The sequence below is a fragment of the Rhopalosiphum maidis genome, chromosome 3, assembly GCF_003676215.2.
Source record: "Rhopalosiphum maidis isolate BTI-1 chromosome 3, ASM367621v3, whole genome shotgun sequence".
NCBI lineage: Eukaryota > Metazoa > Arthropoda > Insecta > Hemiptera > Aphididae > Rhopalosiphum > Rhopalosiphum maidis.
Genome location: NC_040879.1, coordinates 35,677,533 through 35,804,568, shown reverse-complemented (window position 1 = coordinate 35,804,568; position 127,036 = coordinate 35,677,533). Strand labels below are relative to the sequence as shown.

At 26.5% G+C, this 127,036-nt stretch overlaps 6 protein-coding genes and 1 pseudogene across 18 annotated transcripts; 4 read left to right on the top strand and 3 right to left on the bottom strand.

The window, feature by feature from the left end:
- The first annotated feature begins 24,281 nt into the window (after positions 1-24,281).
- Positions 24,282-46,298, top strand: LOC113557181 (protein kinase C-binding protein NELL1-like). Of its 10 annotated transcripts, none has more exons than XM_026962539.1 (18): positions 24,282-24,803; positions 25,512-25,730; positions 27,711-27,993; positions 35,344-35,595; positions 35,687-35,837; positions 35,924-36,206; positions 36,267-36,422; positions 36,481-36,627; positions 36,717-36,810; positions 36,908-37,102; positions 38,330-38,455; positions 38,587-38,850; positions 39,149-39,454; positions 40,616-40,747; positions 40,839-41,107; positions 41,765-42,241; positions 43,679-43,731; positions 44,440-46,298. In XM_026962539.1, the coding sequence occupies exons 3-18, from the start codon at positions 27,843-27,845 to the stop codon at positions 44,951-44,953; spliced, it is 3,570 nt and encodes a 1,189-aa protein (XP_026818340.1). In that variant the 5' UTR covers positions 24,282-24,803; positions 25,512-25,730; positions 27,711-27,842; the 3' UTR covers positions 44,954-46,298. The 10 variants fall into 10 exon arrangements, with proteins under 10 accessions (XP_026818340.1, XP_026818339.1, XP_026818344.1 ...); XM_026962538.1 differs by having other exon boundaries at positions 25,393-25,730; XM_026962543.1 differs by lacking the exon at positions 25,512-25,730 and having other exon boundaries at positions 27,716-27,993.
- A 7,644-nt stretch (positions 46,299-53,942) lies between these two features.
- On the bottom strand, positions 53,943-59,208 carry LOC113559337 (tubulin beta chain-like). The gene is made up of 6 exons (XM_026965036.1): positions 59,194-59,208; positions 56,522-56,578; positions 56,304-56,412; positions 55,071-55,266; positions 54,846-55,005; positions 53,943-54,758 (listed from the first exon to the last, which is right to left on the bottom strand). Exons 2-6 carry the CDS (start codon positions 56,576-56,578, stop codon positions 53,943-53,945), a joined length of 1,338 nt encoding a protein of 445 aa, XP_026820837.1. The 5' UTR covers positions 59,194-59,208.
- Positions 59,209-67,778: 8,570 nt separating this feature from the next.
- LOC113557384 (bestrophin-4-like) lies at positions 67,779-91,630 on the top strand. Its single transcript, XM_026962867.1, has 10 exons — positions 67,779-67,849; positions 81,321-81,431; positions 83,147-83,318; positions 83,422-83,551; positions 83,726-83,967; positions 85,380-85,652; positions 85,743-85,958; positions 86,923-87,157; positions 90,624-90,751; positions 90,815-91,630. Exons 1-10 carry the CDS (start codon positions 67,779-67,781, stop codon positions 91,205-91,207), a joined length of 1,971 nt encoding a protein of 656 aa, XP_026818668.1. The 3' UTR covers positions 91,208-91,630.
- A 4,456-nt stretch (positions 91,631-96,086) lies between these two features.
- On the bottom strand, positions 96,087-102,106 carry LOC113556149 (ras-interacting protein RIP3-like). 3 transcript variants are annotated; one of them, XM_026960921.1, is made up of 6 exons: positions 101,890-102,106; positions 97,839-98,137; positions 97,498-97,772; positions 97,362-97,443; positions 96,905-97,030; positions 96,087-96,841 (listed from the first exon to the last, which is right to left on the bottom strand). In XM_026960921.1, exons 2-6 carry the CDS (start codon positions 98,130-98,132, stop codon positions 96,314-96,316), a joined length of 1,305 nt encoding a protein of 434 aa, XP_026816722.1. In that variant the 5' UTR covers positions 98,133-98,137; positions 101,890-102,106; the 3' UTR covers positions 96,087-96,313. The 3 variants fall into 3 exon arrangements, with proteins under 3 accessions (XP_026816722.1, XP_026816724.1, XP_026816723.1); XM_026960923.1 differs by lacking the exon at positions 101,890-102,106 and adding an exon at positions 100,749-100,959; XM_026960922.1 differs by lacking the exon at positions 101,890-102,106 and adding an exon at positions 100,591-100,721.
- Positions 102,107-102,446: 340 nt separating this feature from the next.
- On the top strand, positions 102,447-106,898 carry LOC113557148 (protein YIF1B). Its single transcript, XM_026962479.1, has 7 exons — positions 102,447-102,727; positions 102,807-103,094; positions 105,038-105,294; positions 105,798-105,910; positions 105,975-106,172; positions 106,302-106,395; positions 106,465-106,898. The coding sequence occupies exons 1-7, from the start codon at positions 102,700-102,702 to the stop codon at positions 106,639-106,641; spliced, it is 1,155 nt and encodes a 384-aa protein (XP_026818280.1). The 5' UTR covers positions 102,447-102,699; the 3' UTR covers positions 106,642-106,898.
- A 3,834-nt stretch (positions 106,899-110,732) lies between these two features.
- On the bottom strand, positions 110,733-116,056 carry LOC113555932 (annotated as a pseudogene).
- A 4,160-nt stretch (positions 116,057-120,216) lies between these two features.
- Positions 120,217-125,699, top strand: LOC113555931 (zinc finger protein-like 1). 2 transcript variants are annotated; one of them, XM_026960561.1, is made up of 7 exons: positions 120,217-120,408; positions 120,566-120,684; positions 120,763-120,958; positions 122,069-122,307; positions 122,378-122,669; positions 123,436-123,712; positions 125,344-125,699. In XM_026960561.1, the coding sequence occupies exons 2-7, from the start codon at positions 120,583-120,585 to the stop codon at positions 125,564-125,566; spliced, it is 1,329 nt and encodes a 442-aa protein (XP_026816362.1). In that variant the 5' UTR covers positions 120,217-120,408; positions 120,566-120,582; the 3' UTR covers positions 125,567-125,699. The 2 variants fall into 2 exon arrangements, with proteins under 2 accessions (XP_026816362.1, XP_026816361.1); XM_026960560.1 differs by lacking the exon at positions 120,217-120,408 and having other exon boundaries at positions 120,431-120,684; positions 125,344-125,698.
- Positions 125,700-127,036: the final 1,337 nt, after the last annotated feature.

Below are 127,036 nucleotides of genomic sequence, written 5' to 3'. Positions count from 1 at the left end.
ACCATTTTTCAAATACAACCGCACTTTCGTTACCCTTCACATCCCATTAGCTTTCAAGTATAAAAAATATAAAGTATTAAGCTGAAATCATATTTTATGTTTATAATATATTTTTATATTCAAAAAATAAAATCTCAGTGACTTCGAAACGTTGCATATTGTTAAAAACATTTGGGAGGTCAAAATATAGATTATACAGAGCGATTATTTTAATAGTATACATGCAGCATTTCAAAAATTATTAAGTAATGTTTTTATTGTTTTTTTTTAAACATACTCTGAAGTGGCTCGGGTTTTAATGAAATAAAATTAAAAAAAATTATTTTAAATTTTATTTTTTTTTGTCGTTATCTATCTTATGCTAGTTATTTTAGAAGACTAAAGAAATTTTCATTCTATATTCCGAAGCAAAATACTTCTCTTAAATTTGTATGTGTATCTATAAACATCGAATATTGAACACGCAATCAATCAGTTATAACTTAAAATTTATAAAAATTTGACTTTTTAATAAAGCGTATAGCATAGTCGAACAGTATTTTAAAAGTGAAAGACTCATTGCATTCAAAATTCCATTCTACCTTACGTCGGTAATCATTTATAAGTTAATAACAATAATATATTTTATAATATTCTATATTTGATGATTTGAATAAATATTAACCGAACATACTACTAATAATAATATACTTCGATAAATTATAAAATATCCTTAGTAATGAGACATACTTGTACATACTATCTCCGCTCAGAATCGTTTTTGTGTTTACAATGATTATTAGCATTGAATTAAAATTTAACACGTCATCCATTACAGTGAAGAAATACACTCGAAATTTACGTACAAACAAATACTACCAACATAGTCATTTTCTCGTTGTTTTATATTTGCGATTAAATAGTTATTGTGTTTTTATACGACCATTAAAGAATTTTAATTTAAACGTACGTACACCTTCATACACAAAAAATAATAAATATTACTTTTAGTTTTTACCTTTTAGTATTCTTAAGTTTTTAATGTAAAACTTTCTGTTTTATTTATTATTTCCCATAGTTCTACATTAAAGTAACTAACATAGTGTAGGTACGTATTATTATTCTTTTTAATATACGGTTTTTATTACAATATTTTATAGCTAAAATTAATTACGTAGTATTCGGGGTTATTTTTTTTTAATTTACGATAGTAAAATAAACTGATAAAAAATAATCGAAACAATTTTAAGATTGAAAAATAAATATTATATAATAAATAATGTTTTTGTTTAAAATACCTCGACGTTGAAGTAGAAAATTTGACGAACTTTGAATGCTTGCATATTACATATCAGTTATCACTGTTATCAGCTTTTAAAAACCAAAAACAATGACCCTAGATATAACATTTCAACTTTTATTTAATATTAAAAATCAAGGTTTGAAAAAAACTAAATATATTGTCATTTAATTAATCAATTATCATTATCTTTTGCATAATGATGATATTTTAATTGAAATTTACGCTTGCTGCATTATTTTACTCAAAATTATTATTTAATAATTTTATTTTGTTTAATTCACTATTACTTTATTTTTAAACGTTCTATACACTGGGTGTATAATAAATATTTTACAATTGATTTGGAAGTAAAAAAAGCATATGATTTTAAATCTTTTTAAACATTATCAGCCATTAGTAAAAATTAGAAACAAGTTCATAATATTATAAATAATTATAATATATTTAATATTGTCTGCGTAAATTACAATTTTAAATAAATAAAAAAAAAAGAATACTTAAAAAATATAAGAGCATCTCAATTTCATTATTTGAGGCCATAATAATTATGGTTGTAATTAGTAAAAAGAAAAATCTTCAAAGCCTCTATAAACAGTTTTAATAAAATATTATCAACACGAGTGTTGCTATAAGTGGTTTTGATACTTTAATATAATGCATAGACAGGACTCTGGTATTTATCATCTTCTGAGAGTTGAGTTATGTGTATAAATTCATGTGCATTAAAAATACTAAAGTAAACACTTCTTAATTTTATATAGGTATTTGGTACAACAAAATCTAAATACGCGTTGAAAACAGCTATAATATGAGTTTGTTTTTGACTAAATATGTGAAACATACTTATTATTTTTTCCCATGAAAATATACAATCATTATACTTACTAAATAATTAAACTATGTTGAAAATTATTTAGAAAAAATAATTTAGACAATTGAACAACCAACAATGATTAATCCTTATTTTCGAGGATTTTAAAATTTGAATGATTTTTGAGTTTATACAGAAACATTTTTAATGATTTTTTAATTTTTTAGAATAATTATATAATCGAATATATACATATATTTTATATGCATGCATAATTACTTATCATTAATATATAATACATTAATAATTCCTCATTTTTGATATTTTTACTATTTTTATTCTTGTGTTTATACAAAAAAAAAAAAAACTTTTAATAATTATCTATTCTTTAAAAATAAAGAAAAGCACTCATATTCAATATATATTTTAAATATTTAAACTCATCATGGTTGTAATTAAAATCTAATAATGATTACGGAGTATTTTTTGTTGAATCAGATTTTGTATGTTATTATAATAATCACTTTTATATTATGCAAACATGTGTTGTACTAATCATCGCCAAAACCTGCAATTGGCCATTAGCAAAACCATGTACTTACATATTGTTATATTAATGTTAATAATAAATCAAATATCAATCATGGTTATATTAAATATAACCGAGTAAGTAGATTATATATCAGTGTTTTTAATACTTAATTGTATTAATCGGCATCATTTTAAAAGTGATATTTTTATCGTCATTATTAATGTCGCTCAGTAATAAATTGAATACTCAATAGAAAAAAAAGAAAACCAATTCATAAAATATTTCATTGTTTATATAAATTAAATTTTTTTTTTAGATTTAATAATGTTCTATACGGATACATAGTTTTTGTTTTTGTCTTCGTCGTAAATGTTCAGAAAAACTAAATAATTTAGTACAAAATCAATTAAAACAATTTTTGACTCAAAGTTAATTACAGAAACGATCGTGATGAATTAGAATTTTAGAATGCAGACAAAAATCTCGTAACCACGGTCGATATAAAATATATTGATTAATCATCGTTCATCGTTAATAAATTATGTATACTAGTTTACTATTGAGTTTATAAAATGTATTTTTTAAGGAACCAAATTATTATGATTTAAAATTTATATGATCAATAATACAAGTAATACAATAATAAAATGAAATTAATTTACTATTTTATTTAAAATTAAGTTTTTACCTTATAGCAGTATACAAATTATTATAATCTGTATAAAATAGTAGGTACGATTTTCCGTAATTTACATTGCAGGTATTTACTTTCTTTAAAAGTAAAAGCAGTTATACCTTAATTTCGATAATTTACCACGTCCAATGACTTGCGCCAGTTTACACGCAATGGCGGTACGCAAATTACTCGTCTGTAACGAAAATTGCCTATAGCCTACTCACCGCGGCGGCGAATAAAATTCAAATAATAATAATAATAATAATAATTTTTGAAATATACTAAAGCTAATTGATTGCCACGAACGGCTTGTTTACGACACCGTAATTAATTTACAGTTCACCAATATTCAATTCTACCGATGGTATCTCCGTCAATACGTCATATTATCCATTATAGGCGTGCGCAAGATTGTTCAGCGGAACGCCCGGAATCACTTTAATAATAAGGGTTGACTTATCCTTGATTTACCAGCCATACACGGTGGTGATTGATGAGTTATTGGTTTAAAATGTATAAAAAAATAATATACATATTTTTACATTACATATATTTTACACGCAATTAAAAATTAATTATAACATTTTTTTTTTTTTAAACAAATCAAATATTTAAATATTTTATGAATTTCGCAGGATATGCAGCTGCGCACCATGTTAATCAACCTGTACCCTATGGCCTTATGGTTAAATCTTATATATATATAGGTGTATGCGTTTTTCGCTGATTTTTTAATGATAATATTATTGTAATTTAGACTGTACCTCTGTTGTATAAATGACCAAAACAACGCTATTTTGTACGTATAATAATAAATACCGGGCAGAGGTTATACTTAAGATCGAAATTTACCCCGATGATTTTTTTTAATTACAATAGATACTATAAAAAAATTACTCAATCATTTTTAACTACTTTAAATTGTTCATGATTTCATTTGTTTTTAAAATATTTCTGTAAAACAGCTCTGAATATAGGGACGTACTCCTGTATTTACTGTACAATAATTTTTAATAACTTTATGAGCGGTTAACCGATATTTTTATATATACAAAACTCATAGTTCAAATACACACACAAAAGGTATATTATGTCTAATTTTCGTTTTTATTTTCTTACAGAATTCGTACATCAACAATATTCGCATAAAATTATAAATAAAAAGGAGATTCGTTATTTTTAAAACAACCGTGTCCATTCATTTCGGGGACTGTTGCGTCTATTATTAATAAATGTGATCTTTGCAGCTTTATCTAGAAAGGGGGTTTTTCGATTAGGTAGATAGAAAGGGTGTTCACTGCTTAGATGACATCTATTTTTGGGGCACATCAATCAAGTAAGGTTAGGGAGGAGAGGAGATTGACATTTTTAGAAAAACGGAGACCTTACACTGTAATAAAATAAATTATAATATAACATTACCGTTAAATCAAATGTGTTTTCACTTTTAAGTGGAACGTTTAAAACCATTTATTCAGTCGGAAAAATTATAATTAGAAACTTTGTACGTCGTTTATCTGCACGTGACAACTGACAAGCACTTAAAACGCTTAATACCCTGGGTTATGGGATTTGTATTTCTCTGAGAAGTACAGCATTACGTAGATATATAATTTGCCAGTACAGTTTTAGTTTATATTATTTGTAAGTCCAACTGCAGAAAAAAAACGTCGTTTTCCATTAGTTTTTATTCCAGATTAAAACATTAAAGTAGTTTAGCGATTTTACTGTTGGGCTATTATATTGTATATGATTGCAATATAGCATATGATTGTTAACAATAATATGTACAAAATATTATATAGGTATACGCAAATATACATACCTATATATATATATATATATATAGGGAAGACGTATTTTTTTCCACGTACTTGCACCACGCGCGGCACAATGTTCATGGACGTTTTTGTGTATTATGTTATGTCATAGGTATACAATATCATCATGCATTATCCAGTATCCACGCTCTTATTCTGCACATACGAATATATTATAATACAGTATAGTCGGGTATAATTTCTGCTTTTGTTCCAAAGTTAAATTCGACATCGTCAGCTCCGCGTTGTTGACAACACGACGCATTATCATCATATATGGGTACACCCCTGCTATATTTATACTTAGTGTATACATACACCAATGAGTCGTGAAAAAGACTGTGCGTAAAATATAAAATTTACCACGTGAAAAAAAAATCGACATACATTTTATATTCTCTACTGGTCAACCGACACGACTCGTTTTACGTGATAACGGGGCATAAGCGAAAATCTGCAGGTGTTACGGAGCTTGCAGGGTCAGAGTTTATAAATTATATATTGGAACAATGCCAAATGCACGTCGGATATAGACCCTCCTCTCGTCGCAAGAAATTCAATCAAAATATTTACTAGAAAAAAATAACCGTTAATAATTATACCAACAACAGGTCTGTGACATCGCCGGATTTCCGCCGAACGAATGGCGCTAAAATCAGTAAAACCCACGTATGTGGTAAGTACCTATACCTAATATATTGATTAAATTTGGTCGAGGCTAAAAATATATTATAAAATGTATTTGTATTATATACTATGTGTAGTATGAATAGTATGATATCGCCCATCATTTGAGCATATAATCGTTTTATCCAGTCTAACGGAGAGGTCGAAGATTAAACTCCGTCATTTGTTAATAAACACCACTGCATTGTGCCGTTGTCAATGTAATATTATTACAAACATAATAGCAATAACGAATGATCGACTACTATACATACAAGCGAAAAATATGACGACTTATATTCGGTCAACGGTTTTCAATCTATAATACAAACGAGTTGTGTTCCCTTTCAATGTATCAATTTTTCAAACCGAATTATTTGCATAGTTGATTTTTTAAACGACAAACATTCGAGACGTATAATAACTATTGTGGTATTGTCTGTCAACACGCGCGCACTTCATCAGTCTTCAGCCGACTGTGATGTATACATAATACAGCATATTATTATAAATAATCTGATAGATATATAGAACTGTATACTTCCGGATGAATTACATAATCTTAGACTTGGATCGCCCTGATTCGACAATATTTGACGTGGACGCATTTGGCATGGTTCAAAAACCGATAATATGCGTTTTGATAAGTTTTGACAGACAATTATTGACTCAGTCGTGTTCACTATTTAGAAACCTACAATAGCAGTGCAGACGGTATATAATATGTTATTTAAATATTTAATAGGCAGTTCCCTTTTATAATTAATTTAAAAATAAATAATGAGGCTAGGTCATCGGATACGAAGAAGAATACATTAAGAAGTTGTAAGCGAAGAGATGACGATATTATAACATATACAAGACTGCGGTTAAAATGCGCAAATCGTCAGCAATAACTGAGCTCAATTTATTTATTTATACATATGTGTACACTTTACAGGTACAAATACGTCAATCGTCGTGTATACACACTGTGATTTTCGAACCACTATAAATTTAAACAATAGGTACCTATATCTGTTTGCCTGTGCATTTATATATTATAGAAGAAAAGTACGTCAATTTGATTGTGGACGCACAGCGATGTACTGCAAGTCTGCAAATATCATAATATTATATTATATTGGAGTTACACAAGTCTTAAAAAGTTGCGTGCACAGGACGGGTACTTGAAGCGAAAACCATTTGATGATAAACCTATTGCAGAGGGTTTTGTGAGAAGACGTCCTTATAACGTTAAGAATGGTGCAGTCGTATATATTATACATAATAAAAATATGTATGTATAATGTAACACAACTACGTTTGATAGTAACTAAGTCTGAGATTTAGTTAGTTTTATAGTGATAATAAAACATCTTAATGTGTAGTACTGTAACTATAGTGATATATATATATAAATATTATACGTTGTATTAAGTATTTTTTTTAAATATTTAAAATATACTTTAGTATCTTCACTTTTCTAACTGTTAGCTAGTAGCTAAACTGATAACATCTTATTTTGATTAATTTTTTATTCAATTAGTATTTATTTTGTTAACTTTTTACTTTCTTATTATGTTTATTATGTACTACTTACTAATATTATACCTATATTTTATTATTATGTAGATATAAATTTGTATTATGTTATTATGTACCGTGTTAATACAATTTAAATGTTAAAAGTGTATCTTGCATTGTTTTTAAGTATATATATCATAAAAAAACTGATGATTTATGAAGAAAATTAATTTGAAAAATTAAATTTTATGTCTGTCAGAGTATAAACATTTTTTATACTCAGTCCTTTTTTTAATACTTTTATAAATCACTAAAAATACAATATGCATTTACATCAATGAAATATAAATACATAATATTTTATCATATTTTGCAGGAAATTTCATTTTTCAATTCTAGCTAATAAATTGTTATATGTATTTGATATTTTATTGACGTTTAATTTAATATGGAAAATTCAGTTTATCTAATAAAATTCGATAAAGGAAAACTGTTTGTGAATTTAAATTTTAATAAACATAATAATGTAAGAAAACGTAAAAATGGGTAGATTAATTATACAGTAAAAACGTGTCACTAGCGCTTATATAATTTCAGTTTTAATTATATTTCAAATATTCTTGTCTGTATAAATTCGAATTTAAATAGATTTTTAATTTATTTGTGTCTGATGACAAATAAACCGAATTCCGATGTAAAAAATGAACAACAGTTATTGCGGAAAAATTCTAAAAGACAAGCAGTGGACGGACTTTAAAGGCAACTGATCAAAATGATTAGTAAAGAATTAAAAGATCTATGAATAATGTTAGTTAAGATTTAGAAATAAAATGCATTATTTCCATTCGAAAAGCGTTCAAAAGTTTATGAAAAGAAAAAAAATGTATTTATTAATTCCAAGTTCTTTAAATTATACTATATGTCAATTACAAGTTTACAAAATATAAACTTATTGTATTAAAATTTGTATTTTAAAAAACTTTATTAAAAAAATGATTTTCATGAATATTTAGTTATTTTTATTATATTTATTAATATGTTATCATTGATAATATTTTAATTTTTCTAATTTTGAAAGAAATTATTGTAATTGATATTTATAAAGTTTATTGAGTAATTATTAAATTTGACAGCGTTGCATGAACGATTTCATACACAACCTATTGGTTATATTTTATTCTTTGATCCGCCGACAAACTAACTGAATCGTTAATAACAAACATAACCAATCATGCTTTCTCTTTTAATATTTTTTAAATTGTAAAATAAATAAAATCGTTTGTGAAAAACTCGTTAGTTATTAATTTAAACATGAAATTTGTCGAAAATAGAACTTCGACTTTGAAAAATAAGTTTTTCATAATAATATTATGTATTGGCGAATTCTGTGAATATAAAAAAAAAATATTATTCCTATTCTTACTTTCGATATTTTTGGAATTTCTATTAAAACAACAACTTATAAGGAACTTTGTACCTAATGAATTTTTAAGTTTTTTAATTGAGCAAAATAAATTATAGAAAAGTTCAAATAACTTTTATATACAAAAATTAATAATATAATATAATATTGTAAAATGTATTGGACATTCAAAGCTCCAATAAGAATTTAAAACAGTGACAAAGGTTTTAGAAATTTTAAATTAATTTTAATTGTAATATAGTTTTATGAATGAAAGAATGTATTACAATTTCAGTTTCTATAATTTAAATAATCAAATTTTGGTTTTTTTTAAATACATAAAAATGTAATACAACGTTTCTTATAAGTTATAGTTGTCCTTACAATTCTTAGTTGAAAAAATGCTGTGTATTTATATTGCTTACTACTTAGTAATGTTTGTGTGCTTAACGTATAAGAAGGTAACTAATTGATTTGTAGAACTAAGTGTGTCAAACTCAGATCAACGCTTTTAGAATAAAATAAACATTGTCGATTATAAAATATAACAGTTATGTAAATTGTAATAAAAGTACCCAGTGGTGTTCCAATTGAATTTGTTAAGAGTATATTCCGCACAATTTTAACAACTTTAACTGAAATTTTTAAATAATATTATACGTAATATACAAAATAATAATAATTTTATGATAAAAATATATTTGGTCTTGAGTTCAACGTCGTAACTATAACATTGAATATACATTTTTAAAATTATTACTATCGGTATATCGAGTTAAATAATATTATGTTATTGTCGATTCTATTCGACGAAAAACAACGAACGCCATCATAGTGCACACATTTTACCAGCGGAAAATAATTTCTATATCCTAAAAATATATTTTATTTGGTAAAAACATTAAGGAATTAAATCGTTTACTATAGAAACAATAACTATTTTTTCGCATATTCGTTGAGACCTAAGAGTATACGCGGTTTACCTACACATGATTTTGTAAAAAAAAATCTTGAGTGTTGACGGAGTAAACCCTACGGGAATACCACTATTAGTACCAATATTACTTATAATCAATGCTTCTATATAATACATGATATAAATAACATTAAATAATATACTAATATAATTTTATTTTTAGGAATTTTGATAAAACGTTCACAGTTTATCTATGTTATTCTCACCTTAAATTAACAATGTTTACAACTTATGTACATTTATTGATCTGTATTCATAATGATTCGATAGAAAGAAAAATAAGGTTTCCATGTACCATAGAATGTAATTTATACAAAATAATAATTTTGTGAAAGAAATTCATCTCCATCACTCATTTCCTATTTTTAGTCCACTTCAATAATATAACTACGTCATATTATTACAGATTCAATTACTTTAATAAAAATAATAATAATATTTATTATTTTTATTTTTATAATACGCAAAAATAGCGTTGTATTATTCACGGAGAAAGTTATTAAATTGATGTAAATATATATAATTTTTTTTTTATAGGTGCCATAATAAACTTTTATACCAACAACTTTAATTTTCTTTTAATTTAATGATGCTAATAGAGACTATGTCCTTACTGAATGTGCAGATACAACAAACTGATAACAACCGTTATTTTAATGGGGGTAGTGGTGTATTCATAGTTATAAGTGAGTTTTATACCCCTCATAAACATATAGTTTGTATCTATAGGACTAACGGTAATACTATAAAGGTTTTTTCGTGTAATGAAAAATATTTAAAGTTTAAAAATAATAAACATATTATTTTTATCTTGAAAAGGAAAATTAAAAATTTCAGTATAATATCAGCCCAACATCAGTCCTTATTAACTATACATTTATTTAAATTAAAACGAAAATAAACTTAAATTATATAGGTACTGGTTATTTTTTTTTTTAAATTAAAATAATGGATTTCATTGTATAGCGTGTGAAATAGCATTGAACACGAACTGTTTTGGAAAAGAGGATAATCTCAAGCTAATTCATTGTGGGCATGTGGACTGTGTTAAACTGATAAACATTTAATTCAATTTCTTCCTCTGATAAATTTTGTTAGAATCATATTATGTTGATATGCCATTAATAAATTAATGGACTTTGTTTCAATATGATTAATAAACATTTTTTTAAATATCATTTGTACTCTTTTAAAAGTTAGTACTTAACTTAAAACTAATTATTAAGCAATTTAATAAAAGATTATAAAATTTGTAATTTCAGACATTTTTATTTTGAAAAACTTATTGAATTGGGATAATTTAAAATTTTTTAACAAAACATAATTGTTTTTAATATTTAATCAAACTATATTTAAAAAAACCACAAATAATAGACCCGTTGATTTAATAAAATAATTCTAATCTTTTGTATGGAAATATAATATTTTTATTTTAATATCGTTCCAAAACCGATCATTTTGATTACACAAAACGTATTATACGTTTGATATATTACGGTTACCCGCCGCGCACCACATAATATGATGAACGAAAACAACCAATCTGTGCTGTATCGCGGTCTCTTAATGTTGTAAACAGACTTAAACAGTATACCTACTTAAAATATTATGTATATGGCCATTTAAATGATTATTTTAGATAGATAAGTAACGAATATAAGGAGAATAAATAACATTATTTTCAATAGAATAATAATATTATATTGTATAACTACCATCGTGTGTTAAACATTTTTTTTGCCGTCGTATACAGAGGTAATGATTGTTTATCGACTGAATTAAAATATTTGTACTCTAATGGAGTCCAGAAATGACCCAAAAATCGTATATATTTACAACAAATGAAGTAACTTATTGAAATACGCGCGTTTTGTATCCTACGAAGAGACGGAGATTTAATATACAATATATCGGTACAAATAAAAAACAACCTTGAACGATTTTGTCCTTTTTGAATATGTTTCAATAGAGATATATGTATATTATATAGGATGTAGGCATGTCAACCATTAGTGGTGTTATGTGTAAATATATTTAGGTTATTCTTTTTATGGATGTATTGTGTCAACGAAATATATTATACATATATATATGTTTCAGACTTCTAAACTTACAATATACGTGTGAAACTGTAAATGTGTTTCTGTACGATTCTCCAGGATAAAACGGAATAGTACCAGGCACCATATGTGTCACGTACTCGCACTATTGTGTTTAATGCAGTTATTTCTTTTTTTCACGAGTCTTTTATTGAACGGTGCTTACTTTACGATGCTCTTATAAAAAACTAGTTTGCTATAGAAAGTTACATAATACTCAATTCAAATTTTCGCATTTTTAAAATCGTTATTTATTTATCTTTCGTTTTTTTTTTTTTTTTTAATATAAATAAATTTGTAACAATATGTTACGTAAGTAATACTAAGTATAGTGTATATAAATAGTTATTTATTTTAGTATTTATACTATATAATTTCTACCAAAACTAATACAGTTTATTTTTATATATTAATTAGTCTTTGTGAAATATACCCCAAAATAGATTTAATTACATTTAACTGCATACATAATTGATTTTGTCACGCACGACAAATTAATGGTATTTTGCTTTTAAAGTAAATAAATCAATCATAAAATATATATTATTGTACTATGTATTATATTATTATAAATTAAACATTCTTTAGACTTTTATATCCAAGAGATTTACCAAATATGTCTAACGTCATTCATTCTATAGTAATAAATATAACCAAATTCTGATTTTTAAGTACCTATTTACATAAAATATAAAATGGATAAACTATTTTAAATTTTAAGTAAATAGGTACAAACAGTAATTTTTATTTGATTACAACAATTTAGTTGAAAAGGGTTGTTTTAAATTTAAAAAAAGAAATCTTGTACTATCATAGGATTGAAAAGACACTATTATTAAATTATAACAAAAATGTTAAGTATTTGAAAATATTAACTTTCAATTTATTATATAAAAAAATCCTTTAAATCAAAAAATTTTAAATGTATTTTTAAGTGAATTGTGGATGGTCATCCTGTATATTACATTTATAATAATTGTTAATATACATTTAAAACGATTTATTCATTTATTACTATATCTGTACACTAATGCAATTCTGTTCAGATTTCATATACACTAATTCGATGATCCACAAACCTTCTAAATCAAAAGTTTCATTTATTTTTTTTTTACCCTCTGAAGAACAAATATTATTTATATTTTTAAAATGTAGCTTGTTAGTTTTTAATATTTATTTTTAGTAAATAATAATAATAATAATTCATATCTTTAATATCTAAAATAATTGTTTCGATATATAGTTTTATAACTGTCCAATCCTTATCCATCATATCTATATTATAATTAAAAATGATTAAGAACAATTTGAATTGTATAGAGACCACAAGTACATGGATTTGGCGTTGGAAAGAAGATTAGCATTTTTTTCATTTGAAATAATCTTTTTAAATTTAATTATTTCTATAGAAATATAGTATATACTATAATAGTCTATAGAATTGTTAAATATAATACAAAATTTGTATTTTTTTTTTAATGGACCTATTATGGTTAAAATTAAATTTCATGTATAACAGGCCTTTTTATATTAAGATTTAAAATTCATATATTATATATAATATGCAAAGTTTATCTGAGAATGTTAATTCTCATATGTAGGTACATACCACCAGACTTTTATAGTTTTACCTATTATCCGTTAATTTTTCTCTTATCTATCGTTCTAAACTTATATTAATATACTTTGTAAGTATTCACATAAATCAATAATTTTTTCACGAGCTTTTATGGGGAATTAATCTTTATAATGTCATCAGATATTATATTTTAACTATCTTGTGAAGTCGGGCTCACTATTATTTATTATGACAATATTATTTATTTTAGTTTTTTATCACTCATTATTGACCACAAATAATTTTTTATCCTTTTCAAAGCAGTAAGCACTAATTTCGGTGTATAATGATGGGATTAATAAAACAAAAAAGTTCACTAACAAGGTTATTAAATTAATTTAAAAAATTAGTGACAATTAAACAAAGATTAATTTAACATGTTTTATAACTTACAAAGCAAATATACCTATGTAAAAAAAAAATACCACCCATGGCGATCACCACCTCACCCGCTCCCTATTTATACGTCTTGCCTAGGTAAATTATTTTATGCACAGTCTTATAACAGTGCAAGACCGTTTCGTAAATAAGATGAGTGTAATGATTAATGCGGTTGAAGATGAATTATTTTAATAATCGTGAAAAATTCAATAAAAAAATACAATTTGTAATTTACTTAATTGTTATTTCTACAAATTATGTATGCTACATTAAACCGAAAACCCAGTGATGGGTAAAATATGTCAAGTTTCCGGTTTCCATCGACTACATCCGTAATTTGAGTACAAAAACGATATACCAATAATAATTTACTAACGTTAATATTTCCTATAATTTAATTTGATGCGTTCATATTATTATAATATAACACGTATGTCGTATAATAATAATAATAATAATAATAATAATAATACATGTATCACTATATAAAGTGTTGCGTGCAAAACACGTCCAAATGACACGCGCGATATCTAAATATACTGGCTGCTATATATTTTAATGCGATCATCTATATAATAATAATATAATGGCATAGACGGGTACGAAATATAGTCGTAGACGGTTTAATTAAATATTCAATATCATCGATGGAACAACATGCGTTTAATAATTTGTATTATATACATTACAAATATTATATAATAGTATAATACCACCCCTCTGTATGTATATACAGAGTGATTCAAAATTTATTGTACAGCTATTTTATCATAATTATTATGATAAAACCTACACTTTTTATTTAGAAGAGTAGGTTCCCATTTGGATTTCCAAAGTTGACTCACAAACCCCACCCAAAAATACTGTAAAAAAAGTATAAAAATTAATAATCAATTTAGGTGTTTTTAAATAAAAAAAACGTTCGTAATAAATATTCCTCTCTATTATGAATATTTTTTATTTATATAACAAAATAGCTGTATATATTACATTTTGTATCATCTTGCATATATTATTGTAGTATGTTAGAATCGATATTATTAATTTCATTTATGAATACAAGTTGGTATGCGCCAACCTCGATCGTCGCGTTATTTTATATTGCGCTGCAGCAAACAAGAGTAGCTAGGGTTGCAACAGAAGTGGAGACGGTCACAACTAGCACACATATAAGGCGTTTAACAAACGTATACAATATTATTATTATTTATTATTATAAAATGTATACGAATATATAAAGTAGAAAATAGCGAAAATGACGCATTTATTAAAGATGGTGGCGCCATACTACATAATATATATATTTACAGAGTGATCAAGTCTGTTCACTCCCTATTTTTTCAATACACTATACAGCAGTATTCAACATCTGATTTTTAAAATTATTTAATGTATTTTAAGACCAGATTTTAAAATTTTTGATTTTTTTCTATACTGTAATGTCCTGTGGAGATACAAATTTATGTTAATCAAATGAGTATATACTAAAGGGTGTATCAAAAGTCTTCATCCGATTACAAATTTATATAGCTCGGCAAACGTTTGCCACTAGTAAACGACCCATATACTAATGAAAAGATTAGATAACCAAGTTTATTTTAAGTTATCTTTCGATTAGTATATGGGTAATTTACCTACGGCTAACGATTGCCAAGCTATATAAATTTGTAATCGGATGAAGACTTTTGAAACACTCTGTATATTATATTCAAATATAATGTAGTAAGCTATAAGTATTGGATAACTTTTTTGAAAATTCTAACTATAGAAATTAAAATTCGAATCAGTAGTTTTTGAGTTATTTAACTTAGTATTCTACATAAAAATTATAGATCCATGATAATAGGTTTAAAAGATATATGGCAGTGGCTATGGTAAATTGAAAGTTTTAGTAAAATTAATAATTATTTATTATTATTTATTTTTGATAAATGTATATAGAATTTTATAGTAAAATAGAGTACAATTAAAAAAATAATTTATTTTTATTAATTTAAAACAAATATTTGTAATTTTTTTAGGTCATTTTTATGTCATTTGCATTTTATTAGGTCAGTTTTTAATGTTTTTAAGGTCATCAACTTCCGAGCCCTAAATTAATAAATAATAAATCATATGTTACATCTATTCTATATTTTTGTAAAACCATTTTTAAGAAAACATTTTAATAATAAAGAAACAACTCATTTAAATTTTGAATTAGGCAACTTTTAAAAAAAAAAAAACGTATTCACCAAATAATTTACAGTAAAGAAGCAGAAGTTTGTATTGCCACAGGACACCAGACTTAAGCAGTAAAAAATATCTATAATCTCAATAATTTTAAAATATAGTGTTGTTTAAAAGTGTATTCAAAAATTCCAAAAATAAGAATTTGAATAAACTCATTAAGTATTAAATGAGAAATGGAGGATGAATCTGCTTGGTGCATCACTTTGTATATAATATGTATATCTAGTGCAGTGTCTGCGGTTAAAATATCTCATTGCATCTGCGTGCACACGTGTAATGACCGATACTAAGTTTTATTAATGACTTGTTAAGACGTATACTTATATGTATATACATTTAATATTATATTCGTTTTCCGCGTCTATAATACGACTGTGTAACTTATATGAAATGTACGTTTGAAATCCATCGGTCGATGAAAAAGTAGGTACTTGCCAACGGGGAGAACGTCATTAACTTACACAGTTTGTCAAAATTTTGATTATTTAGTATTATTAATTTATTATTTTTTCCTTTATTGTTTCTCCCGTTTGGAATATATCTATATCTGTTTAGTAAAAATGAGTTCACCTGCAGTTATATAATTATAATGAATTTATAGATAACTATACGTATTATTATAACATAAACTATGAATTAATATAAAAATAATATTTTCGAGACATTGTGTAGCGTCATTCGTATAAGTCCTTCCTATTTTAATGTAATAAACAAGGAATCGGTAGTGCATAAAACGATTGATGTGAGATAGCTACATGTTTTGATAATATAATGAAAATATCTCGTAATACACGATATCATAATAATATTATAGTATTGAAAGAGATAAACATCGTTTTCAATTAAATTAAATAAATGATTTATCTCTAAAATTATTATATTTGTCCAATGGCTTACGATAGGTTATGATAAACTTGTTTGTATTATAATTTATAACCCAGGAGTGCAGAGAAACGGATATAATACCAGCTTATAGGTGCGGCATCATCCCTTATTAAATACGCTCCGGTTTTCAAAACACGTGTTCGTAGGTTCTAAGAAATATGTTACAAATTATAAAATAAAAATAATAACATAAGGAAAAACATGAAAGGATTATTTTGTATCATATCTGGAAGATATTTCTTAGAATCGTGAAATATAATGTAAAGGATACAAAGACAGTAAATACTAATGTATAGCGCCACACAACGCCCAACATTCGAATGTTATTTTTTATTTTTCAACCTTACTTAACACAACACTCATTGCGAAGGTGCTAATTTATAATGCAATATTATGTACTTAGTTACTATTTTCTAATTAAATACGAGTAATTAAAGCACAATAACTGCAGTGCTTATATGTAATATATTATGTATCAATATAAAATATATAAAGTAGATATCGCAGTATAATTTTTACACTTTGAGTCTAGAGATTTCGATCCTTTACAACCAATTACATATCATAAATAGTGTTAAAAATTACACGATAATTTCACGAACGAGTTATATCTTGAACAACAATTGTTAACAATCTATATCTATAGCAATACACACGCATCTAATATGTTTAATATTGCGGCATTATCATTAAATACATAACATTTTAACATTTAATGTGTAAGTAATATAATTACCATGGTTAATTAAATGCTACGTCTAAAAAAAATCCGACTATATGCATTGATTTGTCGGTGATGGTTCTCGGGAACTCATTTTTTAGTACTTAGATAATGATTATTCGCCGAATTAATAGTGTCGGCATTTTCCGTTGCCACACAAACACGGCCCAATACGATCCGTACAAACGTATAAAATGTCATAATTTCATAACATATGTATGTCAAGGGGATAAGTGCTGTACATCCCTTTGAAAACTTGTAGAGATTATTTTGGTCGAATAATAATAAATATTTTTTTCAATCTATAGTTCAAAATAGGGCCTACTGTAACACATGGACAATTGAAAATCGTCTATTATGATTTATATTGTCCTTTTGTTGGTGACAAGATTTTCATCGGGATCACAATTGTTTACATAACCGACAGTGATAGTAGTGATACCGGGACCCATTATATATTATGAAAGTATAATTCGATAAACGCTTGTCCTATTTTAACATATATGCCGGTTTTATTCTATGCGTTTTTTCCGTCATTTGTGCGGTTATGAGCGATGCCACCATTGCGTTTTGTCTTCCTTAAAATGAATAGAAACGCACATACAATACACGGGTAACAGTGGATACCCATAATATTACACTACTATTATACTACTCTACGTTGAAATGTATATAATTATTCACTTGTAACTGTTTACTTGAAATTGAATACATGATAAAAGTATATGAAAAATATGAGTATAATAGTGTAGGCTGTAGATTAAGATAATAATAATTTATTAATTTACAACAGAGGTTCACGGCAAACAGAAAATTCAAATATAAGGTGCGATAATATTATTATATCTAAATTTAAAAAAACCATTTATTGTTTTACGACTTAAGTAAAAATAAAAATACTGCAACATGTACTGTAGATATCGCTATGCGTATGTACAGCGTTAATCAAACTACAATACTACATATACATTATATATGTATTATTCGATTAATCAGTATATTTATTTCTAGTTTCTTTCATGAATACAATTTATGAATAACGTTTTATTAAGGCATATTTTAAGCTATATTGTTTTTCACTCCCCACTAGCTGTGCTTGGTGTTTACTGAACCGTAACAGAATAAAACAACAACAGCAGGTGACAACAAACTGTCATATAGATGTTATAGGGGGGTTACAATGATTATTAGCTGGTTGCTAATGTACACAGATAGTAAAAAAATAGGTTTACACTAAAGCAATATTTTATAGATAGGTACTCGAGAGATACACCCGTAAAACAAAAATGTACAAAAAAAAAAATATTTTTCGAGTGCTTGAAAATACAATGGTTAATAAATGAATAATAATAAGTACTAAATTAATATTACAAAAAAATTAATACTACATTGTTAATGAAGATTGTAGGTATATCATCTACTGCAATAGTGCAATTTAAAATTCGTTAAATGAAGATGATAACGTGATTATACTGTATGTGGGTAGTGTGTTGTGTTGTTATATTATAATTTATCATTTATCATTTAATATGTTTATGTTGCTAAATTTCTCATGTGTGCGTATGTGTGTGTGGCTCGTGCCCCATAACGTTGATATAAATGTATTCTAAGAAACTTGAAAAATAAAACGTGGCAACATTTCTTTATTATTTTCTATAATACACAAACATTTTTAATACATTTATATGAATTTATTTTAGTTGGACAATTTTATTGATATTTTTACGAAAAGAGCTAGTTGGATTTGTTCGGAATAATAAATAAAAACAATTTTTTTTTTATTTATCTAAAATTAAAAATGTTTAGTTATTATAGTAGTCAGTAATATGCGTATATTATTACAGTCAGGAACAAAAAGGACGTATTCATCGAGTACAAATTGTATTTGAGCCAGCAAAACAGTTTTTTATTTAACATTTATGTCGTTGGTTTTTATATTAAAAGAGGGATCATGTGTGGTATAATATACTGAGACTCTGGGGAAGAGAGAACCATAAATGTAAATACGCCTCTGCTTATTACTTTATAATCTCATTGAATAATTTAAAATCGAGTCTCAGTAATTTAAAATAGCACAATTTTGGTACTAATATAACGCGTTTATAAATAAATGAGTATACGCGCTTATTCAAATGGGCCTGTTATTCGAATTTCGTATCCAAGCTTAAAATGAAAGGGACGACCACCATAATATTTTTCGCTTTCCAACATGAATAACAAATAGCAAAACGAGAAAACAGAAGGACCCCGACCACTATAATTATTTATACCTTTAACAATTTGTCATTTATTATCTTTTGTTCATTCGTATTATTCTTAATATTGTTGAAAATAAATACAATACAATATATTACAATGATAAGAAATTTATTTTATAAAACTAATTACATTAATTTAATTCAAATTTATATATATATCATATCTTAATGTTTCAATAAAGCCTTTTAAAAGCATTTTTCCTAAATAAATGTTGATTTTCTTTTTACTTTTGGATATTATTTCCCCGCGTATATTTTATACTGGACATTATTGCTCAAAGTATTATAATTTGTACCTAGGTATTTTTATCGTGTGATGTTGAGAATGTCTACGAAAATAATAAGTTTATTGGTTCACTATAAAATATACAAGATTTTAGGCACCCCTAGTCAATTGAACTCGTGGCATTTGCATTTTTTCATAATTTGATAAAATATTATACACGGCAGTGCAATAATAACGCCACTCATTAGTAATATTTATGTTGTTAACTTAAAATAAACTGTATACAGTGATCATCGCGTTTGTATTATAACGTCTCGTAAAAAATTATTAGACATTTTAGTTTTTATTTTTCAAAACTATTTGAACAATATATTCCACTGTGAGCAGTTGTGCTTGTGACCCATAAATCTGTTGAAGTGGAAATATAATATTAATTTCTTTGCCTGGGCATTAAGATGTTCAAAGTAACGATAAATGTTGAAGAAAAATAAAATATAAAGTAACGTTTTTTGTAAAAAAACATAATAGTCCATCACTCATCAGACAGTATGTATATACTATATATAGTATATACAATATACACAATGGGCCTTTTAAAACATAAATTACGTGTTTATTCTAAACATTATACAACAACCGAGGCGTAATATTAATAATACAATTTATAACACATACCCTTAGCAAACGCCGGATTCGAAATGGTCGCACATGATAAATGATAATGATATATTATGCATATATTATACATGCATCGCGCAGAAATAATGTAGGTATAATGCAATTTCGAAATAGGATTTCACTAAGGTTTAGCTTATTTTACGTCACGTACGAGATAATGACCCAGATAATAAATATGTTTGTGCTGTAGAGAATAGAGATGTATATTTTATATATATATATTCTATGTATATATTATGCAAATGTATATATACTATACACGCACACATATCATATCGGTACTGTAATACGCGCATTATTATTTACGTTTCAAGACGTAATAAGAAATAAAAACCACTATAAACCGTAAAACTGTTATAAAATTATAAAATATAATATAATAATATACTGTATATCGTCAAACGCATCATCATACATGCCGTATGATGATAAATTATGTCAATTTCATAATAGCGTGTCTTGGTCACCGCCGCTATACAATGATAACGATTATTGTAATTTTATCGGCTAAAAGACCGAGGATGTTGTATACAATATAATGATATAAAGAAGACTGATGTAGTGATGTACAACAGCTATGGTTCTATGTGACCACGCGTGGCTCGTGCTCGTCCCAAAACGTCATCTGCCCCGTGTATTAGTGACGACGTGTGGGTTCAATGTGTAAACAATATCATCATCAAACTAATGAAATCGGAAATGCACGCACACACAGAAATGTATTATTCGGATGATTACAATATTAATCGCGTCTCGAGCGTGGGCGCTAACGGCAATCGGTTTTAAACAATAACGCCAAATCATCACATTATTGTATAGCTGTATTTATCTGACGGTCTACGCAATACACGTGCGTCAAGTGCCTAAAATATCAAAAATTGCACACGACACATAATATTTGGCTGTATAGTGTACACCCACTTCCAGGAGCGGATTTAACACCTTGCCACCCCTATGCCAAATAAAATTCACCACCCCTATTCTGAAAAAATTACTTTTATATTACTAAATCCGTGAATAATTTATTTTCATCGTAATAATGTGTAATAATTTTTTTATTTAAATTAAGTTTAAAAAAAAAACGTCCCGATTCAAGTGTAATATCTGCTAATGATTTTAATAAATTAAAAATGTATACAAGAAAAACCTAATTTAATAAATAATGATATTACTAACAATATAGGTGTTCAATGCCGACTATTCATAGATTTTATTTTTCTACAGATTTCATTCTTGAAAAGTCGTCAATAATATCTTCAGTCTTCATACTCTAATGATGACGTTAAGTCACTTTCTATAGTTAATATGGCTAAGGAATTTAATCTTTCTTACAAAATAGTCGAACGTAAATAATTATCATTATTTTTAAATCGGAAAACAAACGGTCGGTGGTACTACACGTAAGTTTATTACATATAAAAACAAAATAAATATTCAATACGATTTTGCCGCCCTACGCGGCTGCATGGTTCGTAGTGCCTTAAATCTGCCCCTGCCTACTCCCTCCAAGCACTACTCATATTTCGTAACAATTCGATCAAACCATACACATGGTTAATACTTCCAAGCCGGGTACTGAACTTGTATAAATAAAATTGACTAGAATTAAAATCATGATTTTCATAAATTAATAATTATTGTAATAAGCATAATTTATTTATTTATTATATTAATTAACGCCCGTGAGGGAAATTTTACAAAGGTAGATTTACAAAACAAACATACATAATATTAATTATTATTATTATTATCACAATACAGTTAACATACAATTGTTTACAAAATAATACACAGAACATAGTATAATTTGGATTAACAGTGTTGGTGCTTTGGGGTCGAGTTATGAATAATATTCATAATATTTTAAAACGACTGTACTTATTAATCATATAAGAAGAAAGATTAAGTTTTTTACCCAAATGCCGTGTGTTACATTCAGATTCAGAACAACAATACAGCATATACAACTATTATACCTACAAATTTGAACTGTGAACTGCATACGTTTACAACGCATTTCACAGTACGTGCAATTTATGCTCTAAAACAAAGCATTTTAAGCACCGCGCGCGCGTTTATAACACAATATTATAATATATTAATATATCGAATGAGTTGATAAACAGCTAGGATTTTTGTTTTTGTTTTTCGTCCAAGCGAAAGTGGTATAGGCACGCACTGCAGGCATCCGCCTGCGACTTATTTCCGGAACTTTTTTGAGGGGATGGCCGAATTGCCAAATTCGCAGCGGGGCGATTCGAATTTCATACAATACAATTTATTTTTAATATCACTATAGCCTGGAGACGTCGCTATAAGTTATATGTTGGGCATTAAAAATCAATGGTATTTAAATTGTCCGCATAGCCCGCACGACCGCCGACGCAATCGATACACAATCGAAAATGTATCACGAATCGCCCTATGCGCCGTACGGTAAATGTACGAAAAACGTTTGCAAAAGGTCCTCCGGCCACCGCCGCAGGCCGGTCACAAATCACAATATTGTAATAATAATACGCGCGGTGACCGCGTGCATATAATATATTATGTATTGTGTGTGTGTGTGTGTGTGTGGCGGTGGGCTCTCTCTGCACTATATATATACAATACATACATATATATATATATATATATATGGAAAGACTGAAGCGCATGCGAGACGGTCGCCGATAACGGCGGCGTACAGAGACAAGCCGCCGCCGCCGCCGCCGCCGCCGCCGCTCGCCTCCACCAGCACCACCGTCACCGCCGCTCCCTCTGTACGCGGAAAACGTGAGGCGGCGGTGGCGGGAGTGAGTTTGTCCCTGCAGCGGGGCGCGCATGTGTTTTGTAACGATTTAGGGGGGAGGGTGGTGGACGGGTAGGTGTCGCGCGCACCGTGCGCGGTGGCGGCGGCGGCGGCAGCGGCGGCGGTAGAAGAGCGTGGACGGACGGACGGACGGACGGACGATAGCGCGTATGGTGTATATACGCGCGAGCGACAAAGCGGGGCGGACTGGCGGCGGCGGCGGCGGCGGCGGCGGCGTGGTGGTGTCAACGGTCCGTGTCGTTGGCAGAGCGGAGGGATTATACACCATCCCCACCTCCCCTACGTAACCTCGCCGCCCCTTATCGCGCCGTAGACGTCGTTGGCAGCCGCCGTCGGACGGGTGCGCGCGTATGTACAGCTGTGCGCGCGACCGCCGGCTCCGGGTCGGCCGGTACGGTGGCGGGGGTGTCGGTGGCGGTGGTGGAGATGACGGTGTGTGTGTGTGTGTGTGACGGGGAAGCGGAGGGACAACCGTGGCGGGGGTGTGACGGGGTGGTGGAGGGATCCCCGCCGCACAATAATCGTTTCAGTTTTTTTTTCCTTTTTTTCTCTCTTTTTTATTTTATTTTTTTTTATTTTTTTTTTTTATTTTTTTTTTTTATTTTTTTTTTTGGCACACGCCGCCGGTGTACGAACCAAGTCGAGTAGCCTGACGGTGGTGGCGGCGACGGCAGTGTCGTCTCGACCACGATCACGATCACGACCACGACGACGATCACGGCGACCACGACGACGACAGCGACAGCGACGACGGCGACGACAGCGGCGACGGCAGCACCCAACACCGGCACCACACACCGGCGACGGCACGCAACGCGCGCACACATACGAACACACGCGCGCATAGACGCAGCAGACATCGGAGAGTCGAGAGAGCGAAAAAATTATTATTAAAATTTTTTTTTTTCATCTAAACGAGTCGCGTAAGCGTTTTTATTTTTCGCACACACACTCGCAAGTATACAAGTATATATAAACATACATTAATTTTTTGTGCGTGTGCGTATCTCTTCCTCGGCACTACGACGACGGTATATTATTGAGTCCACCACCGCGGCGGCAAAATAATTACACGCGCATATAGGCGTTCGCGCGCGTGCCACACTCGTTTTCCATTCGGCTCGGTCGGTCAGTCAGTCAGTCAGTCAGTCAGTCAGTCAGTCCGCCGACCACTGCTCGCGAGCACGGGTGCAGTATCGCGACGTCGACCTGAAGCAACGGGGTGACTATATTAAATTATAACATCATAATAATATCATATCATATCATACGCGTATGTGTATACATTTTTTTTACGTAGATGTAATATTATATACGACGACGACGACGGACGGCCGTGTCGTGCGGTCATTGTATAATATTATTAAATTGCATTTACTGCGGTTGTCGCGCCGTCTCGTTTTCCGTTTTTCTCTGCCACATTAAAATCGTTATTTTTAAATTGGACATTACACGCGAATTAATAGCGTACGCCACAATTGATATAAGGCTGCCTTTGCCGTGTCTACGGCTGTTTCTACTGCTCCCGTACCGTAGTTGTCCGTCCGAACCATATAGCACCGCAGTAGCGCTAAATACTGTACGGACCGAGTGTTCTACGCGCGCGAGTGTGTAAATTGTATACTTTGGTCGCGACGGTAATAATCATCAAGACGTGGCCGCGTCATCTCGCGTCTTTACGAGTTTTTATTTTTTTATGCCATTCGAAATCGCCGCAGTTCATTTCGTTGGGTCTCGTTGTCTACCTATACAAAACCCACAATACAACAATAACATACGCATATCTATAATATTATAATATTATATTGTAGCGAATAGCGAATTATCGGTTTATTCGTGTGAAAAGTTTGCGAGCGGCGGCAGCGGCGGCGGCGGCGGTGCATCGCCGAAAGGTGTAACACAGCGCGATATATAACGCATATATATATAGATCGCGTGCACCACTGCGGCCTGCATTCTCGATTGGTGCTATGTGTACGGCAATACGCATGGACTGCTCGGATCGGGTCGGACGGTTAAGACGGCATTGGCTGCAGCACGTGGTGTCTTCCGGATCGATAGTTACGGCGGTGATAAAAATGCGCCAGCACCAGCAACACCACCCGATGCATCAGTCGTTATCGTGCAGTTGCTGATAACAACGGAAAAAGTAATTATTGCATCCGATTCCGTTTTTCGCCCGTACGTATACACGATATCATAATATTATGTTGTTGTTATTCATTGTTATTGTGTATACCTACCTACCGATTTTATATTATTATTATTATTATTATTGTTATTATAACGACATGATAATATTGTGTTACGCTGTATGATGTATAATAAAACACCTATAATGTCATTCATCGTCGACCACTTTGGCGGCGCGCTAAAAAATATTACAACATCACGTTACAGTAGTATTATTGTGTCGTCGGTACCCGCGCGTTTCATATATCGTTTCTCCGACAAAATACTTCGATGCAACTCTCTCGATATGTAGGTACACGCGATTACCATATATACACACGACTAATCCAATATTATGTATATATATATATATATAACGACGGTGGCCAGGTATATAATAATATAATAATATATATTATTACACAGTAGTTGTTCGTAATGCCCGCCGGGACGGCTGTGTCGCCGCTCGCCGTAATACGCATAATACTCGTACATCGCGCGTACTAGACTCCGCTCTGATATAATATAACATACGCGCGTCCCCTGTGCCAATGTTATAATTCCACCGCCCGACACGATACGCGCGCACACACACACACACACACACACCACATATTGTTATTAATGTTACACAGGTGCCCGCGGTGGGTGAAAATCACATAACCCGGTGTTTGTGGTGTTTGTGTTCGATGTCGACTGTTATAGTATTTTGACATCGTGTTTAGGCGTGATGTTTACGGATTATTATGACGGTCGAGGGTACCTTCTATAATGTTTCGATCGTGCAGCCTGCCGCAGGGGCAAGAGCGTAATGCGAAACTGCGTTTTGTATACTTTTTTACCGTTTTATTCGATCGCCATCATGTACGTATACTGAAAGATGGAGTTACACACCAAAACCCTATTCAAAGTGTTAAAATTTAAAAATATTCATCGCTATCACCAATTTTGTTTTCTATAATTTCAAAAGTTCATAGCAGGTATAGTATTCGATTTATTTTTATTGTCATTATTCCGTACGTCTATTAAATTCATTTTACCGTTATTTTAATGTTTAAGAACACATAATATTACATTTTCATTGTAGCACTTCCAATGATTTTACATTAAACTCGTTTATACTAGGTATGCAGTAATAAAAAGTTACCGCCGATAAAATAATTAAATGGGTTCCATTTCTGACAGAGTTTAGTCGTTGTTATTCAATAACAATTTGCAAATCAAATTTTTTTTAATATTCATTACAAGTTTGAATTAGATAGCTTATTCGCATTTATGATTTATTCACGAGTTCGTAATGCATTTGTTAGAGTTTTAAGGCTATTGGTTTTCTATATTAGTTATACGATGGTTTTCGATTCCTGAAAGCTATATTTACGGCCCACGAACATGCAATGAAAACATTAACCGCAAGTAGATACGTTATTACATATTTGTTTCTAATAAGCTAGTATACGTCTCACCGTGATTTATGAACCCAAAAACCAATAATATTCCAGAGTGCTCGTTTGATATAATATATTGGATATGAAAAAATACCAGAAAACCCCTAACAACATCCTAGTTTAAACGTAATTAATGAAAAAAAGAAATCAATTACTCCTGTAAAATTATTGTTATATACGAAATTGTTTAGAGGGTATCTTAAGGGGTAGAAGGTGATGTCGCGGAACGGTCGCCGGTCGGTCGTTAAGCTATAACGACGGTGGCGGTAATGGCCTACCCGAATCAATGCGACGGCTGCGGTCGTCGAGTATTAATATTATATTTTATTTGGAAATTAGCCGTTACTTCAGACTGTCGTTCACTAACCGAAAAGTTAATATAACACAATTATTACAGTTATACTATGGTTGTACGGTCGCGCGATATTGTTACGAAAATTTATAGTTTTATCTAAAAACGAAAAAAGAACACCTGATATTGACGGTGGAAATTTGTTTTTGTGTTTTTCCAGTACAGATTGCTGTCAAAGAATCAAAACTCAGTGGTAGCCACCCACTATCACTCTCAATCAATGATTGATCGTTAGTAGCAAAAAAAACATACACACACAAAACAGCAACATTTTTGCGGCCGCTGCGATATTATGCTATATACCTGCAGACGGGTGCAGTGGCGACGGCGGCCTACTACGGTAGTGGCGGCTGTGTTGTTGGCGCTCGCGGTATTAACACCACGGATATCGACAGCACAGAAGCTATTACAAGCACCAATGAAAGGCGGATTATCTCCTCCAGGTAATCTTTTATTTGAATGAATAGTATGAGAGGGAAAAAAACCAGAATGATCGTGTTTAAATTGTCGAATTAACGTAAATTATTTGGAACCATGTGCAATCGATTATTACTGTACGGCCGAGTGTTAAAATGTGTATTTAGGTATCACATTTACGATTAATGTGAATAAATATTATATTTAGTTAAACGAAAAAAATTTGCGTCACCATTTGCCAAGGCATGTATATTTCAATAAGCCACTATGTCGTCCGCAGACGTCACTGTTTATTTTTTTTTAACACGATACAAACGTTGAATTAAAAAAATACATAAATAAAATAAATACTCCAACGTCATTATCATAAAATTAACGTGTATCTACAATTAATCTACAATCCGTTCTTGTTTTCTGCTGCATATTTTACAATACGTACACGTGTGGATTTTTAGTTTATTTCTTTCGTAGTTATTTTCATAAAATATTGTTTGGGTAGTAAGAAAGTCCTAAAATGTTTTATATTTCAACTCTACGAGTATATAGATTGAAAATCCAATAGATACGGATGATACTCGTAGTTTAGAGAGGTCGTAAAAGCTATAACTTTTATAGAAAGTATCAAGAGTTTTGGAGAAAATTGTGACTAAAATAAAATAATGATGAAAAAATATAAACTATCGCAGTTTTTTGGTAAACTGTTTATAGACGTTTTTTATTTAAACTTAATTTTCTAAAGACTCACATTACAGCGACCCCCCTAACTCAGCTTCTATATTATTTTTAATTTATTTTTCTTAATCTCGATAATCCTTAAAAATGATAACTAATACCTACCGTTTTATTTACAATAATTTAAGTAAAACAACACTTCTCATTTTTTTCATTTTTTCTTATATAACAGAAGTATCCTAAACTACTCAGAGGATGAGGTCAAACCAAAATGTATACATATGTCATGTTAATTTGTCTTGATTTTACTCAGCGACCATCTGATACTAATTATTACTGCTACGTCTGTAATATAATTTTTACTATGAGTACGAGCGATGGCAGTGAATAATATAACCGCTGACACATTACTGTAGTGGTACATGTATTATAACATATTAGCATCGTCTGTCGCCGTAATAATATAAAATTTAATGTCTCACACTTACATGCACTACGTAGGATACGTCTACTATTCTTTTTTGTTTTTGTGTCCTTTATATTTTTAATTTTAAACAAACGGAAAATGAAAATGTTTTTTAAAAGATAAATCCTACGTTAGACATATTATACAACCATGTTATCGAAATAGAAATGTCATTTATAAACATCCTTGTAGACGTAATAAATTTCATAAATAAATAACGTTTAACGTTTCAAAAATTACTTTATTATCTTAATATCGGTGAGTATTTGGTTCGTTGCCATTACTGATCGTTATGAACACACACACTATCGTGTGTCACCGACTGACCAGCTGTTAATTTACCGTGTCTCTTCGCACCATCATAATATCACATCTCAATGCACATGAATGCACACACATTGCCTTCTTTTCTTTATACCTCTCACAGACCATTTCTTCTACGCCACTTGACGGTAATAATAATTAAAGACACGTGCTGTACTGCTGTCAACGTTGGTCAGCCGTGTGAAACCCCCCAAAAGTACATATTTAATATTATTTTCCCGTTTTTGGTAACGCGATACGAGTATGTGTGTGTCTAGTGCCTGAAGTATCATTAATTGTCATTATATAGTACACATGTCGTTGTTATTATACACCAACAGTTGTACTGTGGAGTGGTTGTGGTACATGTGGCACGCGAACAAGACATAGAAATATATATTTTTGTTTAACAGATAATAAACTATTTTTAAGTAGTGTGGATTATACAATTTGGCTGTAACTTGGCGTCGATGATGTCGCGCGATAGAATTTATTGATGAATAGATGTATTAATAATTTAAAAAATTTCATAAAAATAAAATATTATTTATTTTAAGATTATTACCAAAAGCATTTTATTTATTTTTAATTATAATATATAATAACTTTGGCAAATATTAGTCAAAAAAAGTTCTTGGCCTCCCGATGATAGGCATCAGTATTATTTAATTTAATCATCACTGAAATTATAATTACGTTTTTAGCTTGTTTTTAGAAAAAAATAAATTGATTTATTATCAGACTCTCCGGTATAGATACATTTAAAATTATTTGCATAAAAATCAAAATAATATATACCTATCCTATATATTCATTTATACCAACTTTTTATTGATTATTCAGTATTATATATTAATATATATTATAAATAATAATGATACTTAAATATTCACTAAAATTAGGTTAATTTTTTATTGACCACCACTTACGTGTCACAAACTCTACATTTATTACGTAACATCTATGACATATTTAAGTGAGTGTGAGAAAAGGTGAGAGCCTAAAATTAAGCCACGCGCCGTTTTATATAATATTTACAAATGCTGCGATTTTGACTGGGCTAAACGCTGCTGATGACGACATTCATTTCTCGAAAACATAATATAAATTAATAATCGACTGCGATTTTTTTCACTATAGGATAATACTGCGAATTATTCAATCATAATAAAAAAAAAAAATATGCGTAGCTCATCATGAGTTCGATAAACTTTTATATAATGACAACAATGACGATACACACGTGCGTTATTACTAATTATTATTATACTTGTACCCACTTTTAAGAATTATTTTCATACTTTACACATGTTCATATCCCGCGTATAGTAAAAATAAAAATAAAAGTTGGTTCCTCCAAGACAATATAACATAGAAAAAAAGGGGCGTATTTGAAGAATACGAGGGTGCAAGAATTGATTAATAGCTAAAATAATACTCGACAAAATGGTACCGAATGGTACGATATTTTATATCTGATGGCCAATAAATTATTATAATATCATTAAAGTGATAGTGATGATAGAACATGCAGGGTTATCTAAATATTAACTCGTACTAGTGATGATGTTTTACTCAGTTTTAGTGCTTTCTTGCGTGTATCTTTCAGAACTTCTTAGCGATGCATATAACAGACATTAGTATTTTTCTTTATAGGTTAGTACCTCGAATTTCCTAAATCGTAAAAATTCTACTAACAATTAACATAATTAATTTTGAGAAAATAGTTTTCATGATTAAAAAGAAATTAAAGACATGACTTGTATTTTTAAAGATTTAAAGTACTATATACACTTTTATATTACTAAAATATAATAAGTATTTAAGTATATGTATAACACACATAAGGAGAGTTTTTATTAAAAATATATAGGTACCTAACTATAAATCATATAAGGGACATTGAACCCAAAATATTCCGCTGATTCCTAAGTACGATCAATGCTCATGTATTATATTAAAATGCATTTACCACATTTTGGATTCAATCACAAACAATAAAACCATTAGTCTGTAATGTAATATTACGATTACTTTGTTAATAAATAATGATGATAATGATCGTACAACAGATTGAATATAATTAGAATATATATATTACCTTTAATAAATATTAAAACTGTACATATTATGTATATATATATAATACATTTATACTATAAATATATATTTATTTATCTTAATCCATATTATATTTATCAGGTACTCATACACAAAGGTGATGTTATAAACTAAATATGCTTACTAATTCAATTAAAATTAACAACCAAAATTAATGACCAATTACTATTAAACAAAATTAATATATTTTATTATTATGTCATAATTTTTAAATTTATGACCAGCATACCGCATGTAACAATTATTTATGTTTATCGTACAGCGGTGGTGCTATAGGGTGTAATCTCCTGATTCCATTACTAACTCATCCCTACATATATATTATATTATTATTGCTTTTAGAGATGTCATAGACCATTTTCAAATTATAATAACGGATTGATATTGTATATAATGTTTTATTAATTATAATCAATACATATTTGTCGTATAAAATATTAGTTATTTAGTTAAGGTTCTTATGCAATAGAAAATATGTTTTAATTATTTCTTTTTGACGTAAGGCTTTTTTATTTATTTATACAACACTGTATAATAATGTCTACTACTATAAAAGACAGATTTTTAATTTGTGCATACATGTGATCAAATCGTAGAAATAATACATAGAAAACAATTTTATTATTGAGTAGTTAGTCTTAAAAACTGAAAATTAATATCAGTACCTATTCAATAAACAATAGATCAACGAAATTATTTTGTAAGGACTAATTGTAAAAGATAACACACCTTAGTCAATAACTTATTATTTTATTTGTAAATAATATTCTTGTTATGTAAGCTAATAAGCTTCAATAATCATAAATAATAATATACTACACCATACTATACACTAGTTTATTTCCATAAGCATAATAAAATTCCACATTAAAATTTAAAATAAAATTATTTGTCTTAGTCTAACATCCTTGTAACTTCCATATAATCGTATTTTAAAATTTGTAGATTTGAAAATGATCTTTTATACATATACTATTAAATTATAGCTATATAATATAGCTTATTATGGCTTTTTTTATTTGTCTAGGTTCAAAAATATTTATAATCGCTAATAATTAGCTAGAACTGAAAAATAAATAGTAACACTGATAAAAAATTGATAATAGTATACTATTTTCAATAGGTATTATCTATTTGCAAGACAAGACATTATGGACTATAATGCAATATCCTCTTGAAATAAATAATTTACTTAATGTTACATTTAATGTATTATGCATTTACACATTTATGAACTAATTGGTTTATATTATTCATATCTATATTAGGTGTATTGTATTGTGGTATACCACAATATATATGTAAACCGTCGTCTTTTTATAAACGTAAAAATATTTTGTCTTCGATGTAGCCAATTTTAATACATAAAAATTTACATAACTCACTTAAAAATTAAAATATCCTGAAAAATCAAAAAATAATATTCTTACTTTTAAGCTGCAGTAATTTATAAATTAGCTCTAATATTAAAGCTAACCACACAGAATTGGTTCTTCATTTATTTCGTATAATATGTTCTACGTTTATACGAAAGATATAACACATGCTGTGGGTATAGCGTATTTTTAATGACTAGATGAAACTTATAACACCTACTACAATTACTACAATTGTCTATTAGGAACCTACTGAAATACTATTTTAATTGTATTACACTTTATAACATTTACACTAAATAATAACAGGAAAAACATTATTACAGATAGATAAAGCTAAATTTGACAGTAGATACTGAAGTCATACTATCAGTATATTACTTTTATATTTATTGTTTTTGTATTTATATGTTATAGTTAAATATGTAGCGGAGTGTAAATTTTAATGGAAATTCAACTTTTCTTTGAATTATTTGTCTTACTGTTTATTGTAATCTATTATTATACACATTTTGACATTTTGTATTAAATATAAATACCAAAATCTAATAACATTTAAAAAAAATCATAAACTATTAAAATATTTTTATTTATTTATTCAGCATCAAATTAAATATATTGCTTTAAATAATATAGTATTACTATAAATATTAACTATTCAATTATGTCTATAAATAGCTATATAGATTATCTTATCTGAAGAGTATAATTTTTAATTATAACAGTTTATATACACTTATAAGTACTTTTGATTTGTAATAAAATGTATTAGAAAACACACGTAAAGGCAAAAACTGAACTTAATTTTAAAAAATCTTCAAATCGTTTTTATGTTTAAAATAGAACTAGGAAACCTATATATATTTTGCAATAATGTAGTTTTGAATACATTTTAGAATAGTAAAAATGTTCTAAAAGTTTGTTGTATAGTTATTCTTTTATTACTAAAGTTATATATTATACAGTTTATATATACATGAACTTTAAATTTTTATGTATTTCAAACTACATTATACATCCATTAAAAACATAAATTTACTAAAGAATAGTCCCTAATTTATTGATCATAATAATTTATACTTTACCGAAATATTAATAAAACTAAAATAAAACTATAATTATGAAGATTAGGATTTTCTATAAAATTTACTTTATTCAAACTATAAAAAAAACATAATAATATTCAAATAAATACGTTTATATTTTTAAATGTACAAATGCCTATCCATTTTTTTTAAAAAAAACTTCATACATTAAATAAATAAGTATGAAAATATATTTTAACGTTATTATGCTTGCAATTGTTTTTAAAATTAAATGAAGATTATTAATTCCATTAAAATGTGCGATAATTATTAATCGACAAAATCCATTCAAGCCAATCCTTATTTAACACTAAAAAAATACTTTTATGTTCATAAAAAAATTGTTTTTACCATACGTGTTAAATAATTAATTAATTATATTTTTGTAGAATACATTCAGCATATTAAATTTATTTTTATATTTTTCGACATTAAAAAGCACAATTAACGTTTGAATATTTTTTTTTTATTGATTATACATATTACCCTTTTTTATCATTATTTGTTTTAAATCAAATATAGGGTTATACTTACATGTTAATTATACAGTTGAAACAATATTTAATTTTTATTTATCTCAACAGTAAATTTATTAGCAAATGTTAATAGATTTGGAATGTTAATAAGCTTTATTTAGATCAATCATAACTTTAAATTTTCGCATGTTAGACTCTAACTTTGACTAAAGGTCTTTTATTTTCTGAATTTTTAAGATATTTTCGATTAAAAATATCTATTTTAAATACATACTTATCAAATAACTATAAAATAATAGTATTTTTAACTTACCTATAATTCTTATGACAATAAAATATAGTTATCATACAAATTCAGTTAACTAATTTCCACTAATCAGTAATCTATCTACATTAGGCTACAATATACATACTAACATAATATTACTTATTATTACTATAATTATTCATAAAGTCTACAAATATTCATGATCTGATCTTAATGTTTCGTTACGTTTCTATTTAAGATAATTGTATATTTTTTAAACTTTAAGTTGATCTAACTAATAATTTGACATACAAAATGCTATTGTTATACATTGCATAAAGAAACATTTTAAATTTAAATATTATGTTTCACATTCACTTAAGTGAAATTTATGGTATCAACATTCCAGACATAATAGTATTAATTATAATCCAAACCAAACTTTAACTTTAAGTTACTTTGAGTACCCGGGTAAGCGACTTTAGGAACTACGAGTTTAACGATTGCAAACCTTATAAATTAAATCGACACAATAATTATATGATATACTTTATGTGTTATGTCCATTGTCCATTATATATGCTATACATATTATTTATTATGGTTTTTATTTTTTTTTTATAAAAATAGCTTCAACACTTACCCAAAATAATATCAATTATTTCGCCGTGAACGAAGCTAATTCGCCGTTGGCCATTTTGGATTTGCTTGAAGCTACTATGCAAATATACCACAATTATCAACATCATTATAGCGGTAGTAATAAAAGTGATACTACTAGTTTTACATTGGGAGTCCTACTTGTGACTGTATCAGAAGATGAATTTTCTAACCCTTATGTTTTCCCTCCTAACCGGTTAAGACCAGCATATAGTATGCAAGGTATATCTATAGTAAATTGATTAAAAATTAAATAATAAATCAACAAACTATTTGAGCTATTTAAATGATTCATACTATTTATACAAATTAGGTGCATTGAGACAGTTAAAAGTTCCTGACATTGTTTACAAACGTGCAATTCAATTGTTACGAGGTGCGGACGAATTGACTATAGCGGCAGTAATACGGCAAGAACGTGCAAATACTGGATCTATAGTATCATTTTCTCTCGACTCCAACAGGTATTACCAATACAAATATTAAAAATAATTAATAAATGGAATGAAAAAAATCAACATTGACATTAATTACGCTGGTATGGTTTAAGATACTTGGAATTAGAATCAAGCGGACGTAAAGACGAGGTGAGATTACACTATGTTTCTCAAAGTAGCCGTCGTGTTCATACCGAAGTGTTTGCATATGCCCTGGCTGATGGCCATTGGCATGCTGTGGCCGTAACACTGAGCGGTACTCAAGCACGCCTGTTCATAGATTGCCGGCTCGTATACACGCGTACTTTGGCCGCCGGACCAGCTGACACTAGTTTCCTAGGATCGCCAGATCTGTACGTAGGCCAACGCAACAGAGGAGTACATTCAATTTTCAAGGTATTGTAAAATAATTAAAATTGTTTGAAAATGAACACGAGATAAACCTATCGTTAATAGGGAATTTTACAAGACGTCCGGTTGATTAGAGGAGCAGATGGACAACGTGTGCAGTGCCCTAATCTGGATACATCATGTCCAACGTGCGGTCAATTCATCGCCATGCAAAAAACAATGGAAAATTTGAATAAAATTGTACATTTGTTGAGTGACAAAGTACGTAAAAGTTAAAAGTTAAAAGTTGGAAAAACTTATCAATGTGTTTTACATATAGCTTGAAGCGGCCGAAACGAGGATCGCCGAATTGGAAACTTGTGAATGTCGAAAACCATGCGTACAGTACGATGAACGAAGTAATAATACAGTAATGAAAGTCGACGGATCAGTGTGGCAACATGAATGCGAAACGTGTACATGTGTGGTAAGTACCAACTACCAATGTGCCATTAACGTGATCCATATGAAATAATAAATCAGATAAAGAATAAAATGTATACATCATATTTTCAGCGTGGTCAAGTAGAATGTTCACCGGTTAGATGTCCCAATGTTAATTGCAAATTTCCAATACGAAATTCTGGTGAATGTTGCGACACTTGTCAAAGTATGTTAACACAATATTTATTATTTATAAAATTATTATAATATATACGTGTATCATAAGTCATAACACTATAATGTAATGTAACTATTATTTTTAGAATCATGCCGAACCAAAGGTAATATTCTATTCGAACATGGTGAAACTGTCAATTTGGAACCATGCTTGACCTGCATTTGTCTCAATGGAGTTGTTAAGTGTGACAAAGTAGACGCACAAACTCAATGTCCAGTCTTAGAATGTGATATATCTGAACAATTTTCCGTACCTGATCAATGTTGCAAATTTTGTCCAGGTAAGATTGTATAACAATATCATTCAATTTTTATCGAGTGTTAAAAATAGTCGAAACAATAAAATTTAAAATCAATTATACACTTATAGAATAGTAGAATCACTAGAAATTTAAATTAATTCATAAAATACAATGTGATAGTTGAATAGTTAGGTATTCAAATAATTATATAAGAGAGAATGATATAAATAACATATTAAGGTTTATTTTTTTTTATTTTTTGATTGTTTTTTGATTGTATCAATTATAATATGCTGGCTCGAAATTATACGTAATATAACTTTTAACTATTAAAAAATACTTTTCCCCTATATTCATGACTTACAAAGAAATAAGATACGTTTAAGTACATAACCTTCTTAGTAACACATGTCTTAAAACATGTGCATTTAATCTTACACATATGTCACATATGCCAACAGTTTAAAATTATTAGGGGTTCGGAAGTAAATATTGCTTTCAATCCGTTGCCAACTTGAGTATGAAGTACCCATTAACTGAAGTTATCTATGCACACTATTAATAGGCAATAACTAAATAATAACCACTGGTTGTTAAAAAATATTTTTCTTAAAAAAATTATTTTAAACACGGACATTATAATAAATTTATAAGTTAAAACACTGTTGGTCTCGATATGTTTTCAAAACCCTAAATATTTTACTGTAAGTTTGTAACCATGTGTAAAAATTAACAACACATGCTGTAATAAAATAACAAATACTTTTTGAAAATATAAACAAGACATTGATAAAAAAATCATCGAAATGTTACTGTTACTAAGTATTAATATTATTTTAGTGTGAAATAATAGATATTATTGTTTACTAAGTACTAACAGTTAAAATTTAACAAACATTTAAACTCGCATGTTACTTTTTGAATGTTGTTTTTATTATAACAATTTGTATTTAAATAATTATTTACAATAGTCAATGAGAGTGTAGACCATTTGGAAATCATAATCTTCCAGACGGTCAACGAGTACAATTGTAAATAATGTGTTTGTTGTATTAATTAATCATTTTTAAAATACTAAAAAAAAAATAACAAAAAATACAATTACTATATTATAGTAAATTTCAAAGAAAAATGTTTTCAATAAATGGGGGAAATGTGTCTTGGGGAGGGGAAAATGATCTTAATCAATTATTGTATTTATAACGCCTTTTATTAATTTGATTTTAATCTTGTATGTGTGTGTATTGTATGTAAACGCTTATGCAGGCGTCGATTATTGTGCACGAGGTGGACGTGACTCGTGTGATCCGAATGCTATTTGTATCAATCTAAAAACCACACACAAATGTGCGTGTGCTGTTGGGTACGCCGGTACCGGTTTACAGTGTGATGGTAACTAACAGTATTAATAAATTCAGCTTGTTAACTTGCGTTATTACATTAATAATAACGCGTCTTAATAGCGTTGTGTGCATATAATTAGATTTGATACTAACATGAATCGATTTCATAATAATATTCAGATGTGGACGAATGCTCGAGTGTCGGTGGTCAAAACGGACACCATTGCGACGTGAACACGACGATTTGCGTAAACACACCTGGATCGTATTCATGCAAGTGTAACGCCGGATATGCACATCTCAATAGGTTCGAATGTGTGGACATCGATGAGTGCAGCAGTGCAGAACCACCGTGTCACGTACATGCTATTTGTACCAACTCTCCGGGCAGTTACAGCTGCAAGTGCGCGGACGGTTACGAAGGGGATGGATACACTTGCAGACGTGAGTGTACATAGTTTTAATATCACAGCAGTCCGTATTATATTAATTATTAGTTTCTCTTATATAATGTAAACTCTTCATTGGTTCAACTTATACTGATACTTGATAGACATTTTTATGAATAATTATTGCTACTGCCTGTTAGCGTTACTTACGAAAGTTATAAAGAAATATTTACTTAAAGTATTCAATATAAAACTTATATTTATAATATATATTTAAACTTATTTTTTCTAATAATATTATACGGATCTAACCGATTGGTCACATTTTATATTAAATCCAACATATTTTACAGCTGTGTGCCAGCAAAAGTGCTTAAACGGCGGCGTATGCACACGGCCGGACGTGTGCTCGTGCCCAAACGCGTTTGAAGGGCCTGCTTGCGAGTTGGACGTAGATGAGTGTACCACTGGGGCTCATGGATGTCTAGGCCCTTCATCCCGTTGTGTCAATATGGCTGGGTGGTATTACTGTGCATGTAGCCCGGGCTATCAAAACGTGGTTATGTATCCTAATTCGGCCGACATCGCTACCACGGCTACTAGTGATTTAAACGCCATGGAATCGACCTGGTCGTCTTCGTTAGGCACAATGTGCCAAGGTAAGAGCATTATTTATAGTTGATATATGAAAACGGCGCTCGTGGGGTAAACACGAGAGTATCAAATAACTAAAATTGTCATAAGAAAAATCGTTTTTCTTTTAAATGCCTATTTTTAACTAAAACAAAAAAAAATCGAAAACTTCCAATTTCTATAAATTACTCAAAAGATCCAAATTATTATACATGTATAAAATATTTGGTAAAAATTTAAGTTTATGGTTATTGTTTTTTGAATTCCAACAAAATAACATAATTGATTATGTTTAAAACTGGTGACACGTAAATATTTCCGATTTCCACTCTTAGTTAACATTTAGTTAATTTTTCCCAATTATTCAATTATTATATTATTTATATTATTCAAGTACTAGCATTTTATACTTTGACACTCTCCTTCTCAAGAACCAATTAGGTACAATTTAATACCAAAAATCATCCTCAAAGTTGAAAATTGGAACATTTTCACTGTTCCTAAAAATGAAGCCAGATACAAAATATTTTAAATTTTTTATAGTATCTCTAAATGTTTGTGGAATTTAATTTTAAAAATAAATTATTTTTAATCTTATTTTTTTAAATAATTAAAAATATATCGAAATATGTTAAATATAACAAAAAACTAATTGTATTTGTCTGAATCACTTTTGATTATTATTCGTAATTTTTATGATGATTCATAAAAACAAATCGATCTATCAGCAGTGCTTTCGATTTCATTTTTTAAAAACCAGTATATTTATTTATCTCTGTCGTAATACATTTTGAAATAATTTTTTTTTTCATTCAATGACTTACATTGTTTTAGTTTAGTAATTTTTTACTGAATTTAATTTTTTTTTTAATTGTTACTTATATACCTAATAGTGAATTGTTTTTTTTTATCCATTCTATTAAAACTAAATTGGATTGTAGAAAACTTTTGAAAAAACCCTATTAAAAATCTACATAAAATTAATTATTAATTAAATAAATTTATTTATTTTGGTGATGCTTACTCGTACATTAGTTATTGGTGCACCATAACTTGTTATACTTTAAGATATACCTAACTTACTGCACATACTTTTCATAGTCCTGTGACTATGATGTATAAACGAAATAAATAGTATACCTATATTTTAATGTATGATATCTTTTTGATTTGTTAATAATGTTTAGACATCGACGAATGCGCGATTAATAACCATACTTGTCATTCAACGGCTACATGCGTGAATACCATAGGTTCTTATGAATGCAAATGCCCAACAACCAACACCAATGTCGGTTTATCTTCGGAATGTAAATCAAGTAAGTTGATATAATATCATAACATGTGCGGTTAACCGCGTTTTCGGATTAAAACTCAGGTGTTGTTATATTTTTTTTCTACGTTGTGTAGGCTGTTTGTATAAGGACGGCAGTAATGCGGTGACAGAAGTGAATGACGGCGCCTGGTTTATACCAAAAGAATGCACTAACTGCACGTGCTCAAGTGGACGTTTACATTGCGCACGAATTGAGTGCGATTGCACAAATAACGATCATGTACAATCGATTTGTTGCGCCCATTGTAACGCACAAGCGTCATGTGTTCATCAGGAATTGACAAATGTAAGGTTCCGGAGTGGCCAACAATGGATATACCAATGTCAGACGTGCGAGTGTTTAGTGAGTAAATAAAAAAATTAAATTATGTTTTTATTATAATATTATTCACCTGTGTATGTGTATAAATATGAGGCTCCGATATAATATATGTAAAATACATGTTATAAAATGTTTTCCATAGTAGGTAGAAAGGTAAAAAGGGTACAATGGAATCAAATCAGCAATAGTTACCTATTTGTTTTTTTTTTAATGAAAATTATTCCATATAATATATTTTATTCAATATAATACATTGAATGAATTTTTGAATATTTATGAAATATACAAATGTATACCCCATCTCCACAGAAAGTATTAAACAATTTTTAAACAGAAAAGTTAGATGCAACGATTACAAGTATGTCTGAAAGATTCCAATCACAATAACATTAAAAAAAAAAGTATCCAGATGATATTGATCCGTCAGTAGAGTCAATAAAATAATCAAATTACCACAAATACTATAATATAGCTAAATTGGGATACATAGATTATGGTACATTTATATTTATTATTATATTATATAGTTACCTATATAGGTTTTTCAAACACACATTTAAAATCTGAGACCCATGCCATGGTACACATCATAATTAATGTATGATAATATCTTAACTACATAATATAATGTTGATAATCGTCATAAATGTTTCATAATAAATCGTTCTTTTTGCATAGATGGGACAAGTAGATTGCTGGCCAATGCAGTGTCCACCGATGTTGCCCGCGGGCGCGGGCAGCTGTAGAGACTCCGCGACAGCAACGTTTGCTGATTATAACAACCCAGTAGCCGATTGCTGCGCACCGAGATGCGATTCCAAACCCACTTTGTCGGATTCATCGGCAGCGACGACCATGACTGCAATAACCGCTGCTGATCCATGTCTTCACCAGCAGCAGCAACAGCTACAGCAACTAGACTGGCACCGCGGTGGTGAAGTAAACGATGACGACGACAACGAAAACGGCGGCGAATATCACTATCACAGAGATAAGAGCAACAATAACAGCAAAAACAACGACGACAACAGAAATAACAACAATAACACTACACCGCCGTCCGCGGGCCAACCGTGTTTTTACGGTGAACGAGCCTATCAGTCTGGAGCCCGTTGGGATGATCCGGTGGATATGTGCACAACGTGCGATTGTAAGGTAAAAGAAAACGACAAAATGAAACGCTATTCTTAGTCATAAAATCAATTTACATATTATTATATTAATATAATATATACATATATATATACTTATTGTACAAAACGTGTAACAACTGTAATATAATATAGGTATTAGCGAGTATAATAATATTGTCATTGGTTCGATTTTTTTAACTCGGGACATAATTCATAATGTTTTGACGGGCAATAAACTCATTTATAAAATATCATAGTACATGCCTTACATACAATATTAGGGTATTCATTTAACGTAAGACGCTCTTTGTTTAAAAAATTATTATTATTTTTTAAAATATAAATTGCATTATATTATTTTAGGTTTAAATCGTTATTATGTTGTGCATTTTTTTTTAATAACAACGTGCATTATTAATTTCTTATTCAAAAAATACGATATGTTTTAAGTACTCGATACATAAAAATCAAATTTTAGAAAAGTAGCTTAAAATGAGTTATAAATATTTAAGGTTTAGATGACTGATGATTCGAATGGTGTTGTGCAGTGGTATCTCACAAAATATTAGTCTTCATATCCGCTTGTCAAGACTTTAAATATTTATAAATATTATAACTAAGCAACTACTAGTCTAAAATTTGATTTTTTTGAGATCGAAATACTCAGAATAATATTTTGTTTCAAAATATTAAATTGAAAATGTATGTTGGCATTCAATTAAGTAAAAAATATACAACTTTTTTCCAAAAATTGTATTCTTTAACGTTTAAAATTATACAAACAAAAACTAATAAGTGTCTTCGTTAAATGAATCACTCCGTATAGGTAGATAACATTTCTGAGAATATCATTCATGCTATATGGTGTAAACATACATTATACATATACGTACTGTTAAAGTAATACAAAAAAAATAGTACAAAATATATACATTTTATGTACGCGCACGGCTCGTATTTTGAATATACAATATTAATATTGTTATTATCTTTTTATAGCCGACGCGTGTTAGGCCGCTTAGAAATCTTATTATATTATGTATATATATATATGCCTCTAAATATATATATTTGTAATTCGGTATCTTTGTCGTGCATGCATATAGTGTGTGTATATTGTATAATGTATATGAATGTGTGCGCGTGTTAATAACGCTGACTGGCTGATTTACATAATAATATTATTATAAATTGTTATTACGTTCAAAAAAATTAGTAAATAATATTATAGATGCGTCGCGTAATAACATTTTTTTTGCAATTAATACCTTTGAAGATCTTAACAAAATATGTTGTTTTTACAAGTCCAATATTTAATATAAGAACCAAATCTGTAACGGAAAACAAAGTACTTTTGTTTTACACAACTAACTATATATTTCTTATCATATATTTTCGATTTTATTTTCTCTATTAGATTGTGTGTGTGTTAATATACATTTTGTGTGTTTCCATTCAGGTGCCGCCGTACTGCGCCCAATCGGTGAGCAATATCGCGTGTTGTGTGCATCGGTAAACTCTCACATCTTTTTTTTATCCAATATAACCTTTATATATTTCGGCTTTCTCTACTGCTATTATAATGTATTACATCAATTTATTACCTTTTCTACTGTACGATATTTATCAGCTTTTTATAGATTTTTTTTCTCAACCCCTTCATCGTAAATCATATTTCCGATGTCGATCTACCGTTCGATGTTTCAGCGTTTAAGCGCGTTGCAATCGTTGCATATTATATCGACCATCAAAAACACCGTCACCACGCATGCACATCTAAAAATTTAGTTTGCACGAATTTATCTGGTAGCACGTAATATAGTCTTGAGTAATTTGTTATTCTCGTTTAAATTTTTACACTCATAAATAATTGTTGTAATATTCATAAAATCACGCACGCATGCACTCACATTCACTCTCTTGTTTTTTTTATTAATCATTCGTGGTTACAAAGTGGGATAAAAATAAAACTTTGCAGTAAAAAATAGTTGTGTATGATGCTCCTTGCAAACATTACTAGACAGCGCACAATTTTTTTTTTATTATACATACCTATATATATATATAAATATAATGTATATATACTTAGTTTCCGCCGACAGAAGATTTTTATTTTGGTTGCATACGGTGTCATCCATGACGACAAAATAACGAGCATCTGTCGGCGACGTCCAACTTGCATTTTGTCGTTTGTGAATAATAAACAATGTTTATTTTTAGGACGGAGTACTATGTTGTTCTTACAACGTGCATCACTGCAATAATAGTGCTCTTGCCAGTGCATCAAATCAATCATCAAGTACAGACGTCAACTATAATGTGTCTACTTATCAGCCTCGTCATATTTCTAACGAAAACATCAGTGGTCAATCTACCGATACGAAATTACGGCAAGATGTTACTAAACGGAGTCTTAGGCGTCGAAGACAAGCAAAAGTGGTTAACAATGATGACAATAATAATAGGGATTCTGTCGATATTACTTCTCATGAATATAGTAATAATAACAATAATAGCTTTAACAAAAAAGACTGGTGGTGGAGGAAAACTAGACGACGAAAAAGAAGAAGGACTCAAGATACGAGTAGCCGTCAGAACCAAATTACTAGTATTAGTAGTGAAAAAAATTTTAACAGTAATAATAAGTTTATCAATAATTTTGACATTAATAGTAAAAATGAAGACAATAATATTAATAATAATAACGATAACCATCACGATAAAATTGTTGTAAAGACTGTTGTTGTTACTTAAAGTAGATTTTATTTATTGTGTTTGATGAGTGATGACGAGTCGAGAGAAAAGATAACTTCAAGCAACACCGGCGGCGACAATATAAAATTTAATTTAAATAACACAATTTAAGTATTTATTAAGAATAGAAACCAAATTTACTAAACATAGGTAACATAAAATAGGTAGATGACATTAATATGTTACCTACTTTCTTGATTTTAATTTAAAAATCAGTTTTATACTCGTTAAAAATCGTTGCCACCGCTGTTTGCTATTTCCGCTGTGATAATATATAATACAAATAATTTTAATGCTATTAGTATAATATGTATAGTGTATACAATATACAATGTACATATATTATCATATAATACATGTGTATGTAATATGTATGTATATATAAAATACATTATAGATAAACAGCCTATATCTACCCTCCCCTCCTCTCCGCTATCTATTTGTTATATTTTGTAATTTTAAAAATGTACTATTATAATTATTAGATAAGTTTTATTATTATTATTTATTTATTTATTTATTTTATTATTATTATTATTATTTTTTTTTTTTGATTGAATTACTAATAAATTAGATAATCAGCTGTGCAGGGTGTATTCAACAAACGATAATAATATTAGGTATATAATAATTATTATAAATCTATATAATCTTGCAAATTGTTGAAGTGTTGGCTTTGTTGGTATTAAGAAATATACTACTATTATTAGAAATGTATTATGTTATGAATAATGTTCATTTTGAACTAAAATACAAGACTGCTGGTCAACAAATTTAAAATATAGATGCGTTTAAAATATAAATAAATATAATATATACAATAATAATAAGTGTGTGTATTATAATTAATATACCAACACCGCCGCACTAACGAATGCTCTTTTCCTATAAATTTAATTGGCAGCAGACAATAAACAAACGATGATAATAATAATAATTATATATATATTATAAAGTTAATAACCATGTCTATGTATATATATACATTACTATTAATATTATAGAATAATTTTTCATTGTTAAATTAGTTATATTATTGTTTTGTTGTAACTCATAAGTTATGACATGGATTTGCTCTCTTTCTTTCTGTCTTGTTAAAAAGTGTTGTAATTAATTAAAACATTTTGCAAATCAAATATAACGATACTGATTTTTAAAATAAGATAAAATAATCAGTGCTCGGAAAAGACACATATTCACTCCGAAACGCTGTTTTAGCGAATCATAATAATATTATATTTGAATGTTTTTTTTTATGAATGTATGAAATACTATCAATTTTTATTCTATAAACTGAAAATGAAATTATTTTACCATAATGAATAACGTTGTAAATTATTAAATTAAATTTTATCATATAATATATTTATTTTAAAAAGTATTAACTAATATTTGTTGGAACATATCTACTTAATATCTAATAATACTTAATAAATAATAATTATTAATTATTAAAATTAATAAGTAAGATATTTGATTAACAAATTAAACTACTTTTCTCTTTCATGAACTCATTTTTATTTTTTAGTTATATATTTAAAGCGTTTCGGTATAGAATTATTTGTTATTTCGAGCACTGAAAATGAAAAGCCTATACTGTTCCTATAAAAACCAAGTCGTATTAATTATTTATTTGTTTAAAATAGAAGTTTAATACTATTATGTTGAATATGTATGGATGTTTAACACTACTGTATACTACGATATACTAAATGATATGTAATACACATAAAACATATATTTTTCAGTGTAAACATAATAAATAATCACTGTGACAATGCGTAACATACAGTCACAAATACACATGTATACACTTATTCACTCACATACATATACGATATACACCTACTGTATAACAATTGTATAATAATAATTGATAATGACAATGTTGATAATGATAAATATAGAGATAAAAATTTTAAAAATGTGATGAGGATTTATTTTTTATAATCCTAATATTTTTAATGAGAATCTTTAAAACTATTAATGCACAAAATATCGCTATATTATCTGCATTATTTGAATTGTTCACTTATTATTTTCAGTTTCGTTTGAGGGAAAGAGCAGCTTCATAAATAAAAGTAAAGGTAAGATAAACTTCTACCACACCCTCACCTACCAATAAAATGTTTTAAAAATATTTGAGTTAATTTCCAAAATACTAGATAGATAGTCAAATAAATACACAGATATAAATGTGGGTTATTAGACTTAATGAAAAAATAAAATAATACTGTCATATTTTGAAGAGGACTATAGAAACGCATACATTTTAATTATTGAAGATGATATTAGCATACCTATTAAGAATATGAATTATCATTATATATCATACTTAATAATCAATTAAACGTGATTGAGTATGAGTCCTACCTCTGTATTTAAAATCGTATGTAGTAGCAAAGTAGAAGCATTTAGAAATTTTTAATGGATATTCTTCATTAGCTTTCAATTTAGACGTATCGTAATTCCTAGATAACCTAGCCATAAGTATATAGTGTTATAAATAATTAATGAATAAACATTTAAGAATGAAAATAACTTTAAAACTTTAATTATAATAGTATAAATAATTTTGAGTTTAAAAAAGTAGGAAATTTTGTACTACTCTGTTGTAAAATTTGAATTAAATGATATATCGTTGTATACGAAAAACAATTCTGAACGCAGACGATCCGTCAGCTTGTATCATTAAGTAAATTGTGTTATATATTTTTTAATATTATACTATTACAGTAATTTATTTTACAATTAATATAATCGTAAGTTGATTACATTTTTGGCAAAAACATTGCAGGTATTTATTATATTATTAGTAAGTATTTAATTATTATAATACAATATATTTAATATTTATACCATATTATATTATTGTATATTAACTGAAAGTTTACTGTAAATACCGTAAAACAGTGTGAAAATATTATCAATAGACAAAACCTTTAAATAAATTAATATACATTTAAAATTTCATTGCGTATAATAATAAACGTAATTAACATAAATATCTAAACGTAAAAGTTTAACGCAATTCAATTATGTTTTTCATTTAGGTATAATAAAAATAATTAATATCGATATTTTTTGTTAAAATACTTATTCTCGTCCAAATTGTCCAAATGTCTATTAAAAATAATTAATTTTGTGTACTTTTTAGTTTCAATATCAATACTACTTAAACTAGTGTTTCTCAAACTTTTTTAAGTTACCACCCCCTTGAGTGGTAATCGATTTTTATCGCCCCCTCCCCTACGTGAGAATTGTATAATTTAAGGTATGGGGAGAGAGATAGGAATAGAGTTGATGATTTGAAAAATTTAAAAAAAAATTGAAGTGAACTAATATAACTCATGTTTTCATTCATGTTTTATATTTTTATTTATAGTAGGTACTAGTAATAAGAAAATTAATTAAATTAAACATTTGAAAAAAAACTTAATAATATTATTAATTTAAAAAAATAAAAACATTTTTTAGTTTATTAAAAAAAATATAGCTATGCTTATTTGCTTTTGTAGACATGATTTTTGGTTGTTGTATAAAAAATTAACTTTAGTGAGATGATTAAACTTGATGGTTTTTAGCAAGTTTTTTGACGTTAAGTTCGATATTAATAAAGATAATATTTTTGTCAACAATCAAAGATAAGTTATTGTGCATTGCTCAACATAGAACCTATTAATGACTGATACTTATGGCTATAATAGAATAGATATAATTGTAGAAGTATATATATACCCATCCTTTTTTATGTATATTATATATAGATTTATAAGTTAGAAATCATATATTATAAACGTGAGTTAAAATTAAAAAGCTATAATAATGTTTACGTGAATTTGTGAACTTTAATAATGTATGTAAATCGAAAAACTTTGTATGCTTATACTATACACGTGAATATAATACGAGACTTCCTACGACAATAATAAAGTGGACTACAATCTATAATAAAATGAGACTACAGAGAATATCAAAAATCTATACGAAATGTTCAAACTTTTTTTAAATTTTTATAATAATACTTTATTATTAATTTTATTGGTTACCAAATACATTTTGTAAAATTATACATTTTTCACGTTTTTTGAATAAATTGCCAATAGTATTATTTCACTTTTTAGAAATTATATAATTTTTTAATATTTTTTAAGCTGTAAATGAAGAAAATATTTTAATACATTTTAAATTAATATTAAGGTACAAAATATATTCTTTTACTTCTAACTCATTGATCTCCAAGCTTAAACACAATATTAATTTATTTTATGAGACTTAACATAAACTCTATTAAATGTTAAATGTTATTAAGTAGATATATTAGAGATTCAAACAGTGTCGTATCCAAGGTAGGGGGGCTTTTAGGCCTAAGCCCACCCCGAAATCTTTTATTTTAAATAGTATGTGTATATACACATATTAATATACCTATTATATGTTTTTAAATTATTTCTTATTTTCCTATAAAGTTAAGTATGAATGTTTAAGCCTCCTCCCCCGAAAACAAATCCTGGGTACGGCACTGGATTCAAATATTATAGTTCTTTTAAAAAAGTCTTAATTTTAACTAAGCTAATAAACATACTACGACACTATAACTAAATAATATGTGACATTATGCATAATGTACTACACAATGTATAATAAATAATAATATATAAAATACAAAAATAATATGGGTAATAATTTAATATATTTAATATATAAAATATTATGTTATAGCTAGGTACTAAGAAAATCGTTATACGTCACAACGCAACTATTTAAAAAGTTTTTTTTATCGATATTAAATACTTTTGTACACACATATGACGCATCAATACATTATATAATATGTAAATGCAATAGTCAATAATGAATCATATTTGTAAGTTATATATTTTATTATGATTAAGCTAAAACTCTGCAGTAGGTATATTAGCTCTATTTCTACAATAAACAAAATGTTCATCTAACCTTGACACAATGACACCTCACCAGGCACGCATCCTCTTAAAACAGAAGTTGAAGTAATAAAGCTCGCAAATATACGTATAGCTCGTAGGTACAAGTAATCGGTCTGAGGTTTTGCGACAATTAAAGTAGACGTTGCATTAATCAGCATTATTATAATATTACATACATACACTCTCGTGAAAACAATCTAATGAAGAACTGTTGTAAATCGGACATTGATGTACAACGAAAATAACCCACCCGTCATAAGCCCGTCAGGTTATGGTACAAATATTGGTTACCAGCCGTTACCGCTATACCGTTTTTACGAGGCGCTTGCACCATGGTTGTATTTTTCTGGATGGTAAACCGTGATTTCAAAATTTACCGTAACCAGGGTCCTAAAATTGTTACCACAAGTAATTTTATACAGTAACAGATTGATCGCCGTCAAATACCTAACGTATCATACAGCGCTCTCAGTGAATTTATATAAAAACTAATCAAATGGCAAAGTACTTTTCAGTAGATAATATTATATAGATTTCGATTTTCGATATTGCATTAAGTATATTAAAACAGAAAAGTTTTATAAATAAACTGAATTATGACGCTACATTAATTCAAGCAAAATCAGCTGGTTTCCGAAAAACATTGGTAAGTCCAAAAAGTCCTAATATAAATGTTATACACAGTACGGTTTACCATACTTTCTCTCACTTTTAACGGATAGAACGTGCATAACGTAGAGTTTTTATAACAAAATAATATTCGTCGAAAATATATCATATTTTGTTATTAATGTTATTATACTATTAATTATTATACGTATGATTGTATGATACAATTGATACACGCGTGTTCCGTTCTTTGAGAACGTTATTCATAATTAATTTTAACCAGACTACATAGTTTGACAACAGTAGTTTAAAATGTTTGATATTCATACACTATAAACTAATACCTTAAAGTTTAACGATAAACCTTTGATTTAAAAACTAGGTAAACACTCGATTTAATTAATCAATATATAAAGCATATAATAAAACACTAAGCTATTATTTAATTTTTATCCTAAACCTAGAGCAGTAAGTAATACTTATTTATGATTTATTCGTTATGATTTTTATGAACAATAAAAATAATACTTAATACATAATTTGAAAAACAGATTGTTGTGAATTAATATATTTTGAAAATGTATTATATCAATTTATATAAATTATAAATCAAGTTTCAATAGAGACAATTACAAATTTTAACCGAACAAAACCTTTTTTATTATTATTAATAAATATCTATTTTGTATTACATAAGTAATTCGCATACAAAGAATCAATAGTAAAATATTATGTACAATAAATATTTATTGTCCAAGTTCTGTAAGTCATAGACAATCAAAAACTGATCTATTATAGAAAGAAAATATTTAAATATTATTTTAGATTCTGAACGAAGTGAGAAATGTATTGATTTTGCAGTGATGTATGTTTTTTTTATTTTTGTGTCTGTCATCACGTTTTGGAGTAGAAATATGATTTAATTTTTGACTTCAGCCCCTCTTTGAAAGGGAAAATTAATCAATCTATAATTGGTACTTTGTGGGGTCAAAAGTAAAAAATGTCCAGTAGATTTCAAAAACGTTATCTATTTACGAACAAATTTTCAAAATATTTTTACTTTTTTAAGCTATTTATAGACAATTAAAATTTTTGATTTTTCTAAGTTTTTTTTTAGAAATGTCTGTAAAAAAAATTTGAGAACCAAAAATTTTTTTTAAATTTAATACAAGGTTTAATATAAGTTGTACTTATCGTAGTGAAAATCGTTAGTCATAATTTTTGTTTATAAGCATTTAAAGTTTAAATGTTTACAAAATATATCAAAATCGCGAAAATTTGCAAAAAATTTTGAATTTGAAAATTCATAAAATTTTTGTGATTTGTACCTTAAGTTAAAAAACCCAATACAAGGTTATCCATAAGTTTTACTTCAATTAACTGTAAAAAAAAATTCTAGTATTAAACTTTATAAGCGTAAAAAATTTAATTTTTTACGAAATCACGTAAAATAATGATATATTACAATTTAAATATAGGTAATAATATAATATATCTTACTTATTATCCTAGACTGACAAATTAGCTCCGTTCAGAATCGTTTTTCGTATACAATGATACCTATCATTGCATTCAAATTTAACACATTCATTATAGTAACCTATTCTCCATCTCTACAATACAGCAGAGCGATACCCACTTGCCCACTTTGTCTTACAATTAAATTATCTAGGTACTAGTTTAATACTTTTTCTAAGTTTTACTGCTTAAAATTGAAGACGAAACCCCTTCATTATTTTATTATGTTTGTTTTAAAACTGCATCCAGTTTTTGTGTTTATATTATATTAATGTATATATATTTTTTTGAATTGATTGTAGGTTCTAAAAAATTGATATTATTGCATTTCTTTCGCTATTTTTGTGATTTAAGAATAATTTGAAGCCAACTACATTTTGTAATTTTGCAGTTCTTTCATTAAATCTGATATATAATTGAGTTCTCTGTTTAAAAAAAATTCTATACGTTATATTTTATAATGTTTATTTATAAATTAAAAAAATTATACTACTTTCAAATTAAATTTATATAATTAGGCAGGCTCAAAAATTAACTGAATCTCTATATAATACTCTATTCTGTGGATCCAAAGAACCACTGCTTTCATAATAATTTATAATGTACCTACATTAATATTATATAATAATATATAAATATCATAATTTTTTGACAATATGTAGTTTGATATTTAAAATATATAGGTTAATATTTAATACAGTATAGAAACCTATAGATTTTACACAATTTCAACTGTAAATAGTGTTATATTGATATTTTTTTTAAACCAAGTTATTAATTACTATATTAGTCATTTTAAATATTATATATATATGTAGTATATTATGTATACTGCAGTATAGTAGATAAAAATAAATTATTAGTTATTACTATTAAGTAATAAGTAGTAAGTAACGACTAGTTAGTATAATATTATCATTGATTTTAAAATATAGTATATTCTAAAATCAATGGTATTATTCATAACTACTGAGCAGTAATATAAAATTTAAAAAAATATATTTGCATTTTCTTTATTTATTTATTATTTTATAAAAATCATGCATTGTTAAAATTAAATTGTTATTGTATGATTTTTGTTGAATTACCTCATACATGATGTATATTTAAAAATAGCTGAATTAATATTATTATTATTATTATTATATTAATATGTTAGTTTACTATACTAAATATTTAATATTTACTTATAATTTATTTATTTTGAAATGTAATAATTTACAGTTATACTTTAAGCTAAACAAAATAGCATTGCTAATAACTTTATACATTTAACTTATAATACGCTAAAATATTTTTTTTTAAGAATTTGAATATATCTACTAGCTAGGTATAATAAATGTAATGCCCCCTTTTTTATGTACAAAAAAATTACTTTTATGAATTGGATCATTATTGGGTCACTTTTGAATATTTTGCAATTTTAACAGATCTAAAATGTCAATATAATATATATTATATATTATAATTGTAACTATATAGATGACAACTTAATCCTTTTTCCAATGTTACTCCACTACAAAGGCGGATACAAGGGGAGCAATTGGGGCAATACCCCCCCCCCGTTCACAAAGAAGTATCATATATTCCAACAAAGTTTTTTTTTAAATAGATGATTACCTTTTTTTAGTTGATAACTAACAAATTCCCCCCCCTATTTAGGACCACTGTATCCTTTTGCTTCACTAACATTTTCAGTGTCCATTATGTTCTTCAAGAATTAATAAAAATAGAAATACACTGGTACTGCAGCGATAACTAGTTTTCCTATTAAAACACGTCAAAAAAGAAAACTTGAAATGTTCAAATTGGTTAATTTATAAACACAAATTTGATATATTATAAATATCGTTTTATTTTTCAAATTCTATGTTATTGAATATAAACGATTAGGATTTACGCTTCGGCGTCCTCATCGTCGTCATCTCCTTCGCCATCCTCGTCTACAGTCGCGTCCTGATACTGTTGGTATTCGGATACTAAATCGTTCATGTTTGACTCAGCCTCGGTGAATTCCATCTCATCCATTCCCTCTCCAGTGTACCAATGCAAAAACGCCTTGCGTCGAAACATTGACGTGAACTGTTCGGAAACGCGCTTGAACATTTCCTGGATAGCTGTTGTGTTCCCTATGAATGTGGCCGACATCTTAAGGCCCCTGGGTGGTATATCACACACCGCTGTCTTTGTGTTGTTTGGTATCCACTCAACGAAGTAGCTGGAGTTCTTGGTCTGTATATTGAGCATCTGCTCATCGACCTCTTTCATGGACATACGTCCCCGAAATATGCTCGCAGCCGTCAGATACCGACCGTGCCGAGGGTCACATGCAGCCATCATGTTCTTGGCGTCAAACATTTGTTGCACCAATTCAGGAACAGTGAGCGCACGGTACTGTTGGCTTCCACGGGACGTAAGCGGCGCGAAGCCAGTAATGAAGAAATGCAGCCGTGGGAATGGTACCATGTTTACAGCCAGCTTACGGAGGTCTGAGTTGAGCTGCCCGGGAAACCGAAAACACGTAGTCACGCCGCAAATCGCCGCTGACACTAAGTGGTTCAGGTCACCGTACGTAGGAGTTGTGAGCTTTAACGTCCGGAAGCATATGTCATACAACGCTTCGTTGTCAATACAAAATGTTTTATCGGTGTTTTCTACCAACTGATGCACGGATAACGTGGAATTGTATGGTTCCACGACTGTATCAGATACCTGTACCAGATAAGATAGATTAGGTTAGGAGAACTAATATATTTATGCAGTTCAAAAACTTTAAAGGCATATTAATGATAATTATACCTTCGGTGAAGGGACAATACTGTATGTAGTCATAATTCTGTCCGGGTATTCTTCGCGAATTTTCGATATCAAAAGTGTACCCATACCAGAGCCAGTCCCACCACCCAGCGAATGGGTCAATTGAAATCCTTGTAGGCAATCACAACTCTCTGCCTCTTTCCTGAAATATTATATGGTTTACGTTATAATAAGTTAAATAATATAACTTTTGTTATATTTATATACCTGACAACGTCTAGCACTGAATCCACTAATTCAGCACCTTCCGTATAATGTCCTTTAGCCCAGTTATTTCCTGCGCCAGATTGTCCAAAAACAAAGTTATCTGGTCGGAATATTTGACCAAAAGGTCCAGATCTTACAGAATCCATAGTTCCTGGTTCCAAATCTACAAGCACTGCTCGAGGTACGTACTTACCACCTAATATATTAAAATGTAAAATTGAAATATATATATATTAATCTACGTTTTAATTTATTAAAATATTAGATCATAAAAATTATTCTTATGTCAGGTTGCATGAAAAAATTGGTTAATTTAATTGTTCATTAAAATTCAATGAACTGATCACGGACCACTAAATAATATTTGAGAAACCATTAGCTCATTATTGTTCCATTAAATGTTTATTGATTGATCATGCGACCCAGTATTACAATTATATTCAACTTAAACATTTAATATGCCACCTATACGATATGCTTAAATTAGTATATATTTTTTTTTGTATAAATACAACAATTATTAATTTTGCGTATGTATCTATCTGTTTTTTAGTACATACATAATAATTATTATTATAAAAGAAATTAAATTAATTTAATAATTATAGTAATAAATAATAAAGTTGTATAATTAAATACCGATGTACCAAAAATAATTAATAATAATAAACTATATAGTTTTTTTACAATTATTATACTTGCAAACAAAAATATAATATGAACTTTTTCTAAAATGTCAGTATAATATTACTATATTTAAAAACCGAAGAGCTTATATATAATCAAAAATTATATTTTATCATATATAATACGTTTTAGGGCTGGATACATTTTTTCTGGCTATTACTGTTACTATTATAATCTAACAACAACTACAATTATATCAATTAATCGTTCTTAGGTTATATCAACTAATGTGGTTGTTTGATTAATTTCTTAACGATTTCACGTAACCTATTTTGCATTATAGTTGCAAATGCAACCAAATATTAACAAATAAATACATAGTATTTTGTTAATTGATTTTGCATTACGCAGTAAACCGTATTTTTCATTATATTAGAACTTGTTTGCACTAAATTTATTACATTATTTGAACAGCAACCACCAAAAACATTTAATATAATTCAACATTATTCCGTATAGTAAAAAAATATAATTTTTTTCATTAAATTAATCAAAATGTAATGCAAATTTTTATACAAATTGTATTAGACTATTAAATATTTTTACCAAGTGCTTCGGTATAATAGACATTGATTCTTTCCAACTGTAGATCGGAATCTCCGTGATATGATCCAGTTGGATCAATGCCATGTTCATCGGATATTACTTCCCAAAACTAAACAGTTATTGAAATTAGTAGTCGTACTATAAAATAATTATGCAACTCTTTATATTTATGGTAATATATACAACTCGAGTTGCATAATATGATACAAGTATATTACCTTTGCGCCAATCTGATTTCCACATTGGCCAGCTTGCAAGTGACAAATTTCACGCATGATTATTAATTATTCAAGTTTAAATTAATAATAAATAAGTAATAATAAGTTATTTAATAACTCAAATAAGAACGTCAAATAGCACAGACGAAAACTACACAACAATATAATACAATTATCTATGTGTTTGAATGTAAACAAAATATTAACTGTAGTAAAATTAAAATAGCCAGCACTACTTCGGAAATTCAATAACACAATTTGTAATAAAAATAAAAATGTATTGTAAATATATTATTATATAATAATAATGATGTGATTTAATTGACGAAAACTGGTGAGAGTAAAATAGTGAATATATTATATGAATTAAATTTAAAAAATGGAAAACTAGGAACTGGATAGTAAAGTGGTAAGAGTGACTTTTTATAAAAGTAGTGAGTGTGGTGTAAGGATTCTAGTATTTAGATATAAGAAAATGAAATTTAAAAACTGGTTTAATAAACTATCATAAATTAATGAAGGGGCAACGCGGATACAAATGGTGGTTGTGGCTTGTGGTCCGTTCATAGATGCCACGAAGTGTGTTGCAGCTAGTGTGTAACACGTATTAATCAATGAATATTAAATATATGTAGAATATTATATAATATATATAACAAGATTATAGACTGTAGAATAGGAGGCATCAAATGATAACCCTTGGACGAGCTATATCCGGTCCTAAGACAAACAATTTAGTTTTTCTTTATTTAGACACACAATTAATTATTATTATTAAATTTAATTTGTTACTGGTATTTTCGTATAATTAAACCGTATATAATACATATGTATCTACAAGATTTACCTAATTTTTAATTTTTTTTTATAACTGATTATTTTTAATTCGTTTCAAAATCAAAAATATTCAAAGCCACTTTAGAAAGTGATGAAAAGGAGCCTTTATGTACTAAATCGAAGCATACTTAATAGTGAAACTACAGTCAACGATTTTTGAATTAAACATTTTATGCCTAGCTCAAAACATTTATATGACCTACACAACCCTTTATAAGATAATTTTTTAAGACATTTACAGATAATTGTTTTTGTTTTTGCAATCAGAAATAATAAATATTAAAATTAATATTAGGTATTTCAATAAATATAAATATATTTATATTATGTATATATTATAATATATGTAATATATTTTTCTATTTAACTTGTAACTTTTACAAAAAGTTGTTAAATTTTATTGAACAAAATATTAAAATATTTTAAACAATTAACTATATAGAAAAATAAATAATCGATTAGTTCATTATTGATTATAAAGTTTAACCCTTGTAAAATTTTCCCAATTTAAACTACGCACGTCATGCGAATGATACTGTATTTTGGTATAAATTATTTTTATGGAATATATAAATAACTTAATCTACCTTATAATTGTGCTTCTATAATGCAAAATTATTTATTTGGACTACATTACTACAACTTCTTTCGAAAAATAATAGTACCAAATAAGGTCGTTAGTCGTTTTTACTGTATATTTTGCTCAATTGGATTTATTAGTGAAAGATTTGTGAAATCAAATAACCTGAGATTGTCATGTATAATATATCAATAAAAAAAGTATTCGAGTATATATTAATGCATGTACGTTTAAATTAGGTTTATAAACTTGTAAACTTCGGAAACAATTAACAAGTCTTATATACTCCTTGAGATTTGGGGAGTGCTTATAGATTCGTTTTTCAATCCCTATAAGTTGTCATAGTGTAAATCACACATGGATGTAGTTTTTTTTTATATGTATGACTCTTATTGGTTGCAGATCTTCTAATTTTGAAAAAAAATTGATATAGACCGACCCACCGTATGATTTATTTTCAATATGAAGAAATAATTATTACATATTATGTAATTTGTTATATATATGTTATTTGAATAACAATTCAAAGGCAATGTTTATATATTTGTAACTTATAAATTCAAACACTTATATAACCAGATACTTTTTTTAAATTAGTTAAATTAATTTGAACTGCATTCATATAATTTACGATAACAAAGTCCATGTATTTTTTGACAGTAGTCAGGTGGACTTAAGTATTAGCATTAATATTGTTGTCCCTCATATCAACTGGGATAATTTTATGCTCTTACAAATTTACCAGCCATATAATTTTTTTATTAAAAATATTATAAACATTAATTAAAGCATTTTTACTTACTTGAATACGCTGTCCATCTACTATTAAAAAATACTGAATAATTTTGAATTTTGGTTTTTCTTTTCCTTCTTTTGTTTCTATTCATTTTTGTTTTCTTATAATTACTTTTATTTCTATTGTTCTTTGAGGATGAATGTCTTGTTTATTTTTAGAATGCAGCTCATAAAACATTTTCATCATATCTTCAAGTATTTCTAGTTGAATGTTTTTGAGACATTTTTTTGAACAGCTTAAATAGAAAAAATGAATGTAACAATATAAAACAGGGCTAGTTATTAAAAGTAAATAAAACTAACTAAATACGATTTAATAATGACTCACCATTCTTTAAGGATTACTAAAAGATTATTCTTTGCAGCTACTATTTTTCCAATCCAATTTAAATATTTTTTCCTTCAATTTTTTCTTGCTTTTTAACATTTCTTTTATATTTTTCATTATTAGTAACATCTTTTCTTCTTTTAAGTAGACTAATACACTCGTCATCTGAACTCATATTATTCATATTTTAAAAGTTATACACGTTATGAACGTTTATACACAACTACTGAAAGGATTCCACCAATATAATCTTTACTTACTAATAAACAATTTTACAACATTAAATCTATAAAAAGAACAATATTTTGTGTCATATAATAATAATATCATATTTGATGCAGAAAAGGCACTTGTCCCAGACATAGGTACGTCTTTTCAGTTTTCTGCAACTAACGAAATTTTAAATTATTTTTAACAAGGATCTATTTAATAGGACATATTAATGTCTGTACAAAACCATATATTTATCAATATTTTCAATTCGATTATGTAATAAAGTTATTTTTGTAAAATACTGGGTATGTGCCCTTTTTGCATTTAGCGATTTAAATATACCAAATATATACATTCTGCAACCACACGTAGATTGCTCATTTCGGTCAAATTAATTTACAACACGAGGGACTACGATGCTAATTTATCAAAAAAACGAGATACATCAATACAGTATCTATCATATTTTATATTTGTACATTTTTCCAGGGCAAAGTCAGTATATAAAACTAGTCCTATATAAAATGATTTTGATTAAGCTATCGTATTTTCATAATTAATATACATAGTAAATATTTAGTTTTACATCTAGGAGCAATTACGTAACTATATTATCTACATATTTACTATTTAGTATTTAGAATTTATTGTTTATTTCATTTTCAGTTTTAAGGCTAGTACAATATAAATAAATTAAAATGTTAACACGTAACTCGTTAGTGTGACATAGTGTATGGCAACTGACAAGACAAATTAAATACACATCAGTGTTTATCAAGCAGATCTGTCATCAATATCATTCAACGATTTTCATAATGTGTACAATGTTTTAACTAATTATAAGCTATTTATAGGCGTAAGACAATTTTTTTTTGTAGAACTACTGTAATTTATTCGCTGGAGATAATAATGATAGTATATGTATAATATATGTATAATATATTAATATTATATAATCATAAAAAAAAATAAAAAAATATTATGAATTAGTTTTTCATTCATTATCAAATATTTTTATGAAGATTACGATGAAGCGAATGCACGCTTAATTTAGTATTCTTTAGGAGGTCACTAATAATAAATGCCTACAATGTATTCCTAAAAGCAAAACTTTATACTTGAAATTTAAGAGGAAAAATAACGAATCAATATTATAAAACAGTTGTAATATAATGATATAAGGATATAATATAGACCAGCCAGTTGTATCGGCCGTTGGCGCCTACCTGTTGGTCAGTAGAACGAGAATCTGGTATTAGGGGTTCAGAAGTTGTTTGTCAGAGAAAACGAAAAATTGAAAAACTATTGAATCATCTGTTTGAAGTCAAAATTATTCTTATTTCTACAGTCCAGTTTTTCAGATTAATTCAACCCCCCAACAAATATATTACACAATATCTCACAATACCTACTAGTAATACTAGCTATATAGCAATAGTAGATTAGGTTAGCAGGACAGATATACTATTATATTACATGATATTTATATACCTACATACAACATACTACATATAGTAAATGTATCAGTACCACATTATATTATCACATACGCGTCCAACGACTACTATGTACCTACGTATACTTTATTATTTATATATATATATACCATTATAATATCACCATATAAACCATAAAGGTGTATCATCTACTCGAGCTTAAAACAATTATTTATTATCATTGTATAAGTAACGACTGACTACTAGTTACAACCTTCAAATCATTCGTTACAGAAAACCTATAACGCTAATAGTTTTAATTATTGTTTACTGTATAACACAGATTGACTTATAAGTAGAAATTTAATTGTAAAAAAAGGATGGGCAAATGGGTATCGCTCTGCTGTATTGTAGAGATGGAGAATAGGTTACTATAATGAATGTGTTAAATTTGAATGCAATGATAGGTATCATTGTATACGAAAAACGATTCTGAACGGAGCTAATTTGTCAGTCTAGGATAATAAGTAAGATATATTATATTATTACCTATATTTAAATTGTAATATATCATTATTTTACGTGATTTCGTAAAAAATTAAATTTTATACGCTTATAAAGTTTAATGCTAGAATTTTTTTTTACAGTTTTTTGAAGTAAAACTTATGGATAACCTTGTATTGGGTTTTTTAACTTAAGGTACAAATCACAAAAATGTTATGAATTTTCAACTTCAAAATTCTTTGCAAATTTTCGCGACTTTGATATATTTTGTAAACATTTGAACTTTAAATGCTTATAAACAAAAATTATGACTAACGGTTTTTGATTTTTTTTTTTTACTACAATAAGTAAAACTTAGAATAAATCTTGTATTAAATTTTAAAGATTTTTTGGTGTGCCATTTTTTTTTTTTTATTGTCATTTCAAGAAAAAAAATTTAGAAAAATCAAAAATTTCAATTGTCTATAAATAGTTAAAAAAAAATTCTAAATATTTTGAAAATGTAATCGTAAACAGATAACGCTAGTATAAACATTTTGTGAACATTTCAAGTATTTACAATGATTCGTTTTTGAGTTACAACAAAATAAAAAATCGATTTTGACGAAAACTAGTTATGTGCAAAAATTCCCGTTTTAGGTTACTTTCTCAGGGTTTTTCCTAATGCTTTTGAAAACTACTAGAAATTTAATCTAGTATAATATTTAATTTTGACTCTAGTTGTACCAACTAGATTCAATTTCCTGTTCAAAGAGGGGCTGAAGTCAAAAATCAAAGCACTATTACTACTCCAAAACGTGATGACAGACACAAAAATAAAAAAAACACACATCATTATAAAATCAATGGGTACATTCATCACTTCGTTCAGAATCTAAAATTACTATTTTCATTGGTTAACCCGTTATTTTTAATTATCAGAACTATCAATTTAATAAATTTTCGTGTCTTATTGATACATTGTATAAGAAAATAGTACGTCTAACTTTTTCATGTGTATTATTTATAAATCTTGTTTTGCATATTTTTATATATTTAATCGGTTAAGGCATATAAATGAACGATTTCAATAATTATTTTTTTCTTATTTTAATAGAATAATTTTCTAATATTTGAAATTTCTTTATCCTTTAAATAAAACACTCCGCACAAAAAAACTATATGAAGTAACATAAAAAAAATTTAAAAACAAATTAGTGATACCTATAAAATACCGACAATAAATATTTATATAATATATTATTTTACGTTTTTAAATATATTATTTAAATTTAAATTTGTATAGTAGTTTAGATCATAAATCATATTTTTTTTAAATTAGTTAGGTACATTATTTTTTTTATTAATTTTATTTATTATCATAGAACAAATCATATTTCTATATTCTATGGCATTAATACATTTCATAAAGTGTCACTACTTACTATAATTAATATAATAAAAAGGTACATTTTAAACAATAATTATTATATTTTCCCTAATACTATAAACAATTATTATTATGTTCATTACACATATTATGACTTTAAAGTTATTTAATTTATGAAAAACATTTTTAGTAAATTTGTATCTATAAACTTAATAAGTTGTATTATTAAAATTATTAAAATTATTTATTTATTTTTAAATGTATTATTAAGTAATAGTTTAAAATAATTTATAACGTACGACAAATATATATATATATATAGGTTTTGTTTTATTTTTCTTATACACCATAATGTTAGGCTTATAGTTGTGTTGTTCCTTAACGATTTTAATAGGCTGGTTTATTATTATGCTGTACCTAGTAGCTGGTATTATTAAATTTTGCATACACTTATATTCAACAAAATGACAAAATACATTCTTTACTGGGTACTTGTAACGGCTGTCGACCATAAGCGGTATAAGCACAAAATATGATTCAAGGTCAATCTAATAAGGCGCAAAAAAATAACTTTTTAACAACCCGCATATTATATATAAATAAATTATTACCTACAAATGTTTAATGATGTGATCTGAACAATTAATTCCAAAATAATAATAAAAAAAATTAAGTATAGTCTAAAAACAAATTGTAATTTTACAACAATCTCATTATAAAAAATAGAAATAGAAATAATCATGTAATATTTTTTAGAAATGATAGATTGACCTTGAGAGTTGATTGACTGACTACCTAATAAATATAATTACACGTAACAATAAATTAAGTTTTAAATAATTTTAGTGAATGCCTACAAACAACATACGCCATCAACTATAGAGTAGTCCGAAAACATCAAGTAATACATAAGTACTAAAGCATTTCTAGCTGTAAGGCTGTAAATATAAGTAAGTACCTCAAGCTCCAAATTCTCAACTCTCAAGGATAAAAGAAAAAATACTATTCTAAATTGTTCAGTACCATTTTGGTCCGAGATGTGTGTGACCTGTATGTTTAAAAAAAATACATATTTCTTTTATATAATTAATATAACTAGCCTGTATTACTAAACAAGTATTAAAACTTTCTCGGAAAAACCGAAATCGCGCGTAAATTATTCTCCGAGCTCCAAAAACCAAAAAGTCTGTTACGCTGAAAGGTTATATTTTTCTAAAATATTAAATAAATAATAATATATTGTAGACCGACTAATCATCGTCGTACACTCATATTAAATAAAACTGGTTATGTTATTGATGTGTGTGTGTGTGTGTGTGTGTGTGTGTGCATATATCGTTGTATTCATAATGCGTATTTAAATGGTTCAACGCTCCTCGGCATGTTGGAGGGGAGATTTGTGCACGGTACCGCAGAACAACCTAACGACAGATCAAACACGGTAGACAACTACTGATCGCCCAGTATCGACCGCAGTCCACGGCCAACAGGCGTCTTGAAAGTCTGAAATTAATAACTTAATTTCGTTTAGAGCATAATGACTTTCAATTTTTTAATATATCGATTCAAATATTGAGGACAAATTTAATAGCGTTACGGCTCCTGGCGGGATTTAAATCCACGTCCGAATTCTGATAAAGTTTATTTATATTTTTTATCACTGTTAAAATTATATTTGTCTATTTTATTTATAATGTAAGTCTTTCTATATTTATTGAGACAATATATTGTGATAAGCATAAGCCTGAATTTTGCCAAAAAAGGTTTTTGTTGGATTTAAATCATTATAAACTACAAATACGGCAGATATAATATTAATATAAAATAAAATCAAGATGAGGATAATACAGAAATTTGGTTGTCTACCGGCAAAAAATAAACAGCTCTAAATCCCTGTTATTTTCAAAATAATGATGAGTAACTCAATCTACAAAATTGATATAATAAACTTATACTCTAGCCCTACATACTTATTACTATCAATATTATAATATTACGATTAACTCAGTGGCGTAGCCATGAGGGGCAGTGGGTCATGCTCCCCTCCCATCGACTGTATCAACTTAATATAAGAATAAACTGTTATTGTTAATTTTTGATTATGTTTTTATAGTATTTTGGGTCCCCCCCCCATTTTAAAATCCTGGCTATGCCACTAGATTAACTCACTAATGAATTTATCATGAGTTAGATACTTTGTCAAATCATAGTCTAAAGACTAAAATAAGAAATTATGTGACACTGGTTTATGGCGGATTTCCAATATTTATTTTGTAACTTCCTAGAACAAAAATCTCAAACAACTCCATTAAAATGCAATTTGCGTTAAATTTCCAATTGTTTTATATTATTGCAACATGTAGCTATTAATTATAAAAGCGGTATTCAATAACTCATAGTAAAATGTATGGATATTTCATAATTGATTTTTTAAAGGACAAAGTTAGTTTTGTTACTTAAAAATAATAAATAATGTAAGTCTAAGAATATATTCATTCAATATTGTCTTTTAGTAAACAGACATTTCTAATAATAATATAAAATTGTCAAATCACATCATATTATATTATTATATAATTATCTGCACACTCTAAAGTGAGACATATTCACACTTTACACTATGCATGATACATCGATATAAAAATTATTGTGATCTATCATCTACCTCTTAACTGTTAATTGCATCTTCGGATCTTCCATTTATTGATCATAAATTAAATCATACAAATAAATAATGACTAATTATAAATAAAAATAAGTATGAGCTAATAGAGCATTTTCAGTGGATCATAGTGAAAGAGGTGCGTTTTTTCAGAACTCCACCCTCTCTCAAAAAAAAGTGGAAACTTGACATCCAAAAATGGTATCGAAAAAGTATTTGGTACAAATGGGCTAGTTATAATTACTAACTACCAATTACAATAATTGTATTATATTATGTTCAATACATAATTATATTAGTATCACATATTTTCCATAATAAATAATTTTAATTATAATGATATTTTATAAAGAACACAGTACATAACTAAAACTTATTTAATTTGTTTGTACTTAAATAAAAATCTAATTTAGAATTGATATAGTATGAACTAGGATGGTATTTTAAATTAAAATAAGTACTCAATTTAGCTGGCGACAGAAAATATATTTTAATTATATTTAAAAATACTGTTAAAAAAATCATAATATGTTGCGTTTATGTAAAATTAATAGGTATAGTTTTAAATTAATATAATATAGGTACTTCAGATAATGGAAAACAAACTATTTTACTGTTTTACTATTTTTGTATTTCACAAACATACGTTTTTTCAACCAATCCTTTATTTATTATAATATTTATTATTTAATACATACTCTATAGCTTCATGAGTCATTACTAGGTAAGTACTCTACTCTCAGTATAAAATTAACAATTCATAGTTATTGTAGTTGTTGTATGTATTATTATATATCCTATATTTATACTGACGTACAAGTTTTATGTCAATGACATATTTTATTAGCTGACATGTGACAATTGATCGTGTATCAATATGTTATTTACTTGGTAACGAGTAGTTATAACGACCATCACTATTTAGTGACAATAATAATAAATTTTAACGTATTATTATTTTTAAATAACAATATTAAAACTTTGTTTCTCGCAATTATACGATCGCACCTATAATATGACCATGAAACAATATCCATGTCCTTATTATCGTAGTCCATGGCCTGTGTAGGTTCGAACGTTCGGCTTACCTCGTTCAAAGATTTTACTAACGAATAAATGATTTAGAGAACGTCGCTTGAAACTCGTGTAATATAACGGAGTCAAATAATCCTTATAGGTACCACCCCAAAAAGGCAATCTATAGTGAACTAAAGACTGAACTAAAGATATATATATATATAATTCTCAGATGTTTAATATCTAAAACATATTTTAAGCTTTTAAAATAGTTTTCCATGATAATTCCATTTTAGTTTTTCATCGAATATTAACCCTAAATATTTAATATGATTTACTCTTTGAAAATGTTTAAATGTATTTATATAAAAACAATATTCTAACTTAAAACTTAGTCAAATCAACCCATTCTTCATTTATAAATTGAAACTACATAATATGTACTTGATTGGTTTAGTTGATTTTTATAAACATAATGCACACACAATCTCTTCAATACTCGACAATTTGGATGTTTTCTTAATCAAAAAACGTCATTTACGTTTACAAAAATTACAATCGGCAACCGCAACGTTACGTGTTAATGCCAGTCGTAAAAAACAACGATGACGTGATTCGAAACAAAACGTATTTTCCAAATATACACGTCAAAACCGTGGTTATAGCCTTATAGGTGTACAGTTTACCTATGAGTATGATAGCCGTGTATAATAGAATGTGCGGATAAATTTGGTGATGTGATTAACCCACCCGTACACTGTTATTACATGGTTTCTTTGTTACTGTACGGCATGATAAAAACACCACGCGATGTATTATTATTGTTATTATTATATGTTTATGATTTTAAAGTTCATTTGCGTGTGGAGTCGTGAGTAAAAACCAAAATCGCAAGTCGCCCGGCTGGCGCGTCGACCTCGTGAGATATAGGTATACTTGGTGGCGACGGTGGTGGCGGCGACTCGTAGTCAGTGCGCGCTATATAATACTAAATATGAATTAGTTTGTGCACATGCCGCCGCAGTGTCGTGCCGACGTTCGCGCGAACAACTGCAATGGTGATCGCTACGCGTTGGGATGTCGTCGGACACCGGCGCCAGTAGATTAGTCGCTCTCGCGTCCGAGTAATTTTTTTTTTAATTTTACTTAGCGCCCCCCCCTCCCCCGTGTGACGCCGGTCAGAAATTCAACCACTATATCGGTTAAAAATAAGTGCATTTATTATGTTTTGCGCTTTATCGTGACGATGTCATAAACTATTATAAATACGTATATAGCTTACGCGCGCGCGTTACGATAACGATTATACCGTCTAATTTCCGTCCGTCTGCTAACGTATCGCGAAATCAGTGACAAAATTATTAGTTATTAATGTTATTATAGTTAATACATTATAGTTGGGAATTTTTTTTCTCGCGTGTCGTCAGCTACTGCGGTATCCTTAGCGCAGTATTACACCGGTGTTGTAATAATACATAATTATTGTACATAATATCGACGACAATATCGTACAACAATGACTGTTACTTATACAGCAGAGGTGGCCACGTGCAGAGGTTTTGGATGTTTTCTCAAACTACTCTTGAGGTAAGGTTATAATTTACAACACATTTAATATTTTCTCCGATATTGTATATAGATACCCATAAACACGCAACCATTATTGGATAACTCCAATAAATCGTCGCGTTAGGTTAGGTTAATCGTAATACTAGAGATTGTCGTGTATATTAATATTAATAATTACCTGTGATTAATTGGTTGGTATTAATCAAACGCCATACAATACACTACTATTTTATACACACTACCCTTCATTATGTACTAATTTGTTGTATAATAGGCACATTTATAGTGTGTTTGTATTTATTCAATGCTATACACATGCGGTTAGGTCTTATTGGTATATGTACTCGCTGTTATACAGTGCACCACCATCGTTTGTTATAAACGTCTCATTTTCTAATTTATTGCTATATTTGTTAAGTATAAGTGACCTATGCTTGGTCAAATACTGTCAACCATTTAACTCATTATGCATATATTATATTATGTGTGACCGTTGTATACATTTACATTTCTTACATAGTTACTTTTAACATCTTACTTATCGTATCAAACAATATTATATTAATTTTAAGAAGAAACCATATCCGATATAAAAAATTTGCGTTCAGCAGATCCAATTATAAGTTGATAATTTTAATATAAGAGTGAATTGACCTAAAACTTAGTAAGAATACTATCGGTTTTTATTCGTTATTTTAATTTGTTTGAGCAATCGTATTTTTGGATACTCATAATAGTCGTAATACGACAAATAGGACAATTCAAAATGCTTATGTTTCACTTAAACGTTTAAAAAAATTGATATTAGGTCAATTCATTCTAATATTTAAACTAAAAACTTTAAATTAGAATTGCTAAATGAAAAATTGCTTTATTACATGGTTATGTATAACAAACATCCTCTTAAAATTCTCCGTATTTTACTTATTATGATTACATTATTGAAATTCAAATACAATTACCTATTATATTATAGGAGTAATAAAGGATAATGTTATCTGTTTTTTTAAATTTTACCAGTACTTTTCTTATAATAGTTGAGTAAAAATAAATAATGAAAACGAAAATTTCCACGCTAAACCAGTTTTTGACAAAATTGATTTTTTTATTTCGTTATTATTCAAAAACAAATAACCATAGAAACTTGAAACCTTTTTCAGTGTTTATATAATCATCTCCTATACATGATATATCCTTTATATAATTTTCAAAATAGTTTGACTCCTTTTTAACTATTAATAAATAGTTAAAACTTTAGCGGTTTTCTATAAAATTGTATCAATAAAACATTTTTTACTTGGTCTAAAACCTTAAAAATTAATATAATGTTCTTCATAAGTACTTTATACTGGAACAAAAAAATCTAAAAACACAATTATTTTTTAGAGATATTTGAAATTCAGATTTAGACAAAATAACATATTTGAACGATGAATTAATTAATTATTGATGTTTATTATTTTGTTATAATTCAAAATTACAAAAAAAAATATTTGTGACGACTTAAGTTTTACTTTTACGTATATTAAAAATTTATTATACACTATGATATTTTCAAAATATATAGATTAATTTTAACTTTTAAGATATTACGTATTTATACCTATTTAAGCTTTTTTACAGTAATGTATAATATTGACTCAATATTTTAAACCAATAAAGCAATTTTTTTGCATTAAGTCTGCCGTATTACTATTGCCAAAAAAATTATTTTAATACCTTTGTTAATACCAATATCATACATACATTACAGTGACCCACTTAATACCTAATGTACATCAGAATGGTACTCACTTATTGTCCACTTTTTTTAGTTGTAAAAAATAAAAATATTAAGTAAGACTTTTAACAAAACACAGATAATATTATTCTTTATAGGTATTATAAAACCTTAATTTTAACAGCGTAATTACAAAGAGTGGAATGTGGAAATAAATACGGAGAAAGGGTTTAACTATATTTTTTCATTGTAGACAAAAAAAATATACTTGTAGGCCTCTTAAGTAGATAGTTAATTATAAATTTATAATACAACGTTATAGAATCGTATAACTCTAGTAGAATGTATTATTCATATTTATGTTTTCTTTTTTTTTACATAAATTTTAATAAAAGAAAATGAAAAAGAAAAAATTAATTTACTGATATTCAAATATATACTTATACTGTATAGGTTAGGTATCTACTTCTCCACAATAATAGATCTCAAATATACTAATGATTTTTCATATTTATAAAATACCATAATAAAATTAATAGTTGTAATTTTCTTTAAAAACTGGAAAAAGTTCAATATACAATTAGTATATACACAAAATATGCTTTATAAATTATAGTATACTCTATAAATTATGACACGTGGATAATTTTTTACTTAGACCGTTTAGTGCAGGAAATAATCCAAAAATTAACTATTCATATATTATAATTTTGACTGTTTTTTCTTATTTAAATATCTTATGAATTACAATGTTTTTATAATAGTTCTGTATTTAATATATAAAACATTAACTACTACAATAAATTATTTGGAGTATGTCCATACACGATTAAAATATATACGTTAGTCAATAAATTTAAATCTCTTAATACTTTTCTAAACAACAGTATACCGCGACAACGATCAAAAACTTACACTTATTTATCATTTTTATAAGTTCATTGCATTTCTATAACACTAAAAATTCTAAATGTTTTTACACATGTTTTGTCCCATAAAAAGTTTTGCTATTCCATAATGACTGCCAAGGTTAGGTTAGGACCCATGATATGGCCATACATTAGAGTATTTGACTATACTATTTTCTAAGGTATAGGCTATAGACTGTTGTGCCCTGTTTACGGGCCTCTCTATATAAAAAAAAAATACTGTATCACAAAGTATTATTATTATTTTACTCGATCATTGGCCGATACGAAGGACCATGTGATTTAATATAATAATATAATGATAATATCTTTGTTCGAGCCGCATTTTCTGTTAGTATGCGTGTTCGACCTTGTACTGGGGAAGTGACTGATCAAACACCGGTTTTTAAATATTTTTGCTACAGTTACTATTATCAAAAACATCGAATGTTTTATTTTGTAAAATTCAAAATACTGACATTAAAATAAATTAAATTATCTTTAGTTCAGTTCATGATTGTATACAATCACAGTACATTATAACAAAGCACTTACAGTTTTCAACTATAATACTGAAAAATATTCATAATCTTTTACGTACCTATACTGGCTATGTTACATTTTTAATTATTATTATTATTATTTATTTTTTTTTCAGACTTTATCTAAAACATTAGTCTCAACAATTATATATAGATATATACGTACATAAGTATAGTTAGTTTTTAGTATAAAATTAAAGTAAACAATTACAATAATTTGATAAATATAGCTAGGTAATTGTACAAGTACCATTAGTCTACTTTTATTATTATTAAACAGTTTTAAACCAATTTGTTTACTGAACAAATTTAATTATTTATACAACAAATACTTAATCAATTTATCATAAGATGTTAGTAGACAGTAATATATCAAATATGCATTGTCTCTGACAATTATTAATTGGTTTCTGTGATTGTTTTATTTAACAAATATGATTAATATATAATAAATGTAATGTAAATATTTAAAATTGTAGTTTATTGTATTTTTTTATAGAATAATTAACTATTTGAACCTTTTTTTACACACAAATATAATGATTACAAACTTTATACTTCAATGTGTGAAACTTATAACTTAAAATTTATATGATGGAGCTTTGATATCATTATCTTTATAAAAAAAATATTTCAAGGTCAGTTAAATCATTAAGATGGATAGAAAAACATGTATTTAATTTTCTCAATCATAAATCATAACACTTCCCTATGATAATTACTATTGTCTATTATTGATTAAATATATTGTTTACGTTTTGAGGATCGTGTTATTTTTATATGGGTTCATGATACGAATTCATAATATGAAATATTGTATCATAATTATTAACTTATAAACAAAGACAATAATTGTAAATGCGCTAATAATAATAATAGTACATGTACATAGATAGCTAAAACTTGTAATACAGTAAAAGAAAAAAAAGCTTAAAAATAATTGCAAAATGTAATGTTATTGTTGTAACTTTTAAGGTATATTAGTTAATAATTAGATACATACTTTAAAACATTTTATGAATAGAATCATTAATAATATAATATTAACTATTTATCGTAATTTGTGATAATCATAAATATATAGATATATAATTATCAAATCATTAATAGGTACATCTACAGTCTACACTATATTAAAAAGTAAACTTTAATTAAGTTATTATGTATATACTATATATAATGTATTTATTATTTTCTAAAAGATTAGGTAAGTGTTTTAAATAAAAAAGATGTTGATAAAAGCTTATAATATATTATATACAATATACTTGACAATAATTATTTACTATATAAGTCAAAAGATGTTAAAAATACTAATTACTATAGATAACTAATTATCTATTGTATGATGACGAAAATGTACAGAAATTTTTTTTCTCAATGATAATTAAATATGTTTGTGTTGTATAATAAATTATGCTGTAACTTTTTTGAACACAAAGTAGTTCCACACTTCACGACATTTATTGTATTGAAATTCTAACTGTGCGTCGTTTGCGCATTACTATTGGCAATTTCAATGTTCTTGTAATTTGTAAGCCAATTACGCATCTTTTAATAATTGAGTTATGCTTCATTTGCGTATCAGCATAATACACATACAATATAACAATATAACTGTGAAAATTTAAAACGTCAAAAATGCAAGTTATTCACTAACTTTCAACTAAAAATTTTACATTCGAAATACTCAATTTTCAATTATTGATTAGTTATTTTTGTTTAAAAATATAAACGTTTAGTTCAAAAACATTAATTAGTAACTACGACCAACCTATAGATTTTTATAGTAATATGTACCTATATTTTCTATGATAATCATAACTATTATTTAGAATTGAATTTAATTAGTCAATTTATTTTTAATTATACATAAGTTCATAAAGGTAGGTATTTGTTATATTATCAATGTGAACTTATAACAATAATTGTTGAATTTTCAAGTTCAACCAGAATTTAGTATTAAATATTTTTTTTTTAATTTGTGATAACACTGATAAACGACTTAAATACTTAATTACTTTTCAAGTTACTTTTATACCCTTCTGGCTTCTATATATTGTTCAATATTATTTTGATGCTCAAACATGTACCCACAATATTTTGGCACAGATAGAAAGACGATGCGCAAACGATAACCGACAAAGATTTTATATTTCGAATTCCGAATTCCGACTTCAAATTTTTGTTTTAAGCTAGTGACTCAAGATTTTTTTAAAATTAATTTTATGATAATCTAAAATAAATTTTTGCAAACCATACCGGGTAAAATACAATTTTGAAAACAAATATGCTATAAAATATTTCACTCAGTGTAGTGTATGAGATTATTGTCCAATGTCGATGATACGTACAACAACGATCACTGTCTTAGTGATTTACTAAAATCAAAATTACTTAGTGATAATCGGTTGCAACGTATAATGAACCATCAAATTCAATAATTTATTTTTATTTATAATAAGAATTAGAGATATACAAGTTAATCGATTCATTTTTACGAATTATATTAAAAGTGACGAGATACTATAATTTAAAAATTTGTAACTCGTTACAGACATAGTAGGTAGTTACTTAATTACGTTTAAAGTTAAAATTATAGTTGATTTTTTTTTTTAAATACCTTAGTACCTACTAAATATTTGCATGTATGCGAGGTTAATAAGAAAAAGTATTATGTACGTAAGTTTGAACCAAAAATTAAAAGTATTAATATTTAAATGTATTATTAAAAAATTGGCTACAAAATATTACAAAATGTAACTATATTACATAGATAACTAGGATGTATGGTAAATGAGAGAATATTGCACATATAAAATATATAAACATTAAAATGATTAAATATCAAACTATAATACCTATATTATTATGTTGGCATGAAATATGGATGTAGATACACACATATATGTATAGTAACTAGGTATACACACCAAGACTACAAATCATCTATATGTATTAAAAAAATGATTTAATTTAACAACGTTAGAATTGAGCATGCTCAATTAAAAATATTGCACTAATAAGAATCGTGCTCGATCGTAATTTACATTTTTACCCCAATTTATTTTACAAATTACTGCAATATACTAGATTTATTACTATTTTTACTAAATAAAATATGATAAATGTTTGTATATTATTAAGGTACCTATATCATTTTACAAATTTCCGTCTTTATATAATTAACGAATTTTAAAAAAATCCGAGAGTAGGAGTTCGTAATGTTCGTATAATTACATGCATACCTATCATTAAATAATAATAGATTAGATATAATATTAATCCGTCCTTCTCAAATAGTTAGGTGCAGCATTAGGTTAGGTATTTCTTAGGTATATTTATATTTCCTTGTTATTTATAGCTTAAGTTACCATAATTTTTATACATTAATTGAACAAATGTATTGTTAATTTTATTACTAACTAAAATCCTTTTGGGCTTTTCAATATTTCTTTTTTTTTAAATCGAGGTATGGAATATTTTTTCTCATTAAAAATAACCGTACCTATGTACAAATAATTATATCTTATTATTAATAGGTCTTGTTTTTGCTAACCCTAACTCAATATATTATTAAATTAAACTTAATATCTTTAGTAATAAATAATAATAGTATATTATTATTATACATAGCACGTTGATTAATAAAATTAGTAAAACAATTTTAAAAAATAGGTACAGTTGTTAACAGTTTTTAATTTTCACAAATAATAATCATTTTTTAATACGTTGTATATTATTGCAATGTTAACATTTTATATATTTATCATTGAGTGAATTAAATTTTGTAAGTTAATGGTATACATGACTTAAAACGAAAGATAAAAATTGTATTTATCATGAAAATTAATTTAAATTTTACCATGTATCATAGTATATTTTTGGTGTTTGATTGCATATTATAAATTAATTGTGGTATATGATACTTTTAGTCAAGGGTGGATTTAACGAGGCCTTTAAATTGAAAAAAGTGTAATTAATCTCGTATGAGTGATAGTTAAACCTAATGATATTTAGACGTTAAAAATAAAAATTAAATACTCATAAATATAATGTTCAAATTAAATAATAATATAAATATAAATAAATATTTCTATACTACAATAATTACTAAAAAAGGTACTTTAATAATTTCTTTGAATAGGTATAATAATATACTATATATTTATAAGATCAATAAAAAATGAAATATTTTGACTGAATTAAATTGTAATTTAATTCTTGAATGAAATATCAGCTATCCAATTATTAAATATCCAATATCAATTAATTTGTTCACCTAATTAAACAATTTAACTTAAGTATCATACTATCATAGCCCATAAGTCAAGTATAGTTGTCCATATTGCTTTGTTTAAAAATGTAATTTCCTCAACAATTTAAATTAAACAAACTGTCTACAAGAAAATAAATTGATTTTATGCATCTTTAATATTTCATTTATATTTATAGAAAATAATTAAAAAATTCAAATGTCTATAAACAACTTAAATATAAAGTCAAAATAATTAGGAAATCATGCAAAACTAGGAAATTATAACATAAAAATATTTCGAAAAAAAGTCTACGCTTATTTGTTTTTGAATTATAAAAAATATCAAAATCGATTGAGGATAAATAGTTAATTTACGGGTTAAATATTAAATGTCATAAAAATTTTATTTTCAAATGTTCATGTCACTTCCCGGGAGGCCGGGAAACTGTTTTTTATCGTACAAAGAAAAACTTATGAGGAATCTTGTTTTAAATATTCAAATCTTAGATATAAAAATACAAATTTTTATAAATTTTTAACTACAAAATAATTTGTAAATTTTCATCATAATTCGAATGTAAACACTTATAGAAATTAAATTAAATATTAAGACTATGTATTTCATTTTATATTTTATTTAATTGATAAATGAACAACTTATGAGGATTGTATCAATTTTTTAACACTTTTTAATCTAGCTAAGACAACTTTATAGATTATAAAACTTTCAAAATATTTTATAGAAAAGAAAAATTAAAAATTTCAAATACCTATATATAGTTTAAAATCAATCAAAATATTTTGATTAAAATTTCAGATTAAAGTATTATTAGCTACAAAATAAATACATTTTAATTAGAATTAGAATTTTTTTTTTTTAAGAAAAATATAAGAAACTATAACACAGTTGTTGTCATAGTAATAAAAAACCTTCAATACTTCCGAAGATAATGATTAATTGCATTTAAGGTTATTCGCTACAACTTTATGATAATAAATCATAAAACGAATCAACACCTAAACAACACCAACATATTATTACGTGTTTACTATAGCACGCCTACTTACAAGTAGTTTGCTTGTATAAAATATCATAATAGCATCTTACAATAAATTAATTGTTTTAAAACCAATACTGTTATGTTCAAAATATGTTCAATACCAATATTTTTAAATTTTTGTGTAACTATAGGCTGTTATAGTACATTATAATTTATAATGATATATTATGGGTTTTATACTTTCATATTACAATTTCAGTACCTAGCATTATTTCTGTGAGAAATTTTGTTTTATATTATAATATCTAGTAGTTCTAGCTATCTCGCGCGAAAATTAAAAATAATATTCTCTCTTAATTTCCATGCTATAGATCCCCGTCTTATAAAAATCATTAGGTATATTCAAACACAACAATTATTTTTTGTTTTATTGTTTATACCTAGTAATTAGTATATTATATTATTAATATCTAAATTACATAATATTTAATAAGTTTATTTATTGTTTATCATTGGTCTACTGATACGAGTACATTAATTTCAATATGTATACGTCAACCGACAACATTATCTGGTTTCTCCCACTTGTCATGCGTCTGTCACAACTGAATGTTAAACCTAAATTCCACAAAAAAAAAAAAAAATTATTGTCCCTCTTCTTCCAATAAGTTAATTAATATTAAGAAAAAGGCGTAGTCACACGGAGGAGTATCATGTAAACATTTTAAAATTATTTAAAAAAAACCTTTACTTGAAAATGGATTGGAACAAATATAAGTCTCTTTAATATCTGTAGCAATCTAATCTAATCTAATCTAATATTTAATCTATCGTGATATAATCTAAAACCCAACAGTAATAACTATTATAAATATATAAATACACTAATTAAATATAAAGGTGACCAGTAATTATAGATAATTATAAAAAAATACACATTTCTAGATTTTCAATATCATACCAAGTATTAAAATACAAAACTTTAGTTTTATTTTTGTTTAATTAAAAATAAATAATAGTAAATATGTTAAATTAAACCCAATTAGACTAAAAACCAAATAAAATAACTTAATAAAATACTTAACTATTAACTATATAATAACTAATTATTATTATAGCCAACTTATTCAAAATTTTACAACTACACAAATTGATTTATTTGAAATTGATTGAAAGTAATATTGTTTTTATTGTGAATATCCTAGAATTATTTGTTATGTTTACTATGTTAGTTTATTTTTTAAAAATGTACAATACACAATTTTAATTTTTATATTATCCATGTATATATTTATAACTGTAAACTATAATTTATATTAATTGCCCATTATTTGTGAAAACAACATCGACTTTTGATTTTAAAATACTAACAATCATTAAATCATTATAGTTTATTATATCAGAGTTTATTAATGTTATCAAACATCGATAATAAAAAAAATGAAAATCTATAAATTTTTTTATTTTTTAAGGCCAAAATGTAGCTCACTGAACATATTCCTGGAGGGCATCAGTTGACATTCACAATTGTCAATTTGTAATAAAATATTTAAAATGTATGTTATATAAGATGATAATTATATTGAAAATTATTCAAAATACGATCCAAACTCAAATGTATATATTTTTTTTACATTGATTAGATAACAAAATTATTTTTTTTTTTTTTAACTTACACATTAGAAATATCAAAAAAATATATATAGAATTGGTCAAATAATGCGATACTAAGCTAATAAAATTGAAGTAATAATTATTATTAAATTTATAATTATATGCAATTAATGGTTTACTGCCATTAATTTATTATATAGCTATATATTTATTGTTCTTACAGCTTACATTACCTAGGAATAATTTTATTTTCAAAAATCTTGAAAGGACAAATGAGCCCATAGGCTAGTTGCACCTACAATATCATACATTATATTTTGGGACCAATAAGTGTTGCGCTCTATATATTTTATGGCAAGTAAACCAATATTTGCTTTCACGTATCAGTTTTACCTTCAGGTATAAAAAATTTGTATTTATCCAATCTAATTCTATCGAAATTGAAATATTATGCGTTATACATCAACTAAGTATGTTTATTAAAATAGTTTAAAATTAAAAAATTAAATTGGTAATTTGATAACTGAATGATTGATTAAATATTTTTGTTTTTGAAAAAAATTATTCTTGCATTTAAAATATTATTAGTTATTGCAGCTAATATTCTGTAACGGTATCATCGTAACTGTTTATAAACGTTTTTAAAATCAACATACACAAGTAGGAATTTGAGTAGGTACCTAATACACTGATAAATGGATAATGTATATTTATACGAAATCAAGTTTTCATTGTTGCAAGTTACTTATAAGTTCGTTCCACTGCATAATATACTGTTTGATCTATACTATGGAGTAATGATGATAATTATTGATAATTTTAGATGCTTTTATAATTATTATACAATTATTATTCTTTATTATTACATTTATAATAAGTAGGTACCTAAGTGTTCATTATTCTATTATTTATATTATTTTGTTTAAGTTCAGTCACTAAAGTTATACTGAATATAAATAGTTTTGATTATATCCATTAAGAATCTTAAGTTAAAGTGAATAATTGCCTCTGAAAAAAAAAGAACATTAGGTATTTTTAAATTAAATGTTTGTATTTGATAAAATAATATTATTGCAACTTGGTGATTAATTACATACTTATTAGACCGTTTTTTCGATGATATGTGTTTAATATTTGATTACACCTGATAAATACTTAGTAAAACCTATTATTGTTCGTCGTATCAACTTGTGTGATCTCACTTGTCTGTGTCTTAGCCCTTAGGTATATAAGGTATATACGTGTAGCAAAACAAATCCCAAATTCTTACAGTTACTACAATTTCTATTTTATAATTAATATTAAAGCAAATTTATTATTAATATCGAATTTGTAGAGACTATAAATTGTGTTCGAGAAATGAATTTTTCCATGTATATTTTTTTTAAATGGTTTACATTTTTAAATATTTATCTTATTTTTTGCGCATGTGCAAGACAAAAATGAAACATACGGGTACAACGCCCTCTTAATCAGTCTTAAACAACAATAACATTCATTTTTTTTTTTTTAATGTGCTCTTTTATACACCTCATTATTTGTATGAATTATATTGAAAGATTTGTTAAAATAATAAGTATTAAATATAGCAGTAGTACCTAGTATAGAACTTTTAATAGAAGTAGAACTATCCACTAATACACTACTTTTCGTTTTTCAAGTAGTAGTTCTTTAAGCAATTGATTATTCAATAAATAAATTTTTAGAAATCTTTAAGACCTGCATAGCAAGGTCAATTTGTGAGCCTGTACACTATACTGTATTTTTTTGAGTTTATCAATGACTATGTAAAAAAAAAAAATGTTTTATAAAATCAATATAGATGTACAATAGTTGTCGCCAAATAACTTGGCTTAGTGGCCATTGCACAACAATGGTTCTCAACATTTTTTTAAGTTTAAAATATCTTTATGGGAAGTCGTAGTCGTTTGCAAACTGATTAATTTCATATTTTAAATAATGCACGGCATATTATCGATTTGCGTCTAAATATGTAATTGAAAACCCTAGTTCATTATTTTTTTCTTAAATTATAGTTCTCGTCTGTATCACGTGTATTCATTCTAAATTCAATAATTCGTAATATTAATATAAGCGTTCCGGTATCTCTGCAAGTGATAATTTTTCAATCATATTAGGACTATTAGGTATACTAAATTGTTGCATAAATACGAGTCAACGATATAAACCAAATTTTATACACTCGACATACACGACTGTGTACAATAGATTTATTTTCGTCTATCGATTTCACCAAAATAATAACATTTGGTAGTTGCTACCCAACCGAGCACATTTTAAATTGTTGTAACTTTTCTACAAACACGGTGTGAGCCAGATGGGATCCAGTTTGAGAACAATTGCCGCCAAAAAAAAAAAAAAAAAAAAAAGGCTCAAACGCTCTGCCAAATTAACCGCACTTGTAGTCCCTCCGATTGAATTGTACACATACCTACACTATTGTAACGCATTGGATATAAAATATTAGGTACGATTATAAAAAATATAACAATCTCTCGTTGAACATTATCAAACAGCGTGTTTCGACCATCCATTCAACCATTTAAATCAGATATAAACGAAATGTATAAGCACACTTCACACTCCGACAACCCACAAGTCAATTACAAATTACAATAATCAACAAACCGATGAAATACGTCAACAAGTGTTTACGTCTATAGGTCAGTCATTCCATTTCGGCCGGCTGATTATATTCACATTTATCATTGATTTTGTGTATAAATAAAAACCAAAATATCTCAAAAATTAATTATTTTTTCAAATAATGCTGTGAACTGTTTCCAAAACAATTTGCTCGTTCTTCATACCTACACGGGTCCTCTTTTTACAGATATATCGTAATTGTCTAAACATATATAAATGTAATGTTTTATCTTCGTTGTTACTAATACATTTTTCAATTGAGTAAATATTGCATAATAACTTTATTTAATAAGACCAGTGGTTACTTACCTCGATACTTTTTTTTTTACTAAATTCGACCATGATGCCCTGTCGGCTGTCGTGAAAACCAAGATAACACTTTTCATAACAAATCAACCCCAATTCTCATTGATAATCAGTTAATATACCTAATTTTACTAAATAAAATACAATACATATAAGTATTGTATAAACATACAGTCGATTAAAAATTAATACATTTTTATACTTGAAAAACAATGAAAAATATAAATACATTTTTATAATAGGTCTCATACGATCCCACGGTTCCTCTGGAAAGTGCTCGCGGCGCACAATTTACAGGAAACTGCTGAATAAGATATATCTCGTTTAAAATTTGGGATTTTAATTTGTATATAGCCACAAAACAAATGTAATATTTATATCAATACCTGTAAAATACCAGCACGGCTTTTTAAAATGAGTTATACTTTTATTGGATTTTTAAACGTAAAATATTGGTTTTTATTGTTTTTTAGGTGGCGAGGAAGTATATACAAGTTAGTGTGGCCTGACTTGGCTGCATTCCTTTTTTGTTATTATACTCTGAATTTGACTTATCGCTTTGTGTTAAATCAACAGCAAAAAAGGTAAGTGTTCCTTGTTTATAATATTTTTAAATTGTTTAGGACCAATCAAATATTAAAGAAATTTAAATTGCACGCCTAAAACAAATAGAAAGTTACTAATAATAACGTTTACAACATATTTTTGTTTACTTCACAAAAAAAACAGCTCGTATAAGATTACATTTCTTCGTATAACATTACAATATAAATCAGATAGGTGTACTTTTATTTCTACTTTTAAAGTTACATTTAATAAGTTAAACGACTATTTAATATTAAATATGTTAGAAATATTTTTATCTTATTTCAAAAATTATATAATAATTTTTAAATAATGAATTCTTTACTTGCATCTACTTAATAAACTATTGAACACGGTGAATTTGTAACTATTGATTGCTTAAAGAATATAATTGATGAATTGATCGATAAATAACAACTTTTTTAAAATCTTTTTTGTTATTATATTATACTATTTTATTATTTCGTATATAAATTACACATTGCACAAATATAAAATATGAGTCTGTTCAGCAATTTTTTTCTATACAATTATTTAAAATATAAAATGATATAAATATTATGATCAATTAAATTTAAAAATATGATATATTAATTAAAGTTGAAGTTGGAAATTATCAGTTATCTCTTTTAAACAGTCTACTTTATTTATCTTATTATCATGGACGACATAGACATCACATACTTTAGTACTTAGTTAATTTTTTGTACTAACTACTATTGTATCTCTGTAACCGCATATTAAGACTTCCTCATTTTTTAATAAGTTTATAAATTTCCACATAGTTAAAAAGGATGCATATAAAATACAAAGCTATCCTTCAAAACGGAGTTGTCGATAGTACCCATATATAGACATTGATTAAATTATATAATATTATGATGATCATATTAAAGTTATTACCATGCAATCACTACTCGGTATTGCTTAGTTATATTATTAATGACTACTCTGTAATCATCATTTATATATCATAATTATATTAAGACAAATACAGCATTTAAATGGCTTACTGTGAAAATCAGAAAAGTCCGCTTTTTTAAACCTTTCAAGATGATCAAAAAAACCTTTTATGATGTGAATTATTTTTGAAAATTATATTTGTTTACATCTTTGAGCATAGGTGAAGCCCTCCCTCCCCAAAGAAAAAAAGATCGAAAGCCAAGTCACATGGCCGACCGGACGTCGGACTTATTTTACAACAATTGCCAAAATCTTGGAACTTCACAAAATATTATTTTTCCTCGAAATGTTGTCAATATAATAAAAAAAAAAACCAATACAAAATTCGCCATAACTTTATCTTCAAGTAACTGTAAAAAAAAATTCTAACGTCAATACAGAAAAAATGTTATGAACGTATGAAATTTAATTTTTACGAAATCGCGTAAAATAACGATATATTAAAATGTAAATATAGGTAATATAATATAATATATCCTAGACTGACAAATCATTTCCGTTCAGAATCGTTTTTCGTATACAATACCGGTCAATGAGTCATTGCATTTAAATTTAACATGTCCATATAGTGACCTACTCTCCACCACTACTATACAGCAGAGCAATTTCCATTTGCCCACCCTTTTTTTAAACTCTTATTTTGGTTTAATATTGAACTTTTTTAAAAATAAAATTATGCATATAGGCATAGGCAGGGTTGCATTAACAATCACTTAACATTTAAAATCGTGTAAATTATATTTTATTCAAGAATATTTGAAAGCATATCGGAATATTGCGAAACATACAGCGACTTGATACCGTTGTCCTTTGTGCTGGGATTTTACATATCCATAATAATGCAACGTTGGTGGGACCAATATTGTTCGATTCCGTGGCCTGATCCTATAGCAGTTTACGTGAGTTCGCATATTCACGGACAGGTATGAACAATTTTTGCAACAACACTGCGTGTATAAATCACGCTACATCCATCTGCATACCGGTATGCTTACTGTTAAACTAATATCCGTTAAAAAACCGTAGGACGAAAGAGGGAGATTGATGAGACGAACAATCATGCGGTATGTCTGTCTGGGTCTGACTATGGTGTTCTCTAATATCAGCCCTAGAGTAAAGAAGCGTTTTCCTACACTGGATCATTTCGTTGAAGCGGGTACGTATAATTGGACTCGTTACTGCCTATATACGGTATACTGCCTTTGTCTAGTGTCCAAATAGTTTTTAAAAATGACAAATATATTCTAATAATTATTACCTATATAAATAATACTATGTACGTTTTATAATATTCAAAATACACCGCGGATTGCTATTGTTTGTTGTACAGGATTATTGTTGGAAAACGAAAAAACGATAGTATTGGATTTAAATGACAAATTTCCTAGTCACTCCAAACACTGGTTGCCGGTCGTGTGGGCGGCGAGCATAGTGACTCGCGCCAGAAAAGAAGGTCGTATCCGCGATGATTTTGCGGTAAAAACGATTATTGACGAGTTGAATAAATTTCGCGGTCAATGTGGTTTGTTGCTCAATTACGATTCAATAAGCGTACCACTTGTTTATACGCAGGTAAATTTGATATTATTATGAATTATTCATTGTATAATCGATTTAAATCATTTTTAATACCACGTAAAAATCTGCAAAAAGTTTACTTTTAGATTTCTTGTTTTGTGAAATGTATATAATCTGAGTTAATAGTAACACGGTTGTGTAATACCTAACCCTAATGTGAGGAAAAAAAATTATTAACATGACTTCCTTTCATTTTCGAACATATTATTTATTACACCTATTGGATATTATTTAAAGATAAAAGGTATCTATATGTATTTCAAATTCGACATTTTTTGGCATCATCAATTCGTATAGTTCATCCTATAATTATTATAATTATTGTAAAATTATTTGTATTTAATCGGTATATCCATAAAATTAACCTACTATATTGACCATTACTCATTACATATTTATAATAGTGACTGACAATTGTTTTTAATTTTTAATTTTATTATCAAGTATGCATATTTAAGTAGATAGTTATAAACTATATAGATTATATGGAAAATACTAAATTGTATAATACATTTTATTAAAATTTTACATTCTATCAATTGATAATGATTTTTTTTTACCGACAAAATTGCGTGGTTTTTATCACTCGCCACTCGGGAATTCTAATAAATATTCAACAAAAAATTTAAACAAAAGAACAGTAAATTTAATGGAACAAAAATAATCATTACATTTATGAAAATAACAATTTATATTTTAGTTTAAATTAAAATTAATTTTGTTATAATTACATAATATAATTAATCATTTTTCAATTATTGATATTATGGCCTTATATGTTTAGATTTTTATCATTAATTTTTAATTTCAAAAAATTTCTAATGGCTAATATACAATATTTATTCTGCAGTTTCATTTAACCACTCATAGCTGCTATAGTAAGTATAGTCACTAAGTACTAAATACCATGTATCCAGGATTACTTGTAAGAGTTTTGAAGCCCACCCGGGACTATTTTTCTATTGCATTCCTACATTTTCCGATAGTAATCTTAATTTAACTCAGAATTAATATTTTTGCATTATTTCATATCGCTTGGTATAATTCTATATTGTGAATAATTTTTTATAAAACCTAAAAGACCGGCGTCTTTATTTTAACGTTCCAATAATGCACCCAGGGCTACAATTTCTTCAGCCTCTATAAAGTCAGACCTGAATGTAACTCATGGATCTACATACAATATTAAATAATATTATAAAATATTTAGTAAAATAGTACCTAAAGAAATTACTTAACGAAACTATAAAAAAAAAATGTACAGTTTTAAATAAATTATACATTTCTATGTTAACGTAATATTTTATTTTTATTTTTACCAAACATTCAATCACGAATAAATAATATACACCTAACTACTCATAATGACTATTTATTTATTAATAAATGTTTATTATTTCCCATAGGTTGTGACTTTGGCCGTATATTCATTTTTCATTACAACTGTAATGGGAAGACAATGGCTAGATAAACCAGTAGTGCCATTAGCAAATCTTAAACACCAGACGGAATCTAATCCAGCAAATTATAACTATATAGATTTGTATTTTCCGGTATTTACTACTTTACAGTTCTTCTTTTACATGGGATGGCTAAAAGTGGCCGAATCGTTAATAAATCCATTTGGAGAGGACGATGATGATTTTGAAGTCAATTGGATCATTGATCGTAATGTCCAAGTATATATAACTATTAAAAATATATCAATAACCCATCGGAATTTTCATCGAAGCATATATTATTAAATTATATATAATTTGACTTCTTAGGTTTCATATCTTATAGTGGACGAAATGCATCACGAACATCCGGAGTTAATCAGAGATCAGTATTGGGATCAGGTGTTCCCAACAGAGTTGCCATATACCGTAGCTGCCGGAGAACGTGAACGGCATCCCGAACCATCGACAGCCAATATAGCCGTATCAGATGCAGACGCGGAATATTCAATGCCACCCAAGTGCTGTGACGACGGACAAACCATAGTAAATATAATACAATTTATATCATAACCGAAACCGTTTGAAAAATAATTTCTAAATTTTATTATTTGCTTAAAAATTAGAACACAACAGAACACCGATATGCCATGTTGTAGACACATTTTTATTTAAGCCCTAAAATTATTATCATTTAATGAATTATAGATTTTCCTAATTATGAGTTCGTATAATAAAAATTAATTCCGATTGTTTGTAAATTTTTTTTTTATGAACAGTTTTTAATTATGAACATTCTTAACTTTATTTCTTAGTTTTTCTTGTTATCCTCGTATAGTATTAAATAGTACCCCGGGAATCTACAAATTATTTACTATTTAGCACATTTTATCCTTCACAATTTCGTCACGGCAACTAAGTCACATTGACTTTGTCAGCGACGTTGTACTAAGGATACCTGCAAATATAGTAAAATGTTTATCTTAATATAATTCGTCACCTACTGCCGGTAGACTTTACAATTCGAACAAATACTACGCACAGTGGAAACGTATATCAAGTTAAAAACAAACACTATGCGGTCGTGCCGGGTCCACCAACTGCCAGGTATCGAAAGTCAAATATAAGGTATATAGTATGGCGGGCATAATGTCGTTTATTCGCAAAACTCTTATTTTCCCGTACATACATTACCCACGTATTAAGTATAACTGGTATAAAAATACCGCGCGTATAACAAATAATAATATGAAATCGTACCCACGCGATAGTCGTTAATCATATATAATAGTCAGTGGCGTATATAGAAATTAATTTCAGGGGGGGTTAAAAAAAATTTCCATTCTTAAATTCCAATTAATTATACAATCAAAATCAATGCCTGTACCAACCATACATTTTGGGAGGGGTTTGAACCCCTAAACCCCCCTATATACTCCACTGGATATAGTTCGTAACACATTTCGACAACGAACCAACACGTTTTGATCTCACGTTATTCTTGCTGCAGGACGACGATGACGCGAACAGTGGCATACACTTCGTGGCGACAGGAGGCAGCTACAAGAGATCAAACAGTCAATTACGCGGCCGTCCCATATCGTCGCACAGTTCCAACGATCACCATCACCATCTTAACAACCAGAGCGTGGCCAGTTCGCTAAACCGCGTCGGTTCGGTCACTTCCATATTGAAAAATCTGTTCAAGCGCACCGGCGGTACCTCCGCCCAGTTGTCTGGCGACGGTGAGTGCCGTTTTATTTCTTCGTGGATGCACCGTATTAAACTTTATTCCTGGTGGGGAGGTGGGTTGCACGGCACAACCATGATTTACACAAGTTTCAGCCAAGTGGCATGAACCAGTCAAAAGACATTATTTAAAGGTTCCAAGAACTCGAGCTGCCTTCATTCCGCCCCTGATTTATACCATAATATATATATATATATTTATACTATACGGCATTAAAATTCAAAATTTTAGTTCTAATAGAAGCGTATAGGTTAGTTAGAAGATAAAATTTCTCCCAAATATATATTGAATAATAAATCACGAAAACAGCTCAAGTACGCAAAAAAAAGTAGTAGTTCTCAATCCCCCTACGTATCTATATTTTTACGAATAGTAAGTATTCCCTGTATAATGATAATCATAAAAATAAAATCTCTAATATATTGTATAATAATATCCTATAATAATCATCTAAATTTATAATTGAAATTTGATATTTTGGTATAATTATCAAATTAATTACGACTACTGTCTATGCTATTCTGGCATTCTGTTCACTGTGATTGATTCAAATATGAAATCAACACACAACATTTTTGACAATCATTATAGCAACCATCACTAAACCATTAAGATTATAAATTTGTCGTTTTTTTTACTTTCCCCCCTTGTTGTAGAAATATATTTATCATTATTTATCTTTATAAAGTAAACTGGATACGTCCCTACATTCTACAGTTTATGTGCTAGATAAAATTTAAGACATGGGTGCAACAACCAGACATCTCTATATTATGAAAATATTCAGCGCAACAACTAGTCATCTCCGGAACAGTCTTATTGTTGCAGAAAAAAATAAAACAGACATTTCCATTAGAACCATGTCTCCGTATCTAAAGATCGGATTTGTTTGATTGTTACACCAATTGACGGGAGATTTTTTTTTTCTATTGGAATATACAAAAAAATAATTTTCGAAATAAAATGGAATCCATCATTTTATTTTGACGAGATTCGATCCCGTATATGTTAACTGCCAAAATAGAACTATAGCTGTATACATAAATACATTATCTTATGCCAATATTATACCTAACTATCGTACTCATTAAATAAAAGTTTTGGAAATATGTTTGAATTCGTCATTAAACCTAGTTTTAAAACGAAAATTCCATTTATGTGAAATTTAACTCAGGAAATTCTTCAAAATAGATTTTTAAATTTTTAATATTAAGAATTGTAAAGCTTTATAATAATATTGAAGTGAAAAAATAATTAAAAATATGAAGAGGTTGTTTTAAAATACATTTTTTTGACGAATTCGAATATGCTTTCAAAAATTGTATTGGATAAATATAGGTTAATTTAGTCAATAAAATTGTTTAAAAAAATAGGTATATTTACAAAAACAAAAAAAAATTAATTTTATACTCTGTTAATGCGTTTACGTACGGCGAGAGCGCTCAGCTATTTATTTTCAACACGAATGATCAATTATTACACACATATTTACACAACTCATATCCACATGCACGCAATTATAAAATTGCCCTAATTGAACTTCTTCAATAGTCTGTATTATATCCCAAATGATTGTAACAATCGTCAATCATTATAATAAAAAACTGTAAAGTAGCGATTGTTGCGAATCTAAGGTAAGCAACTTCTTTTATACGTGAATGTCTTATGTACTGCAGTTATATAACTCAGCGCCACAACAATACTATACCTGTAACAACATGATATAAAAATAAAAATAAATAATAGTGATCAGCAAAAGTTTGAATGATCAACAATTAAAATAGAAAATATTTTAATGGACAATATTTGGAATGCATTTGTTAAAATTTCGTTTCAATTGAAACTAATTTTTGTTTTGTTTTTACGCGCTTGTGTCAGAGATATCACTAAATTGTTAAATTGAGCCTACTGTATTCTTAAAAATAAAATACCTAATTACTAATAGTAAAAATATATTTGGTTATGTACTAATATAGAATATCTCTGCTCCAAATCGTTTTTTGTATGTAATTTATTGCAATTAGAAATAGCTTCTCATGTTTTTTTAATAATTACAGAGAACTGTCCTTCTATAAAGTAGAAAAATGATCTAAGTACTAAAAACCACGTATTATTTTTTTATACTTTAATTTTGAAATAAGTTATGAGATATAAGTTATAAAATGTACAAATCATATTTCTTTTTTTTTAAATGCTCATTCAATTTTACTTCAAAATTAAAAAAAGCTTCTAGAAGCCTAGATAATATTATTTATTTATTATGTACCTATTAAATTCTACACTGATTTATAAATGCTCTATAAAGGTACTTTTATTTCGTTATTATATATTTATATAAATAATTAGGTTGGTACCAAAATTTTAATTTTTAAGCTCTACTACATTTAATTATTTTCTGTTCTGTGTATATTTATCTGTAATGTTGAACCTTGAAATATGTATGTACCTTGGGCTTCACAAGTCAAAAACTTAACCCCAACCCATTAATAAATAACAGATTTAATTCTTAGTACTCGACTTCAAATGCAGTTTAAAAAAAATATCTTCTATACATACTTATTTTAGAAATAAATCTACTATCAATCTAATTTTCATCTCTGTTATCAATACTTAAACTTTAGATATATCAAAGTATATACCCCCCCATAAAAAAATTCTAAACATACTAGTTTTCTTTTTCTATGCTTAATCTAAACTAAAACAATTAAAAATGTTTACAAATTATATGAAGTAAACATTATTTTGGAGTCATTATTAGTTTTCTTTTATTGACAAAATAAGATTTATTATGTGTAATACACTTACACAATTCTTTAACCAAAAATTACAAGTATTTTAAATTAAATAATAAACATAATAGGTAAGTAAGGTACTCAGTGTATTTACTTTTTATGATTTTGATTTTTAGTAGAGAGTACTTAATATTTTGTAAAATCAAGATATTTTACTTGCCAATACCGGTTTTTATAGTGCCTAATTTATGTGAATCACCGGGCCCACATAAATAAAAAAACATAATGGTCTAATTTAGAAACTTTATAAAAATAACAAGTAAATAAAAATAAAAAATATTTACTATTTTTTAGAAACTAAATAATTTAATGTCATTAAATTATTATAACAGTTTCTAATGACCTTTAAGTACTGGCTAAACCATTAAGTTAACAAGATATAATCTTTACTACCCTAAAAACACATTAATAATGACCAACACTTTGCCGGTGAGCAGAAAACAAACCAAGTTTTCGCTCCACTTCAAATCTAAAATTATCGTAAATATCGTCTGTACAAATCTGTAAAAGTCTATAGACAAGCAATCAAGACAAAAAAAAACATACTTAAATAATTTTAATATTAATACTATTAATTTACTATACTACCAGCCCAACATTTTCATAATTTAATAATTAATATAATATGTTATGTTTTTTATTTTGAAATTGTTAACTCATTTCGTACAGGACTTTTATCGAGGGTATCAAGCAGCAACAGATTGCCAGGCAGTAGCTGGCAGAGTCAAGATAGCTTACAGAGTAGCAGTAGTAAATTACTACAGCAACAGTTTGGCAGTGTACGAATTGCCGATCAGGTATTGCTAAAAAAAAAATAACAATCAAAACAATAATTTAAAATATTTTATTGTTTTGATTAGGTGATCGAGGAACTAGATGAACAAATGACGATCACAGCGGGGGGTCGGCTAGAGAGGCGTAGCGAGAAACCAAACGTGCGCACCGTATTTCCACCTCAACCACCATTGCCGAACGACTCTGCATCATCAAATTTATCGAATATTACTTACACAGAAGTATTATCAGCTAACGACGATTTTGGCTATCAAGATAGAAAACAAGAAGATACATTGATGCGCAGTGATAGTGACAGCAGTAACCACCACACGCCTAGTACATCTAGTTTGTTGTTTGTTGTCGAACCAGTGGTAGACCAATCTCCTGCTATAAACAACGAAGCACCTAACAGTAGGACTTCGTCAGTCACTTATGATTATGAAACATCTAGACGAACACCCGACCATCATGACTAGAATCGTATTAACTATGTTAATCTTAATTTTATTTAGGATGTACACGCTATGTTAAACCAATAAACAGATAATTTCAAAAGGTTAGAGTAAAGTATTTTTAAGAAATGTAATAAGATGTATAATACAATATTACAAGCTGCCTTATATTATTTGTCAACTAGTTACAAACTAGATTACTAACAATATACTTTAAAATTTGCTTAATGATAAAAACGGTTTTACAACTAAGTAATAACTGAAAATGGACAAATTGTTATTGTTACCTAACACTTAAAACTAACTGGTTTATGTACCATAATAAGCTCATAATCATTAAAATGTAAAAATATAATAATAACCGTTTGCAATGTATTTTAAAATCTAAAGACTTATACAGTAAGTTATATATTGAATTTTACAAATATATTTTTCTTTTTCACACTACTATTGAAAATTTCTTAATTATTAATTTTGTTTATAAAATTACAAACTTTATCTATTATATTGTAGGGAAACATAAATAAGAAAAAAGATTATTTAACACCATGATCAAAACTCATGCATATAACTAGGGCGAGGATTTCTATGCAATAAAAAATTGTAAAATATGCATTTTATTAACCAAAATATACAAAAAATTTTTATTTTAAAATTATAATTATTTTTTTAAATATTAGTTTATATTATCACTAATTAAATCAAAGATTTATATTGGCTGAAACTCCTTTCCACATCACACAATGTTGTAGGAGCATTTTTAAATGACGTGATTTGTCCTGGATTTAAAGTAATATTAACATCTTTTTATTCCATTTCATATTCACCATTTATACTTTGAGAAATGTTTTGAATCCCTCATTCTTTTTTAGTATTAAGTCCATTTTAATTTGATAGATTGTATATTTACGATAATTCGATAAATAAACCAATAATTATAGTCGTTCCTTAAAAAATTACCATTTAAAAAATTAACAAGATTCTCAACAATTTATATAATATATATATATATATATATATATATGCAATTATATGCTTTATGTTCAAAATATGCATAAAAATATTGTACTATTTAATCAAGAATAAGCCAATATTCTGGATATATCAGACAACCGATCAATTTGGACTTAAAGAAAAAAACATGCAAATACATAGAAATCCTAACCTTACAATATAACTTACTATGAACTTGACTTATAAATAATAATGAGTTTAAATGAGATGTACTTACCTACATAGAATCATATATTAGCATATGGATGTTAAACAGTAAGTGGCTAATTTCTTTTAATACAAAATATATATTTATTTTATAAAAATATATTAAACATTTATTGCAGCGTATAAATTTTGATTAGTTAAAGTTCATAAAAGTAAAATTATAAACTATACCAAAAAAATTCATATTTAGATACTAATTAACTAATTCTTTAAAAATATTACTAGTATATTAAATCATTATCATGAATATAATTATTCATTATTAAGTTACACATTTCAAATATCATAACTTTCAAATCTTGAAAAAAATAATTATCAACTAACTACTAATATAGTTTTTATTTGAACTACTTTTTTTTTTTTAATATAACTACAACTACTGATTTGACTGATGCTACAAAAATGTATGACAACAAATCATACAATATATTTATAAACTTATAAAAATAAAAGTAAAAAAAAAGTCCTTTAAATCAAAATATTTATTTTTTTTATTGATAATAGACTTTACTTTACAAATTTAGAATACAATAACTTACAAAATAATAATAAAAAATGACTAACTACTACTTATTATACAATAAACTAGTCCATAAAATAATGATTTGGTTTTTGTGAGTACAATCAACAATTAAATATTATTATGTAATATTCACTTAAACATTAAGGATTTCATAAATTATGAAAAAAAAAACTAGAATTAATAACTTATGAAGGTACTACAAAATAATAATTTTTTTGGATTTTATTTTTTAAATTTTTTTTATAGATTAATTTTGAATTTTATTTTTTTATTCTACGATATACTAAGTTAGTCTAATGTTAATAAAAATATTGATTAAACAAAAATAATTAAAACTATGACAGAGATTCTGGCAATAAATGCCTCTGAACTTGTCCTTAACATAATGAATACAATCAACAACTGCATATTACTATGTAATATTCACTTAAACATTTAGGATTTCATAAATTACGAAAAAAAAAAACTAGAATTAATAACTTATGAAGGTACTACAAAATAATAATTTTTTTGGATTTTATTTTTTAAATTTTTTTTATAGATTAATTTTGAATTTTATTTTTTTATTCTACGATATACTAAATTAGTCTAATGTTAATAAAAATATTGATTAAACAAAAATAATTAAAACTAACAACTATGCCAGACTTGTCCTTCATGGCAATAAATGCCTCTGTAATATTGTTAAACATTAGGATTTCATAAATGAAAACTAGAATAATTAGCTACATAATTATTTTAAGTATATTAATTTTGAATTTTATTTTTTTATTCTACGATTACTAAGTTAGTCTAATGTTAATAAATTATTGATTAAACAAAAATAATTAAAACTATGACAGAGATTCTGGCAATAAATGCCTCTGAACTTGTCCTTAACATAATGAATACAACAAACTGCATATTACTAAATATTTTTTAGGATTTCATAAATTTAGAATTAATAACTTATGAAGGTACTACAAAATAATTTTTTTTTGGATTTTATTTTTTAAATTTTTTTTATAGATTAATTTTGAATTTTATTTTTTTATTCTACGATATACTAAGTTAGTCTAATGTTAATAAAAATATTGATTAAACAAAAATAATTAAAACTATGACAGAGATTCTGGCAATAAATGCCTCTGAACTTGTCCTTAACATAATGAATACAATCAACAACTGCATATTACTATGTAATATTCACTTAAACATTTAGGATTTCATAAATTACGAAAAAAAAAAACTAGAATTAATAACTTATGAAGGTACTACAAAATAATAATTTTTTTGGATTTTATTTTTTAAATTTTTTTTATAGATTAATTTTGAATTTTATTTTTTTATTCTACGATATACTAAGTTAGTCTAATGTTAATAAAAATATTGATTAAACAAAAATAATTAAAACTATGACAGAGTTTCTGGCAATAAATGCCTCTGAACTTGTCCTTAACATAATGAATACAATCAACAACTGCATATTACTATGTAATATTCACTTAAACATTTAGGATTTCATAAATTACGAAAAAAAAAAACTAGAATTAATAACTTATGAAGGTACTACAAAATAATAATTTTTTTGGATTTTATTTTTTAAATTTTTTTTATAGATTAATTTTGAATTTTATTTTTTTATTCTACGATATACTAAGTTAGTCTAATGTTAATAAAAATATTGATTAAACAAAAATAATTAAAACTATGACAGAGTTTCTGGCAATAAATGCCTCTGAACTTGTCCTTATCATAATGAATACAAATAATAGCTGCATATTACTAAGTAATATTCGCTTAAACATTAAGGATTTCATAAATTATGAAAAAAAAAACTAGAATTAATAACTTATGAAGGTACTACAAAATAATAATTTTTTTGGATTTTATTTTTTAAATTTTTTTTATAGATTAATTTTGAATTTTATTTTTTTATTCTACGATATACTAAGTTAGTCTAATGTTAATAAAAATATTGATTAAACAAAAATAATTAAAACTATGACAGAGATTCTGGCAATAAATGCCTCTGAACTTGTCCTTAACATAATGAATACAATCAACAACTGCATATTACTATGTAATATTCACTTTAACATTTAGGATTTCATAAATTACGAAAAAAAAAAACTAGAATTAATAACTTATGAAGGTACTACAAAATAATAATTTTTTTGGATTTTATTTTTTAAATTTTTTTTATAGATTAATTTTGAATTTTATTTTTTTATTCTACGATATACTAAGTTAGTCTAATGTTAATAAAAATATTGATTAAACAAAAATAATTAAAACTATGACAGAGTTTCTGGCAATAAATGCCTCTGAACTTGTCCTTAACATAATGAATACAAATAATAGCTGCATATTACTAAGTAATATTCGCTTAAACATTAAGGATTTCATAAATTATGAAAAAAAAAACTAGAATTAATAACTTATGAAGGTACTACAAAATAATAATTTTTTTGGATTTTATTTTTTAAATTTTTTTTATAGATTAATTTTGAATCTTATTTTTTTATTCTACGATATACTAAGTTAGTCTAATATGAATATAATTATTGATTTTTATAAATATTATTAAAACTATTACAAGGATTCTTTAATGTTTAAATTCCAGCCAATGAACTTGTCCTAAAAATAATTATTGGATTTTTGGTGTGTAACGTTTAAAATTGAATATTATTATGTAATATTAACTTATACATTGAGGATTTAATAGATTAAAAATAATTAAGTAAAATTTATAACCACTGTAGATTCTAATAAATAAACATTATATTTTATATGCTGTTATTATAGTTTTTTTTTTTTTTGTTTCATGGCATGTTAAACATTTGTCCTATTATTGATTTAGATAATGTTATTAAAACTATCACAAATACTCATACATAATTATATGCATTTGAACTTATCTTAAAAGTAAAATGAGGGTTGGTATCCATATTAGTATTTACTATCTTACCTATTGAGGATAACTCAATAATATAATTTAAAAATACCTTAATCACAAATATCAGACAACAATACTTGTTACAGTAATAGAAAGCATAGTGGTTTTTGAAATTTTATTTTATATTTAAGCAGCACAAGATTAAAATTTTAATAATTATTGTTTTATTTGCATAAGAAATTGATTTTTATTCAAAAGCTATCAATCATTTTTTCGTGTTTTTTTTTAATTGTACTTTTTATTTTTGTCATTTCAGTATATATATATATATATAATTAATTTGGTTAAGTCTATTAATAAAATAAATAGTATAATCTCCTAAACTAAGTCTCTTAAAAATAGTTATTGAAAAAATATAATAAAACCACCTTAAGAAAATAATAAATTATTAATTCAATCCTTTTAAATTCAAAACTGATTTCTAACTTTTAAATAAGGTGTAAAAACCTTAAACTTTGTTTTCTGAATCCTCGCCGTTTGTAGGATTATCATTATGAATTGCGGCTAACATGGATTCTATGTCCAAGTCTCCTGTTTTGTTCTCTACATTCGCACTGTCTTCATCAACATCTTTCTCAACACTGTCCGGAATTTCTTGATCAGGTTCTTCTTGTTCAGGCACAGCTGTATCTTCTTCATCCCCTTCTTCTTCTCTTGTGGCTTCTTCTTGCCCAGACTCAGATTTTTTTATGGATTTACCTTCTTTTACTGTCTTATTGTCCTGAGAGTTTTCAGTTTCTTCTTCTTCGCCTGCATTTTCAGTTTCTTCTTCTTGTTCGGTATCTGCAGATCCTTCAGTAGGGACATTGTCATTCAACATCATATCTGTATCTACAGTTCCTTGTTTGTGTCCTCTTTGATTATCGTCTACATCCATAGGAGTCTCCGCTTGTTGATTATTTTCTTGAGTCTTGGATTGTTCCGGCTTGATTGCTTTAGTTGTAGTAACCGTACGAGAATCTTCAGTTTCTCTTTCCTAAAAATAAAATAAATTAGTTAAAATATGAGAAGATTTGTTGAAATTTAATTTTTTATTTACCCCATTTGAAGTTGATGCAGTTGGTTGATTATGGTCTTTCTGAATGTGATCAAGACAATTCATTCGACTGTCAAATGATTTGGAACATACTTGACACCTATATAGTCGTTTTTTTTGTTGTGGTACCTAAATTAAATTTAAATATTTAATGTATTTAAATTTATATCAACTAAGAAATCAAATTGTATTTCAAATTATTAACTGTCTTTCACTGCAATAATAGTCAATGAAATAAATTATAGTACCATAGTAAATATTTTAAAACTATTATTGTATGAAACAAAAAAAAGATTAAACAAAATACAATTTAAGTTATGTAATTAAGTAAATATATGCAAATTAATAAGTTGTAAATTTAAAAGAAAGGTGTTTTAACAGCAAAATTAAAACGCGGACTACAAGAATATTAATTGATTTTAGACTAAATTTATATAGTAATAGCATAATATTTTCTTACCGGAGTTAATGCTTTAGCCGCTGATTGATTAAGAAGAGGTTTTTCAGGTTCTTTTTTATTCATATGAGTGCGCATATGGAATCTATAATAAAAGCATAAATAAAATCTTTAAAACAATATTAAATAATGTACATACCGAACATGTCCAAGTTCTTTTGATTGGAATGTACAAAAACCGCATTTGTATATTTTCATTTTGTTAGCACCATCTTGTTGTGGTGATTGTTGTTGATGATGTTGTGGTTGGTGTTGCTGCTGCTGCTGTTGTGTTTTTAACATTTTTAAAGGAGTTTGAACTGAGCTAGCGGCAGCAGTAGTCACAGTGGGAGAAACTCCTACTGTTAGACCACTGGGTACTTTACGCTGACCCTGTTCTAGTTGTTCTTCTGCCTTTAAGTGTCCATTGACAATCTAAATAAAAGATAAAAATTTGTTTTTCATTAAAATGTAGCTTGTTTAAGTAGACAATATTCTTACCTCAACACCCTTAACAGCCTGATCAGGAGGCAATATTCCATATTTCTTCTGTATATATGACAACATTGCATTTTTAACAAGTTTCAAATCATTTTCCAACTTGTCCATATGAGTCAAAAGTGATGTGCATTTTTTGCACATGTGATCAGCAGGGGTAACAATAACAACAAATTCATCTCCAAGAAGTTCAACTATCTTTTCTGGATACGGTACATTACTATGTGGTGTAATGCTTGAACAGACTCGTGTACGTTCACCGAACAATTTTGCATCACAAAGAAAACAGAGACCCATTTTATCTATAAAAAAAAATTGGTATTTTCTAATTTATAACTATACATAACTATAAAGTTTAATTTATAATAGATATTCACTATGTTAAATTATACATCAAAAATCTATTATCAAAGTAATGACTAAGGCAGAGAAATTGTAGCATTTGTATATTTGTTTTGCAATCACAAATTTAGCATAATACATAATAAATGCATTTCATACTTTCACAAAGCTAGTTTTAAAATTTTATTTTGCATATAAATGCATATTTTTTCTATTTTATTCCTTTGAAGACATATTTTAACTTAATATTTCTCTACCGATGTTTTCATTTTAACAATACAATCAAAACATAAATTTATATTTAATTTTTGTCATATAATATGATTTTTAACTGTTTGGGGCACATATTTTTCTTAGAAGTGCTTGAAGATTATTAATAAGATGATATAATTAATTTGCAATATATTACTTTTATTAATATATACTAGATAAAATAGACCAGGGGTCATCAACTAATTTCTATGGAGGTCTGTTTTGAAACTTACCATACTGGCTGCGGACCCTAACAGTTTTAATAATTTATACACGTTAATAAATAATTTTTTTAATATTTTTATTGATTTATTTATGCATTTGTTCAATAAAAATTAATTAAATTTTTTTGTCGTAATAATATAAATTTTATATGACATTGCTTATAATTTTTTTATATTATACAAATTTAAAAATCTATTCCGCGGATAAGGGTCCGTAAAAAAAGTGTTCTCGGTCTGCCAGTTGGTAACCTCTGTAAGTAAAAATAATCATTGACAATATGATGTCGTATTACCGGTAATTTAATAATTTAAAGTTGTAACATGTATTACAACTAAATATTAACTAAAATAATAAATTCAGTTAACCAATTAAATAAAATACAAAAATAAATAAAAAATATTCTTGTTTTTATCTTAAAAACACATATTTTAGAAATATTTTTTATTTAACATATAAATGAATATTTTTGGTATTCAAAATGCTTATTTGATGATTTATAATGGCTACAAGTCCTCTACCTAGTAATGACTGAAGAATAAACATAATTATAAACCTAAATAGAAACAACTAGGTAGATACTTTAATATAAGATAGATTGTTACAAATAGAGTTGTTGGAATCAATACCTAACTAAAATTTAAATAGTATCAAAAAATTAAAGATTTAATGGAAATTAATTTCTAAAAATGCCTTAGAACTTTAAAAAATTCAATAAGTCAAAGTTAAATGGAAATTAATAACTATACAAATCTATTAGTAATCTATACTAAACATTTCAAGCAAAATTAAAATCAACAATATATACATAAACCATGTAATATGTAATTTACAATGTTATCAATACTTGTCGATAGACTACACATCTACACATTTTTATGTATAAGAGTATTGTAATTGACTATAGTTATGCAAAAAAAAATATATAATTACAGTGTTTATTTTATAATTATTAATTACAGTATTAGATAAAAATTAATTAAACTTAAATAAGTACTGAATGCAAAAAAAATAATTGTTTTAATGAAATTGCTTAATAAGCCTATGAACAAGAAGTTTACTTCAAGTAAAAACAATAAATTTGTTGTAAACAAAATGTATTATTACAATTTCCTACTCATGAAAAATACTATGTTATACCTTTATTAGATTTCGAAAACAGTCTGAAATTTAATTAAGTCAATAGGTATGCATACAATTTATACAGGTAAAAATAATCCAAAAAATAAAAAGGAAAAAAATGTGTAATCTACTCATTAACAGTATTAACTAAAGAAGATACTACACTAGCATTTGTTGTGTCCGTCTTACAAGTGCTGAGCATACTAAATCTATTCAACGGTTCACATTTAACTTTGTTATCTTTAACCCGTCGTTGATCGCGTTTTTTTTTTACTTCTTTAGTCGCACGGTGAGAGATTTTCTCACCTTCTTTAAATGTCATATAATATGTTTTAAACTACCAAAACACATTTATTATGTAAATGAGCACTTAAAAATATATACATTGCACATTACAATTTAAATAATCGTGCATTAACATATTATATTATTGTTAATACCAAAAAAAAAGGAAAATTTTATTCTTGAATTTGCGTATTACATACATAGGAATCGAAGTTTTAGCATTTTTTGCTACTGTTTTTTTAGTATTCCATAATTTATTTGTGAAGTTCTAAAATTACAAGGAGTATCTGATAAGGTATAGTATAACTAATAATCAATAAACTAAGATCAAAGACAGTGGTGACAAAAATATGATCGTGGTGAGAGATTCTCTCACTATGCGACCAATGACGGGTTAATATTAAGAGTAAATTTAATGGTAAGAAATTTATCTATATTTGAATGTTGTTATTTTACAATAATTTAAATTTTAATATTGTATATACCTATACCTACTAGGAATTATTTAATGTAGAAAATGAACAGATCTTACATTTTAATTTATAATAGTTAAACAATAAATGGACAATGCCAGTCGATATATTTGATCACTATGATAAATGCTTATTAAAACTAACACTATGAATAAATAAATGTGAATATATCAAATAATATAAAATATAATTAATAAAAAAAACGATAATGCATTACTCAAAACAATTCAGTTACAGACATATAACAAAAAATAAAATAAAAACACGCGCACACTCAAATTACATAAACAAGCGGATCGCTAGACGGCGGCCATTGCGTAACAAACGAATGAACGACGCGACCGCTGTTAAAAATTAAAATATTAACAATTAACGACACCGAGGGTAAAACAATAGTAAAAAAACGACACCGGAAGACAAACAAACGCTGGACGGGCTTGACTACAATAGTACAACTGACGAACCGGAGTAATCAGTTATTACTTGGTAGTTTTGTACCCCACGCTTGGTAAAATATGGCGTCCGGTCATCACTGGTGCACCTATATACCACGCCGGGTGGTACTCGTGTATCGACCGACGCCGCGTTACCCGTGAACAGCGCCGCGTACTCTACTCCTCTGAGCTGTTTGGGCGACGAATTTTTGAGTGACGAAAAACCGGCGTCGCCGGCAACCGTGCGCGGGAATTTACTAATACTTTAGACTAGGCGCATGCTGTTTAAAATAATATATCGAAACGAATGATTCCATGTCCAAAAACAAAAAAAAATTTGTTCATGATGAATTGAATAACGAGGGCAAAAAATCGAATATTTTACGACGATAGGAAGATAGTCAATAGAATAGATAATATAGCTCTGACATTTGACCAGGTCAATCTTTTGTCGACGCCATAATAATAGTAATCACGGTGAAGAGATACGACTTGCCCGATATTACAACACTTTCTGAGCATTAGCTTTTTAGTCTGTCCTAAACGATAAATTTGCAACAAATACTAATAAAACCACGAAAGATGTTAAATTTATTTACTATGAATAAAATAACGACGGTAAATGATCGAGTATTGCACGATAGTAGATCGATTGTATAAGACGCGGATAAAAATGGCGTCATTAAATTCCTCGTGTAACCTCAACGAATATGATTTACCAAAGAACACAACACTTACGTATAGCCGATATATCGATCATCGCTTCCTATTTACTACAATTTTAAATCAAAATAAAACAATTCGATTTCGAACGGGTCCGCAATTTATAAATTGTCGAGAGAACGAATAACCACGGCTGAGAAAGCGTTAATTAAATTTCACAACAATTGTCAGCGATTAGAAATGAAATAGTTTAATGCTTACCTTTTGGTTCGACGGCGTGTACGTCGTACGAACCAAAAAACGAATCCTCTTTTGCTAGAACCAGCTCTCTGCACTGAAGGAACACTTCAACAGTTCAGTGAGTAGTAACAACTTAAAACGGAAAAATTGAGAATGGTAAACACAAAACAATAATGACTGTCGAGCCGTGTGACTCGTATGAGTGTGACTCGCGTAGTCGTGTGAGTGAGCCACTGTGCTGATGCTGTGACGCCGAGTAGAAGCGAGGGGCGGAGGGAACAGGCTAAATAGGTGATCAAGCCGACAACCGATCGAAATGACTGGTACTTGGTCACTAATTTCTAATATAGTGAGGAACGAGTAACGTATTGAAGTACGATACGAGTGAGATGAGAGACGCCCGTTGATTACTCCATGTAGTGGTAAGTGCGGCACTACAAGATACCAATACCGTGGTTCACATCTCTATAATATCAAAGATGACAATTTATTGTTCATTATCAGTTTATTTGTCGTTTACGCGGCCACTGGTCTTAAATGAATCTGGAACGAGTGTAACGTGTTTAGTGATAACGAATAGCGATACTGCGATAATGCTATAGAAAATTACAGTATTATACCTTAATTTAATATTTTAATCGTGAACCGAACTAAAATGTATATGACGAGACTTTATTTATAAGTCGTTTTACTTGCATTTTTCAGATTATTTTCATTGGTACGGTATTTGTTTTGAATATTATTTAATTATTCATAATCGCATGCACTTCGTATCATATCCTCTGCATTTTATAAAGTAATTCAATATTGCTAACTTTGATTGATATCAAAATGAATTATAACGACAACACATTCAACAGTGAGTCATATATATATATATATGTTAGTATTCTATATTATAGTAAGCTCTTTTATATACTTTTTTTTTTCTTAATTAGCTATGCCTGGTAACAGCAGCAACAAACGTCTAACACGACGACCTATGGAAACACCAGGTTTAGATGTGAATAGTATACCTGCACAACAAGTGCAGTACAACTATACCCAACCAACAATGTACTCCCCATCACAAGAACCTCAAACTATGCCATCTCAACAACAATTCTATTACAACGATTTTACATCAATTCCATCACAACCACAACAAGGATATGGAAATAACGATTTTGGGTATATGGGATCGGTGCCAACAGATAACATAAATCATCGGCAACAATATACACCAAGTAATTAGTAGCTATTATTTATGATTTGTATCGATAAAAATATAGTCATTTTAAAGTTTATTATGTCTTGTTATATATGAGAATAGTAATATGAAGCTATTTATGGTAGAAATTTTATGCGAATAAATAAAGATATAGAGATTATCCATACTATAAAATATAAATGATTACAATTACAATATTTGCAGCAAATAACAATAATAATATGTTCATAGAATAGATATAATATATATTATGAGTAACTGCTTGAATTAATACAATTTCATAAAATAATATTTACCCGCCTAATTAAAAATTTAGTGTTCAATTGAATTATTAATATTTTATTGATAACATTGATCATTTACTTAAATTTCATAAATACTTTAAAATTAATTTTCATTAACATCAGCAGTATATTGTGTTACAATTGTCTATCAAGCTTTTTGTATTCATTATTTCCACCAGTAACAGTTTTTCATATCTAACTATAAAAAAAATTATGAACATCAGTGCCATATCTAAGGGGGAAGTGAGTATCCCTGCCCCGGGCGTTATAACTAGGGCTCGGAAAGTTGATGCATTTTGCATTTTTTTTGGAACTTTTTAGACAATGTTATCCTGTCCACAAATGTGCATCATTATCATGTAAATCTGAATAACTAATTTTTATTTTGTATGTTTTTACATTTTTTGGTGTTTATTACTGTTTAAGTCATTTTTTGACATTTTTAGTCATTTTTACTGATTTCACATTTGTTCACTTCTCATTGTTATGTCGATAACTTACTTAGAATTTTGAACCACAGACTCAAATTAGTACCTATCCAATTTTATCTCACCCCGATTAAAGTCCACAATGTCGTGTTATGGTGAATATTATTATGCCTAAATTTTATTATTTTTTTTTTTGTAATATTTAATTTAATTTTAAAGGACACTTTTTGTAATTTATATGTTATAGTTTGAGTTATTTGTAAGCCTTGATAGGTTAGGTATAGTAAAAGAGAGTACAATTTAAAAAAAATATATTTTTATTAATTTAAAACAAATATTTGTAAATTTTTTAGGTCATTTTTAAGGACATTTTTAGTCATATTTACATTTTTTAATGTTTTTAAGGTCATCAACTTTTGAGCCCTAATTATAACTAATTCAAATTATGTTATGTGTTCATTACTTAGATATTTAATGTTAAAATATTTTAAACGAACAATTACAATGAAATCTCCTTCGACACCTCTTAATAATTAATGATTTCTTGGAGACAAGGACTTTTTCATTACTTTTCAATGTAAAAACCTCCCAATAGCAGACACTTATTTTTTAAAAGAAATTAAGAATAATGGAAATTATATTTTCATATTTTATTTGACTAATTTGTCAATTATTAAAACATTATACTAAAATGTAACATAGTGCATATTTTTTCCTTTAAAACATTTACTTTAATATGAATTTCAAAAATGTACCATCTCTGAATAGTGAATAACATTTTGGTGACCAAGAGTGTCTGCTATTCAAAAGTTTCACTGCATTAGGTTTCTTTTATTCAAATTTAAAAATATGTATATTATTGTTTTTATCATATTATAAATTATATTTCTGAAAATTCTACCTACATTATGATACTTAAAAATAGATTCTAGAACTTGTTTTATTCACATTTATGTTTTTTAACTTAAGTATGAAAGATAGCTAATTTTCATTTCATGCTTCATAGTTATTAGTTTGTAAAGATTTTTAACATTTATGCTTTTTTAAAAATTAAATAATTTTTATCTTTAAATTGTTATTATTTTTTGTTGTGCTTTAATAATTATTGTTAATATTATTTAGGCTATTTTAAAACAATATTTTTTTACAAATTATATATAATCCACATGATTTCTCTTATCATTTAAATATTATTATCTGTATTATGTTTTTAATTAGATACTTAATAATTATATTTATAATTTTAGGTCCTGGTCTAAATCCTCAACAAACTCAACCAACAATGTTTAACCCTTCAAATAATTTAGTTGATGCATTTGGAAGTAATCCTCTTTTAGCAGGAGTTACTGTTCGATATGGTCAGAAAATTTTGGGACAAGTAGTTGATGAAAATGTCGGCAAATATACAAGCGGAATAAGTTCAGAAATAAAACGTTATTTTGCTGTAGACACCCGTTATGTCATCACTAAACTTGGTTTATTATTATTTCCATTTGCTCATACAGTAAGTTAACAAGTTAACCGTTATGTGTACCATTTTTTGGTATAAGGTTCATTTGCCATTTGAGCTAACCCAAAAAGCAGCCTTGTTTTCTAATACATTATTTAAAATTATTATTATTTTTTTTTTACCTAAAAAATTAAGTTTATAAGATATCAAAAAACTAATTAAAAATGTATTTGCCTGGTTGACTACAAAATATTTTCCAGTGTTTAAATTGTATTTACGTGTACCATAGAAGATATACATAACACTTTTTTGCAAAGACCCATGTACCAATAATGGTACACAAAAACATATTGGCAAAACAATAAGTGTACCAAAAATGGTACATGTAGCTCTCCAGGCAATGTACCGAAAAATATCGTAGTGGTTAACCTGTTTTAACAAAAAAAATATGTTATTTATTTCAAATTAAATATATTTTTAATAAATATTCAAAAAAAACAAGTCATTTATTTTAAATGTATTGAATAATAAAGTTAACTTATTTTATTGCTTTTAAGGATTGGTCGATTATGTTGGAATCAACTGGGCAAACTGATGATCGTCGACGAGCAAGACCAAAAACAGATGTCAATGCACCAGATCTTTATATTCCTACTGTAGCTTTTGTAACGTAAGACTAACATAACTGTTTTATTTATTTTTCTATCATAAATAAATTATTGATTATTTTACAGATATTTACTGTTTTTGGGTCTCATACTTGGTAAACATGGACAATTTAGCCCAGAACTTTTAAGTGTACAAGCTTCTCGTGTTCTTGCCTGGGAAGTAATAGTGGTTTTAGTAGAAATATTGGCACTATATGTTACAAATATACAAAGTTCACTTCGTGCTTTTGATCTAACAGCTTATTCAGGATACAAATATTTTGGGTATGTTATTATTAAAAATGTTTTTAAAATATATATCTTCTTACAATTTTTATAAAAACTATCTTTATTGTACTTTCCTATTTAATATATTTTAACTCAAATAATATATTAAAATTTCATTATTTGCAGAATTATAAGCTGTATTCCAATTGGGTTACTTTTAGGTGAAACTGCATTTTATTTTGCCTTACTATACATTGGAATTGCATTTATATACTTTTTGGTAATATATTTTTAAATTACTCTTAAGACAAACTATTGAAATAACATGTATAAATGTTTTCATCTTTAGTTATTTTCAATGAGATGGCAGTTGAATTCAATTGCAACAGTTGCTAATGTTGGTCAACCAGTAGTAATGGTTGAGTATAAGCGCAAGAGGACATTATACTTCCTGATTTTAGCAGTGGCTGTTCAACCAATAACTACATGGTACCTAATATCATATTTAACATTTACTATGAGATGAATACAAATGGAATACTTAACAATAAAATTATTTTTTCCATGAAGTAATTTAATATATGTTATTAAAAACTGTATATATAATATTATACATATTTTTGTTTATATGTTTTAATCGTCTTTGTTGGTATGATACTTTTTAAAACTACATTTTTAGCAATGTATTACGCTACACATTCTGAAATATGTATAGACAGTTAATTTGTATGTATTTAATAGTATAATCAATATAATTTTGTGCTTCTTAAATAAAGAATGTAATCCATACATATAAATTGTATTAATAAATAAAAAATATCACATTATATACATTCTGTGTAATATTTTTACTAATTTATATTGATAAAATTCATCTTAGTATCATACATTTTTGTAAAGCTGGATATGTTTTTTCTATGTAATAACTCGTTTATATTATTATTTGTAATTAATGTGTATTTAATTTAAATTGAATCTTAATATAAATTTGAATTGTATTTTTAAAGTTACAATTACTTATTTATTTATCATTTCATTAAATGTACTAGAGAATTAAATTAAATATCTAATCTAGTGCTTCTTTAAAAGTCGTATTATGAATAAATTGTGATAATTATTTAAAATTATACCTTAAATTATATTTTTCAAACATGTAATCATTGTTATAGCTTTTATTTTTCCCTTGTTATTTTCTTTAATTAGAGAATGATGTATTTAGTGTCTAAACTTGAAAATTAATTATAATTTTAGGATATTTTATGTAACATAACTAGGGTTCAGAAGTTGATGACCTTAAAAACCTTAAAAAAATTATAAATATTTGTTTTAAATTAATAAAAATATATTATTTTTAATATTTTTAATTTGTCTTCTATTTTACTATAAAATTCTATATACTTTTATCAAAGCTTATAAATTACTCAAAATATGACAAAAAATGTCCTTAAGAATTAAATAAAAAATTACAAATATAGTAAACGTTTTAAGTATGTTATTGGCATAACGATCGACAAAAAAACAATAAGAAGTGAACTAATGTGAAATCAGTAAAAATGACTAAAAATTTGGGAAAATGACCAAAAAATACAAAATAAAAATTAGTTGTTCAGATTCACCTACTAATGAAACACATTTGTGGCCAAGAGAGCATCATCTAAAAAGTTCCAAAAAAAAAATGCAAAATGCATCAACTTCCAAGCCTTAAACATAACTGCGTAAATGAATTGAAGTTAAAATTTTATTCTACGTCATGGTAATACTAATTTTTAGGGTAATATTATTATACTTTTAATTATTTATAATTTTTATAATATGTTTGAGGTGTAGAAATCATGATGAATCAAATTTTTCATTTAATCTTATTGTCATTGGAATTTTAAATTTTATCAAAATTGAATTAAATTGATCAAAATATGCAATCAATGGCATGATAAGCATATTTCCAATCCTAAGAAAAGTATTCAAACAATGACCCACCCATTACTCCCCAACAACATAATTTATAAAACTATATGCTAATTTAGAGTTGTTGTTATAGAACATAGGCCATTAACAATTAAATATAAAAAATAAATACTGTGATAATTAATTTTACAGAATATCCAAACAAATCTTAATTTTTAAATTCAAGATTTATTTTAGGGCTAAACAATTGCATTAGTCGTTCACCATACCACTGTATGAAATTAGTAATTGTCGATGATACGTAAAATGATTTACTTTAAAATACATTTTTAAATCAATAATAAATATTTTTTAATTAACAAAATTTTTATATTTCAAATATTAAAGATTAATATATAATACATTAACTCCCAACTCACAACTCCCAATATCTCCAATAAATAGAAAAAAAATTGATTCAAATTATAAATCTTTTAACAAAAATATTTGCTTTATTATCTTGCGAACATGTTTTTTTTTTAAAAACCCTGGTAGAGTAATGCATTATCTCTGACCAACTTAATATTAGTTTAAATTTTGAATTTTTATAATATTAAAATATGCAAATTAGTAATTATAATGCTATTTTTTATGTTAGTTTTAAATTGGAATACATTATCTATTATCTATATTGTATTACATAATCATTTTGAGTATTCGTATACTTTACCCTCAAATCAAACTGTTGTAATCATTGATCAGATGTAATATTATAATGTATAATATGAAATAACTATTGGAAAGTTTAAAATATTATTTTAAGTTTACTAAGATAAAATAATTATTAATATATGCGTGTTTTTGTTTTTTAACAGATATGTATCAACACAACATAAAAAACTCCTTAGATTAAAGAATAAAAACTGATAATTTTATAAATATAGTACTATATGTCATATTACTACATTATTTCTATCAAGAAGAATTAAAAGTTTTTAAAACCGCATACATTTGAACAATTGAAAAATTATGAAAATATGAACATCTCGGTGTTTGTGTTAGAGAAAAGGAGAGGATAAAAGTCTATATAAGCCAACTATAATGTAACATTTTATAATATGAAATTTTGAATTTTAAATCCAGACAATTTTATAATTTTAAAAATAAAATACATATAAAAAAAAGTAGGTAGAACCCTAATTAACTGATTGGTGAATATAAGATATTAATTAATTTAAGTAAAATCATTCAATTATCTATTTAAATGAAATCTAAAATATTCGTAAATGGATAATATCTGATTACAATCATTACTACAGTAAATAATTAACTTATATTAATAATTATATCCTTACATAAAAGTTTTGAGTTTAACAATTTGTTATATCTCTTATAAATTCATATTTGTTATTTTTTTAGTAAAATAGTATACGTATTAAGTAATAGGTACATAATCAATTTTCATAGTAGTATATTAAATAAAATTTAATTGTCTCTTAATGTTAAGACTAATTTTTTTTAAAAATTGGTTTGAGTTATAATTTTTTTTAGAAGTAGTTTACCTACCAGCAACTAGTAACATTAACAAATAGTGAATGAACATTCTCAAAGTTTAAAATAATAAAAAATATTTAAGATGCATCGAAAAACAAAAATGTCTCAATGACTTTGTAATTACAACCATTAAAGCCAATAACGCAGAAAAGTGTACATAAAATAACTTATAGAAATGTTTGCTAAAAAAAAAAAAAAAATTTTGAATAGTTAGAAATTATAATATTTTAAAACATTGATTTTTTTTAATTTATAATTAATTGAATATTGTTTATTTCTAAAATATAATATTCTAAGCAATGTATCAAAAGCTTTAATGTTTATACTTGTTAACTAATAACATTTTATTCATAATTTTGTAAAAACAATCATTTTTAAACTTAAATGGAACATACAAATATATATATAAGTAAATTAACAATTTTATATTAGATTACCTACATATTAAAATTAATAAAATTTGCTCAAATTTATACTCAACAAACAATTTATATATTTATAAACATATTATTTACATTTTTATTTATTTGTACATGAAATTGAATTTGAATGAAATTTAGAAATATTAAGGTAATTATTTTTTAAGCATTTATGCTCAATTTCTTAAAATGATTTTGTTAGCTATTATTTTGGATGTATTTAAACAATACTTGAATAATCCTTACCCAGTTGTTACTTAGTTGAAATTTGGCTTTTTTACATGAATAAAATTATTTTTTATTTTTTATTTTTATTATCTAAAATGTCAAAATGAGTTGTTTTGATATTTTTTAGTAGAAACATCAAATAATTCTTTATAGTGAATATAAAATATTATACCAGGATAATTTACTATGGAAGTGTATTATATTTTTAATTAGAGCAGATATAAGTACATTTATAACATTATATGAAGGAATGTAATGAGAAAATAGAAATAATAAACAGGACATATAATTAAAAATAATACTATGAAAAAATGAAGTACAATTATTATATTATGTGTATTTATATTTATAAACTATACAAACATTAGACCATTCTAAAAAATAGCTCAATTATGAATAAAATAAGCATAGAATTTAAAAAAGTAACAAATAGATATTCATAAAAATGAATACATAGTAAATTTAAATATTAATCAAATAGGAATAAATAATATTAAGAAGTACAATATTATATTCATAATATTAATTTCAGCATAAATTGTGTTTGAGAGTTATGTTAAATTATAATAAACTGGTTGTATAATAAACTATGAATGTAATAGTATTGACGACTAATAATTCCTTCCATCAAAACTTTTCCAGAAGAATTCTACAAGAACAAAAATATTAAAATAAATACACATTAACCTAAATAGTTTAACATATATATAATATTTATAATTAATAATATAAACATTAAATTTAAATAATTGGAAAGAAATAATTACTAATTTAATTTAAATTAAAACTCAATAGCTTAATAGCATTATTGAGCTAATTTTCAAAAAATAATTTTTTCTCCATAATCTTAATGCTTTTGTATAAACTATGCATAATGAGTTGTCTCTATCTACTAATGTATTACACAGTATATTTGCATTCAGCACAAACAGTTTTGAATTGTTAGCTATATTATTAGAATTAATTGGTAGATTATTAAACTTAAATATAGGATTTTATTGATATTTAAGTGAATTATAACTATGCACAGTATTAATAGTTTAAAATATTCATGATTATTTACGATTTAAATATCAATAAAAATCCATGACATACTCTAGACAATATTATTACCTTTAAGTTTGATAACAAGTCAATTGATTCTAATTTTAAATAAAGAAAAGTTATATTTAAAACTATGAACATAAAATTGGTTTTGCTGAACATAAATTTTCTGAATATTGAAATAAGACAGAGATAACAAATGAGGCTAAAAATATGAAAAATTAATATCGTACTATTGTAAAATGAGAATCAGTGGTGTCATTTCAATTTTTTTTTTAATACACGTGATGTATATAGCAGGCCTTTTTAAGCACAAGCACTATCAATTATTCAGCCCAATAAATTTATAAAGTGGGCCAAATAACTATAATATTGAATTTTAAATATGCAAATGTATACACTGCGTGGTCCAAATGACACTACTGATGAGAATAAGAAATTTATGTTAATAAGAACATAATTTAATACATAATATAATGTACAATATACAGTTAACTCACTCTACGAACACAAACGGTACGATTACAGCACCACAAAACACCTTTAGAAAGTTCACAAGGTATATTATGTTTGGATAAAATTTGTTTAAAATCTGATAGTTTTAATCGATTAATAAACACAGTTTTACGAGGACGAATTTCCTAAAAATCAAATATTGATATTATATTATTATACTCCAATAATTATTTTTAAAAATATAAATTATTGTTTGTATAACTTACATGATCCACTAAAGGTTCTAGTGTAAACATTTGATTATCTATTCTTTTTACTATAAATACATATAGAAAATAATAGAAAAATGTCCTAATTTGTATATTTAAATAAACAAAAAACAAATAATTACTCTTTTCAGGTACAACATTGTCAATTTCCATAGCATGATCACAATTTAGTAATTTTAACTTAGCATTCAAGTAAGCTAAATCACCATTTGGTCCTATTTTTAAATTAATCGTGGAAAGAAGTGCATCTGTTAAACGTACCTAAAATCATAATTTCATTAAATTGTATAAAAAAAAAAAACATCTTATATGATAAAGATTTATTTATACTTGGTAAATATGAGATTCTGTTGTTACGTTCAAACATTGTCCAATTCTAGGTGTAAAAACTTTACTATCTATAAATACTTTAGCAAAGTTGTAAACAACTTTAGTACTATATGGGTTGCCTCTTACTAATATTAAACGTCTAGGTTTTAATGCAAGTACAATTTGTTTTATTGACTCTCCGTCTGAGTGACCTTCAAAATCAATATGTACAATTTTTGCTGCCACATAAATGTTCTGCTCATACTCCACACACTTTGATGGAAGATCATATAAATCTGCTTCTTCACCTTTGTCACTTATTTGATTTTGTTCGTTTGCACTTAGTTCATCTCCTGAGGTTGTTTCAAATTTAATAAAATTGTCTTGTCTAAAATTAAATATAAATTTAAATAATCATTTTTTAATAAATATAACAAAAACTATACTTTATTATTTCGCCATATGGATCAAATTTAAATTTTTCTTCATAATAAGGAAACATAGGCGGCAATTCTTTTTTTGAAGATTTTTTGGAGCTTGATAAATCAGCATCTACTAGTAAATCATGCATGCCTCTCATAGCCTCTTGTTTGTCTTCAGAATCAGAACTTTCTATATCACTAATAACATTTAAACATTTTAAATATACTTTAATGTAAGTAACTATTATATACTAACACAAGCATATATAAAATACATATTTTGAATTTGTAAAAAAAAAATTACATTTTACTGGTTTCTGTTTTTTCTGCATTATGTTTGATATTATATTCTTCCAACTCATTTTCATCTAATGGTACGCGTTTCTTAATTATCAATTTAATATTTCTATCACCACCTTCATCAATTAAATCGCGGGCTAATGTACCCGGAGCAGCTCTGTAATAATGATGAAAGAATTAACATGATTATTTATAATAAATAGTATACTTTCAAAGTACCTATCTGCAAGAATAATACTGTTTTTTGGTTTTGAAGCCCACATAATAAAAATTTCTCTTGAAAATCCACTTTCAAGATCTCCATTGCTAGCTAATACAACCTTAATTTTTAAAAATTAAATAATAATCTGTTTATTTACTAAATACTGATATCAGAAAAATGTTTAATTTTTTATAGACAAAACTCTATTATCCCATGTTTTAAATAAAAATGATCCATTTTTAAAAGAATAATTTTTATGCTTAATAATTTTAAATCAGTAAGGTAACTTTGTTGACATCATAAAATCAATTAACAAACTTGTTAACTAAAATATGATAAAATCAATGAATAAGTTGTATGAAGTGTTTCAAAATAAAATAAAAGCATAAAAAAAATTAAAAAAATTAATATTCTGTTTTAAATTGTTTAAAATATTAATTTTTTTATAATTCTAACAAAAAAATCTAATGACACCAGGTTAAGTATGTAAAATTTTATTCTTAAATCATGTCCCATCATTTTTTTTATTATTATGGTACCATAATTGTGCTCAGTACTGCTGAAAATATCAAAATAATGTGACAAAAATGTTAAATTTAAGATTTCTAGTTATTCGTATATTGTTATTATTTTCTCTATATTCAGTGTTTAAAGTTATTACAATTATTTTTTTAGAAGTATTTAATGCCTAAATTTTTTTTAAATACAATCAAAATAGCTATATCGTATAATTATTTACTTGATTTCTTTGTCGTTAGATATATTATTGTAATTTATATTTAATATATAATGTAACATGAAATATAACATACTTTTGGTTCAGAGACCAAAAGTTTATTTATATATAAGTTAATTCATGTTATGACATAATTTTACATGCTTAAAAAAAATGGATTATTCCTTGCACCTTCAAAACTTTTCATTAACTTATCACTCATCCACTCAATCTATAAATTAATTTTATCAAAATCAGATTAAAATTATAAAAATCAATTCAAGTGGAAATTTACTTGAGACTTTGCGAATTCTACTGTATTGTAGCTAACATTTGTTAAAAATACTAATGAGTATACAGCAAGACCAGATTCTTTATTACGCCATAATTGATCCAGCATATGCATTAGTTCTAAAACACGACCTGCTGTATCAATTGCTAATAAAACATTACCTTTGACACGAAGTGTTGTCAATAAACAAACTGTAAAAACAAACATATTCTTAATATTTTGTGCATTATAATAGGATAAGTATTGAACTAACTCATTAAAGCTTCATCACGAGATCTACACCTGGGCAAATAAGCAGCATTAAAACAATCCAATATTAATAATGACGGTCTTCCAAGTCACTGCCATTCAAATGTCTTTCTTTTTTATGATTAAAATCTACAGCATACACAATATCCTCTTCTCCGACCTTAGATATTCTCCAAATTGTACCACCAACCATATGGCCAGCTGGCAATGCTACTATTCTTAAACCAATTCCTTTACCTAAATTAAATAATAAAAAAAATCATAATAAAAAGTAAGAAACCACTTTGATGTACAAAAGGAAACATATATACCTCATCATTAAGCACTACTGCGATGGATGTTTAAAATTTGAATCAAATATAAAACATTATTTGTTTTTATTTTTATTTTTATTTTTATTTAACCTTCAAAATGCTAATCATTTACAATTAAAAACGATTCTGAGAGTAATAAGATCTAATGTTTTAGTAATGAAAGGAATTAACAATTATTTCAATATGAATATAAAAATTTTCAAAAATTCTCATTTTTTTTTTAGTTTTTTCTAATTATTTTAAAAAGAACTGAGAATTTACAATAATTATAACCTTACTAAAGCACATTCATTGTTACTCAAAATCCAAAATATATAATTGATGTAACTAACTATATTAACAATATACAAAAAATAAAATAACTGTAAACTATTTATCAAGATTTTATTTTATAATATACAAATATGTAAAAATATAAATATTAAGTCAAAATATTCAATTTAATAAATTTTCAATTATAAAATAGCCAATGGATAAAAATTTCCATGTAAGTACCTAGTATATTTAAAAATTATACTAATATACCATATATTAAATATTAATTTAAATTATTATCATTAAAATGTAATAATCTAAATGTATACAACCTTGGGTTTGGTTATAAGTAAATTGATTATCTAATGTGATGTGTGCATTCAAAGGATTACCTGGCCTTTTTGTTTTTATCTACAGGCCATTTTATACTTAGATATTTCTATCTATAAGCCAATTTAAATATACATACCTTTTAATGAAACAATTTGATTATATTTCACTTTTATAACTTTATTAAAAGCAGCATCTACATCATCTAAGTTAAATAGATTAAAATCTTCTACATTGCATAAAGACTATAAGACAAAAAAATTATGATTACATTGAAATGTTTAATACATAACAAAAATATTATTAGAAAGACCAATTTAAAACCGTACTTGATGTAAATCATACATAAACATTTGGCCCATTTGATAAACAGGTATAGTAGCATAGACAGGGCAGTTTAAACCGCATTTTCCAATGAGGTATGGTAAAATTCCAAAATGAAAACGGTCTGGATGAGATAATAAAACCGCATCTATTTGATGAATATACCTACAAACAGATGATAAATTACACATTTTTAAATTTTAAAAAAAAAAAAGGTCTGATCAACCTTTTTAACTTATTCACAACACCCATGTTAAAATGTTCATCCCATCCACAATCCAACAAGAATTTAAACTCATCAATTTGTAATAAATAGCAGGGTGGCGATTCATCATGCGCACCCGACAAAGTATAAAACTTTATTATTGACGTCATTTTATTGAAGGCATAAAAACCAATGGAATATTAATATAATTCAATTTTCAATTCGGTAATTAAAAATGGCTACGCCAGGCAACGAATAGCGACTACTGAGTAGTGAGTAGAGACTCAGAAATCGGTTATAAGTTGTCAGTCCAAGTAGTTATTTAACGCTGTCTACAGACGTGATTAAAAAAAAATAGATAATTAAGAAAATAATAAGCAAGGGAAATCGGTACATCGCTATCGGCATTCGGCAACTCGGCATACAATAGAAATAATTGAATAGATATCTTTTATTGTTAAAATATTAATTGAGATAGGATTTATACACGTTATCAAAAACTCAAAGCTGATACAAAATAATATGTACACGCCATAGACCTATCTTTTTAGCCATTATAGGTCTATCGTCTATGGTACACGCACAATCACAGACCACAGTCCACTACACCCACGAGATGTTAAACAAGTCTGTATAATAAGATTTTAGGAAATAATGAGCAGAATGAAAAATATAATTATATAAAAATGTAAAATTATAAATAATGTTAATATTAATATCAATACCATTAAGTTACGTGGGCACACAAATTTATCGTTTCCACTCTACCTACCGCTAGAAGGCAGACGAGTGATGTAGACAACCGCTATTTTTTGTAATTACCATGATAAAATATATTTATATAATTATATTTGCGACGATAAATACCTACTTATCATTATTGACAATATTCATTATAATAAATAATGGATGTGGATTTCGATGAAGACATGATTTCCATACCTCACATTTCACTGCAGATAATCAATGCAATTTATGCAATTATGTCCAAATATCCAAGTGATTATTAAAATTTTTAATATGTTTTAATTAAGATTGCTGATAAAGATACAACCAGACATATTTGGTGCTATATAGTAATATAGATGGTTCATATAAATAAATAGAGTTCGGATTTGATGGTAGTATTAAAAAAATATATTTGTAATTTGTATACCTATCAGACTATCTATATATAAAAATCAATTAAGAAATAGGTTTAAACATTATTTATCATTTAATTTGTTTTAAAAAAATTGAACAACCGCATTAACTTCATCACTGTATTCGATAAAACGTTGAAAGTTTTGACATAAGATATTTTTATTAATAGATAATGACTTCTCAACGTTCACCGAAGTTATTGGGAGTTTGAGACGAATATTGAATATATAAATATTTGTCTAGTGCAGCCCCTTAATAGTTTTTAAACTACAATTATCATCAAATACGTTGTGATTTTGTATTTTTAATTAATATTTGTTCATGGTTGATACGTTTGATATTTTCTTATTCTTTATTTATGGATAAAACTTGATAATTATTGTGATCAATTTATAATTAAACAGAAAACACAAAATATAAAAAAAAGAGTAAAAATAAAACATGTACCTCATTTTATAGAAAAAAAATCATTTTTCTATCTTCATTCAAAATAAAAAGAAACAAATCCAAATCCTAGCTACAAGCATAAGGAAATCCCTATATAAAATTCAATCTATATAATATATATATATCAATATTCAATAGACATCATAATTATAACTCTATTATTGTTTAAAATAGTTTTGATGCTCAAAAAAAAATGTATTGATCTTTTCACTAGTGTTGCTCGTAAAATGCATGATGTGTCTTACCCTTCGGAAAAGCAATATTAAACGGTATTAAACGTTTAAATATTATAGTTATCTTATTAGTTATTTCTTGTCGGGAAAATAGCTTTAATAAAAATCATTCCAACACAAGAATTATAGAAAACACTTTTGTTTGTTGTACTCACCTTAAAAGTTGTTTCTTGCGATTCACATTAACTAAAAAAGATACCAAATTTTTACTAGCTTCTTGTGAGTTACCCACCGGCTATCATAATTCATAGTTTAATAAAATTTTCTAATGATTCTAGTGACATGGTCACTCCACTAAAAACGTATATTAATTTTTTAGTAACCTATATAAAAAAATAATACTTGGGATTTTTTATTTTTGACCTCCCAAGATCCAAATTACCAACTAATTCTATAGAACCGACTTGGAACCAGTAATCATATTCTAAGATAAAAAATAATCTATTTACTAAAAAAACACACACACACGCTTTTTATAGTAAAATGTATAAATAACATTTTAAATGCACTATAAACCGTCCACAACATTTTGCTTCAATTTGATTATTTTTTTAATATTATATGTTAATAAATTATATTATATACATATTTTACTATAAAATAACAGCATTTGTTTCAGAAGAAATTATTATTTTACAAGTGAAAATACAATAATGTAAAATTGCAATCGCCCGTACAATATATGTAGGTACTTAAATTAGTGTTGTGAATTATTATTTTATAACTAATATTTTTTAGATTTTCTTGTTTGTAAAAATTACGTAGGTAGATATGGAAAATATTAAAAAGTACCAACTAGATTCAATACATGTCACCAAAAACCTAAGAAACTATAGTAAATACTCTCAAAGTTGAGATTTTAAGCATCTTCACTATTTTTATAGTATACCTATAAGTGATGTTAGACACAAAAGTAAATAAAAAAAGCTATTTAATTATCATCATAAATTTGTAAATAACCAATATATAATTTATCGACCCCCCCATTTACTATCTCATTTGTTTTACCCAGTTACCCACAAAGGCACAAAACCGCTACAGCTACTGCTATAGACATATAATTTTCAAAATGTTTTAGCTATTTTTGTACTGTTTATAAATATTTTAATTATTTAGAACATTTTTTTTTAAATGTATATATTATACAATTCAATTTTGTTTTTGATAAAATAACCTCGACAAGTTGAAACAAGATTTCGAATAAGAAGTATTCTTAACTCTCAACAAATACAATCTTTTAAAAATACTAGTAGCGGAGTTATACGATTGAGAACGATTGTCGTCAAAACAAAGGAATAATATTTTATATCTTAGATTCAAACGATTGAGTACGATATTTTGAGCGACGTTTTCATTTATTTAAATTTTATCAAGCATTTTCCTACGTACAAATGTACCTAGTTATTTCTGTTTTGAAGGAAACTGAAACATAAACCGTATTATATACTACAATCGTTTTATTTCTTCATTTAATTCTTACTAAAAGCTTAAATAAACTAAAGATATCATGACTTCATGCGGTATCTAAAATTAACTGGAAATAAGTACTTGGAAAAAAATTTAAATTGTATCTTAAACTAACAAATAATTGATATTTGTATATTTTTTAAATTTCAAAAACATCTATATCAAATATTAATAATATACCCAATATACAAAAATGTCATGCCTATAAATGTATTTTTAATATTTTTAAATTTTTAGAAGAATGACTATGGTTACCAAAAGTATTAGTACTTTTATACTAAATATATATATAATACTATGTATAATCTAATAACAGTAATCAGAAACCAATAACCGTTCTTAAAGTTGTAGTATTTTTTCTTCTATATAAGTATGTAAATAAGTACCTACATAACTTAGACAAAAAAATACATTTACATACACTATGAGAGATATATTTTAAGGAAATTACTACATCATCGCTCCGCTCAGAATCATAAATTCAGAATACTAGTCCGAAAATACAATTATTCAATTAGGTATTCAATTTAAAAAATTAAAATATTGTTTTTATGTGATTATTAAATAATAATGATTAATTATAATATTATAAATTATACTTAATAGTATTAATTATAATTGTGTAACAAAATTAAATACCTATTTATTTTAATTACCTAGGTAGGTAGCTAGGTATTATTAAATTAAATTTTTTTTAAATTGAATAGTTTGCCGATTAATTCCCGAACTTTTTGCCCGATTTGAAATACGTGGCTCGGATTTTTTATCTGACAATAAAAACATGGATCTGCACTTTTTGTCCAACTTTATTAAAATTAGATATTTTGTCATTTTGACTGACTACTCTATAATCTATGGTGCAAATGGTGCACTACTAAAGTATATGCAACATAAAATATTTATCATATTATTATTTTGTCTGTTATCGGTTTGGATTTCAGCAAAAAATTGATATGTTGTTATCATCATTATAGAGCCGAACCCATTTACATGAGTGTACACTGACTACACTGTACAAAAGTATAAAACGCCTAAACAGTAAACAGTAATCTTTTAGTATACTTGTCAATAGTAATCGCTAATCATATTTCATTACATTTTACATCATTAATTAATAATTATAATACTAAATACTATGACTATCTCTTAAAAATATTCAATTCAATTTCTATTTCTTTACGTTTAATGTTATATTGATTTTGTTTCGTCCCAATCTTCCAATTACATTTCAGGTTTTATGATTGTTATTATAAATTTGTACAGATAATTTTATTCTAGATTTTTATTTTAACATGTTCATTAATTAATTATATGTATTTTTCCGTAAAATATGATGTGCATTTAGGTGAGATTTACTAATTTAATATTAACATTCAACTGCATTTATAGTAGTATTATCTTAAGAAATGGGTCTTTGTAAATGTCCAAAACGCAAAACTACGAGTCATTTTTGTTTTCATCATTGTGTCAATGTTTGTGAGCATTGCATCGTTAACAACCATACTACAGTAATTTATCATAAAAAATATAATCATGATTTTTCTGGTTATTTCATGTCATAATTTTTAATAACAATCTTGTTTTAGTGTACAGTTAAATCATATACCACCTGGCTGAAAGAAGCCAGTGGTGGCATATCGTCATCATCGGCTACAGCGGCTGCATTATGTGCAGTTTGCCAAAAACAATTTGTTTTAACATCAAAAGAAGTTGACAGTTCAACAGTTCATTTCAATGGTTCTAGAAGTAATACAAAAACTCCTATACGTCTTTTATGTTATCGTAAGTATACAATAAGAATATTAAAGGCATAAAACTTATCAAGTCATAAATAGTGCATATTATAATCTAAGTGAACAGTTCTCCACCCATGGACTACAGGTAATACAGTACTGGTTCATGGTCAAGGGTTGGCAAATTTTATATTGTATTAGGAAAATATATATATCCATATTTATTTTTATTAAATTTATCTATATTGTCACAATTAATAACCCAATTAATTTTTACCTGCATATTACTGTATTAAGTTAGTGTTCAACACTTTTTTACAAAATTAGTAATCTGAACAACAAAAAAATTTTTAACCTAACCATTGATATAAATTAAAATGTGTTATTAAATTCTTAGAATAATCTTATGCCATTTGACTAATGAATAATATATCATTTTTAAATTAAAACTATCCTAAGACCTCATTAATTTGGACTTGTTTAATCTGGACAGCCAATAATACTTATTATTAGTATTGTTGTAAAAGAACCTCAAAATTCAACAGTTTCTTCAAACTAGTAAGCTTGTCGAGTATAAAAGTGTGCTTTAATTTCCATATTCTAAGTCTATACTATACTAGTTATTCTGTTTTTTTTATAGGACTTCATATTGTTTTGCATTAGATTTTTATTTTAACATGTTCATATAAATGTGATATGGGTTGTTTTTAAGATAGATTGATCACGTGTATGAGACATGGAGACATGGTTATTATTATTTTCGGATTTATTAAAATTAATTAATATTAATAAATATTAAGTGCCTATGATTTATATTAACATTAATTGTTATAGTTGGCTTAAATTTTGGCTAGCAGAAAGAATTATTATAGGTATATTATCGGTTATTTATTGTATCCCATGGTTTATTCAAAATCATTTGTGTTTCTTAAATTTAAAATACATATTCTTTTTACTAAACAAAGTATTCAAGTATCTATCTTGGCTCATTTCATAGGTTATTTTGTTTAATTTGAAATTGTAATTATTTAGACAACACAGATCCTCAATTAATCTAGATTAATGAAATTATTCTACTGTTTTGACAATAATATAAAGCTTATTTATGATAGACTAATGATTATTTTATAAATGATTTTATTCAATTTATAATCAACAGATGTAGTGCATGCACATTGTTTATCATCTTATGTTAAGAAGCAATTTAAAGAAAGAAACATTTTGAAATGTCCATCATGTGATCGGGAATTATGGATACAAAAACAAGAGCAATCACAAGTTACTAATGATAACTCAGGAGTTGATTCCAATGATTTAACACCTGTTGCATCACTGTTGTACAAACATTTATTGGATAATGGCAGTTGGTGGGGCCAGGCATTAATTACAAATGAAAATGTACGTAATAAATAATAATGTGACATTTAAATGTAAATTAAATAAAAAAATTATAATTGTTTTTTAAAAGGTGAATGATATTGAAAAATATTTACTTGAAGATGAACTTCATGAACCTGAAGAAGAATCTGATGAAGAAGTACAACAATTTGAAAACTATACATCTCAAACAAATATTATTTCAGACAATAAATCTCCAATCACACCAGCTGAAAAAATGCATTTAGCTGATAGTAACATTGATTATTACAATCATTATGAACTAGCACACACAGTACCAGATGTAACAACTATAAACTATCGTAATAATACAAATCAAATATATCAGCCAATCCATCATCGGCATTTTAACAATAATTATGGTAAATAATATAAAATAATAAAATGAAACACAACAATTTTGAAGTTTATGTTATGTCTATTATAATTATATAATGTTTCTGAATTATGATAAGCTAGCTAACTTTTTTTATTTTTAGTAGGAGTAAATAAAAAGTATTATTTTCTTATGGAATGTTGAAGATAAAAATAGGTTATGAATTAGTGAAATGTTTTTATTTTGTTTTAATTATGAAATATTATTTGATTACAAAAATAATAATCTAATCCATAATGATCTTATATAATGTGAAAGCATTCACTTAATTTTTAAGAAACAAATATTGCTGTAGATGACACATTAAAAATATAAAGTTGTTATTGTTTTATTCAGACAACCACAAAAATGTTTCTTGATGTTAAGGCGGTAATAAAAATTATATCACTACCATATTTTTTTTTGTTATAATAATTTTAATTTCAAGTTATGATTTATGATATTATAAAATAAAAAAATGTTATGTTGAAAATATTGGTATATTTATTTTTGGATTAAATACAAGTATAAAAAATTTTAATTTAAGATATAATCCTAAATTTAAAATATTTAACAATAGATAAAGGTAAAACATAATAATTAGACTTAGCATTCATTATTATATAATAAAGATGTGCAAAACTTAAAACTTTAATTCAATAAAACATTAGTTTGAATATTGCTAATAGGAATTTATTTGTAATTAAAATTATGTAATTTTAAAGGTAATTAAAAATGTTTATATTAAAAAATAAATAATCAATTTTTTTTAGGTCAAGATTCAGCATTAACACTACAACAGCTGCAACATCAACAACAACAACTATTACTACAGCAAAAACAATGTTCATCTGTTAATATGACAACCGTTGCACAAAGTTCTGATTTGAATAATAGACATGTGATAACGTCCATTACTCCATTATTAAATAATGAAAATAATTTGAATCATGATGAACAACAGGATCCTAGTGGCAAATATAGACCTAAAAAGTTTAATAATCAGTCTTGGTCTTTAAGTTACCGACGGCTATTGCAATATTTTCGTGGGTAAGATAAATAAAGAACTTTTTTTACAGTAATCAGTATAAATGTCTGACTTAATTTTATACAACAGTTATAGTAAATAATATTTTAATATATTATATCCTCTTAAGAGGTCGCAATACCCACATATGTTGTCTCCATCTTACAAGTGTACAACATGGCAAATTTACGCTCAGCAGATCACGTTTGGCTTTATTAGTTTAAAAATTAGAGTGGATTGCCCTACTATGAAACTTGATGATAAGAACATTATATATGTTTGTATGTTGGTTTTTTACAATCATTCAGTTTTTAAGTGAGTTATGAGCATTTTTAATTTACGCTATATTATATATGCATAACTTGCTTAAAAATTAAACTTTCGTAAAAAAACCAACTTACAAACATAAAAAATGTTCTTACCATCAAGTTTCATAATAGGTCGATTCACTAATGTTTAAACTAACAAAGCTAAACTTTGTGTGTGATCTACTGAGCATAAATTTTCCATGTTATGTACTTGTAAGACGGAGATTACATGTGCGAGTGTGACGCCCTCTTTATTATGATTATCTTAAGAACTTAAGTGTAATAAATGTTGACTAAATAAAAAAAACAATAAATTAGAAATAAATATATAATATACAATCTTTAGATTACTCTAATGCTTCTTTTGTGATGTAAAAATCCTTGTAACATTTAATTGATAGATAGTAGATACAGATAGCAATTATGAATTTAAATGTTCAAAGATAATTAACATTAGTAATATTAATAAAAAGTTATTTGGAAATTCAAAACATTAAAATAAGGAATAAAGAAGAAAATGATTTAGTAATATAATTATTGTTTTATATATAAAAAAAAAGATATTTAATAACAAACAAATTATCCAAGAATAATATTCAGTGCTTAAGCAAGTAGAAAAAACAATAATTTTATTAATGTTGAAATTCAAAAGTACTTTTCCTTGCGATTATTTTTACATTACTATTAATATTTAAAATGTTTAATGACAAAAAATATTGAATATTTTATTATAATAGAAACACATTAATTATCATAATTATAATTTAATTAAACAAACATATCTGGGTAGTTAAATATTAAAAGAAAAATATTATTTTATTGTCTATACTGATTTATCTAACAATTTGTATGATTTATACAATTTAGTATTATATGTATTTTATTGTATGCCCCGATCTATTAATTACAATTAAAAGGAAGGTACTAATACTTTTAAGTATTAGTAATAAATAAATAACCTACCTTAATAAGAAACATTAATTTATTACTTAATTCCCAATATTTATTTAAATTATTTTTGAACATTTTATCCAATTACAGCAATTTGATTTGTTCTGGATCAAAATATTTCTCATAACATACAACTTGTCATGTATATGCATACATAGTAGAGCATACACCCGTGATTATAATTCATTAATTTATTAGCTTTTTATTAAGCAAATTTATTAATCTATGAAAAATAAAATAGTATACTAATTTACATGTTTAAACATTTAAAATCCACTTCAATAATTAATAATAATTTTACATAAAGTGCTATTATACATTATTATTTTATTAATACATTTTAGCTTAAATATTATAAATTATTAAAAATACTATTATATATTTTTTGTTTTTAGTACCAACAACAAAGCAGAAGATAATAGTACTACAAGAATTGTTACAAGAATTCTTTTTTGTTTATTAATCATTGTGGTTTTACTTGTAGCTATTACTAGTTATACACGTTCCAATAATGAGCCATTTGATAATAATAGCATAGATTATGCTGGAGATGATATTGAGAACAATGTCGGTAGTGCAGCAACAAATTTAAAAAGTTTCAATGTCAACAACTTGTAACACTTGTAACTTTATCAATTTTACTAAAAACCTTGACGTATTATTTCAGATTAGACTAAAAGTTAAATATGTTATTGTTAAAGTTGTGAATTATTTTAAAATTACATCAATCATGATATTTTATTTTGAGGTTTTCACTCAATTATTTTATTAATTATAAAAATATTACATTCAAATTGTATCAAATATAGTATTTTTCACATAAACCTAAAATTTAAATGAAAAGTTTATTTTTATATTATACTTATTTTATTTGTAAATTTGAAAGTAAAAAATTGATTATTTTTTTTTTCAATAAGTACATTTATTTGACATTTAAACACTTATTACACTGGCAATAATTTATTGTTAATGGTTTTTTTAAACATTACTTTTAAAAACAGTGTTACAATATTATAAGTATATAATCCTTTCTTTAAAATAAATATTTTAATGGTGTTCAAAAGACTTATTGTAGTATTTATTATAATCGCTTCTAATCTTTTTATTTTATTTTTTTTTTTTTTGTAATATTACGTCTGGGTCATAAATTATATAGCTGTTTAAAGTCATATTTGTTTATATATTATATTATATGTAAGTATGATTATATAAATGTGTAATTTGCTATTATTATTGAAATAAATATGTGATTTTATTAATTCCTTATTAAAATTGATCTTATTTATGTATATGTTTTTAATTAAATAATAATGTTTAAAAATTCAAAAGTATTAACATACGTCCCATTGGCTTTCATTAAAATAAGTCTTAAAACAAGACATGATTCTCCAAACGCAGATTTTTTAAGAATTTGAATAAGAGCTTTATGATATGATTTACTGAATCAAGAACTTTATTGAATTCTACATATATTATACATAAACCTAAGACCAATACTACACTAAATCAAAAGTATAATTTCAACAAGAGATTGCTTGTAGTACTATAATATGGGTTATATCTATACATTACACAACAATGTAACTCATGAATTTTATTACTATGAAAACTTTTATAAGAATAAAATTGTTTTTTTATTATATTGGTACCAATGTTCATAACAGTGTCTTTTATATTTTACTCTATATTATATACTCAAATAAAGATAAATAATAAATTTTAATTTATAACTATGATCTGTTATTTTCTGAGTTCTGACTTCCTGCATTAACTAATAGATATATTTTAGAATGTAAATTCCAATCAAAAAATAAATAAAACAGAATATTTTGAAAATTTAAAACAAAGTATTATTTTGATTTCTCAACTAAAAATTATCAAAAATCTGTAGTCACAATATTAATATGTAAGCGTTAAAATTAAAAATTTAACAAAATTCGTTAACATCTAATAAATGTACAAATTATTTAGTAGTTAAAAATTCATGAAATTTTTTATTTTTATACTTAACAAATTAAAATTTAACAAGATATTCTTTTTTAGTATACATATAGTAACCTATAAATGAAAAAAAAATTTTACTGAAAA

What these genes read in the sequence shown, in the direction of transcription:
- LOC113557181 (XM_026962543.1), top strand. Translation starts at nt 27,843, where the DNA reads ATGCTATATACCTGCAGACGGGTGCAGTGGCGACGGCGGCCTACTACG. An exon ending in AGGCGGATTATCTCCTCCAG is followed by an intron (nt 27,994 to 35,343) that starts GTAATCTTTTAT and finishes TTATAAAAATAG; the next exon opens with CTTCAACACTTACCCAAAAT. An exon ending in ATCTTCGGAATGTAAATCAA is followed by an intron (nt 40,748 to 40,838) that starts GTAAGTTGATAT and finishes TACGTTGTGTAG; the next exon opens with GCTGTTTGTATAAGGACGGC.
- LOC113559337 (XM_026965036.1), bottom strand. Translation starts at nt 56,578, where the DNA reads ATGCGTGAAATTTGTCACTTGCAAGCTGGCCAATGTGGAAATCAGATT. An exon ending in CTATTATACCGAAGCACTTG is followed by an intron (nt 55,267 to 56,303) that starts GTAAAAATATTT and finishes TTAATATATTAG; the next exon opens with GTGGTAAGTACGTACCTCGA. An exon ending in TCAGTGCTAGACGTTGTCAG is followed by an intron (nt 55,006 to 55,070) that starts GTATATAAATAT and finishes ATAATATTTCAG; the next exon opens with GAAAGAGGCAGAGAGTTGTG.
- LOC113557384 (XM_026962867.1), top strand. Translation starts at nt 67,779, where the DNA reads ATGACTGTTACTTATACAGCAGAGGTGGCCACGTGCAGAGGTTTTGGA. An exon ending in GTTCGCATATTCACGGACAG is followed by an intron (nt 83,319 to 83,421) that starts GTATGAACAATT and finishes AAAAAACCGTAG; the next exon opens with GACGAAAGAGGGAGATTGAT. An exon ending in TACCACTTGTTTATACGCAG is followed by an intron (nt 83,968 to 85,379) that starts GTAAATTTGATA and finishes TATTTCCCATAG; the next exon opens with GTTGTGACTTTGGCCGTATA.
- LOC113556149 (XM_026960921.1), bottom strand. Translation starts at nt 98,132, where the DNA reads ATGGGTCTCTGTTTTCTTTGTGATGCAAAATTGTTCGGTGAACGTACA. An exon ending in AAAGAACTTGGACATGTTCG is followed by an intron (nt 97,444 to 97,497) that starts GTATGTACATTA and finishes CTTTTATTATAG; the next exon opens with ATTCCATATGCGCACTCATA. An exon ending in CTGCATCAACTTCAAATGGG is followed by an intron (nt 96,842 to 96,904) that starts GTAAATAAAAAA and finishes TTTTATTTTTAG; the next exon opens with GAAAGAGAAACTGAAGATTC.
- LOC113557148 (XM_026962479.1), top strand. Translation starts at nt 102,700, where the DNA reads ATGAATTATAACGACAACACATTCAACA. An exon ending in TAACGACAACACATTCAACA is followed by an intron (nt 102,728 to 102,806) that starts GTGAGTCATATA and finishes TTTCTTAATTAG; the next exon opens with CTATGCCTGGTAACAGCAGC. An exon ending in TCGGCAACAATATACACCAA is followed by an intron (nt 103,095 to 105,037) that starts GTAATTAGTAGC and finishes TTATAATTTTAG; the next exon opens with GTCCTGGTCTAAATCCTCAA.
- LOC113555931 (XM_026960561.1), top strand. Translation starts at nt 120,583, where the DNA reads ATGGGTCTTTGTAAATGTCCAAAACGCAAAACTACGAGTCATTTTTGT. An exon ending in TATACGTCTTTTATGTTATC is followed by an intron (nt 120,959 to 122,068) that starts GTAAGTATACAA and finishes TATAATCAACAG; the next exon opens with ATGTAGTGCATGCACATTGT. An exon ending in CATTAATTACAAATGAAAAT is followed by an intron (nt 122,308 to 122,377) that starts GTACGTAATAAA and finishes GTTTTTTAAAAG; the next exon opens with GTGAATGATATTGAAAAATA.